Source organism: Ursus maritimus, unplaced genomic scaffold (assembly GCF_017311325.1).
Source record: "Ursus maritimus isolate PB19 unplaced genomic scaffold, ASM1731132v1 scaffold_1, whole genome shotgun sequence".
NCBI lineage: Eukaryota > Metazoa > Chordata > Mammalia > Carnivora > Ursidae > Ursus > Ursus maritimus.
Genome location: NW_024423343.1, coordinates 32,960,961 through 33,105,139, shown reverse-complemented (window position 1 = coordinate 33,105,139; position 144,179 = coordinate 32,960,961). Strand labels below are relative to the sequence as shown.

At 38.8% G+C, this 144,179-nt stretch overlaps 3 protein-coding genes and 1 non-coding gene across 5 annotated transcripts in view; 1 reads left to right on the top strand and 3 right to left on the bottom strand.

The window, feature by feature from the left end:
* Window positions 1-15,885, bottom strand: part of TMEM237 (transmembrane protein 237) — an 18,399-nt gene extending 2,514 nt beyond the window's left edge. Inside the window, exons 1-12 of one of the 2 annotated variants that reach the window (XM_008687363.2) lie at window positions 15,752-15,885; window positions 13,720-13,751; window positions 13,099-13,109; window positions 12,016-12,072; window positions 10,920-11,060; window positions 7,357-7,477; window positions 6,235-6,392; window positions 3,986-4,109; window positions 3,509-3,700; window positions 1,806-1,879; window positions 1,053-1,146; window positions 106-227 (exon numbers count right to left, since the gene is read on the bottom strand). In XM_008687363.2, the coding sequence (XP_008685585.1) occupies window positions 106-227; window positions 1,053-1,146; window positions 1,806-1,879; window positions 3,509-3,700; window positions 3,986-4,109; window positions 6,235-6,392; window positions 7,357-7,477; window positions 10,920-11,060; window positions 12,016-12,072; window positions 13,099-13,109; window positions 13,720-13,751; window positions 15,752-15,790 (1,165 nt within the window). In that variant the 5' untranslated portion in view covers window positions 15,791-15,885. Of the gene's footprint in view, window positions 1-105; window positions 228-1,052; window positions 1,147-1,805; window positions 1,880-3,508; window positions 3,701-3,985; window positions 4,110-6,234; window positions 6,393-7,356; window positions 7,478-10,919; window positions 11,061-12,015; window positions 12,073-13,098; window positions 13,110-13,719; window positions 13,752-14,964; window positions 15,097-15,751 lie in introns of those variants that run through there. The other variant, XM_008687364.2, reaches the window with a different exon arrangement.
* Window positions 15,886-17,090: 1,205 nt separating this feature from the next.
* MPP4 (membrane palmitoylated protein 4) lies at window positions 17,091-55,103 on the bottom strand (the record flags this gene model as incomplete). The annotated part of the gene is made up of 22 exons (XM_040636567.1): window positions 17,091-18,026; window positions 20,081-20,215; window positions 21,160-21,268; window positions 21,642-21,735; window positions 25,019-25,099; window positions 26,497-26,667; window positions 28,747-28,788; window positions 30,097-30,111; window positions 32,500-32,520; window positions 34,682-34,717; window positions 37,150-37,152; window positions 37,536-37,553; window positions 40,644-40,708; window positions 43,602-43,798; window positions 44,234-44,305; window positions 45,785-45,870; window positions 47,119-47,200; window positions 48,126-48,257; window positions 49,292-49,372; window positions 51,459-51,536; window positions 53,777-53,898; window positions 54,959-55,103. Coding segments are annotated over 22 exons (1,977 nt in total), but the record flags the coding sequence as incomplete, so codon positions are not given.
* On the top strand, window positions 18,987-19,088 carry LOC121099918. The gene has a single exon (XR_005831646.1). It is a non-coding gene; the product is annotated as a U6 spliceosomal RNA (small nuclear RNA).
* A 6,565-nt stretch (window positions 55,104-61,668) lies between the features above and the next one.
* Window positions 61,669-122,261, bottom strand: ALS2 (alsin Rho guanine nucleotide exchange factor ALS2). Its single transcript, XM_008687366.1, has 33 exons — window positions 122,086-122,261; window positions 120,779-120,933; window positions 116,994-117,931; window positions 113,719-114,076; window positions 111,273-111,441; window positions 110,281-110,377; window positions 106,173-106,250; window positions 103,248-103,430; window positions 101,201-101,372; window positions 99,502-99,682; window positions 96,713-96,778; window positions 89,982-90,144; window positions 85,647-85,778; window positions 85,121-85,249; window positions 84,713-84,783; window positions 84,241-84,307; window positions 83,697-83,899; window positions 83,513-83,578; window positions 82,380-82,478; window positions 81,631-81,795; window positions 80,400-80,511; window positions 80,109-80,186; window positions 76,286-76,419; window positions 75,229-75,396; window positions 71,407-71,524; window positions 70,488-70,645; window positions 68,285-68,407; window positions 67,400-67,576; window positions 66,503-66,548; window positions 66,215-66,276; window positions 65,505-65,654; window positions 65,191-65,287; window positions 61,669-63,213 (listed from the first exon to the last, which is right to left on the bottom strand). The coding sequence occupies exons 1-33, from the start codon at window positions 122,103-122,105 to the stop codon at window positions 63,175-63,177; spliced, it is 4,974 nt and encodes a 1,657-aa protein (XP_008685588.1). The 5' UTR covers window positions 122,106-122,261; the 3' UTR covers window positions 61,669-63,174.
* Between the last annotated feature and the right edge of the window lie 21,918 nt (window positions 122,262-144,179).

Here is a 144,179-nt window from a genome sequence, read left to right as displayed (position 1 = left end):
CCCCAAGATCACCCGACCACCAAGATCACGACCCAAGCTAAAATCAAGTCAGATATGTTCAACCAACTGAGCCACCCGGGCATCCCACTATTTTTTCTTTAATACCTTCACTAAGATCCATGCCTGGCCTATAAGACAAAAAAAGCCAAGACAGTCCAACCAGAAGGGCCACCACCAGATTCACCACAATCCATGGCTGGAGAACCTGTTCCTCAACACCTGCTGCCCTAAAGGTACAGAAACGCTCATTAGAAATATCTTCATTTGGGTTCATGTAGCCAAATGTATCTATTTAATGAACTTTAAAAAAATAGCAGTCCTCGCCTAGAGAAATAACAAGTAAGGCATGAAATAAATATATCCTATATAATTTCCCTATAAAATAACTAAACACACACACACACACACACACACATATCATGGGAACAAAGCTTCAAAGGTTACTGAACTCTAAACAAATCTGCTTTGTACATTGACATAAGTGAAAATTTAGTATTACCAAACAATTTTTCTAAGTTTCCCTTCCAACTACTCATGCCCCTAGCCACTCTCTCAAAGAAAGACTGCCCCTCTGAGTTTTGTGAATCGGACTCTCAACTCGCCTGTGAGCTTCCTGACTGACCAGTGATCTATGGAGGTTGGCTCTCCCTAGATTGCTCTCCTTCTAGCATTGCTTGGTTTTCTGACTCCATCCCAGCTACCCATTCCCATCACTAACTACTCTGGGGTATTAGACCTCCTGACTGGGAATGAGGGTACAGGGCTTCTCCAGTTCATGGTGTATGACTGATCTTAAAACCATAACTTAATAGATCTAAAGTAGATTTATAAAAAGGATACATTTCATTAAAAATGCAGGTATAAATAACAATAGTTATCCACTAAGCAATGTAATGGGTATTTTCTTGCCATAATTTTGGAAACAAAAACAGGGCCTTCATTATTATTTATAAATGAGAAAACGTAAAAGAGTGAAGGATAAGAATAGTACCATTACTCCCATTGTTGCTGTTATTACCATCAACAATTGCTAATGCTATTGTGAATCTTACCAGAGGCTACCATTAACAGAAGAAGGTGTGTAAAGATGGATTCTGTCACTTGTCATTTGCTGACTCAGAGATAATATAAGGGCAGTAAAGTACACTGAGAAAAAGACAAATGAAATTACTAATAATGTATTTTTAACAACCAGTTTATTTTGAATTTATAAATTACCATAAGGTCAAAAATAATCTATACTTTGGGGGATGATGACATAAAAGAAATCCATTTGATCAATTTCAATAGGCTAGCTAGCCTTATTTTATTTTTAAAGAATATAGGTACAAAAGGGTATTCTGAGGTGCTCATTATTTCACCATTAGAAATAATAAGAACCTAGATCTTTTAAGAAATTGAATGACTTACTCAATGTCTTAAAACTGGTTTTATTAATACACTCATAACTTAGAACAAAATGTACCCCAAATTGTCAAAAAGATACAAAATAGTATTTGTTACTGAAATGCCATGCCAGCTGAATCTGTCTGATATCAAGTAGAAAATACAAAACCAAAACATTAAGAAGTATAGAACAAATTCAACTTTTAACAGTTATCTAGATCAACCTCCACTGAAAAAATAATTCTATCAAAATTATGCCTATCATTTTTTAATTGCAAATTCCACTGAACATCTGTAAGTAATGTTTAAAAGTAATGATAATATAAAATCTTTCTAAAAGTAAAATTAAACTTTTCCTGGTTCAAAATTACAGTGTAATTCAAGTACTACATAATTATTAAATGAAAGTATTTACTCACAGAAAGATGCTAAAGCTGTTGGATCCAGAGAAAGAAAATTTCGGATTGCTACTGATGTTTTAGCAAAGTCGATCCTAGAAAATACAAAAGCCTCTTGTTACAGTGCATTGATAAACTTCTCACAAAACTGTACTCTCTTGACTACAGTTTTTTCCTCCTCTATTCTAATGCTATCACATACATTTGTCTATTTTTAAGCTTTAAGTAGCTATGGTTTATACTAAATACACATGAAAGAATATCTTATTTACAAAAGCCACATAAAACATTTAACTAGATTAATAGTCAACATTCCTTTGGAGTAAGACACTCTAAAGAAACAAATTAAACTTGATCTGCAAAATTTCTTCAGATTCTACCTCTTTCTATTACTCATATAATCAGGCTGTAAGTTGCTGTTTTTCTTAATGGGTTGAATTGTGTTCTCAAAGACATTTTGAACTTCTAACCCCTGGTACCTGTGAATGTGACCTAATTTGGAAATGGGCTCTCTGCAGCTGTATCGAGTTAAGATAAGGTCATTTGAAGGGGCCCCAATTCAATACAACTGGTGTCCTTAGAAAACGAGAAGAGACACACGGGGAAGACCACCATATGACAACGAAGACAGAGGTTGGAGTGATGCTCCTGCAGGCCAAGGAACTCCAAGGACTGCCGGCAACCACTGGAAGCTAAGGAAAGGCGTGGAAGAGACTCTCCCACCAGCCCTCCAGAAAGGAACCAACCTGGTCGACACCTTAATTTCAGACTTCTAGCCTCTAGACCGAGAGAGAATAAATTCCTGTTGCTTTAAGTCACCCAGTTTGGAGTACAGCTGACCCTTGAACCACGCAGGCTTGAACTGCGTAGGTCCACTTATATGCAGATTTTTTCAATAAATACAGTGCAGAACTCTAAATATATTTTCTCTTCCTTATGATTTTCTTAATTTTTGTTTTTCTAGCTTACTTTTTTATTTTTTTAATATTTATTTGAGAGAGACAGCACACATGTGCATGTGCACACACCACAGTGCAGGGAGGGGCAGAGGGAGAAAGAGAGTCCCCAAGCCCAACATGGAGCTCGATCCCAGGATCCTGAAATCGTGGCCTGAGCTGAAATCAAGAGCCAGCCGCCTAACCAACTGAGCCACCCAGGTGCCCCCTGGCTTACCTTTTTAGAAGAATACAGTACATAATACATATAATATACAAAATATGTGGTAATCGACTACTGGTGTTATCGGTAAGGCTACTGGTCAACAGCAGGCTGGCTATTAGTTAAGTTCTGAGGGAGTCAAAAGTCATATATGAATTTTTGACTTGCAGGAGATTGGCACACCTAACCCCTGCAATGTTCAAGGTTCAACTGTGTTTTTATTACAGCAACCCTAGGAAACATAAAATATCCAGAGTCTCACCTATTCCTGATTCAGGTGATCTAGAAGACGATATTTGGGACTGTTTTCATTGATTATATGTGGATGAAATTTTAGACTTAGAGTTGATGCTGGAATGGGTTTAGTTTCTGAAGATGCTTTCATTGAGAGTATTCCCGTCCCCTCAACCCCGAACAAACAGAAACAAACCAGCTTTAAAAAAACCTCAAAATAATATTAATATATTATAATTCTATTTTGAAAACTGTCATAGTCAGGGGCATATTTTGCTCAATATTTCCACCTGAAGAAAAGTTAGAGGGATGTACAGTCACAATAGTCTTACCTGTCAAAAGTTGAAATTGTACTTAGAGCTAAAAGCAAGTAGAGAAGACTCTGGAATGGATATGCTAAGGTCTTGTACTGTTGCAGAAGGTTTGAGAGGTCTGAAAGCTGATCTCCTGCTAGAACGTATATGAAAACAATATTCCACACAGCACAGCCAGCCAAGAAGCCATGAGAAAAGAGACCAATCATCCTGAACGGAAAAGGGTTTAATTATCACACATGTATTATTAAAGTAAAAAGCTAAAATATTTTTTAAATCTCCTCACATATAAGAATAAAACTCAACATTTCAAAATGTGAAAACAAACCTTTTCTTTTTATAGGCAAATGATTTAATTACAATTAAATGTTTTTTAAAAATGCACCTATTGACTATTTTAAGTTGTCAATTTTGTTAACAATATTGAGCAATCAACACTTTTTTAAAAAAATGACAGAACATTTGTTTTAAGAAAAGTCCAACACCAGCAGCCACCTGAAAGCCCGGTGCACTGAGAGGGCAACATCTCTGGTCGTCCAGGAAAGCTTCATGTCCATCGACACCTCGATATTTTCTGTGGTCTTTATCAACTCTGAACGATCAGCAGCCTGGAATCGCCCTAAGTACACAATTACACAATTATTAACAACTAGCAACAGAGAACCCTGGCCATCTTTTTATCTTATATTTCACACCATTAGAACCCTGGGACTGAGATTTTGCTGTTCTTCTATCTAAAAACGCTCCCCGATCCAGTCCCTATTTGAGAAGGCTCCTTTTTTCTGGTTCCTGAAATACACTATCTTTTTATCTTTAGGGAAAATAAACAAAGTCCATATTCTTTCCTCTCACTCCAAAACAGATGTTAAAGTAACAGTTTTAAAAATCAATTATAGGGGCGCCTGGGTGGCACAGCGGTTAAGCATCTGCCTTCGGCTCAGGGCGTGATCCCGGCGTTATGGGATCGAGTTCCGCATCAGGCTCCTCCGGTATGAGCCTGCTTCTTCCTCTCCCACTCCCCCTGCTTGTGTTCCCTCTCTCGCTGGCTGTCTCTCTGTCAAATAAAAAAAATCTTTAAAAAAAAAAAATAAATAAATAAAATAAAAATCAATTATATTTTATGAAATACAATAAGGAACTTCCCACTCAGAACAAAGTCTAGAAACCTTTAACATGATATAATCTACAAAATTCTAATTTTGAGACTTTAGAAGTTTATTAAAGTTTCAATGCCAACACTACAAAGCTAAGTTGATGTTTGAAAACACTTTGAACTTCTTAGGAAAAGATGCCAGTGTGTGTAGCATGGCATTTTGTGATGAGAGAGAAGAAAGAGGTTGTTTCACAAACTTGGGAAGATTCCTGTGACAAGTTATCAGTTCAGGTGTCAGCACCGGAACACTGCGTGCACAGAGCTTTCTCCTTGTACCGTTCACGAAGCTCCTTCGTGCAGATCTACCGACCTACAAATGGACCGCAGGAAGGAAGCAGGAAAGGTTCCATTTCAATTACCTTTGCCAAATCTGGCTGTCAAGTATTTTGGAGGATGAAAGACAGAGGTGCAACACCCAATTTTCCCTAAGAAAAGACAACTTCTGGGCAGACAACCAGTTGTCTTTTATGGTAACTCTAGTAGGGAAGTTTCTGTGCTGAGGAAAACGAGTAAAAATGAGGACTAAGTGACAATGCTTAATTAACAGACTATAGAAAATAAATATTGCTTAAAAATGAGGATTGAGTGATATTGCTTAAAAACAGAAGTAAATTAAATAACAACACAGTATTCTAGTCAAAGCGCTTGACTAGAAGCCATGAAACCTCCACTCAAGTCCCAGTTCCGCACTAACCAACTGTGAGACCCTGGCAAAGTCAGCGTCCCAGGAGCAGAAGTTCCTCATTGGCCAAGAACTTGAAGATCCCTTAGATGACATCTGACAGAATAGAAATTCTAAAATGGTGCCCATGAAATCTAAATTGTAAATTTTTAGAACTAATGTTTATGGTTCGAGTTCTTTAGGCAGCATGCGCATAGCATATCCCTGGGATACATATGGTCATGATCATGCTTTCTGTATGTTTTTCTTAAACACTGCAAATGCAGTCTTATAATCCATGCACACTACACAATGTCAGAACTACCTTCCAAAAGAATCCGGAGCTATAATTTCTTATTTATTTCTTATTTAATATGGTAATACCATCATGTATCTTCTCTCATTCATTTTTAATTATAAAATTTATATCATTACCTGCCCCACCACCACCAACTGCAGAAAACTGGTAAAGTACAAGAATAAAGGAATGGGTTAAGAGGGGGTTGGGAGGGGAGATTTTCTAAATTACCCATAATCCCATAACCCAGAAGTAACCAGCATTAATATTTTGGCATATTTCCTTCTAGTCTTTTGTCCTACACATTTTTCTATAGTTGAGATATGTGTGTGTTTGTTTTTCATGAAATTTTTCCATGAAATGAAAAATTCTCCCTAAACATTATTTTTAATGGTGCAGATTTTATTATATAGATATTCCATAATTGACTGAAATCACACCCCTTCTATTTTATATTTACATTGTTTCCAGTTTTTCACTCTCAAGAATAATATGATGATTAGCTTTGTGTATAAATTTTTGTCCGTATCTTTATTTCCCTAATTCAGATCTCCAGAAATGTAATTCCTCAATCAAAGGATATCCTCGTGGAAATCCCAAAAAGCTCATGTTCCAAAACAAGAACGACTTACGGCTTTTTTCCACAAACACTTTGCCTACAGGCTGGCTAATGCCAGTGGGTGCGGTGAATATGGACTGTTGCTCTGGGCCGCTCTGCTCATCAGTTATGATGTCTTCATCTTCTACACCTAGTTCATTGGCATACTGTAATTCTGCTGGCTGGGTTTTCCTGCAATCAGGAAGAATGGAAGAAAAACGGATTATTGTTGAATTTTTACAGACCCGCACAAGGAGGTACCTATAAAAGAGCCTTGGACGTGGGAGTCGAGAAATTTGGTTTTTACTTAAATGGATGTGTTCTTAACTGTTATGTGCAGCCAGTCACATACATTTCTGTGGGCCTCAGTTTTCTCATCTGGAAAATGAAGTAACTGAACCAGATTTGTAAGGTTCCACCCAAACTTAAAATGATAGGATTCTATATAAATATTGATCACTATTTGTAGGGTTATTTCTAAATACAAACAATAGTGTTCTATAACTTCCAGTGTACTTCTTTAAAGTATGCCATTCTATTTTATCCAAGACTTAATTTCCTACACTAAAATACACAATTTATTGCTGAAATAATCGTAACCCGAATTCTATTAACATGAGAAAATATATCATAATAGCCTACTTTATTAATATTACCTTCAAGTTTCAGTATCTTTAGTATTTATTTTTGCTACTTATATAACATTTTCTATTGATGTTCTTCTTTTTAAGAGATAGCTCCTAGGATCTTTAAGTACAGTATTTTACTTCTTCGGTTGTTTACTCTTTTCAAATTTTTTTTTTTTTTTTAAGATTTTATTTATTTATTCGACAGAGATAGAGACAGCCAGCGAGAGAGGGAACACAAGCAGGGGGAGTGGGAGAGGAAGAAGCAGGCTCATACCGGAGGAGCCTGATGCGGAACTCGATCCCATAACGCCGGGATCACGCCCTAAGCCGAAGGCAGATGCTCAACCGCTGTGCCACCCAGGCGCCCCTACTCTTTTCAAATTTATAATTAGTTGGTTTAACGGATATTTTTGTAATCTTACTTATCGCAGAGTGTTTAATAAGACTTAATCAAAAGGTACCTTGGAGAGCTCAGTACGTAGCACACTATCCCTGAAGACTATTTAGAAGGACAAATAAATTCTTACTTTGTCTTCCTTCGAGGTTTCTGAGTAACTGCCTCCTCGGCTGGCCCCACATCAATACCATTCTCGTTTCGTAATAAAGATGAACTAGACGTCTTCTTTCGGGTTAAGGAAGTCTCCACTTCTGAAAATAAAGCAGATGAAATGTTCAAATTACTATCACGTAAAAAGAAAAGTAATGTGTAAAACTTATAAGATAAGATAACTTTAAAAATTTTAATTAGGCCAAAAATTTTTCATTTTACTAATTTTTAATTTTTATAATTTTATACCTCTAAACACCAAAAAATTTGAAATTGCCAAAAAATATGGAAAAAATGAACTAATCCAATAGCCAGAGTGTTGGGAGAGGCCCCAGATTACCCGCAGTTCAGTGATTCACCCAAAGGACTCATGGGACTCAGAAGTCATTACACTCACAAGTCTTACATTCAATTACAATTGATTAGAGGAAAATGACATAAAGCAAAATCAGCAAAAGGAAAAAGCTCATGGAGCAAAGTCCAGAGGAAACCAGGTATAAGCTTCCAAGAGTCCTCTATCAGCGGAGTCACACAGGACGCGCTAATTCCTCCAGCAACAAGTTGACACGTGTGACACTCTCTCTACCAGGGAAGCTCATTACAGACTTGGCACCCACGGCTTTTACTGGCACCTGATCACAAAGGCACCCCCTGCCTAGCACATACCAAAATTCCAGATTCCCAGAAGCAAAGCAGGGGTTCAGCATAAATCATATTGTGTACACAAATAAACAGTAAACCACCCTTATAATTTAGGGAACGTTTCATATCAGGGTAGGAACTATTTACCAGCCAAGTTCCAGAGGCCAGTGAAGAGGCAACCTTGCAAGCAGACCTTTCTAATGAGAGCATTTTCAGGCCTGCTATGGTAACTCCTTCCTGAGCACAAGGTATTAAGTTTAAGTAAGTCAAGGCAGCCTTCTCATCTGCTAGCTACTTCCTCCAATCTGAAAATACCGGCAATGGCCTAGAATGTCCTCAAAGCCCCCAGAATCCTATTTTAATAAAATACTTACAGCTCCAACTGGAAATACGATAGCAGTAGAACCTACCCTAGTCACCCAGAACAAAACAAAACAAAAATAAAACAAAATTAAAAACCGAGAAATCTATAAAGCTATAATACCTGCACAGGTGGGTGCATTCTGGAATGGCAGTGACAGGTGCTCTTCGGCCCAGAACTTAGCTGGGTCCTGACTTTCCTAAAAATGGTCAACTCATTTCTCTAAATACATTTTTTCATAAATTGTAAAGCTAGGTACCAGTATCCATCTTGATTTTCACATTTGTACCCTAACTGAATTAACTAAGATGGTAGTTTTAATTCAACTATATTTACTGCCGGTAATGAAAGAAATCATAGAAATAAATCATAAAACTATCTGCGCATCATTTCTCTCTTTTTCCTCTCTTCTTCCCGGGCACTGCAGCATCGTACTTCAACTCGCCTCTAAAAACTCCGTTCCACTCTATGGACTTTCCAGTTTCTGCCCTATCTTCCTGTAATTCGTTCATCCAGTCAGGACTCACTGTTTTCTACGAGAATAAATCACTGGTCAGGGAAATTATTTTGTAACAAATTATTCACCAGGGGCCAATGTTAGTAGGAAAGAGCTAATCTCCCAATCTTTATTCCTTCCCTTTATTTTACTGTAATGAAACCCACTGTCTTTCTTCTAATTACTATAAAAGTCATAATGCTCAATATATGAAAAATCAGTAAAATAAGAAAGAAAGACAATAAAAATCATCCCTAATTCCTCCTTCCAAAAAACCTAACATTGTCAACACTTTGCTATATCCTTCCATTGTTTTTACCATATATATGCATGCATATACATGTATTCTGGGTGGAATTGTGTCAGAAAGATAAGTTCAGGTCCTAACCCCCAGTTCCTGTGAATAAGACTGTATCTGGAAATAGGGTCTTTGCAGCTATAACCAACTTAGGGTGAGATCATGCTGCATTAGGATGGGCCTGAAATCCAGTAACTCGTATCCTTATAAGAAGAGAAAAATATGAGGGCGCCTGGGTGGCGCAGTTGGTTAAGCATCTGACTCTTGCTTTCCGTTCGGGTTGTGATTTCAGGGTCACGAGACTGAGGCCCACATCAGGCTCCATGATCAGCACAAAGTCTGCTTAAGACTCTCCCTCCTTCTCCCTCTGCCTCTCCTCCCTACACGTGCATGTGCACTCTTTCTCTCAAATAAATAAATCTTTAAAAGAAAAAGAGAGCAAAATATGGACACAGAAGCACATGGAAAGATATGAAGATGGAGGTACAAAATGGAGTTATACTGCCACAAGCCAAAGAACAGCAAGGATTGCCAACAAGCACCAGAAGCTAGAAGAGGCAAGGATGGATTCTTCCCTAGAGCCTTCGGAGGGAGCGTGGCCCTGCGGACACCTTGAGTTCAGATTTCTATCCTCCAGAACTGTCAGACAACAAATTTCTATTGTTTTAAGTTACTCTATTTACGATAATTTGTTACGGCAGCCCTGGGAAATTAATACAACATATTTTACAAAAATAGGATCCTTTGATGTGTACTGTTGTATGTGTGGATGATGACTCAACAGTCCGTTACTGATGGTTTTCCACATCACTATTTCACCTTAACCGTCCTTTTAGTGGGTGCTTGGTTTCTATTAAATAGATAAAACATGATTTATTTAGCCAGCATCACTTCGTTAGCTACTGGTTATTACCAGTTTCTACTCTTATAAATAATGTTGCAGTTAACATCCTTTAATTACGGTAGCTACTGGAGTTACTTCTATTCCTAAAAGTTCCGACAGGCTATACCAATTTATGCTCCTATCAGTGGTATATGAATGTACTCCTTTCTCATCAACACTTTTTTATCTAACACTTTTGAATTTTATATGCTGAAAAAAGCATTGTCAATTGATAGTATTTTGTTTACCTTGTGAATAGTACCTGGGACAATGTAAGACTCAATGAATGATGACTCTTTTTTCCTTGTATTATTGTTAATACTGAATCTATCTTTACCCCACTGACCTGAAATGTCCATTTTATCATATACTAAATTCTTTTCTTTTTTTTTAAAGGTTTTATTTATTTATTTGACAGAGATAGAGACAGCCAGTGAGAGAGGGAACACAAGCAGGGGGAGTGGGAGAGGAAGAAGCAGGCTCATAGTGGAGGAGCCCGACGTGGGGCTCGATCCCGTAACGCCGGGATCACGCCCTGAGCCGAAGGCAGACGCTTAACCGCTGTGCCACCCAGGCGCCCCTATATACTAAATTCTTATACACACCAAGATCTGAACTTTGTTTTAATCCTGAATTTGTATCCCTTCCCTCATAATATATGGACATATGACCAAAAGAGACCCTCTAAAGTGTTCTTGACTTAAACTATTGGAGTTACTCTAACAGTAAAAATTAAAAAAACAAAAAGAACAAAAAAAAAAACGAAGGGATGTGGGCGGGGAAAAAGGGGAACAGAGAAGTTTTTAATCATATCCCCAAAATCACAGCTACTGTCACAACCTAATCTTGGTTCCTTCACATACCAAGAGGTAGCCTCGTCTTCTTCTGTCTCCTTTGAACAGGAGCTTCTTCTGGATGCTCTGTGGATTCAGTAGTTGGTGGCTCACTGCCCTCAGGTGGCCTGTGAACAGCAGCCTGAACAAGGCCTTCCAAAGAAGCATTACCTACAGAAAAGCAGAGTGGGAGAAACCAGGACAACCTGAGCAGAGATCACTGAGTCTTAAAAAGATAGAAAAAAAAAAAAAAAGGGAACTGGAAATGGTTCCTAAAGGATGATTAATTGTCCTTTGTTACCTCTTTGCCTCTAACTATAAGAATTGATCTTAACCCACACTTACATCACTTATAAATAATATATTCAATACTTGGTGTATCAAATCAATACTCAAAGCTCCTTTTTACCATATCACTACATACAGATCCAGATATTTTCACATCTTAAGACTGGAAGAGGCAGCAAGTAGAGTGAAAGGACCCGTTAGAGCTGACTCAGGTTTCAAGCCTGAGTGACCAGGAGAGTGGGCAATTCCATTAACAGAAATTTGTGAGAGGTAAAAATTGATTTATTGTTGAAGAGAATGATGAATTCTGAACACGCTGAGTTTACATTACTGACAGAACATCCAGGATTATTAGTGGATAACAAAGACGAAAAGAAGTTCACAGAACCTGCTCATTACAGAACCTCAATTACATGGATGACATGGTCCTGCCTTCAGACTCTAGTTCTAATGAAGAGATTCTCTGACTGAAATGAGGGATCCAAGGACCTTGTGTCCAGTATCCCATTCAAAGGTCTGGAATCAATCATAGCTTAAGACAATTTATGTCATCTAGGGATAAAAGACCTCAAAGAGTCCATGAATGTTGTGGAAGTAAGAGTTTAAGTGGAACAATCCTTTATCCCATGAATGCTTCTAGACACTCTTCAGGCTGCCCACTGTGTTATTCCTCACTACCACCAGGAATCCCATTACTTTAAACTGACCTTGAGTCTATCCTCAACACAGCAGTGACTTGGGACTGCTGGGGCCTTGCCTCTCCCTATTCTGTGATGTTTGTCATCCCTGAGGTCCTGGAAACACTTGTGATCCCACACAAAAAAGATGAGCTTCTTACCTAGTGTGCTTTTTGTTTTGGGCTTCTTTTTCTTAGGACGACTAAGTGGAATATCACCTATAAAACAGAGAAAACAACAGAAAAGCCTGCCTAAAATTCCATGCAGAGAACAGCGAAAAGGAACTTTTAGTAGGGAAGACCTTTCCCTCTCTTCCCTAGGTCCAGCCAACTTCTACACATTAGGGGAAGAAGAGAAGAGATTGATAAATTAAGGGCCGGGGAGGGGGGTGCTGGCTGGCCTAGTCAGTACAGCATTCGACTCTTGATCTCAGGGTCCAGAGTTCAAGCCCTATGTTGGACGTGGAGTCCATTCAAAAAAAAAAAAAAAGGAGGAAATTGACAAAGTCAAAGAAAGTCAAAGTCGAAGAAAGCCTATAGCGTGGTGGCAGTAGCTCACTGTTAGTCAGTAATATTAAAAACTGTGACATTTCTAATATCAGAAAAGTGGGCTCACAAAATAGTCATCTGATCCCCTACATTTCCCAGCCCCCTTGCACTTAGATGTGGCCTGTGACTGGTTTGGGCCATACACTTTGAGCAGAACCAATCTGCCAAAACATTGAAAGAGCCAGTGAGTAACCTTCAGCTTTCTTTTCCTTTGCTGAAGCATGTTAAGATGGCAGAAGCACAGAATAGAAGCAGCCTGAATCACTGCATCGTTAGTGAAGAGTGGTGAAAGACAATTGCCCTGGATTGCTGCCACAGTGTACTTCGCATTAACCGGAAATAACCTTGTATGATATCAAGTCAGAGACCTTGAGGTTAGTATAGCATAACCCAGTCTATCCTGATTAAATGAGAGAAAAGAAAATGTAGTCCCTATTCCAGAACTATAAACTAGCCAATGGTTATATTCTGGGTAACTCCATTCAGGAATGAACCAAATACCAATCATACAACTAATGTTATATATCAACCCTCATTTAAAAAATAGGAGTCATAAGAGATTATTTTGATAAAAGGATGCTGCAATATTATAAATTATACCATTCAGATTCAACTTTAAGAAAAACATTAAGGAATCAAATTAACTTTAGAACTCCAAATTTTTAAAAGTTTTACATGAAGAGTGAACTAACTCACCTTGATTAGCACTTTACATGACACCGACCAAATTTAATTAGGACAAAGACAAAAAAAGGAAACTATTAATTAGAAATCTATTATACTGTCAGACTGAAAACTGACTTAAGTCATTATAAATTTAAAATAAAATAAGCTTTCACACAGCCAGCTAGTTTATAAACTAGCTTATTCTTTATAAGTAAAAAGCTAACGAAATAACCCCAATATTTTCTGAACTTACATACACATATTTCCTACTGTCTATTAATAAAGTGGATTAAGCAGATTAAGAATTCTTATTTTATCACTGATTAAAATCAGCTTAAACTCTGAGGAAACTATTCCAGCAAACAAGAGGGGATCAAAAATCTGATAAACAAGACATTAAAACATTCAGAATGGATCCATTATCTTACCACGTTGACTTTCAGGCTTTGAAACAGAACATTTAATTATAACTGTTATCCTAATGATTCAAGGATTTTTTACCTTTAAACTTTTAGGAAGCCTTTTCCTAAAATTTTCAAGAAGTCTTCTCTGAATTATTATAATTTTGCACTGATACTAGTCAATTTTTTCACTTTATTTACTTTGCATTTTTTAAAACTCAACGATAAAATTACTGTAACTTATTTTTACCTTGGCACAGGTGGAAGGGCTCGTGGAGGACGCTATGGGGAGAAGAAAATTGCTTGTAAGTAAAATGCTCAGAACATCTTTACTTCATGTACTTCAAATCTTTGGATAACCCTGTTCATCAAATGAAACCTAGGAAGTACTAATGAGAATCAGATGGGCAGTTCTAAATTTGTTCTACCATTTCTAAGTTTCATATAAAATTCCTTCCTTCCCACACTCCTTTCTATCCAGAGGTTAGGCTCTGTTCTAAAGACTACAGATACATTAATGAACCAAACAGAGAAATCCCTGCTTTTATGGTACTTCCATTATACTGGTTAAGTATTAGAAGATTATAAACACACACACACACACACACACACACACACACACACACAAATGAGAGAGGATATAGTGCGCTTCTTTAGTTAGGGAAAGTCTCTCAGAGATATTTGAGCTGAGACCTGAATAAGGAGAAGAAAGGAGACGAAGGGGAGCAAATACAAAGCCTTTCAGGAGAGATTAAAGGTTTCAGATAAAAGGCCAGTAAGGCTGTAGCACAGTTACCAAGAGTAGGCGCCAGATTAATTAGGCTCTTGAAGACAACAGGAACTTGTCCAGATTTTGTTTCAATTCAATGAGAAGACAATGGAGGCTTTAAACCACACAGTAACAATCTTATTTTAAAAATCACTGTGAACACAGCATGAGTAATGCGTTTTAGGGCAGAGAGAATTAAAAAAAAAACACACACACCTTATAAATGATACCTTACATGAAAAGAAAAGTTGTGTTTCAGTTCAGAGAGATTACAGTTGAGTAGCATTCTGGAATCTTTCAAAATAAAATACTAACAGAAATCAGTTTAATGTCCCAAGTGTCTCATGCTGCTTGCAGAGGGCATTGACTCAAAAGGGTTACATTTTAGACACTCTTTTAGTTTGCTATACGACCGTCCCATTTAGCAATCCATTCGTTCAGTGTATTAATACAAATGCTACGAGATTAGGACAAAGCAGGATGTCTTAACACTGTCTGGTCATTAAAACTGCAACTGGAAAGGAACACTAATCCTAAGAACTATCTCAAGGATCCTACGGATCGCGTTCTTCCCAAAGATTCAGTTCACGCACTTCCACATTTCAAAAGTCCCGCAAAAATGACGTGTCACCCATCCACAAGGCCAATCTTTAAGCCCTTCAAAAGTCCGACGGCTCAACTGAACACAAAATCTTAATAACTCAAACGTAACTAAGGCTCGCTTACCACCTGCTTCTTCCCCATTCCGTCTAAAGCCGGACTTTCAAGCAGCCGCCCGCTGCCAGGCGCCCAGAGCTCACAGCCCACTCCCTGCTGGCTCCTGCCCGGGCCGGCCACGCGCAGGCGCTGTGCGTCATCGGACTGCGCGGCCCTGGCCGCGATGGCGCTCGGCCCCTGCTCTGCAAGAAGTGGGCGAAGGCCAGCGCGGGGAGCTGGTCGCGCCTCTGCGGTCTAGCCTTGCGGAAAAGGGGACGTCGGAGTGGGGGCTGACATGCCTGGGAAGAGAGACTCCAGACGGCCTGGGGCAGCAATCAAGGTTCTACCCATGGTTTCCCAAGTGGTTGCAGTGATTTGTTCGAGGGAGGTGGGAAAAGACCATGATTAAAAGTCTCCACTCGGAAACTGCGATCTCTTTCCTGGGTGGCTAAACGCCTTCCGGGAGGAGCCCGCAAGAAAGACCTAGCTGGCAGTCCCGGAACACCCAGGGGCGGGGAAGGCAACAAGAGAGGCGTCGTCATAGCAACATGAACACTCAGGCCCCCTGAAACTTCATGCCCGGGTCCTCGCCTGGCTTCGGGGTTTAGGGTCCCGGCCTCGGGACGAGCTTCCATGGTCCGCTCCGGTCCAATCCTGTGAGCACCAAAGGGGCGGACGCGCAGACATCACGAGCAGGGCTCTCCCTCTGCGACCCCCAGCCCTGGGCACTGGCCCCGCCCCAGAGGCAGCTGAGGCTTTAGGGCCGCACCCTCCGCCTCCGCCACCTCCCGTGGCCGCAGCGCCCTTCACCGCTCACCGGGTGGGCCTCCAGCCGAAGCCCCGAGTCCGCCCTCATGGCGCTCTCCCCTCCGGGCTCCCTCAGCGCAACCGCCGGCGGCCTGAGCGTGGCTCCCCGCGCCCCTGCCTCCGGGACCTGCGAGGCGGGGGGCTTCCCGGTGTCCCTTTGGCCGCAGCTCTAGGGGCTAGGTCTCCGCCCGCCTTAGCGGGACCAAGCCCCGCCCTCCGAGGCCTCAGGGTTAGGGAGGGGCCGGGTTAGCCCCGTAGACAGCAGGATGGAATCGCGCTTTCTGCGCTGTGACGTAATGAATCGGGAAGGCTCCCTAGGGCCGTGAGGAGAAGAGATACCGCTAAAATCCAAACATGCTGTTGGTACAAAGAACTGATGACCGGCAAGGCCAAGACTGCCTGGAAGAACCAGGAACTGCTAATCACTAGAACCGGAAGAGGTCTGGAAGGGCTACAGACTGATTCAACTCCTTTCAAAAGGGAGGACTTCTGTAGCAAACGGTCAGATTCTCCACGCTGACTCTTCCACGCCTGACTGCATTTCAAAGGCAACCTCCCGACTGACCTCAACAAAATAGACCCTTCCACCGCTTCAACATAATAAGCAGTAAGCACCCAGAGCTGACCTCTACCAGACTGAGTTTTCCTCTCGGCGAGTCACACACTGACTGACTCGGCGCTTGGTTCTTTAACTTCTTACCCTTGTATCTTGTTTATTGTGTAGCTTTGTATTGTTTCTTGTGTGGTATATGTGAAGCCAAGTTAAACAGGTAGTGAAATGTCTTTCAGTCTGGAATCCTACACCTGTTAAAATTGTGTAAACCCTGCTTTATGAATGGATAAAGCTGACATTGTGGAAAGACACAGCTCGTGCACCGCCTTTGTAGGGTGCTAGAGACGCCCCCCTGCCCCCGCCCAAGCCCAATGTTTCAGGTTGGGTATGTATTGATACAGACAATACCAGATTTCTTCCAGGTGTGTGTGTGTGTGTGTGTGTGTGTGTGTGTGTGTGTGTACAGGCAATTCTTAAAATTTCACCAGTTGCTTATCCTCCATCTCTGTAAATCAAGTTTGGGAAAGCTTTTCCTCAAAAAAACACAACATAAATCAAATCCACGTTCACATACCATTAAAAATGACTTAATTTTCTTTGGTTGAGTTTTTTTGGGGGGTGCGGAAGTTGGGTTTAATTTTTTCTTGGTTTTTTTTTTAAATATAATCACTTTAAGTAAAAAAAATAAAAATATTTTGAGGTATGCTCTTGGTTTGTTTTATAGTTAAGAAAAGTTGGGAGGGGTAGAGGGATGGTATGGGTATAGGGAACATTAGAGAATGATGCAGTCAGTAGATAGATACAGGAGCAGCAAGACTGACTGGAAGTCTCAAGACCTAGGGAAGAAAGAAAAATAAGACTTCCTGGAATAGCATTCTCATCTTGTGGTTTTCCCAGGTATGGGTCTCTAAAACTAAAGTCAATTGCCCTTTCCTAACTTAGGAAATCCTAACAATGATGTGGATATTGGCTTTTAGGCAAATTAATGATTGTTACAGCTCTGATCAGAAGAATACTTTTTTCCTTGTAGGCTGCTACATAAATGATGAGGGTAGTGCCATTTCTGTAAGTTTTCATGTTAGACGTGAAATGTGTACATTGACCATTTTTTCTTGCTGAGTCAGTCAAGTAGGCACTTTTTGTAAAAGCCATTTTCATAAAACAGAAATTTCATGAGGTTAAATACAGTTTCTGAAATTAAATACTACTTATTTTATTTAGGGAAGCTCTTTTATCTGAATTGTACAAAGACCATGCTAAATCTATAGAAGTTTTTCATACTCAGTGGCTTAACATTGTATTCTTACCATTGCTGCATATGAGGTAAAGGAAAACATTTTTTTCCCTGAAAGCCAAGGGGGTAACTCTACATGCATACAATGCAAATATTTTTTTCAAATAAGATTAATAAACTGCACCATGTTTAAATTTGCATACATTATAATGGGGCAAATACTGCTGTTTTAGATTGCAGCTGTTACTCCAGCGCTCTGTAATAGATGGATATTGTTAAAACTCCAGCATTAAGCAGGAGGCTTCCTTAAGACTCAGTATCCGAGGAAACCCAGGTCGCTGGTACCCACTGAGGCTCCTCTTGAGCCTTCTGAACTGCAGACAACAACTGGGCACACGCATCTTGCAAGTTGTCATTCACAATCACATGATCAAAAAACTGGCCAAACTGTGCCTCCATTTTTTGGGCTAAATCTTCCATCTCTTGTAGATCTTCATCCTGTGTGAGAAATAGAAAAATATGGATAGCACAGACTTAATGAGATAAATAGAAATGATATGCAATTGTTTTGCTGTTACATTAATTTGTGAAGCTATTTATAAAAACACTTAGGTCAAATAAATGTCCTCTCTTCTAAACCAGAAAATTTATGTTTCTTTCTTTAGTCTTAGTTAATGTTTCCCTGGTCAAGGTTTTGCAAAACTAAGTAATGGTAGCCAGAACAATCCCCCCCTCAACTTCCTATTTGGACTTAAATTATCTTATTCTATTATCTAAACCCTTGAAGCTTTCAAACTTTGTATATAACAAAGAAAGAAAGAAAAGAAAAAAAAAGAGAAAGGAAGAAGAAAACAAATTTACCAGTTAAATATAAAACTTATACATAAATTTCAAATGAAGTTTTATAAGGTATAATACAGTTCCCGAAATTAAATACTGATAAAAATGACATTATTTTGCCACTTTAACATGAGGATGGTATGAGCTGGTTCTATTGAATTAGGCATACCCTCATTGTCCTTTGCTTCATGATGACCTAATTCACCTTTAATATTGTCTATTTCCACTATTGTGAAATGTTCATTTAGTGAAGGTCTTTGACCTTCATTTGTACTACGTGTTAGATTCATTGCTGTTATTTTCTTATCTGTCCGCAACAATTAAAAAAGTACAACTTGCTGCCAATGCAATCATAAACACAAATACAAATGCAGGCCCTGAAATGTTGTGGCAGTACGCCTTTACAACATGACCATACTTATGACCCAGAAACAATTTTGCTAATTTGCTTAGATCACCATAAAAATGAGAACACAAATTTAAATGCCCGTAAGATTTAGAGAATACATCCATGGACTCCACTGTCTGAAGTGCAAACTGAAGAATCAGACTCTCATACAGTAGTCATAAAAAACATGAAGATAGAAATAATAACAAGGGATTACATAAATATACCTCTTGCTTACTTCAGCAGCACATATGTTAAATTAGAAACAGTACAGATTAACAATGTCCCTATGCAAGGAAGACATGCAAAGTTGTGATGCATTCCATATGTTTAATTTCCGTTTTATAAGAGGAAAAAGTTCTAGAGATCTGTTTCATAATGTAAATATACTTAACACTGCTGAACTGTACAGTTAAAAATGGTTAGGATGGTAAGTTTTATGTTGTATGTGTTTTTTATCATACACACACACAGAAAATAAGTGAAGGTAATATCTTGGTCTAGGTGATGGTTATCTGGGTGCATGCACATGTAAAAATTCACTGAGCTGTTACACATAAGATTTATACACCTTGCTGAATGTTTATGATGATTTAAAATAGTTAAGGTGGATTTAATTTTAAAAGACTGGGAAAAAATTACCTATTCTAGGAAGAGTTCACTGATTAATCCCACCTGTCTCAGCCCCTCTATAATTTCCATCATCATTAACACATGATGTTTGCATTTGGAAATATATTTTATATAGATACCTCATATTACAGATAATTGCTACAGCATTTTTAAAAAAGATTTTATTTATTTATTTGAAAGAGAGAGAGCATGCATGAGCATGAGAGGGCAGAGGGAGAGGGAGAAGCAGATTCCCTGCCAAGCAGGGAGTCCGAGGCAGGTGGGGGCTCCATCCCAGGACCCCAGGATCATGACCTGAGACGAAGGCAGACACCTAACCGACTGAGCCACCCAGGCACCCCATTCACTACAGCATTTTTAAAGTAAATTCTCAAACTTTTTCATACAATAAATAACAAAATATAAATGTCAGTCTTACGCACACCAAATTTCCATGTGGCTTTGCAAACTGTGGTTTGCGTTCTTTTTTTTTTAAGCTAGACTAGAAAAAAGAAAAAAATAAGAGCATCATAGCATTTATTAAACTTTATTTTAACGTCTACAAATCATGTCTAGTAAAAAGGATAAATAATAAGGGCATTTTTCATTAGAAACAAAAATCACATTCCTTAATATAGGGATGTTGTGGAAACAATACAGTGACTTTTTACTAGAAAAAAAACCACATTCATCTATTCCCTCTGTATCTTACCTTGAACTTCATGTCCACAAAGTAGTCTGTAATGATCTTGGCATTCTTCCGAGATTGCTTCATACAACTCATGTTAGATGGCTTTATAAATATGACATAGGGCTTCAGTTCCTGGGTTCGAGCTACTTGAATACCCTACACAGAAAAATTAAGTGCACATTTAAAAATAGAAGTCTCAATTTCCTAGAGTTAACATGAATGTTCTCAAAATTTCTAAGGTCAGAAATCAATAATTATTTTTAGCTAATTTATTTTTATTTATTCTCCTTTGTCCCTAAGTCCTCAACTCTAAAAAATAAACATTTTAATAATTAAGAGATGGGGTTCTAGAATCAAAATCAAGTTTAAACTGTGGGTCTTCCTCTTACTAGTCATACCACCCTTATGAAATCTGAGAATAGGATTCTATACATAATTTCATGGCACAAAGACAAACTCTAAAGGTGGATCAGTTCTGTTTCACCCTCACTTCCCTTTCCTCTTGTTATTATCTTATATTGGATACTACTGACATCTTCACACTGACCTCCAGCCTTGACCCAAGGGAGAACAACTGCCTTATCCCCTGATTCTCTTTAACGCACGTGGTATATTTTTAAATGACTACAAAACAACAACAACAAAAACAAGGATCAAAAAAATGGAGCCTACACATTGTGTGCTCTTTATCTTAACTTGCTCACTCCTGCCTCATTCCACATATGGTCTCATAGAGTTAGCTGTAGATACGACCATGTAGCAACCTTACCTCCCTGTGTCAAGCAATATCTTACTCCCTCCACCAATTTCCTTGATGCCTTTGTGATCAAGGTCAAAGCAGGATTTTAACTTTTCTTTATAGCCACCAGCTCAGTTCTCTTTTTGTAGCTGAGAAGCAAGGCTCCTTCCCTAACTAAAGATAAGATATCGGCAAACTGTTCCTTCACATAAGATCCTGGCCCTTAGATACGGTAAGTAGTCTTATCCCTAAGAGGCTAACAGAATAAAATATCTCAACTACAACCTACAGCACATACACAAAATGCACGATATTCATTCATTCCTTTGGGGAGATGGGAAACGTTCCACCACAGACCTACCTGAGGCTCTAGGTCCATGACACAGATCTTTCCTTCATCAAGGACTGTTTGAACAGCATCCACACTGGTACCATACAGGTGGCCTTTGTACTCACCATACTCAAGCATCCTGCAAGGGTGCCACAAGGAAAAAAGAACTCTTTCTACAAGTAAAATATTATTTGTAGTAACATAGATAGGATGTAAATATGTGGACTTTGGTAACACAAGAAGAATGAGTGGAAAATCGACAGGAAAAAACATATTAAAGGATCTAGGACTTAACTATTTCTCCAAAATCTCTAAAATTTGCAATTCAATTCTGCTCCCTCTCCAAACCCAATGAGTTAGTATACAAATACACCAATTTACATGTCCTTGCTTAACTCTTCAGAAACAAAAGGAATTACCCCAGGAGCTTTGGATAATGCATAAAAATAGTGGATCTAATTTGAAGGTAAAACAACCAAAGGTGAGAATCAGATTCTGAACCTCTAGCTTACCTGTGACTATACACGAGGCTTTCAAATGTTTCCTTTGACACATAGTGATACTCACGTCCATCCATTTCGTAACTCTTTTTGGAGCGAGTAGTATCTATCAAAATATGGAATTTTAAAGAAGGCTTTAGAATCAACAAAATGTTTTGATTTCGTACCAAAATGCATTTGGATAAAGATGTCCAATCAATATAAATAAATGAATACATAAACAGATAAATAAAATGCTAGAACCAAAAAGAGGGATCCTGAATTGGTGATAAGAAAGAAGTTCTCCTATCAAAATCAGTTCACCTAGAAACCTTTATTAAATGCTCATAGTGTGGACACGAATGTATTGGGTGTTAAGCTAGGATGAGGAGGCCCTAAGGGGTACCTGCTCTCACTTCAAAACAGGGAAGAATGAAGGGGGGGGTAAACAGAAGGGGGAATGAACCATGGGAGACTGTGGACTCTGGGAAACAAACTGAGGGCTGCAGAGGGGAGGGGGTGGGGGATTGGGATAGGCCAGTGATGGGTATTAAGGAGGGCACATATTGCATGGTGCACTGGGTGTTATATGCAAATAATGAATCATGGAACATTGCATCAAAAACTGGGGATGTACTGTATGGTGACTAATATAACAAAATAAAAATTATTAAAAAAAAAAGCAGGCATGAGCGAATTATGTGTGAGGTCTAAGATGCCTAAAGGCCCCCAGGTAGCATATCTGCTGTTTAGATAGTGCATTTCCCAAGATCCCATTTCAATCCTCACATGCCTAGCCAGGTGAAAAGTTATTATCCCTAGTTTACTGATAAGTAACTGAAGATTCTAGAGAGTAACTACCTTGCTCGTGTACAGACTAATGAAAAGCAAAGTTGCAAGCAAGAACCTTGCTGCTCTGACTCCTAGACTAATATTTTCTGCTACACCAGATTGCCTCTGATTTGAATTGGAGAAATCCCTGCAGTCTTGCCCAAACGTACTGATAGCCAAGTGAGATGGTGATTAATTTGGGGGGATCTCCAGAAGGGAAAGATTGGTGGAGTCTGGATTCAGTCCTATTCTTTTATTATAGGTTCTCCAACTTCAATAGTACTTGATAGAGAACACAGGAGCTCACTGAGTAACTAAAAGTGATTCACTGTCTGCTCCTCCATTTATTCAACTACCATATACCAAGTCCCCCTGTTCCAGATAAGTTAGCTTCTTAGCACGCAAAGATGAATAGAACACAGTTCCAACTCTGTGTCCTACATATATTGCAAAGCTGCTAGTCCCTTAACCTGCATTACCACAAATTCTGCATGTTCATTTAAAAAAAAAATGGTGTATTTGCATTTGCCAAAGTTTAAGAATGAAATAAATGAACACTTGATAATACCAACACACAGAAATGACCAAACAGGAGCTTGAAATAGGCCCTAAATGATAAAAGGCATTATGAACATTCAAGAGGCTCAAAAGCCGAATGTCATCTGAGGGTCATTTTTGGATTTTTTTTCAAGGATTTTATTTATTCATTCATTTTAGAGAGAGAGAGTGCATGTGCACGCACACAGGTTGAAGGGAGAGGCAGAGAGAGAGGAAGAGGGAAAGAATCTCAAGCAGACTCCATGCCGAGTGCAGAGCCGATGCAGGACTTGATCTCGTGACCCCGAGGTCACGACCTGAGCCAAAACCAAGAGAGTCAGATGCTCAACGAACTGAGCCACCCGGACGCCCCTGTTTTTTCTTTATTCAAACCTCTCTGCAGATCCTTAGAGTTCCTACAGTTATGCCAGTTCTCCTATAGCTTTGTACTGAAAAAAAAATTCTAGTAAAACACTATAGCTCTGAGGTTATAATAAATCATGTAAATATGAATCTAAGATGACTCCTTTTCCATGGCTTCTATTGGACTCTATTTTATATGGTAGGTTAAAAATCTGTGAACGGGTGCATAACTAGAGGTATTCATCTTAAGCTTAAAACTATTCAGTCAATTTAAAAAGCAACACTTGCGCAACATTTTCTCACTTTGAATGATGGCTAACCATACTTCTTACAATTCTTCTCTGTTCTGTGGGAATTTTATCTTTATCCAGATTATTGAAAAATGGTGCTTTCCTTTGTAGTTCTTACGTTGGAGATCAATGTCCATTCTTACATATATAAATGGTGTTTGGAAAGCACAACTTAAGGTACGTGATCAAAAAGCAACGTTTTCTGTCACCCACTGCCTTCTGTGGGACAAGACCTTCCCCTGGCCCTGGATGAAAATCTAGCAATTATCATGACTCTTCTGATTAGTTTTAGTTAAAAAAAAAAAAAAAAGCCACCATCTTCCATGCCACAAAATGCAGTCTCAATGTAATAACTAAAATTCCATTTCCGTGTAATAATCAAAATTATGAATTTCATTTCTATTTTGGGCTTCTCTTCCTCCCCACACCTGGCTCAGACTTGCCGCAGCCACGGAAGCTGCAGTCAGAGAAACTAGAAGTCAGGAAAGGAAGGAGGATTCACTTTTTCCCTTCCCTTTCATTGCCTTTCTACTGTTCCTCCCCATTGGTATAGCTGTCCAAGGCTAGAGAGCAGAGAGGAGAGGAAAGAGCCGGAAACGTCTTACTGATGCTGATGCTGGATACTATAGGTTTCTTTCAGACTTGGCAAATATTTAAATGTGGCTCTGCTCTCCTGGAGGATGCATGGGTTATTCTGCAAACCCTACCACCACCGCTGCCACCACCGCCGAGCGTCTCAAATCCATCTCTATTCCTCCTAGTCATTTGTGATTTCCAAAAGGGCAACAACTTCCCAAACTACGGCCCCTGGCCAGTCCTCTAAATTCTTTAGATTTAGCAAGTATAATTCTGACACCAGTTTTCTGTGTCCCCCAAACTGCAGGGAACACATACTAAGCTTTTAGTTGGATTCTCTAAGTTCCTCTCTTGAACCGAAGTGAAGGAAAGCACCCACGTGCACTTGGCTATTTCCTGCCATGGATGGTGTGATCATACCTACAGTTCATATAAAATTATATCTGCGTGTATTAAAAATCTTTAAATAAGATAAGGCATTTAAAGAGCCAACCGCAGTGCCAGGAAGATAGTAAGTACTACTATTACTTAGCTATTATTACGAAATATTAGTTTTCCTGAAAGGTCATCTATATGATTGTGAAGAAACGGAAAAGAGTCACCTTTTAAAAGCCTCACCAGCTACTTGGCCATGAATCAATTCCCTCTATTAAAATAAATACAGTTAGAAATATTATATAAGGACTATCCCTTGTGTCTTTTATTTTTACAACAAAAGTGCTGTGGCATTGTTAAGTGAGATCAGTGCATCTGCAGAGGCAAAGACAGTTTGACTAAAACATGAACCGCTTGGAAAGAAGAAGCGACACGTACGTGGCACAGCACTTTGGAAATGCTTAGGATTGAGTTCAATAAGTTGTCTTCTCAGTTCATTGACTCCAACACCAGAAGGCCCTAAACACAAAAAAGCCACATACAGACATCACTGGACGTGGATAAATATAATTACGTGGTGACACAATCATATCAGTTTTTCTATCAAAGATATTTGAGAGCAAATGTTTTCCAGGAAATTACATCGCTTCTCACAAACGGAAACAATTCCAGACAGCTCTTAGGAATTTTCCTGGGGACCCAAGGAGTAACCCATACTTCTTCAACATCCCGGAAATGAGGTGGGGAATTACAGGAACCGGTCACCCCAGCAAACATCATCTGCTGTTGGGCACTGTGAGAATTCTCTGGCCTCATTTCAGATAATCTGACACAACCTACCTTTCCTGTCAAATGAAGTGTCTATCACATCACAATCCAGAAATCAGCCCTTAGAATTACGGGTTCTGTGAGTCAACACCCTGCGTGTAACTGGAGTCGGGGCTGACTTCACGCAGTTATATAGGGCCCATGCTTAGGACACTGCACTTGGTTTAATGCTCTTCCTTTGCCATCTTGAAATGTCAAACTTTTTTTTTTTTTAAGATGTATTTATTTATTTCACAGAGAGACAGACAGACAGGGCACGAATGGGAGGGGCAGAGGGAGAGAGAATCTTAAGCAGGCTCCATGGCCAGCGTGGAGCCCCATCTGGGGCTCCATCTCACAACCCTGAGATCAGGACCTGAGCTGAAACCAAGAGTTGGAGTCTTCACCAACTGTGCCACCCAGGCGCCCCGAAATGTTGATCATTTTTAAAGATGCTCTTGTATTTTCATTTTGCCCTGAGCCCTGCCAGTTCTGCAGCGGTCCGGGCGGTGAGGCATGCTGTTCTGCTGTACGGGGCCTCCCTCGGTCACAGCTGGATACACAGAGATGGCAGCAAGACCTACTGTACTGCCGCTGCAGGGACCAGGTTGGCGGGCCTCTCGGGCACAAAGGCAGGTCGCCCCAGCACTGTATCTGCCCTGCTCTTCAGCACCATAGACACAGTCCAAAAGACTTTCAACACTTTTCTAAAGAAGGTGATTACAAATATCTTCGGGAAATAGATCTTGAGGATTTTCATTTCTGATACAGACTGACATTGCCGTCTGGGTGAATACTCGTCTATACTTACAGAACAAACTCTAAACAGGTTTTAAAAAACAACCAAGCTCCATCATAATATAACCTGTTATTACCCCAGGACATCTCTACGGGGGCACACCACATTCAACTGTAGGCGATAAACGCGTGGGACAGCAAAGTTTTATTTATAAACACACACATATAAACCAGGGTTGGTTTTTTTTAAAGTGTTTACATGGGAGTCCCTAACGAACGCTACCTTCGCCACTGCTCCCAACGCCAAAGTGCCGACCCTGGAAGGAAAAGCTCAGTATGGAGGGGGAGCGCCGCGGTGGGCAGGGACGTACCCACGAGCACGACGAGGCGGTGCCGGTCGGACGGGCGGCGCTGGAACTTGACCACCTCCTCGTACGGGGCGCCCAGCGCGCTCAGGGGGCCGCCCGGCCCGCACAGCCCGGCGCGCAGCTGGCCCAGGTGGGACTTGCGGCGACAAAGGCGCATGCTGCGGCGGAAGCCAGCTGCAAGGGTGGGAACGCACAGGACGTCACCTCCAGGCAGGAGAGGTCACCTCCAGGCAGGAGAGGTCACTTCTTCCGCACCTGCTGGAGCCTGCGGTGACTGCCGTCAGCAAGAGTTAATGAAAATCATCACGGCTGGGTAGAAAATAGGAAGCAACGCGAAGAACAACAGCAAAACGCCTCGCATGTTGCCTCGAGGCTGCACCCAGTGCCCACCAAGTGCCAGGTGCTGGGGACCTAGTGGTCCCACACCTCAAAGCCATTTCCTCCTGGCTTTACGTTTCATGGAGGAGGAGAGAGAAAAGTAAACACATCAATAAAAATAAGTGCTTAGAAGGATTGGTGGATAGAGAGTGATGGGGGTGGTTCTTCACGCAGGTGGTTCAAGTAAAGTGTGTGTGAAAAGGTGACATTGAGCAGAGGAGGGGATGCAGTCATGGAGCCAGGTGAAGAGGCATCTGGGGGAAAAGCAACCCAGGCTAAGGGAACAGCAACTGCTAAGGTGCAGAGAAAGGAGAGTTCCAAGAGTGTTGGAGGAAGCACAAGGAAGCCCTAGTGGGGCAGGGTGGTGAGCAGTAGGGAGAACGGTGGGAAAGAGGGTGGGAGAGGAAGCAGGGAAGGGGGGGGGCTCCAGCCGAGTGTTAGATTGTGCTCTAAGTGGGCCGAAAAGTCACTGGGTGGTGGAGAAATGGGTGTGACATGGTTTATGTTTCTGAAGAAGTGCTCTATTGCCGTGGGGAGGATGTAAAGTGTGGACTCACGGGAGAGCAGCTGGGAGGTCCTTGCGGTGCCCCAGACAAGGAAGGATAGTGGCCTGGGCCAGGATGGAAACAGCGGAGCAGGCCGATTACTCACATTTCTCGGATGGATACTCTAAGACATGGACAGGTTAGGTGGCTGCTCACAACTGTGTCTTCAGTGGCAGAGCTGGACACTAACCGTGGCTTCTGAACTCCTAGAATCCTGCTACATCTGCCCACCGAATCACAGGGCCTTCTGGTATTTTCAAAAAAGAGCTGTTCCTGGGTAGATAGAGCTCGGGACTCTATGTGTATATATGAACACACACACACACTCACGCACACACGCACACACACATCTATATCTATCTATATATGTTGAACACCATGAGTTCACACCAATACCTACAATGCCAGCTCAACACTACAGGATTCATTCCAGCCACCTGCCCCCACCCTTTCGTATGTGTAACTCCTTTCTCTAATAGTGAGAAACCTGACTGATTGTCCTCAGTACGTTTACTTATTGTATTAGTTAAGAGCACCTGTGCAGGACGAGGGACAGATGGTAGGCAACCTGACAGAAAGGGTCAGAGCCCAAGTGACAGCAGCTCTCCTCCTCACTTTGCTCTGGCTCTGACATCCTGTACCAGTCGACCATCATCCCCTGCACAGATGCTCTCCTCATATGGCTCAGTGATGCCCCATTCCAGGCTGCTTCTTCCTGACCTTTGTGCAGATGCCTACTCTTTTGGCTTACTTAATGGCACTGGGGCTGAGTTATTCTCGAAGGGATGCAGAAAAGTGGCCCTGTGTTTGTTTGTTTTTTGTTTTGTTTTGTTTTTAAAGCTCTCTCAATGATTCCAATGTGTAACCAGGCCCAAGGAACCAACATTTCACTTTACAGACCCTGGTGTTCCCCCACTGTCTCTGGGAGGAGGCCCACCATGGTTTTACATGAGCCTTTAAATGGGTCCTTCAGAAAGCTCTGCCCAGTTGACAGATTACAGGAATGTGGCCATCAAAACCAAGTTTAGTAGTTAGAGAACTTGTCTCTTTAAAGTAACATAAGTATGCCATGGAACAGTCTGGAAGAGAACCAAAGATTTCTGTTTGATGAATAATTAAGAGATATCCAGTGGAAACCAGATGAATTATAATGAATGATCAACACAGCAGAATATTGACCAAAAAAAAGGAGTTGGGGGTTAGAGGGAAAGCAGAACAAGGAGCAAGTCTGGAAATGTTCATCAGCAAAAGAAGCTTTCAGAAGAGTCAGGATGATATGAATAGAACTTGACAAGTGAGGATGACCTACCTCTTATTAATCATTACCTACCGATAAAGAACTTCTGACCAGAGCCAACAAATTCCTCCTTGTCTGGAACACAGAGAATGGCAGGAACAGAATATGTGAAGGGGGAGAAGGAGAAGGTTACTTAGAACAGATGCATGAATCTATCTTCAAATCTGCAAGTAATACCATTTCAGTAGAGGTCAGCACAGCTGAATTCATCTTGAATGGCTTCTTGAAGACTGCCCTAAGCACTTTCCAGTCTATCATATGCACCAAACTATGTGGAAACACTCTTCAGAATTTTAGCTATACACTGAATATATGCTGTCAAGTACAATGGAAACAAAAAGCTATTTTAGGTTTGTTTAAAGTTATGAGAAAGATATTGAGTCACCGTAAAAACAAATAAAAATTAGGTATACATTGTTAAACATGACCAAAGAAAACTGACTTAAAAAAAGAAAGAGATGAACTGGCTTTGGCTTCAACTTACAGAAATGGGGTTCTGCAAGACCTATAATTAGTCTCTTTGTTAGAGGTGGGTTTTTATTTTCTCCCTGATAAAATGGTTTATTCTGTATAAAATTAGTATTTGTCCTACGGCTGCCAATTGTGTCTGACTGTCCAAGAATCTGAGAGACAAGGTGAGGAACACTGATCCCAGTGGCTCTAAGCACCCAGAATTTATTTATTTTAACTTCTGCCTCTGCTGCCACTGGGGTCTCGGAAAAATTCCTATGAACTTGAGGGGAAAAAAAGTTATGAAAATGTAATTTTCAAATTACTTTTTACGAATATATGTTCCTTTTCACTTATGCAACTCTGTTCTGATCATTGAAATATATAAAGACCCATTGTTTGTAGAATGAACTAATATATACAACCTTTTCTTTAAAACATACATTTTAAAATACAAAGAAAACACACCAATATCAATTCCAATTCCATTTTCTGTTAAGTAAGCACGTTTTTCTAACTGAAATATGTCAGTAAGGGTTTTTTTAAGTTTTTTTTTTCAAATTTTTATTTAAATTCTAGTTAGATAACATATAGTGTAATATTGGTTTTGGGAGTAGAATTGAGTGATTCATCACTTACATATACAGCAGTGCTCAACACAAGTGCCCCCCCAACACCCATCCCCCATTTAGCCCATCCCCCACCCACCTCCTCTCCAGCAGCCATCAGTTTTTTCTTTATAGTTAGAGTCTCTTATGGAAACATTTATTTAGGAATATAATTTTTAAATATTTTCTATGAAATGGAATATCTCATCACTGATTTCACCCTTAAAATATTTCTCATCGTAAAATGTACCCTGTCAAGCATGCACATTGAGGCACTGAAAGATCTTAAATATAGCCTACCCAGGAAATGAAAACAAACAATTACCTTCTGAAAGCTCCTCTGGATATTTGGTAAGTGAAGAAAGAGACATGAAAAAGTTAAGTCTTTGAAAAGATCAAGTTGACCATCCAATAAAGACCAATGACAAAAGCAACGCATTATGTCACCCCTAGAGAAGGTTGTCACTCAGGTAGGCCTGGCAAGACAAATGAGCGACATAGAACTGGCAACCAGGAACTCATTGGACCTGACTGCTTGGAGAACAATAACTTTTTCTGCAAGTCTCTTACCTACATTCTCCCTGAGGGCTTTTTGTCTAGGAAGACTCCTCTCTGCTGGTCCGCACAAAATAGGGCTTGAGAGAGAGAAATTATAGGAAGGCAACTGCTGTGAGCCTCCTCTCCTCTCCCGGAGGCCAAATGCTGCAGCCCTGTGAAGTGGGCCGTGAGGCGGGCAGGCCTGAGCATCCTCATTCCTTACCCCTCACTGGGTCCAGTGACACACGTCCTTCTCCAGGTGGCCCACGAGACAGGGGGAACCGAACACAAAGCATACTGTTTTCTTTGTTTTCTAGATCTCTTAAAACATCCATCTTCTCTTTTGCTTTTTTTTAAATGGCATTCCTAATTAGACTATATCATCACCTCCTGGAGAAATTCAAGGAGGTCATATGATACCACATTCAGAGAAGAGTTGAGACCACTGAAGAAACGGAAATACCCACAAAGAGCTCTAAGTAACAGAATTAAGCATCGTGAATAAATATCAAGAGTTATTTACCTAGGAAACATGCCAGCTGGGTGCTAATTGCTCCTTAATTGACCTCCTAAGTGAGTTGGGTTCAGAATGCACTTGGGAGTTCTCAAGTTTTGACTAAGAGGAGTCCAGAAGGGGCACCTCCAGGTGACTAAGGGCGGCTGCATGCGTTCCTCTGCTGAACGCCCGTCCGGAGCGAGACTCACAGTACTGCTAGCTAGCGCTCACCTACCTCTTACATTCTAAGCACTTTACTTATAGAAATTCTTTTTCCCACTTAGACATGGGGCAAGTGAAGGGCAGAGGGGTGGAGTGATGGAGGACCCACGGAGCAGGAGTCCTACTTGCACAGTCTGGCTCCAGTCCCTGGCTTTAACCACTCCACCGTCCTGCCTTTCCGTTCACAGATGTCACAGACACCTCTGGGCCTCCAGCTCGGTGTGTAGGCTGTTTTCCAGAGAAACGAGAGGACTATAATCCAGAGGCATTAAAAAGTAAACCAGTCCCAAACACTGGGCCAGGTGTACATAGCCTGACAGACCAACTATCTAACGGAAAACAGGAAATTTAGAAACAACATAAATGGGAAGTAGATCAGTTAGGTGCACACTGCCCCACTCCATCTGACTGCTCTAACTGTAATATGAAGAAAAAAACTAAAAGGAATTCACTTATATTTTTAAAATAGTGTATTTCAAACTAGAAATCCTCAGGCACGATTTCTCTAGAAGACATGAGGAACGATTAGATGCTTACGGCGACTTCTAACGAAGCATGGATGAAAGGATGTGAAAATATCCCTTATATGAAGTATAGAAACACAGACGGGCAAAGTAACAACAGATTGGAATAGCAAGTGCTCTGATGGGTCATAACAGACCAGGTTTATTTGTATATAAAAGAAAGAGGGAAATTTCCTTAGCTGAATAGGGATAATATGCCAAAGCAATTGCAGACTGACGAAATGGAGAAAATGAGGAAATACACTTTTGGAAGCAGGGGAGTAATGTTAACAGGTTGCCAGGTTTTCAAAATACTCTGAGACCTATATTGTGACTCATGATGTCCACAGTACTCTGAGGGACACACACCTGACGATATCATGTGTCATCAATAATAACGAGTAACATATTAAAGAAAAAGAAAATAATCGATCAGTATTGATACCTTACTTTCCAGTTTATTTACTGTCAGTATGGAGCAGACAGAATGTGTGGGGTCGATGGTTCAATAACTACAAGGCAATGTCTTGAGTTCTGTTCAAATGTCTCTCTCCATAATGACTGGCTTCTAAATAACCGAGCTTTTCATTTATGTCTCGTGAAAACTTACATCACTTCCGTGGATTAAAGAACTGCTTGTTTATATTTGTAATGGGTTTCATCCAACAGGACATTCAAAATATTGTGCAGAATGGTCTCCACACCGCAGGACATCTAGCATTCCTGATTCCTACCAGTTAAAGGCCAGTGGTGCCCCAAATCAATGTGCCGACCGAAAAATGCTCCCACAGAGCTCCAAAATGTCCCTAATAAGAAGCAGCAGTGAAGGTGAAGCTTATAATATCTCACAACTATACTGTTGAGGTATTGAAATAATTATTGTATGATGTCCCTAAATGTGTGTTTAAATGATACCAAAATTTAGAACAGACTCTTAAAAATCACTACCAAATACTCATTTTTTACTTACCTGATTCAAATGTTTCTTCATCTATGGTTTCCCATGGAGACCAAAAAAAACCCAAAAGTGTCATTATATTACTAACCATGCTGAGTCTATATTTTAACAGCCTAATTCCCTGACCCTATGCTTCTGCGTACATGCCAACTTTTAAAACTCATTCCTAAATCAAGGCCAAGTCAGTGGGGTCTCTCTGGCATATTAAAACCTTAAATGAGATACGTGGTTTTAGCAGTTGGGCTATGACATTAAGCAGGGGTGCTCCAGGAGCTTAAAATAAATAAATTAGAAAAGAATAAATGGGAGGCGCCTGGGTGGCTCAGTTGTTAAGCGTCTGCCTTCAGCTCAGGTCATGATCCCAGCGTTCTGGGATCAAGCCCCGCATCGGGCTCCCTGCTCAGTGGGAAGCCTGCTTCTTCCTCTCCCACTCCCCCTGCTTGTGTTCCCTCTCTCGCTGCCTCTCTCTCTGTGTCAAATAAATAAATAAAATCTTAAAAAAAAAGAGAGAATAAATGGAATGTAAAAAAGGCTCAGAGGGAAAGGAAAGGTAGAATGTCACAGGAAGCCCCGATGGGTGTCAGAGTGTGCACAGTGTTGCCGCAAGAGGGCTTGCAGATGAAGGAGGGTTGCACCCTGCCTGAAGCTGGGGGGCGGGGGGCAGTGCATAAGCAAAGGGAGTAGGGAGTGTGGCGAGGAGGATGAGTGTATAAATTGATTGGGGATAGGCTTGTTTAGGTGATGAGGAAAGATTTTATATAAACCAACTTTCTCATCAGTTAAAACAGTTATTAGCATTTTAAAGAGATATTAAGGATTCAGAAGCTAGAGTGTATGTGGAGAGCAGTTTGAAATATGTAGCAACATTACCAACCCATGCATCCTTGGATCAGGCCACACTGCATCGAGGACACACTCACCCATGTGTGAGACAGTGTGTTTACAAAGCTATTCACTGTAGTACTGCTTGTAATAGAAGAGACTGGACATAACTCAAATGTCTACCAATAAGTTATTGTATAAATGCACAATAATTTACTTCCCCAATAAGCTATTAAAAAACAAATGAAGAGGCTATTTATGTAAAAGACGGACTTATATATAATGCTAAGGAAAAAAGCCAGGAACAGAATACTGTGTATAACATACCATCAAAAATGTCTTTTGTTTTTAAAAAAAGGGTGTTTTTTTAAAAAATGGTGAGGATGATGGTAGGGAGAGGAGAAAAAACATTATTGCTTTTATATGCACAGAATATGTCTGGAGGGATCACCAAGAAACAGAGCATTTATTACCTCAAGAAATAAAACCTTAGTAGGGGAGCAGGGAAAGGGAGGAATTCCATACTTTTGTAGTTTTTGAATTTTAAAGTATGTGAACATATTACCTAATTAAATTACAGAAAGAAATGAATATTGGGGTGAGTTTTTAAAAAACAAAATGTGTATTTGATAGAATAAATATGGTGTCAGCATTATTCTGTAGTTGTTCCGGGAAGTATATGTGAATCTTTGAAATATCCACTATTTAAAGATTTCATATTGTTCTTTAATTTCTAAAAACTAGATTAGCCCAGAAAGCCAAGACAAACTCACCTATCAGATTGACTTTCTAATAGTTCCCAACATTACCGTTGTGATTCTTGAACCAATCTTAGTTCTGCCACTAAATTTGGAAAATCTTTTCCCAATTTACAAAAAAATTTAAGTACCGAAAGATAAAAAGTTTTCGTATATTTCTCACAAAAATTTGGAACCCACTACTAATTATCTATATTAGAATCTATCAGAAGATGGTACCAAACAATAGCAAAAAATATATGTTGTTTTTTAAAAATTGGCATTTCAATATTTTATAGTATTTCCCAAAGAGCATGGCAGTTTCCAGACATTCCACTGAATGTTGCTGAACATGACACCTGAGTATTACTAAGTGTTCCCGTGATCATTTCCAAGACACTGCTTTCTAGAACACTTTCTAGAAGGTTGGTTTGGAGCCTGGAGACATTCCCACAGCTGTGCTTCCCTTTCAAGTGCCAGAACCACAGAAAAAGGATGCAGGGGTGGGGAGGGAAGGGGCTCATTTTACACATTTCTTCCAGAGGAAAGGCCTGTGGCCCCGTTTGGCTAACTCTGCCAAAGCTGAGATGCTTCATGTTCCTTCTGGTGGTAAATCTGTCAAGAGGAAACGTTACCTGCTTCCACACACTTCTCATCAATCTTCATGTCATCTAAAACAGGATAGAAAAATAGAACTTAAAATGTATGAGTATCACAAACAAAATTCCCAACGTATAGACTTATGTCAGAAAAACTCAGACCATCTTACAATAACATTACTTTTACAACTATTCCTCATGCTTGCTCACTTGGAGGGAGAAAAAGGACTCCACTGTATGAAATGAAAATGAAGATCTATGGTATAGAAGCCTACATAACATAAAATGGTTACAATTTTTAAAGCATCAGCTTTTTGGGACAGCTAGATAGCTCAGTCAGTTAAGCGTCTGTGTTAGGCTCAGGTCATGATACCAGGGTCCTGGGATCGAATCCCGCATTGGGCTCCCCGCTGAGCAGGGACTTCTTCCTCTGCTGCTCCCCCTGCTTGTGCTCACTCTCTCTCTGACAAATAAGTAAAATCTTAAAAGAAAAAAAACAAACCATCATCTTTTAGAGTGGGCCAATTAGTTTACCTCAAGCTTCAGTTTTCTATCTATAAATGGAGATGGTGGTAATATCTACCATATAAGAAAGGACTAATTAAGATAATGTATGAACAGCTCAGACAGATGGTAAGTGCTCAATAAATATTAATTATTTTTACCTTTAGCTAGGGTATTCATAACAGGATAAGAGAATATAATTTTTAAAACCACCCATCCCATCCTAATACACAAAACCCTCTACGACATGACCCAAACCCAACTCTGAAGGCTATTATCTACTTCTTTCTGTCACGTGTCTTGTACCCCCATCAGAGGAGCCACCATCAGGCCTCCTCTGTGCCTTTGCTTATGCTGTTCCCTTTGCCTGTAATGCTTCAAGGTCCATCTCAAACACCAACAAAAATGAATATCTCTGCCATGAACCACATAGCATTTTCTTCCTACTACCATGAGCTCTCTGCTCCTGCACATCTATTCTACCTTGTAACATAATCATTTGAGTATTTGCCTTATTTGCCTTCCTAGATAACACCTTGAAAGCAGAAACTGTTCTGCTAGTTTTTATACTTTACAAAGTTTAGTGCAGTGTCTTGCACATAATAGGTACCTGACAAATTATTAAATTGAACTGAATTTTCCTTTTAATATCAAAATTTGAATATATGTTTGGAAAAAATAACTTTTCAGCACTATACATCTTGTGCCTAACACAGTGCCCAGCACTTCCCAAGTGATCAATAAATAGTAGTTTAAAGGGGTTTTTAAAAAGATTTTATTTATTTATTTATTTATTAAAGAGAGAGGCATAGGGAGAGACAAAGAAAGAATCTCAAGCAGACTCTGAGCTAAGCATGGAACCTGATAAGGGGCTTGATCCCAGGACCCTGAGATCATGACCTGAGCCAAAATCAAGAACCGGTTGCTTAACCAACTGAGCCACCCAGGTGTCACAATAAATAGTGGTTTAATAAATAAGTCTTGTCATGTTCCAAAACTGCAAATAATTGTCTGTATAATAAGCTATAATATTACCAAGTCATATAATAAACTTATTACTCCCTCCTTACAGACCATATAACTGTTTTTTAAGTAAAATATGCAATATGAAAAATTTTATAAAATAATACTGCTTTATAGAGAGAGGGACACAGGTAAACCAATAACATAGCTGCCATTCAATTCCTTACATTTATTGAGAGATTATTTTTCAGATTAGTATTTTATAACAACAGTGGATCCATTAGTTCCTAAGACATAACTAGAGGTTTTATGTGTGTGTGTTTTTTAAGCAAAGAAAAACTATAATTATTGTTCCTGTTTTACAGAGGACAGGAGTGATTTTCTAAAAACAGCACAAGTAGCCCTGATTTTTCTAACTTACTACTCTGGGATGTAAGACAGACACTGACTTTACTCTCTTAAAATCAACAATTCCACACTGGTGGCAAGGGTAGGTGTTATGGACTCATTTGTATCCCTCCCGAATTTACATGTTGAAGTTCTAGCCCCTAGTTTGGCTGTATTTGGAGACAGGGTCTTTAAGGTTGAATGAGGTCATAAGATTGGGGCCTAGGCCCAAAAGGACAGGCAGTCATCTGCAAGCCAGAGAGAAGTCTCACCAGAAGGCAGACCCGCCAAACCTTGATCTTGGACTTTCGGGCTGTCAGAACCATGAGAAAATAAGTGTCTGTTATTTAAGGTACCCAATCTGTGGGGTCTTGTGATGGTGGCCTGATTTAGGACTGAATTTCAGGACTGAAATGTGGGGGTGGCTAGGGGACTGCTCTTCTCACTTCTCTCCCCTTCCACAAGCAGATGGCACCTTGCTTTCTTGCTTTTGTGAGTGTGCGTTTGGCATCATACTGAGGCACCTGGGTGTCTGGGCTTGGAGAAAGAGCAGTAATAGCTGGAAGTCCCATTTGCCCATGATGCAGGGCCCTTCAGACAGAAGCCTCCATCCAGACTACAGTACCTGCAACACCCCCCAACATTCTTACCTTCTGCAGACCTCAATCTTTTAATCCATAAAATGGGAATAATCGCAATTCCTTACAGGATTATTTTTAAGACCGTGTGTGTAAAACAGTTGACACAAAACAGTGAACCAGCTTCACAACTCTTATTGACTTTTTACCATAAGCTGCATCTAAACGTTATCTCTCTTCTCTTCTATTCCTCTCAGTGTTAGGACAATAACATCATATGTGCTTTCTGTTGACTGACATCTTTTTTTACAAATTAGGATATTAGTGATTGGCACACAACTAGGTATACAGGAGAGCTTTAAAAATAGCTGAAATGGATTGAAGTGAGTTAAGAAAACTATACAAAATTTCTATGAGACTTCGGAGATGAGGTTGTTTTTTCAAATACTATTTCTTACCTTCTTCCATAGAAATTGCTGGGCGCAGACAAATAATGGAAGCAGAAAAAAAAAGAGAGAGCACATTGGTTAATGCGATAGTTTTTCAGGTTAACTTATAATAAGAAAAGTGAAGTGCCAAAATTATAGTAACTAATATTCTGGGCTTAATCTATAGAAATTTGATAGAGGTTTGGTAACAAAATGATAAATGAATATAGAAACTTATACATTTATGAATCTTGTTGGAAATGGAGATCTTCCCTCTGGCAAATCCACTCCCTTCCCACCCTAAAGTTCTGTAAGGATTGCATTCTACTAATTTCTGAGTTAATGCACTTCCATCATATATTAGGAACTCGGATTTTGACTGGGATAAAAGGAAGGAAGGGAGGAAGAAAGGGAGGGAGAAAGGGAGGAAGGAAAGAGAAGAAAGGAAGAAAAGAAAAGAGAAGAAAGAAGAAGGAAGGGAAGAGAAGGGAAGGAAAGGGAAGGATGGGAGGAAGGGAGAGAAATGTGACCATTCAAGTGTATGTGCATCTTCAGTAAATATATTTTTTATAGTTATCTGCAAATTTTCATTAAGTCTTGTTAAATAAAATTGCCTATACCTCTGGACTCAATAACCCTACTCCTGAGATTATTTTCTCTCTATGGTAACATTAAACAGAAAGATACAAAATAATACTTATGGCAGCACCATCTAAAACAGTTAAAAAGAAAAGAAATGATGAAATAGTTTAGAAACTGATCATGCTCCTTCAGAAACAACCCTGCGAGAGGCGACCCTTTAAGTCAGTGGCTCCTTCCTTGGGGTTCTTGGACTTAGAGATACGTGAGTATAACAATAGGGGCTGCAAATTCTTTTTCAGGATGGACTTTTCCGAAAGGCTAAAGTAAATCACACTTAGTCTACACGAGCAAATTAAACATCAACCAGTAGTCATACTAGTTATCAGATGCTCATTAGAAGTTTCAGCAGCATTTTCATGTGCCTTTGAGAAATGAAGTAGGAAACTGAATTAAAGAAGTACTTCAATCTGGTTTGGGAAAAAACAAAACAAAAAAACGTTTCCAAAACACAGGGGAAATAACTAAAATATCACTATGAAGATCATATCATGAAAAAAGTTTCTCATAAAATGTTAGGTTAATACCCAGTAGTACAATTGCTGGGTTGTAGGGTAGCTCTATTTTCAACTTTTTGAGGAACCTCCATACTGTTCTCCAGAGTGGCTGCACCAGCCTCCATTCCCAACAGTGTAGGAGGGCTCCCTTTCTCCACATCCTCACCAATATCTGTCATTTCCTGCCGTGTTAATTTTAGCCATTCTGACTGTTGTGAGGTGGTATCGCATTGTGGTTTTGATTTGTATTTCCCTGATGCTGAGTGATGTTGGGCATTTTTCCATGTGTCTGTTGGCCATTTGGATGTCTTCTTTGCAGAAATGTCTGTTCATGTCTTCTGCCCATTTCTGGATTGGATTCTCTCTTCTTTGGGTATTGAGTTTGATACATTCTTTATAGATTTTGGATACTAGTCCTTTATCTGATATGTCATTTGCAAATATCTTCTCCCATTCTGTCAGTGTTTACCCCAAAGATACAAATGTAGTGATCCAAAGGGGCACCTGCACCCCAATGTTTATAGCAGCAATGTCCACAATAGCCAAACTATGGAAAGAGCCCAGATATTCATCAGCAGATGAATAGATAAAAAGGACGTGATATATATATACAATGGAATATTATGCAGCAATCAAAAAATGAAATCTTGCCATTTGCAATGAGCTGGATGGAACTAAAGGGTATTATGCTAAGCTAAATAAGTCAATCAGAGAAAGACAACAATCATATGCTCTCACTGATATGTGGAATTTGAGAAACAAGGCAGAGGATCACAGGGGAAGAGAGGACAAAATGAAACAAGATGAAACCAGAGAGGGAGATAAACCATAATAGACTCTTAATCTCAGGAAATAAACTGAGGGTTGCTGGAGGGGAGGGGAGGGGATGGGGAGATGCGGTGGCTGGGTGATGGACACTGGGGAGGGTATGTGTTGTGGGGAGCGCTGTGTATTGTGTAAGATTGATGAATCACAGACCTGTATCCCTGAAACAAATAATACCTTACATGTTAATAATTTTTAAAAACTTAAAAAAATTTAAAAATTAAAAAATTTAAAGATTTAAAAAAATGTTAGTTTAAAAAAATATGGGAAGTGGTATTGCAGCTGTTAGTGTAAGCCTGTAAGATATGTATCCATAAGGTGATATGAAAACATTGCCAGTGTGTAGGAATCATAAGAGGGTTTTCTTCTTTCGAAACTCTCTCTATAGTTGTCTTCACAAGTTTTCAAGAGAAAAAGAAAAGAAAAACTAATGCGGGGCTGAGAGAAGTGAGTAATACAGTGACTGAGGACTTGCCATGGGCTGATCTGTGACACCGACACTGTTGTCTACGTTTGTCCCCTTGCAGCCTACTGCCAGGCGCCTCTCCCTCCTGCTGGTGCCCCGTCCCCTTCCCTCCCTCCTTTCCAGGGGCTGGCACAAGGGCCATTTCTGAAGGGCCTCACACAGACGGTTCCAGTTGAGCTCTGCCAAGCTGCAGCCCCCACGTATTAAGGCAGGAAGTAGTTTACAAGCGTTTGCCACCACGGACATCTTTACTAGCCATTCCCCCCGCTGCCATTTGAACAATACTGTCTAGCAAGCAAGCTGCATTGATTAAGGAATCATTCAGTCTCGTGTTTACTCATCAAAGGCACACATAGCTGTTCAGCGGAGCTTCTGAAGAGTGAAATTTAACCCCCTGCCTGGAGTGCAAGCGAAGGTTGTGTGCAGCCGTATATGAGCTGTAGAGACCCTGGGGGACTCCACCCTGGGGAGCCATCACTGACGGTGTCACCAACACTGGGACATTTGCATTTGCAGAAACTGAAAACTCTTCTAAATCCAAAGGAATAACTGTGCAGAGTAGGATTTCAGATGGCTGCCAGGGGGTTATTTGGGCAGGGGAGACATTTAGAGATTTAGAGATCCCCTCTTGGGCAGGAAGCCAGCCCTGGGAGGGAAGGAGCAGGCTTCCCCCTGAGGCACACACTGGGTTTGAGGTATTAGCACACTCACATATGGTGGATTGGAGACCGGTGTGAGGCTGGTATGGCTGAGACCACCAGAACTCCCGTTGCTTCCTATGCACAAGGAAATACACCGTGAGAAAAAAAACAAAAACAAAAAAAACCCACCCAGGTTAACCCGGGCGAAAGAGATCCAGTGTTTCCTAGAATTCTGCTGCCTCCATCCACATGAAAAGGGAGATTTCTTCTCCAAACACATCATCAAATAGTCTCCAAATACACAGGCTTTCTTAGCACTTTTTTCCTGCCTCACAAGATCCTTTCAGAGCAACTCTGACCTCTACTGAAACTCTGGCCGGTGACCAAGGGTTCACAGGCCCCAGAGCTTCAGTAACTGACCCAGGGGCCCTGCCTCTCCGCGGCTTAGCCGCTTTGCCTGGCCTCTGAGCCTTCACAGCGTGTTCCGCACCCCCCCCCCAGACTGCCGAAGCTCTACAGTTCCCTTAGGGCCACGTGGGTTCGCTCTTTCTGCCTCCTTTACGTGCACTAATCCAATCAACCTGTCATTTCTGTGGGCGCCTTGCAAGACCCCCACTCGAGACTCCTCACTGCTTTGTGCCTAATCTCACGAGGCCTTTATCCCTGTTTGTGTCAGCCCCTAGAGCTCAGGTCATCCGTTATCCTCTGCACTTTAATTCCTGTAAGGCTCCATCCACCACCCGCCCTCCCCAAAGCCCTTTCCCACACCCCGTGGATCTTGAAGTCGATCATCAGCCGGCTCCCAGACTTCAGCCTCTACTGTGAGTGAGTGAGTCCTTCGCCTCGCTCTAACCCAAGCCCAGGTCTCCTGAGGGTACTGCTCCCTCCCCTGCACCTTTTAAGAGTGGCTTGTTTCCTCTCCCAGCTCTGGGGGAAGGGAAGGAGCAGATGAGCAGGTCTGCTGATGTCTTTCACGTCAGTACTCTCCTGGTGGCTGATTTCCAGCTGCCACCTGGCCTCACTGACCGTGGACATGAGGACGGGTGCACACGGGCTCTGGTAGCTGGCTCCCGCACACCCCGCAGCGTGCTTGGCCTTGGCTCCACAGGTCTGGAGGTGGGGTCTTGGCCATCTCCAGATTACGCCTGCTCGCCCTCACACTCTCAACATGATTCCGACAGGATTTTCCATGATTCCATTAGGCATAGAGATGCCCCCCCACCCCCCCGAACATGCGGCCTCTGGGTTCCTTGATCTCCTGCCATCCAGTTCTTACTCGGTGTTCACTCTACCTCAGCCACTGCCTCACAGTGTCATACCCCAGACCTTCCTGTGTCAGTAACTCAATCTCAACCTCCAGCACCCCCTTCTTCTCCCAACACCTCGTGCCTTCCCAGCCCCAATCATCTGCTGACCTCCTATAATCCATTGATCTTACTTCCTTTCCACTGACCCTTACTCCCTCATTTCTCTCCTTACTAGCTTAAGCATCAGGGCCCATCATTATAATCACTCCCATGGCCTTTTCTAGATTTACTGTTAAATCCAATTCTGCCTCATCCAGACCTGCCCACCAGGAAGCTGACTGGAATCACTGCAAATGAATGACATTTAACCTTAAGCAGGCCCTTCACTTATGCATACTGTATTTACCTAAGGCATCTGCTCGCAGGTTCTCATAGAAACGTCTCGAACTTTCTCTTCTCTCCTTCCCAGCACTTCCCTACCCACCCTTACTCTCCGCTGATGACATTACTTCTTATTTCACTGAGAAAATTAGAGTGGTTGATAGAGAACTTCCACAGGCTCCCACCATACGCCTCACCTTCAACCGTGTCCACACACTCTGGATTCTCTGCTGTTACTGTTACTGTTAGTGATCCTGTGTAAGGTCAACCCCTCTACTTGTATATTGTTGACCTTTAAACAGACCCACTTATACACAGACTTTTCAAAAAATAAAAATAGTACAGTATGGCAAATGTATTTTCCTTATGATTTTCTTATTAATATTTTCTTTTTCTCTAGCTTACTTCATTGTAAGAATACGGTATATAATACATATAACATACCAAATATGTGTGAATCCACTGTTTCTGTTATTGGTCAACAGTAGGCTATCAGTAGTTAAGTTTTGGGGGGGGGTCAGAAGTCATGTAGATTTTTGACTGCATGGGGGTCAGCACCTCTAACCCCTGCCTTGTTCAACGGTCAACTGTACTAGATCATCTCTCCTGTCTGCTCAAGGACATTGACAATAGCAATTCTTTCTCTTTTTTCTCTATTGTAAAAGTGGACTGTTCCCACCAGCATTATGTACCTCACCTAAAAAAGTTCTCTCATACCATTCCACTTTCCCTTTCAGCTAGTTCTCCATTGTTCTGCTCTGCTTTGTACTAAAATATCTCATGCCATCAATTTCTTCAAATCCCACTCTGCTAGGACTTTGGTCCCATCCCGCCACTGAAATCGCTTTTATCAAGATCACCTCTGATTGCCATACTGCCAGATCCAACGGTTACTTCTCAGTCCACTCTACGGCAGCTGACATGGTTGATTTCCATCCTGCCTCTTTGGTCACTCCTTCTTAATCTCTATTGTTAATTCCTTTCCTTCTTCTTGATTTCTTATCATTGGCTAAGCCTTGGACCTTTTTCTATCTTCTATCTTTACTCATTCCCTTGGACCTCAAAAACACAAAAGTGAGGGTCATGGGTTCATATTCAATAGCTGAGGTTTCAACACAGCCTTGAATGATTAATAGAGGGAGTTAGAACTATCTTCTTAAGTTTGAGTTTCACAAGTGCTTTTCTCTCGTTTCTAGCTGGTATGATTCTTCTGATCCCCTTGGTATTTAAGATGCTTAGGGTATTTGGATAAGTTGACTTTTGGATTTATAGACCAGTGTATGTGTTTACCCAACTGCTTGTCTCCCTTTACCCCGTCTTAACTGCAATAACAGAAGGCTGGGGAAATATTTTATTTCCTGATGGCTCGGTCCTTAGTCCAGGAGTGAGAGTTTTCTTACCTCTTCAGAAGGTGGTTAGAAGGAATTAGGCCAGCACAGGTACCAAGGTCTGAGATTTTCCGGGCCTGCCACCAGAGGGTATCATTCTGGTCCACAATCTGAAGGATGTCCCCCTTCTGGAAAGGCAACCCTGCGTCCATGCAGGGGATGGTGGGATCCTCCTGGGGCCAGTATTCCATCATGGCACGAACGTACACCTGACACCAGGTGCAAAATGGCCCCATCAGAAGAACCTTGCCCATGGGTTGTCAAGACGTAAAACCACCCCTCCACCTACTATTGCTGTCTTATCTCCCCATACTCTCCAAAAGGGAGAACTTCCCTCTTTAACTGAGTCTAAGATCCATGAAAAAAGTAACTTTGGCAACAGAATCTCTTAGTGCTGAGAAGTTTTTGCTCAAGTGTTTCCCATTCTTGATGTTACTTTTTAACTTCTTGTATCCCATCTCCTTTTTTCGGATTCATTTATTCTTTTACCTCTCAGGTCATCAGTATTGAAAAATGTACAACACAGTATTGAAAGATGTGCAACACATTATAGAGAAGGGCAGTATGATACAAAATATTAAGTCACTGTTATTGTCATTTGAGAATTTACTATGTGTGATTATGAAGACTCTGTACATTCTTACCATCTTCTGGCTATTAACAGGAGGGGCAGAAACTGGAACCACCTTGAACATTATTGTGCCGCGAGACATGGCCTAGAAAATGTCAAAGGGGAGGGGATAACAAGTTACAGGTTTCGCTGGATTATTGGGGTTTAGCAGAAGGAGTTACAACACAGTGTTTCCAGCTTTAAGAGTGACATCCCCCATGGGGATTTTTACAAAGGTTCGACAGCTAAATATCATCGCAGAAGTGGAAATTAGGAAGAAATGTAGCTTCTGCCCGGCTGTGGGGCTCTGGAGTCCCTAGCCTGCTGAGCCCCACCCTGAGGACCAGCCTCCCCCGGAACACTCCATCTTGCAAACTTATTCAGCAAGATTTTCTTCCCATAGATGCTGGGGAAGGAGATGAGGTCTTGATCTGACTTCCCTTCCTCAAACCTCAGTCGGTAATTACTTCCTGAGCACCTGTTCCTTCACCAGGCAGCCCAGTGTGATGGGGAGAGGAGGGCTCCCAAGCCTTCTGAGGAGACTGACAAGCTCCAAGCTAACGGTGGGAATGGGGGCCCTCAAACATTTTGAAGAGACAGAGAACCTCTCAGCCTGATGGAGAAGGTAAGATCCTCCTGTCACATGCACTGAGAATACAGAGGTGGACAAAACCTCGTCCTCACTCAGAAATTTCACAACCCCACCATCCTGGCTCTGCAGCCACCACCAAAACAGCTCAGGTGGAGCCGTGTGCGTCTGTGAGTGGCAGACTTCAAGCCCCATTTGCAGTGTCTTCATGCCATGCAGCGTTGTGCAGCAGTGGTCATTTGCAAAATATTTTGGTGCTTGCTAAACTCCTTATAATACCACCTCTCATCTCTATCCCTGAGGCACATCTATGAACATTTAGAGTTCCCCCCAAAACCCAGTTTGAGAACCACTAGTCTATATGCTAAATAGTCATCGACCTCTGGCCCCACACTTGGGGTGTGCATGGGGGAGATGGTAGGGACATACCCCTATGACTGATTCTGGCGAAGGTTTGAAAAGTGGGACTGGGGACCTAGAAGAAACCATCATCTGGTCATAAATCCCCAGTTTCAACCACCAAGGGCAGTGGTTGAAATCCCCCTCCCCAGAGGCTAGCATCCCAAGACATCTCTCCTACCCCGAAGCTACCTCAGGGAAGATGTTAAATAGATTTCAGCTGTAGAAAAATGTTAGGGAGCAAGAATAGTTTGCTCAGGTTCAGACTCCCCTCCGAAGTCTCACTCTGCCCACTCAGGCTCAGTTTCCAAAGGAACAACCCAGACAACAAGGGACCTGGGCTGGGGAAACTGGCAGCCTTCCTGAGGCCGAAAGAGCAGGTTGGCAAGAGAAGTCTCCAGCAGAAACCAGATTAGGGTGGAAGGTTGGGGGTTGAGCTGCACAGAAGCAGAAAAGCTCTGGGGGTCTGGAGAAAGGAAGCTGCCACGAGGGACCAAATCCCCCTCACGTTACAGTGCCCACACCACGGGCCAGACAGGCTCAGGGCAGCCGCAGCATCGCACTGGGTCGTCGAGAAGGCAAACAGAAGACTGTTACCAGAATATGGATCACTTGTTCAGGGTCCAGTCCCTCAACTGAAACTCCATTCACTTCCACCAGTTTGTCTCCAGCATATAACAACCCTAGGCAAGCGGGAACACAAAACAAAGAAGGAGACAAGGAAATTGGCAAAAAAAAAAAAAAAAAAATAGAGGTAGCTACACCAAAGATTTTTAGCAAACTCACTAATCCAAGCATGCGCTGACATTTAAAAATTTACTCTGAAATTATCATAATCTTAATCATATAGACTGGTTATTCTAGTGCCCACCTCCACCAAAGCACAGAGAACTGCGTTTTTATACCTCTTCATTGAGTGTCGAGTGATGGTGATATTTTTATTTTTGCTAATCTGATGTTGCAAAAAAAAGATAGCACCAAAAGTAAAGATGGCATCATGAGTAAACGATCAATGACAAGGAAAGGGTGTGGGGCACTCTTCCAAGAGGAAACCTGGAGGAACGTGGGAGTTACAATCAAGCCTTCAGAAACAGGAAGTAAGCAGGACAGTTATCAGAGGGAGGAGGTGAGAAGCAGGATGACGTCTTGGAACAGAAACCAAGGGCGATGAAAACCTCAAGACAGTTATGGTCGACGTCAGATGTGCTAGAGAAGCAAAAACTGAGGCCAAAGGAAGGGCTGAAGGACTTAGTAACTAGGAAATCCTTGGGGTCACTGCTTTTCAAATGTTGGGGTATGAAGACTGTGCCAGGTCTGCAGGACCGTGGGCAGTGAGGAAGCAGGACAGCAGGGAAGGGCTGAAGGACTTAGTAACTAGGAAATCCTTGGGGTCACTGCTTTTCAAATGTTGGGGTATGAAGACTGTGCCAGGTCTGCAGGACCGTGGGCAGTGAGGAAGCAGGACAGCAGGCACAGTGAAAGGAAGGAAATTCAGTTGGCTGATAGAAAGCACAAGCAACGGGCATTTCAAGGTGGGGCAGAGCTATGCCTGTTGAAAGCAGAAGGACCAGGGGAAGAGTGGGAGTTGGGAATATAGGGCAGGTAAACCTGGACTTGCATGCTGACTCGAATTGTGCAACCTCGAGCATGTTAGTTACTTAATCTCTTCGAGCCTCAGTTTCCTTTTCTACAGAATGGCATATTTGTTAGGTTACCACGAGAATGTAAACTGAGTGGACATTAATATGGGGCCTCAGTGAAGGAGGGAAAGAGGATTTTCTGGAATATTTATTTCCTCCTTCTTAGTAATCAAGCAATGCCATGCATTGAAGCCCGACTGTGGTTAGGAAAGAGGGGTCTCCCTGGAAAGACTAAACATCTAAGGTTTCCTATTTCTCTGGTCATGCGTGTACCCTGCTGCTCCAGCTTACCACTCCTCTCAGCCAGCCCTCCGTGGATGACTCTGGCCACCAGGATGTCCCCTGTCATCTCGTGGCGCTTGATGGTAGCTCCCTGGGGATAGAGTGCAATGGAATCCCTCTTTTACCTAACATAATCATTTTTCTGGTGGCTTCCCTCAAAATAGCTCTGGTCTGGTCAGAAGAGGGTCTTTATACCAGCCAGGGCCATTCATTCAAACTTGGCCTACCAAAGCCTCTATCCAACCACATAGATACAAAAAAAATACTTAGATCCTTCCAAAGATAAAGAAAGCTCTCACCATTACAACCTAATCAAAGAGACTATTCTTAGAAAATCAAATTAATGCCTCACTTAGCTTCCAATTAATAAAGAGGAAAAAACTTAGATAAATACATTGGAGTTTAGGGAAATTTATGTACATCAGAGAGTCAAATAATAAAATAAAATATGCGGCACCTGAGTGGCTCAGTCAGTTAAGCGTCCAACTCTGGATTTCAGCTCAGGTCATGATCTCATGGTCACGAGATCGAGCCCCATATTGGGCTCTGCATGGGGCTCCACCACTGAGCATAGAGCCTGCTTGGGATTCTCTCTCCCTCTCCCACCGTCCCTCCCCCAGCTCATGCTCAAACTCTTTCTCTCTCTCTCTTTCTCTCTCAAAAAATAAAATAAAATAAATAAAATAAAATAAAATAAATGTCTTATTTTTCACAGATTTTTCAACAAAGGAAAACACAAAGCAGAAGTCTTTCCTCGTGAAGACATTATAACATATAATGTGAAACCACGGGCAAAAATCGTTAGAATGTCGTGCTCTAGCCATTATCATGGATACCCTCACATCATCTGAATGCTTCAAACTATACCTGTGACTACAGACAAGAATATTTAACATTATATTAAATAACTACTGGAGATAATGTAGTTCACAACTAACCCTTAGTTCATAATTAACTCTTGGTTCACAATTAGCCCTGATATCATTTTAACTGAGAAGATAAAGTGATTTCCTTACCAGGGGCTGTTGGTTTTTCACCAAACAAACAATCCGCATTGCTTCCTCACTCTCAGGGATATTGTCTGGCAGTGGGGGGAGAAGGGGTTCAAAATCTTTCTGAGCCACAGTGTCATGGGCACTAAGCAAGGCCTAGGAACAGAGAAGGCAAGGTGAACAAAGGTCACACACAGGACACACACATCTAGAAGAGGGTGAGCCAACACTCTGTAAGACACCCCACGACCATCACCACAACCAACACACACATGCCGGGCATGGCATTTTATGTGGATTAACTCATTCTTCATGATACCTCCATGAGCAGGTATACGTATTGTCCCCGTTTCATAAAGAAATGAGGCACAGGGAAGTTAAGTGATACATAACATATTCCTGCATTTCTGCTAAAATGTATTCTGTCACTTTCTCATTTCCTGCAAACACATGTAATCCACGATGCTCCCATAAGCTTGAACTACAGAATAACTTTTGTAATGTTTTCCCTGATTAAGGCAGAATAGGAGACTGTAATCAAAACATCATCAGGTGGGGAAGTAGTCATTCCATAGCCCAACCTGAGATTGGTGGACAGAACTTCTCTGGAACTCAGAGAAAATTCTCTAGGGTTATGTTGTGAACTGAAAATTTGACTCCTAAATTCCATCGCTCCAAGGCAGATATTCTCGTAAGGTTCTCATTTGTTGATAAACTGAACTCGAACTCTATAAGTACTATGAGAGAGGCTTCTGTTCTGCAATCAAATGTTCTTCAACCAGATGTCCTTCATATACTTCCTCATTGAATTAATCATCCTTATACCATATTTTCAGAACCTCTTCACACACCTCATCCAAAACTTAAAATATTTCCAAGTTGGAAAGGAAGTATACTACCCTGACTGTCCCCCAGAATTTTAGAGGGACAATGGCTTTTCAGGGTGGAAACAAGACATCATGGAAAGTTCTGGATGTCTCCTCATAAACATGGCAGGCTTGGCTCCACAGCTACCAACACAGAGCCAGTCGCATCTCAGGCTCACATCTTTAAAAACAATCTGTTGGTCGCCCATGTACAGTAATAGAATGTCTATTTAGAAAGGACACTTCCTGTCACACTTACTTCTTCTTCCCAACTTTGCCCACGTGCCAGATGGGCATATCTTGTCTATTTTAGAAAGCACTTGCCTTAAAGTGTGGATCCTGGAGGATTTGTTTCAGCTCTTGGATCTCAGGGGATTTAGGAGTTTCACGTAATATCCCCACTACCTGGTTGGTGAAAAAGCATACACTGTAAAATTTTTAAAAATCTTCATCACCTAGTTAACATCATCCAGGCTGGATAACAGATACACTAACTTGGGTGATACTGACCTAAGAAGAACTGTCACTGAAACCTTCTTTTTTATCTTTAAAGTCAGGGCCTAGGATCTTTCCTTATCCATTCAACTTTACTATAGCAGGTAGAATCCAAGATTCGGGGTAGGTCTAAATCCCAGTGCCTCCATCCTGGCATACCACAGGCTTGGAGGAGGAACTAACATAATTTCGTAATATATGTACCAAGGCAATTTCCCTCTAGTGGTGCTAAAACAACTGTTTGTTAATGTGAATCTTTATGGGCAGGCCAAGGTGTCTGAGTTCTCCAGGTACAGGCTCAAATGCCTGGAGAACTCAGGTAGCTTAATTCCATGGGATGCTCCATTCATCATATGGAAAATGGGAATAGTAATTTGTATTTTAGGACTTATTATTTGATTACCAATTTTAATATTTGTTGCAATAAAAAAGTGTTAAACATTCTATTCTGATCTCTTTTCTGTTTGGGTGTAGACCTGCTTTCTGAGAGGACATAGACCTTTCAAGAGTTTACTGAGCCCCATGAAACCTCAGCAGTTGAGCCTCATTACATACAGTTAAATGAAAACAAGTAGTTTACTAAGCTTTACCCCATTCCCTAGGCTTACAACTGAATAAAATATGTATTTTCCTGGGGACAAATGAGAACAATTTGAATTATTGATTACTGGAACTGAAGGTACAGTTTTTTCTTCTTTTTTCCCTATTTCTTTTAATATGGTTTGGACAATAAATAATAATAAAATGGATTATACTTATTCATCCACCCAACAAATATCTATTGAGCATCTAAGTGCTACGCACTGTTTTCAGTGATACAAATACTGTGGCAGACAAAAATCCCCATTCTCAAAAACAAATATCCCCATTTTTACTTGATGAGGAGAATTAAGGAGATAAATAAAACAGGAAAGTGGACAAGGAGTGCTCTGAGGGGCTGAAATTTTAGATTGGTGACCAGAGAAGGCCTTAGTGAGAAGGTGACATTTGGGAGGAGACCAGGAGATGAGGAAGCAAATCATGTAGCTATATGGGCAAGAGCATTACTGACATATGGAATAGCAAGTGCAAAGGGCCTGTGGCAGGAGCATGTCTGGTTCACACAATCATAAGGGGTTAATCTGACTGAAGCAGAGTGAACAAGAGCTAGAGGGTGAGTGTTAAGTCAAAGAGGGAATGGGAATTACATTATGTTTGGCTACACACTATGATGTGTACCCTGAAATGGGAAGTCATTGGAAGGGTTTGAGCAGAGAAGTGACATGATTTGATACACCCTTCAAGAAGATCTCTTCAGTTGCTATGCTGAAACATATTATAGCGGCTGAAGGGTGGAAGCAGGAGACCAGGTAGGAGGCCATATTGCAAATATCTGTATACGAGATGACAATGGTTTCTATTAGATGGCAGAGTGGAAGTGATAAGATTCTGGATATATTTTGAGATGGGAGCTGACAGGATCTGTTGTCAGATTGGGTGTAAGGTATGAGAGAAGGAGAAAGTCACAGATAACCCCAAAGACTTTGGTCTGAGTGCTGCAAGAACAAATATGTCATTACTGAGATGGAAAAGGCTGGGAGGGGGGTGGCTTTGGGTGTGGGGAAGATCAGGAGCTCGCGGGACATGCCAAGTTTAAGGGGTCCAGTAAGCATACAACTAAGTATGAGGAAGAGGAGGCAGTTGGATGTGAGAGTCTAGAGTTCAGGCAAAGATCCCAGCTAGAGATATATATTTGGGAAACATTACTATAACAATATTTATCCTCAGATTACATAGGATAAATGGAGTGTAAGGTTTAGAGAAAAAAAGAGAGAAATTGACACATGCTGAAAGTGTTTTGTTGTTGTTTAAATTTGAAGTGCTGACCAATTTTCTTCCTTCTATTAAAGCTCAATTAGAAACACTTACAAGATGTGTAATCATCAATCCAATTTTGCTGTCAGATCCTTTAATTCATTAAAGCCCCACTATTCTGTGGATTAAAAAACCACCTTACCTCACAGGATAATGTCTGTGCATGAGTTGTGGCAGGAACGAGTTTCTTTTCTTTAAATTCCTGGAGGCAATCATAAACCTGCAGAGGGGCAACAAGGAGAATGACATATTGATAACATGACTATTGATGTCTCTGCACTATTCACAGTAGTCATGACATGGAAACAACCTAAGTGGCCAGGAGTCGACGAGTAGATGAAATCAAGAGTCTTAAAACAAGTGCTGTGAGAGTACCTCTTTGTTCATATTAAAGATGTTGCCGCTTTCTCTTATTTTGAAGAATATATTAACATGCATTAAAAGATTAACCACATTGCACACTTAGCTGAAGGAAACACCCACATCCCCAAAAATAACTTTAAAAGAATCATTCTTAAAAATAGCATTTGAGAACTCGTTCTTTCTGATAACATTTGCTGCAACATGGACGGCACTGGAGGAGATAATGCTAAGTGAAATAAGTCAAGCAGAGAAAGACAATTATCATATGATTTCTCTCATCTATGGAACATAAGAACTAGGAAGATCAGTAGGGGAAGAAAGGGATAAAGAAAGGGGGGGTAATCAGAAGGGGGAATGAAACACGAGAGACTATGGACTATGAGAAACAAACTGAGGGCCTCAGAGGGGAGGGGGGTGGGGGAATGGGATAGACTGGTGATGGGTAGTAAGGAGGGCACGTATTGCATGGTGCACACAACTAATGAATCATCGAACTTTACATCAGAAACCAGGGTTGTACTGTATGGTGACTAACATAATAAAAAAACATTAAAATAAAAAAATAGCATTTGAACAAAATTATAATCAGATAGTAGATGCTATTGTACAGTGTGTGAAATTTTAGCCAAATTTTTAAAAAAGAAATTTTCAGGATAAGAAAAATGTAAGATACCCAAACAGAATTGTAAATATCTTATTTCCTGATTTTAAGAAACAAAGAAGAATATAGTTTTTTAAAGATTTATTTATTTATTTGAGAGAGGGAGAGAGAGAAAGTGGGAGGGAGGGGCAGAGGGTGAGAATCTCTAAGCAGACTCCCTGCTAAGCAGGGAGCCCAGGGTGGGGCTCGATCCCACAACCCATGAGATCACAACCTGAGCTGAAACCTAGGGTCAGATGCTTAACTGACTGAGCCACCCAGGCACCCCAAAGAGGAACAATTTTTTAAAAGCATTTTTATTTGTCCTGAGTTTTAGCCTCAAGGACAAAGAGTTGTAGACAGATGCTAAGGGTGCTGTCAATGGCCGTTTGTGGTGGCCACTTTGTGATTCCAGGGTCCTCTGGAAGAAAAGGAACTGGGGGAGAAAAGAGGGACTGCTATATACTCTCCCACCAAAATCTATCCTTCGTAATCTAAGAGATTTGTGTGGCTCTTCTCTGAGGATTGCTGTGACATTGTGATTTATAATAAGAATTATACATTTGGTCCTGATTCTAGCTCAGAGCTCTTAAAACCCTTGGAATTTCCTAAGTGAAGAAAGTGACAAAGATACCTTTTTTTATGTTAATGAGGTGACTTCTGGAATGTACCTAATGTTAAGGGCAGGTTGCCAGGAGAACCAACCATGTAATTAGACTGTTGGAATTTTCAGTCCCACCCCCACCCCCAGCCCCACCTCCACCTCTGGGGAGTGGAGGGGCTGAAGATTGACTCAATCCCCAATGACTAATGATTTAATCAACTGTGCCTATGTAATGAAGCCTCCGGAAAAGCCCCAAAGGACTGGGTTTGTTAGAACTTCTGGTTTGGTGACCTTGTGGAGATCTAGGGGAGCGTGAGGGGGTATGGAAGCTCTGTACCCCTTCCCACAGGCCTTGCCCTATTTATTTCTTCCATCTGGCTGTCCCTGAGTTCTATCCTTTATAAACTGGTAATGTAGCAAGTAAAATGTTTCTCTGAGTTCTGTAGGCTGTAGCAAATTAGTCACACCCAAGGAAGAGGTCATGGGAACCTCTGATTTGTAGACAGTTGGACAGAAGCACAGGTAACAGCCTGGGCTTGTGACTGGCGTGGGACATGGGGGAGGGGACGACAGTCCCATGAGACCCAACCCTTACCCTATGGGATCTGATGCTCTCTGCGGATAGATAGTGTCAGAATTGAGACGAATTACAGACATCCGCTAGTATCCTGACAATTGTTGTTGGTGTGGGGACCCCTACACCCATGTTGGAAATTCTCAGAACACAGAAAAGAATTGCCTTCTAAGAACTTTTACCAAGTTGAAATTTCCTGCCACCTGGCCAGCGGCACAGTTGGGTGACCAGTTTTCAGCTCCCACAGTAAGCGAAGACCTCCAGGTAACGGGTGCTCACCTTCAGCAGAGCCCGCAGCCATGGGGAATGGAGAAGATCGTAGAGGAGACACACTCCATTCACGTCTCGGCTATAGAACAGATTCAGCTCTCGCAGCACAAGCCTCAGGATCTGGGAGAGACCTGGAAAAGGGAGAGGGCAGAGGTGGGGTGGCCGGTGGAGGTGAAGAAAGGCAGGTGTAAGTGTGAAAGATAACTCTGACAGCTGGGATGTGCCACAGGGGCTCCCGAGGAGTGAGACGATGCTGGGTTTAAGGCCAAAATCTCTGGTTCTATCACTGTGCGAACATCAGAAAGTCATCCAACTATCTGAAACCCAGTTTCCTTGTGGCAAAATAATAAGCTAGCTTTCCCATACGGTTGTTGCTAACATTAGATGAAATAATAGATCACGTACAGATGTAAGATTTTATGAGAGCAATATTCTTTCCCTTCCCCCACCTTATCAGCCTTTGGTTTATTCCAAAATTACTTAGTTGTCCTCTGGATTCTCCTTTTCTAATTCAAACATAGTCATTTGTATTCACCTTTTCTGAAAGTTCTTATTGAAAGTGTTATTGAAAAACTCTGATGGCCAGGGCGCCTGGGTGGCTCAGTGGGTTAAGTGTTGGACTCTTGGTTTTGGCTCAGGTCATGATCTCAGGGTCATGGATTTGAGCCTCAAGTCAGGCTCTACCCTCAGCAGGATGTCTGCTTGAGATGCTTTCTCCCTCTTCCTCTGCCCCTCCCCCTGCTTGTGCCCCCTTTTTCAAATAAATACTAAATCTTAAAAAAAAAAAAAAGAAAGAAAAAGAAAACAAATCAAACTGCCAAGAGATGTTTAAAGAAACTGAAGAGATTTTAGTGAATGTTGGATTTTTTACATGTTTTCATAGACATTCTACTTGTTGCAGTGATATTTTGAATGTTAACAAGTTGTGAAGTTCTAAGTTTAAATAAAACATGGTGGGAAAAGAGAAAAAAAGGAGGTTCTGAATCCACTGTGCTGATTTCTTTCCTTCCTGCCTGAAAATTGCTTAGACTCATCACCAATAGAGGTAGTAGGATATTCCAAAGTGTCCAACAAGTTCCTTATAAGAATCACAATACATTTATCAGAATCCCTGCCCCTAAATTTCATCTCATGTCTAGAGTGATGTTATAAGGCCTTTCTGGTCTAGAAAGAATTCCGGGCACCACATACCGTTCTCCGGATTGGTTGCTGTAGAGGGTTTCATGTTCTTCTTGTCCAGTGGATCTGCTCCTTTGTCTGACTGTATCCTTCCTGCCCAAGCTTTCGGACGGACTTCAGCCCTGGGAGCAGACCTGTAAACAGCACATAACTCACTCAGTCACGCTGGCCCTGCAGCTCTCACACTGGAATAGGTTTTCAATAGCATTTCTTGAGCAAGACAAGCACTGTGCTAGACCCAGGGACCCATATCAAACAAAACACTTGCCCTGTAGAGCTCACTCTCTAAATTAACCAGCCCTACGAGAGAGCATTACTGTTTCATGGAACACTCCTCCCACTCTCTCTCTTTTTTTTTAACAAGTGACAAACAAATATTTGTTTATTTCTCACCTAGATAATTTTACCATTCTTCAGAGCTCAGAAGAGCTTTCCCTGGCCTGACTCCACACAGGTGCCCTGGTCCCTCTCACTGTACCTACAAGTTCTTCGTGGCACCAATCACAATGGCAAGAGGCATGGTTACGTCTGAAGCATACTCTTAGAGGTTATTTTCTATGTGGCTTTAGGAAGGATTAGTTTCAAGAAACAGAAACCCAAAATAATAGTGGCTAAACAGGGTGGAAGTTTGTATCTTGCTTGTGTGAAAGTGTAGAGGCAGAGACAGTTCAGGGCAGGTAGGGCGGCCTTGCTCCATGAAGTGCTCAGAAAATGGGCTCCTTCCAGCTCACTGTTCTGCCTCCCTGGGCTGTGGTGTGGTTCCCATCTTCCTGTTCCAAAATAGTGGCTGGAGCTCCAGCCATCACTTCTACTTTTCAGCCAGCAAAATGAGAATTTAGAAAATGAGGGCAAAGGGAATATGCTCACTGCTCTTTGTGGCGGTTTCACAGAAGTTGCCCTATATAATGAAAAATCACCTTATGCCCTGGCATAACTTTAAAACACCTCACTGGATTTTTATGTTGCTAAAAAAAAAAAAATCCCCCAAACACCCTTATAATTATCAGAGCCTAGAACCCAAATTTTCTTTACCAAAAAACACAAAGTATTTTTGCATAGTTTTCACATACATTGAGTTTTCTGAAATGCTACTACCGTAACTAAGAGATGAATTTACTTTGTTTTGTTTGGACTTTATCAATCGTTTACCATTTCAGAAAATCCTGTCAATAAAGGTAAGGCTGTTTTGCTTGATACACCTTTCAGTTGCTTTTTCCCCTTGCCTTGTCTTAATATCCCACTCTGCTACTGGTGTTTCCTGGGATAACTTTCTGAAAAAATCATCCCATTAGAATCCTAAAAACATAGCATTTAGGACATCACTATAACACACCACTATCAGGCTGTATGTGTGTCTGCATTCAAGGCTGCTGCTGCATCCCTGGTGGACTTTTTTACAGGTGCAGACATGTTTCATTATATCTTTTGGTGTAGTGGTATTTCATATTTACATGTTGAAATATACAATGCCTTATTGACATTTATTTAACGTCTTTTTATTATTACTAAGGCACGATACAGATGGATTTTCTTTTTTTGAAGTTGTGTATAAGTGTCTTATTCTGGGTTTCCCCAGAATCAGACACAGAGCAAGGATTCTAGTGGGATGATTTGTTTGGAAAGTGATCCCAAGAAACACCAGTAGCACAGTGGGATACTAAGACAAGGCCAGAGGAAAAAGCCAGTGAAAGTATATCAAGCAAGTAACCACTCTGGGCTCTATGGAGCTTAGTCCCTTGGGGGAAGAAGGGACAAGTGGGGGTATTTATACACCAATGCTGCCAGTCATTGGGTGAGGGCTTTTGCCAGAGAACATTACTTCTAGTCCTTCCAGCCTCCTACATGCATACTCTCAGTGCGTGCATGCCCTGGCAGTTCATTGGCCTGGAGTGCACCCAAATTGTAAGGACCAAGGGTATATGGGTAGTGCACCAACAGCATTTGTTATCCAAGTAGGATAACAAAGGATAAATCAGGATTTTTTTTTTTAAAGGAGTACTGTAAACTAATTGTTAGAGACTGGTATATTGTATCTGATATGGTTGAAAACCACTGTCTAGAATTTAGACAGATTGTGGAGTTGAACCAGGGAGGCTATCCAGTAAAAGACAAATCATTATCATGTTGTCTTTAAATTCCCAGGCAGTGAGAAGGAAAGCTGTTACGGAATTTTAAACAGTCTCCCATACACATTCTTTCCCAGTCACACTGAAGTATTCTAGTTTGCTAGATTCTACCAAAACCTGACATCACAGGCTTTTGCCATGCCCACCACTGCCTGCCTGCCCAGCCCCAACTGAGTGAGGTTAAACCCTGCCACTTTCCTGTGTTCCAGGTTTTGAGCCTCTGTTGAATCATTTAGCACAACATCTGCATGTATGATTCACCTTCTTCCCAAGAGGGGAGTGTGGAGGGTAGGGAATTGAAAAGGGAGGTGGAGTGTCTGCCAGACAAAAGTCAGAGCAAACAGATGGGTCTGACACCAAACCATCACATCTAGGCAGCTGCTGGAAACGCTACCCAAAGCGCGGTTTACAAGTTACATCCTTGGAGAGGAAGCACAGATTAAACAAGCCAACTGCCATCTGTGCATTGTAAGTCAGGTGGACCACATTTCTTCCGTATTAATGCCCAAATGCCAGTGTGCCGAACTAGGCCTATCCACGCAGCAGCTGGGAGCGCCAGACTGTGCATTCCTGCGACGACCTGATTTGTGAGGGAGATTTACAGATAGACTGTGATTTCCATAGTGAGTTTTAATTATTAACATAGCCTCCAGCAAATCGACTGCTGACTCCAGGGTTGCAGATAACGAATTCATATATTCTAAAAAGCTCATGTTGACTAAAAGCTCCTCACCCATGGAGGCATAAACAGAAATTTTCACCTCCACAGCTTAGGTGAATTCTAAACACAGTGGTCACTGTCAGGTTCCTGTGACAAATTTGTTGTAGACTGAACTGTGTTCCCCCAAATCCGGATGTTGGAGCCCTAACCCCACTTTGACAGTATTTGGAGAAGGGACCCTTGGGAGATATTAGGCTGAGATGAGGCCATGGGGGTCAGCCCCCATGATGGCATTAATGCCCTTGTAAGAAGAGACACTGGAGAGCTTGCTCTGTCTCTCTGCCAGGTAAGGACACGGCGAAGCGGCGGCTCTCATCAAGCTAGGAAGAAGGACCATACCAGAACCCACCCATGCTCGTACCCCAATCTCAGGCTTCCAGCCTCCAGAACTGCGAGAAAAAAAAATCTCTGTTGTTTAAGCCACCGAGTCCCTGGGATTAGCCCAAGGTAAGACAAAGTCATAGAAAGAAACTCAGAAAATGGTTTTCCCTCTCTCCAGATGGCTATCAAAACTCTTGCGATGCTTCAGTTCACAATCCGCTTCACAATTCCCTTACGCATTCACCTGTTCAGTGTCCAGTGTCCACCTGGAAAGTGGACCTCCTGCTTTCATTCACCGTGAAGTCTCAGCACCTGTAGCAGGGTCTGGGCTGTATTTCCAGTTGTTGAGAAGGGGTGGAAAAAGGCGAGGCCAAAATACGGAAGGAAAAGGCTGATACTTCCCCTGGGAGTTCAAGAGGAGCTGGGATGTCAATCCTGAGGTGGGAGCCACTGACTCCAGAGCCCTGTGCCATTCTTCCCTTCCTCAGCCTGGTTATACGGACTTCAACCTCCTTCCCTATCAAACTTTGAAAACCTTCCATTTCTCAGATGTGGAATCGGACATACAAAGGGGTATTTGGTAGAGTTAACAAGTAGTAAAATCAAAAGCCCTGAAAAATGCTAGTGCCTGGTAAAGGACTATAATGCCTCTTCCTTGCCTTTTCGTGACTTCTGGACCAAGTTTGTCAGAACTTATCTATTTTTGCTGTCATGAGAATGAGAATTCGTGATGGAGGCTGCAAAAAAGTAGAAACCCACCTATATGCGGTTCTGGACTAATTATGTAACAGAGGAAGGATCACCGGTTCTTATTAACTGAGAAGCTGCATTAGTGCTATGGACTCATAAGGAATTTGTCCTAAATATTACGTTAAAAATCAGTATTTCCATGAACTTCTTAAAATCTAGTGATTACTATTAAATGCCATTCACCCTACCCGTATTAAACTCATTTTTCAGAACAATGCTTCCTACTAGACAAAGCCTGAAAAAGCACTTGAAAACTTGCTAAGTATGAAAATGGCCCAGCTTTCTCTGGGTCAAAATGCTGTTGACTAGGACCAGAACAAATGCTCAGTTTTACTCAGTCTGCATGACAATTCGTTATTCCATACTTAAACGGTTTCCCAAAGCAAAACCTGCTCTTTCAAAATCACAGAATTCTCCATATGATTTGGGTTAAAATGAAACTAAACCATTCGAATTAAATTACCCAAAATTTTGTTTGTAGCTATTAAAAATTGACAGAAGCACGGACATTTATAGATCTCTTCTGGTAACTGAGGATCATTTGGCAGAGTCTCTTACCTGCAAGGCTGCAAACATGCAATGTTGCTCCTATCCAGAGAAAAGCTTCAGTAGAAAATACTAGTGGGCTATTAGCTGCCAAAGTCACCTCACTGTTCTAGATAAAATCTCTGCACATCCTCTTTGATTTAATCCACAGAAGCCTAACCCAGCCTAACCACTAAGTTACTCATAAGCTTTCTCTGTCACAAATCTTAGGTATTCCTCACACTGAGAAGTCTAATTTATATCATTTTCAATCTTCGCTGTGGCATTTTCTCTCAAAATGCCACCACATAGTTAACACCAAAAAATGTATTTTTGTTGACCATTCCATGATAAACAAACACCCACAACAGACAATAGCATTTTTAATGAAAGGAACAACTGTGGAAATCCAGAGAGTAAACTGACCTTTTAACCTTATTGTCTCACATTATGAGAATAGGAAGACCCTTCAGCCAGTAATAATGAGGTCTGTAAAAAACAGTTCCTTCTTGAAGGTCCCCTACCAAGTACTGTCCTCAACCTAATAGTTACCCATTCTCTCAGATCGGAGTTACTTCTTTATTTGAAAAGTTTATACTGCAGGGGCACCTGGGTGGCTCAGTCGTTAAGCATCTGCCTTCAGCTCAGGGCCTGATCCCAGGGTCCTGGGATAGAGCCCCATGTCGAGCTCCTTCGCTGGGAGCCTGCTTCTTCCTCTCCCATTTCCCCTGCTGTGTTCCCGCTCTCGCTGGCTGTCTCTCTCTCTCTCTCTCTCTAATAAACAAAATCTTTAAAAAAGAAAGAAAGAAAGAAAGAAAGAAAGAAAGAAAGAAAGAAAGAAAGAAAGAAAGAAAGAAAGAAAGAAAGAAAGAAAGAAAGAAAGAAAAAGAAAATTTTATACTGCAGCAGAGGGTGGGTGGGAAGTGCACCGGGAAGTAGATAACCCAGAATAAAACTGAAGGGTTCTGCTCACAGCAGGGCAGAGCAGAATAAAGACCAAATGGCCATTCTTAGAGGTTTATCAGTCCCTTTACTCGAAATTAAACAGATGGCTTTCCTTTTCTTTCCACTGCGGATGAAAATGCAAGCTGGGAATGGGACACATCTGTGACTGTTTTGAGCACACCATATTTTACCATAGACACCTAATGTTACTAAGAGTTTTCATTTTCAACTCATTTCTTACCTTATGATCTTTTTTTAAAAAAAAATTTGAGCGAGCGTGCACGCGTTAGCGCATGTGAGCAGGGGAAGGAGCAGAGGGAGACGGACAGGGAGTCTCAAAAGACTCCCTGCTGAGATGCAGGGCTGGATCTCACAACCCTGAGATCATGACCTGAGCAGAAATCCAGAGTCAGATGCCCAACGAACTGAGCCACCCAAGTGGCCCTACCTTATGATCTTTTAATGCATAACCCAGCTGTGAAGCACCATCTCTGGAAGCAGTAGTAGGAAAGAGCCCTGGGATTAGAGTTAGGGAAGTTCTAGGTTAGAGTCCCAGCTCTAACAGTGAGCAAATCCCAGCCACTCCTTGTCTATACAATCAGTGGGGCTAAGACCTGCCTCAGGGCTCTATGAGCATTCACCATACATGTGAAAGATCTGTAACCTGTTGCATGAGTGCTAGATATTTCTATTTACAGACAGTGGCCTGGAGATTTAGATTTAGAATTTGAAAATTTATGGCTTTACTATGCTATCTGAAAGGTATAAATACAGTATCATGAGCCTAAAGTAACTGCAAAGTTCCATTCAAAACTCCAATAAAAGGATGAGTTAAAACATGTTTTTCTTAGAACTGAGACAGTCTACCATCATTTGAGAATTTCTCAGTGGGTCTCAAGTCTTTTTATGTCCAGAACTACCCGTCTCTCTCTCTCTTAAGGGGTCAAAGACATTGGGTAAATTTTTAAAAGCCAAATGCAGAATCTGATTATTCTAAAATCAAAACAATCTCTAATGGAAATGCAAGGTGTTTAACATAAACCAATCAAGTGTTGGTTCCTTTCCAATAATGGGCGGCCACCTTCTGGTAGAGAGTAATGGTGACATGGAAAAGCATCTTGAAAAGACATTACAACTGGGAAGTAGCTAACTAATGCGTAGTAGTTCCAATGAGAATTTTAAATCCTCTCTCTTCCCTTCCCTGGATCTGTTCAGTAGGGGGGAAAAAAAAACAGTGACTATCAAAATATGCCTTTTACTCAAATAAATAATAGATTTAAGACCCCTGTCCTTGGGGTATTAGGATGAGAAAGTCAATTTGTCAGCAAAGGTGCTATAATTATGAATTTATGTTTATTTTAAGGACAGAGATCTCTAAAACCCCAGAGGGACACCGGAGGCCAATACAAAGAGGCATGGATTACAATTTGGGCAAAAAATAAATTAAATACATAAACAAAACACTAAGCCTGGGTTTCTTTTAAATTTTTAAGCTGCCCCTGAGTCATTTCTTTTGCAATCATAAAACAACCTCATAGAGATGAATGTCTTTTATTATGAAAATTGCTGCTACATTACAGCCAACATTCCGAAACAGTATTTTAATAAACATGTCTTGATTATAAAGTAGAGCAGAAACCATGATCCTTTTTTAAAATTGATTAACACCTGCTGATGTTAACACAAATCTGGAGGATACTCCATATGTTCACCATGGTGTGTGGGAGATGAGATGAGGAAGAGCACCTATGTTATTCAAAACAGCTACTAGTGTTACTTGTACAGTGTAAACCAACCATTTACAATAGGACATTAAAAAAAAAAAGGTGAAAGGCAAAACACTAAAATGTTGAGGTGTTATAATACATTTGAGATGGGAAAAGCCAAACTTGTTTCCTTTTTCTTCCCCTCGGTGAGTTCAGTGCGAGGTACAGGGAAGAACCAAAACACTAGATCAAGGATAGATGCAGTTCCTTGCTTCCATATTTCCCAGAATTTAGTCCTGCTCCAAAACACAGCCCACATGCAAAAGCTCTTCAGGCTCTCATTCACAGGCCTAGCAATACAGCATTTGCACACGGACGAGTGAGGTTCCATAGCAGCTCAGAGTCAGTGTTTGAATTCCAGTGTATTCACTCTGTAGCACTGAAAGGAATCCAAGAACAAAACCCCTATGTTCTTTCTAGTCAGGAGGCAGAAGACTCCTATTTAGATGTGTTTCATGTTTGGGGTCAGGGTATGGTAGTCCCTGCATAGAACCTCTCCCATCATGAATACCCTGGTGGAAAAGCTTAGAAAAAGTTAAAACTGCAGTTTTAGAAGGTCCTCTTTCCCCTCCCTCCGCAAAGAAGCATGACGCACACGTGACTACAAGGAATTCAGGAAGGCATAGTGCAGCTACTATAGTTTCAAGTACAATCTGCTCCTTGCAAAGGGGTCTGGGGTAACTGCAGGCAAACCCGAAACTCAAAAAAATTTTTTTAACTTCTTTAAGAAGCTATACTGAGAATTCTTCTTACAACTTCATGTAGCTGGCATACTCTTTACTGTAGGAAGGGATGTCCTCTTTTTCCAAACAGTAAATGTGTGATATTTGGGGGACTTAACATAGGAAAGGGCCTGGTTTAATTGAATTCGATCTCCTTTTCAACCCTCCCTTTAAATCATACAGTCTTTTTTTTCTGGGCTCAGGGCTATCATCATTAGTAACGCTCAGAAAAAAACCACCAAAATAACACAACGTCCTAATTTCAACACCATTCTTTTTTGCCACTATAGGAAGACACCAGATGGTGCTAAAATATCCTACAGATAATCCAGTTGTCAAGCTGTTGTGCATCCTAGTTAAGCTTCTCACGCTGGATCTGGTAGTAACATGCCTGAAAAAAAGTTCAAGACAATTTAAAATGTACTTGTAAAGAAACAACATAGCAATGGACAGGAGACTAAAGAAAGGAAATGTCTGATTAACACTAATAGCTCCAACAAAATCAGTTAGTTGCTTTATTTATCCCTGTTTACTTCCAGTCCCCCATCCAATGTCTATTTTGCCTACTTGTAAATTAGTAGAGAGAAAATTTTGCACACTTTCTTCTAATTCTAAAATAAATTTTTTAGAAGCTGTTTAATATTCTTCACCAAGCAGAAATACCTTAATTGGCTAAGCCACTACTCTGTGGACATTTAGAATATGCTGAGCATTATAAGGTATACAAACAACTGTAATTGGAACAATCTAGTATGTTTAAGAAACTATAAATTAAGAGTAAGCATCATTCCAGACTCAACGAGTCAGAATTTCCAGGAATGAATTTTTAAGAAGCATTCCCAGGTGATTCTGGAAGTATCCAGGTTTGGAAGTTACTCACACTACAAAGAACACCTCAGCCAAACCATATATGTTTTCCATTCTTCAACTCCTCAGGATAAATATCCAGGAGTAGGATTACTCAAACACCAAGAACATTTTTGATGCTGTTGATATTGATGTTAACAACAACAGTTTTCTAAAGGGCTGACTGCTGTTTAATCCATTATCGGCAATGTGGACATAATTCTGATTTCACTATACCCCTATCACCACTGGCTATAATTTTAAAAGATCCTTGCAAATTTAGTAGGCACAAAATGGCATCTTGCTTAAATCTGCAGTACTGTAATTTTCAGTGAGGTCGAGCATAAATGTATCAGTTGTTTCTCCCTTGCTGATATGTTGAGATACATTTTTTAGTATTTATGTTATATGAAGAGTAAGTCATAGGTGGCCAATATTTTCCCCAGTTTCTCCACCCTTTTCAGTCTATTTAATAGAAAATGTTAATGGTATTTCAGTTGAAAAGTTCAAACAACCAACCCAAGCCCTAAGCCTGACGTTAAATTCTAGGTTTTTTCTCATTTTAATTTGCCTGTCTCTCCTTTCTCTTCTTTTCTCTACACATAAAAATCCCAAAGCATCTGTAATTTGCAATGTGGGTGATTTTACCTTGATTCCACCCTCCCTCCAAAACAGCTAAAAAGCTATCCCAATGGTTAACATTTATTAAATTTCTATTAACATTTGTTAAATTATTAAATCCTCTCTCTTCCATTTTTGTGTTTGATGTTTCCATTTTCACATGTGAAATTTTTTTTTATAACACTGCCTTTATGAGGGCTATCCCTTCTGTTAGGGGTAATGTCCATTCTTGTGGCAGTAACATACTATCTTAATTATTTTAATTCTATAATATTTTAGTAACTGGCAGAGTGGGTCTATTCTCCCTTTTTTTCAGAAGTGTTTATGCCATTTTCTATTTGTTGCTCCTCCAATATACTTCAGAATTATTCTAAAATTCTAAGAAAAATCAGGGTGGGGAACTAAAATGACTTGCAACAATCCCTAGAGAGTACTCAGATTACAGAACCTCATTTGTAACATACTGGTTATAGTAAATTCATGTGGGAAAAAAGAAGATGCAATTTGTATTCATTATATACATACTGCCTTCTCTGTTTTACCTCATTTCCATTAAATAGCTCCAGTGATGGGTACTTTTTTGGACACTACAGATCCTTTCTGTTTCTTTTCTAGAGGTATATTTTATATAGATGGTCTACCTTTATAAGCATTTCTAATGATATGAATGATCAATTTATAGGGAAGATTGGGTAATTTGCTTTAGTATTTTGAATAACCAATTCTACTTTTCTTTAATATATTATATTTTAAAATATTAACAATTGATGTGCTCTAAAGGCATTTAATGTTTGCATTAAACCTCTGTATAAAGATGACAGTGGTTAATCACAGATTTATAATATGGTAAATTAAGGACAGATTTTAAGATTAAAAAAATTAAAATACTACCCATACTTACCTTCAAGGTGGTGAACATTATACCCTGTTCCCCATGCTGAAGATATGGGTCCATTAGATCCTCAATGAGGTGTACCTCAGAGCCTAAATTCCTAATCCTGCCCCAATGAGAAAAAGATATGGAATTATTTGTTTATATGTACATCCTCTTTCCAAAACTATGTAAAGGAAAATAAAGAACAGCTCACCATAGTGGAATGGGTAAAGAGAAATGGCTTTTTTTCTAGTGGGGGAGCATTTTACTGTCATCAATTCAGAAAAAGCACTTATTAATACAATGAGTCCCTAATAATCAAGTCAGAAAAGGTTGATCACCTGGCCCGTAGCACCACATATAAGAAAACAGGAAACAAGTCATCCATGGACCACAAAAAGTCTTCCTGAAGTGATGCCAGGACACTCTGAGAGATCTCTTCAAAAGTCTGCTGGATGACCTTAAGTTTGTCTGACGGGGTAAATGTTGTGCTGTTGTTAAAAAAAAAAAAAAAAAAAAAAGTCCTATAATTATTCTTAATAGAACTGTTTGATATTAAATATTAATTGTTTGATAACATACCCTCCTGAGGCTTATGTGTCTTAAACTGGACAAGCATAATGAGTTGCTGGAAGGGATGACCACAGTAATCCCTTGTTTCTTTGAGAAAAGATGCCTCCAACTATCTATGGTTCACATGGAAGAATTCACTACATCATAAGATTACCCCTTTTAACCATGTAGGACCTTATTCCCTGATTATATATGCTCTTCTCTGGAGTAATCAAGTTTGGTTAATTTCCATTTGGCAAAGATGTGATTATGTAGACACTTCTGGGTAGGCTCTCCACCTCTTCTGAAAATACAACGGCCTTGTAGAGTAAAAGGTAAGCCAAATGTCTCAAAAGAGCCTTTTCTGATCTCCAAGCTGAGTGTGACACCTTCTAGGAGTGAAGGGAGCACTCAGAGCTTAGGTAAAGATAAGATCTCATTAATATCTTAATAGACTATTACTTTGATTTATGTGATTTTTCAACAAATCAGCAATTACCTGATCTGCTGTAGACATTCTACGGCTGAGGCAAAACAAGCATCTTTTGTAGTTGGCAAAACCTGCAAAAAGAGAATTTATGAAGGTCCAAGAGGAAAGCTGTCTTCTGCAGTAACAGTAAAAAATAAATGATACTGATGGGCAGAGTGTGGTTCTTCAGTGAATAACTCATGCTTGGCTACTATTCTATCAAAGTAAAATGGAAATTTTTTTTGCTATTTCTAATACCCCACATCAAAGAAAAGCATATTTACTGAGAAAACTAAAATTTACTATAATTTACTATACCTTTTTACTCTCTCCAAGGATTGACAAGGTCGCTGGCCAAAATTTCCTACAATGGAATCCACACACTGTTAATATATGTTGTTACTTATGATAGATTAATCCCCATACAAACAGTTGATGGCTATATTGCCTTCCCTGTCCCCATTTAAAATAACTGTTCCACAGATAAAGTTTCAGTAAACATTCCAGATGTAATTTAAGAGTTTCTATCATGCTCTTAAGGGATTTGTCAATGTATACTACAATTGCCCCATACATTACAGATATTACCAAGTATTAGCCAAAATCCTTCCTTCACTCAGTTTTATTGTATTTTTACTGTCAAATTATCCTACTGAAAAAATTTACTTTCTGATTAAGGCTTGGTCATTTTTGATCGCACATACATAATTACTGGGTGATAGGGTGATCAGCTTTATCACAGCACCAGAAGAAAGCATTATGTGTTCTGTTGGAATAACGAGAAACAATGCTCTACAACAAAGAGCAATTCTAAAACTTTTAAATTAGAAATTGGGGATGGGGAGGAAAGAAAGAGAAGAAGAAAAGGAAGAATGTCAAAGACTAAATATAATTTTTTCTGAAACTGTAAACGTACGTATTTTAAGGAACTGCAAAATAGTATAGGATAGCTAAAATTTATACACACACACAGACTTTTATATACACACACAAAAATAAAACACACCTTCAGAAGAATAACCAAGTTTTACACTCCACTCCAAAAATTCTCAAAAATAAAGATTAAATATCACTATTTTGCGAAATAACAGATATATAAATAAGTGAATAAACTGCAAAACATATATTCCATTAGATACTGAAGTACCAAATCCTTGATAATACTGTTTGCATTTTAAATTAAAACCATTTTATTCTACTCATTACTGTACTTACCTCTGTACCCCAAGGAAGCCCAAAAGAGCAATATCTGCCTGCTTATTTAGTCGTAGAACACATTCCCAGTAAATGTCTTCCTCACGATCATTATCCAGGGCATAGAGCATGAACAGTGGTGGGTAGAGCCGAGGTAGTAGTACAGGAAGCAGTAATCCAGAACTTGTTACCACATAACTACAAAATATTGGAGAAGCATTCATATTAAAATTGAATACAGAATTAAAGAGCTTCAGTTTCTAGAGCTGAAAGTAAAGATGGGACATTCTGAGTGAAGAAACAGTTATAACAGGGGCGCCTGGGTGACTCAGTCGGTTAAGGGTCCGACTTGATTTCAGCTCAGGTCAAGATTTTAGGGTGGTGAAATTCAGTCCCGAGTCAGGCTCTGTGCTCAGCAGGGAGTCAGCTTAAGATTCTCTCTCTCCCCCTACCCCCCCACACTCTTTCTCTCTCTTAGAAAAAAAAAAGAGAAAGAAAAAGAAAAGAAACAGTTATAGCATTATTCTACTTTTATATTTGGAGCTAACATGAGAAACTTACCTATGGCCCCAGAGTTTTACCTTGGACTGTGAATACTTTTCATTAACTCAAAATCTAACTGAAAACCTAGTTGGTTTCCATTATTGAAAATGATTCTCTGTGGTTATTCTAGATCAGCATGATGTTACTTTGCTCAGCAGCCTTTGCACCCCGTCATTGGTGACTGCACTTCCATGGGGTTTGGCTAATGCAACTTAATACAACCTAGAAGGGACCTCAGATCACCACACCAAACACTTTATCTTAAAAATAAGGAAACTGAGATCTAGAGAAAACTTTTCCTTGGGATTCTTTGGATAGGACCACCCACCTCTTTCTTCACTATCTCTACCCAACTCCATTTACCCTGGCTCTGGAGATTCCGATCTGGAATCTGACTTCCCAGTGCAAAAGGATTTCCTTTCCATTGGCAGAGGAGCAGAGAGAGGAATTGTGCTGCCCTCTTCAGGAAGCTCAGGAAATAAAAATCTAAGGAATAAGAGAAAATACAATTAAACAATTTTTCATACCTCTAGAACGGTTAAAAAGAGTAAAATGCATTTCTATTATTTCATCTATTTAAGGCCCTATGAAATCAAACTTTTATCAACTAAATATTTTAGTTCCCTAAGATTCTTAACTGATGCTTTGTAATTACAGGATAACTTAAAAGTGGAGCTAATGAATAATACCACTAAAAAAATCTTCATATGCTTTTTTTTTTTTTTTTCAGTCTGGCTATTAAAGAGTGAGAAATTCTTATCTATATAAAACATTTTTCTTACTGACCAATCTCATCTGAGGTCAATTTGTATTGACTCTTCAAGCAGAGATCATTATTCTCACAGCATAAACAAATATTAGTTGGAAACTACTTAAATATTCAACATTAAGAAAAAATGAAAATCTAATTAATGTAAAATTTTTAATTTTTTTTTTTAATTCAAGTTGCTGGGATACCTGGGTAGCTCAGTTGGTTAAATGGCTGACTCTTGGTTTAGACTCCAGTCATGATCTCAGGGTCATGAGATGGAGCCCCATCTCGGGCTCCGGTCTGAGTATGGAGTCTGCTTGTCCCTCTCCCCCCGCCCCGCCACTCTCCCCGCTCCCGCTCTCTCTCAAATAAAATCTTTAAAACAAAAATTCAAGTTGCTAAAAACTTTTTCCAAATGATTAAGCTGCTAAGTTACTGAGGATTTTTTCCCCTAGGTTTTGAATTTGCCCTAGATTTTATCTCTGACCTCTTATATGCAAATGGTAGGCTCTACTGTACACAAATTCATGGTCCTCTTTTATACATAAACCTTAACTCTCTATTTTTTTTTTTAAGATTTTTATTTATTTGACAGAGAGAGAGCAAAAGCAGGGTTGGAATGGCAGGCAGAGGGAGAGGGAGAAGCAGGCTCCCTGTAGAGCAGGGGGAGCCCGATGTGGGACTCAATCCCAGGATCCCGGGATCATGACCTGAGCCGAAGGCAGTCGCTTAACCAACTGAATCACCCAGGCGCCCCAAATCTTGACTCTTTAAAGGGAGTTTGCAATCTTCTCTATTTTTGTAGACTTATACCTTGCCCCTGCCTCTGCCCCTAATTTTATAGTTGGGAAAACTAAAAAAGGTCAGAAAATTTATCTTTATTATGCTCATCTAACTAATGTCAGAGCTGAAAACACTCCCAGTCAGTGGTCTTTAGTGGGTCACACTGCCCCTTTGAAACGGAAGACATTTCCAAACGCATCTATTTTGAAGCTAATAATATAAGGAAATTTTCCGGGACAAATTCATAAATTTTTGTATAATGACCTCATTATAGTATTTACTTGTTGGCTTAACCCTAGTAAAAGATCTTGAATTTCTCAAGTTTCAAATTTCCTACCTAAAACTCTTTCCAAAGATGTTCCACTTGCTTGCTTTCTCATCTCTTTCAAAGTCTCTGCTCAGATATTACCTTATTAGTCAGGCCTTCTGGACCTTCTGTTTAAAATAGCAGCCTCTTACCTCCAGCCCCATTCTTTGTCACATTTACCATCACCTGACACACTATGTATTTTATTTAGTCTGTGCCGCTAGAATGGAAGCCTATGAGAATACACACACTTCCTGATGATTACTGATGTTAAGCATTCTTTCAGGTACCTAACAGTCGTCTGTATCTCTTCTTGGGGAAACTGTCTATTCTGGTCCTCCGTCTATTTTAAATCAGATTATTAGTGGGTTTTTGTGTGTTGACTATGTAAGTTCTTTATATATTTTGGATTACTAACCAAATCACTATCAGATATATCATTTGCCAATACCTTCTCCAACTCAATAGGTTGCCTTTTTGTTTTGCTGATGGTTTCCTTTGCTGTGTTTATTATGCATAAAGTAAAAATATGTTTTTTGTTATTTAATCTATTTAAGAATCTGTGGCACAAAAATCATCTTCTTGATGAATAATTTCATCAAGGAAGAGGAACCTTAATGATTCTTCACAAAGTTGTAATCTCTAGACTAAGGATGAAGACACCCAAGCATTAGTATAAAGCAATATTCCACAGCTTGCAGACTTCAATGAGAAAGATCTCTTACCTCACCAGCTGGAAAATTCGCTTAAGGTAAGACTTAATCTCCTTCACAGCCTCCTGCAATAACCGGCGATTGGCTCCCACACCCACGTATGTCATTCTATAAACTGCAACCAGTGTCTCCACAAGCCTGCCCAGGGGGTGCAGAGGAGTGTCACAGGCCTGAACAAGAAGAGGATCATTGAAGCCAGTCACTGACTAACAGCAGAAACAATCAACAAATAAAAAATAAAACAATTTCATATATGATAAATAATTTTCAAACCGGCAGGAGTAAACTTTTAGATCATGAAAATTCAAATACTTAAACTTCTCTGAAAGTGTTGAGTCTACCCAAATTATATGGAGTAGGAGTTCCTAATCTTACTCAAAGAATCCTTTTAGCATCTTGGGAAAACAGCTTTGGATATACTGATAAATATAATTAAGCTATAAATAGGAGAGGTTACCTTTGAGCAAACTAAATAATGAGTTGATTATGCTCTAATACAGTCACTCTTCAGTTCCCTTGATTTCTCTTAATACTGCTTCCTGCAACCCCATATCAATGTACATCATACTTTAAATTGTAGCTAATCTTACAGGGTTTGAGAAGGAAGCAAAGAGCATCATCATGGGGTGAGGGCAGCATGATTTATACAATCTCTAGTCTGCTATTGTTGCTAACAAAAAGCCATTTTAAACTTTTACCCTTGTTCTCAAGAACTTCCTTGAGCACTTTACAAAACTTAAAATTTAAGTTCTACCATCATGATAGGGCAATATTCCCGTGGAAATACGCTTTTAGTAGTCAGAGAATTAACAAAAGAAATACCTGGAAAGCAAAGATAGGATTAGGGTACCAATAAGCTGTGAGCAGATTTGAATGATACACTGTAGTAGTTGCATCATTAGTTCACAAGACCACTGTAATTTTGATCTACCTTTATTAAATATTTCTTGATATCATCATATTTCTCCACAGAGAAGGCACCAACATGCTGAGGAATGAATTCCAAACTCTCTAGTGTCTGAGTATGTGAACGACTTAATGTCTCCGGACTGTAAAAAGACAAAAGAAAGCCCACTGTATATTTCATATCAAGAAAGCAAGGTAACTGCAATGTGCACATGAAACACTGCCACCAAGTAAGGATGAAATGGAGTACCCAGCACAGTGTTTGGCCCAAATGAGCTCATAATTGGTAACTGACCTGCTATTAGATTTTTCTAACAGTCATTCCAATGTCATTTAATGTTACTTCATATCAACTACAATTAATTAATGAAGATTTTGCTTCAATATCAACCATGGTGTTAGGAGATACTATAATGTTAGACTGAAGAGAAAACTGGTGACAGACTTGTCAGTGATGAGAGACAAATGGAATAAAAGAGAGTGGAAGCAGTGAGGAAAAATGGAAACACATGAAAGGGCAGAGGAAGAAGGGAAATGAGCTCAAGTAAGGAGATAATGAGGATGCTACAACTGGTGGTGAGATAAGTACATAATGGGTAAAGGGAAGCTCTGGATGAAGAGGCCATGATAAAATACATACTTAGTAATCAACAGACATTTTTTGTAATGGCATTCTATTACTAGATTACAACCAATTAGAAATAGTACACAATCATTATCACACTATTTTAGATAAACAAGACCTCTGCGGTTGCAACATGTTTTATTATATAAAAGTTCATTCACTCTCATTCTTTGGAAACATCCAACAACAGCTAACCAAGGTCAACTAGAGGACCAAAGTCTCAATGTTTAGACTAACAGGCTCTAACAGTGAAGGCTGACCATCTGCATCACACACAAGAGAAAGTCCATAGCTTTCATCAATCCTAGGAGTTCCCACTTCTTCTAATAGAAAGAATTTAAGGTAAAAATCATGAACTCTCTGAATGAAACACTGTAATCCGTTCCTGTTTATCCCAAATATGGGGGGGAACCCAAACTTCTTTCTATACAGCAGGGATTATCAAGTTCTTTGGGTCCAAATGCCAAGCAATGCTTCTGGGAGTTACTGGCCAAGTTAAAGAATAAGGAAATATGCAGAAAAGGAGACAGAGGGGGAAAAAAAAAAAAAAAGGCAGGAGAAAAGGAGAACAAGGGAGAAAATAAGGAAAAGAAAAAAAAATGAAGCGGTACATCTGTAATTTTTCTTTCAGTACTTCAAAACTGTGGTGCCACTTGCTTTCAGTCTCCAGAGGGTGCTGATGACACATATGCAAGGACTTAACTGGCAGTGTCCCTCTGGGTAATGCCTCCTTTTTCTCCAGCTGCTTTCCCGACTTTGTCTTTCAATTGGATTATGAGGTGTCTGTTCAGATACTGTTTTTTCAGGATGCAGTTTGCTCAGCTTCTTGAATCTGCACATTTGTCTTTCACCAAATTTGGGAAAATTTCAACCATTATTTCTTCAAATATTTTTGCATCCCCATATTTTTTCTCCTCTCCTTCTGGGATTCCAAGGACACAAATATTAGACTCTCAGGTCCTTAGAGCTCTGTTCCTTTTTTTTTTCCCCATGTATTTTCTCTCTATTGTTCAGTGTGGATAATTTCTATTAATCTAGTCTCATGTTCACTGACTGTCATCTCTATTCTGCTACTGAGTTCACCCAGTGATTTTATTTGGTTATTAGATTTCTTAATTCTAAAATTTGATTTGGTTCTCCTTTATATCTTCTTTTTCTTTGCTGATACTTTCAATTTTAATAGTTGTTTCAAGGGTGTTTGTGATTGCTTATTTGAGCATTTTTATAATAGCTCCTTTAAAGTTCTAGTCATAATTTCAAAATTTATGTTGGGAAGCCATTGGTATGTATGGATTGTCTTTCCCAAAATGAGATGGTGGTTCTTTGATTACCAAGGAATTTTGTTTATATTCTGGACATTTCTGAGTATTATGTTATGACACTTCGGGTCTTGTTTTTGTCCTATGAAGAACATTGACAGGGTAGGGGAAGGGAGGGAAAAATAAGATGAAATCAGAGAGGGAGACAAACCGTAAGAGACTCCTAACTACAGGGAACAAACTGAGGATTGCTGGAGGGGAGGTTGCTTGGGGGATGGGATAACTGGATGATGGGCATTAAGGAGGGCACGTGATATAATGAGCACTGGGTGTTATATGCAACTCTGAATCTCTGAACTCTACCTCTGAAACTAATGATACACTATGTTAATTAAATTTAAATAAAAATTTTAAAAAAGAATGTTGATAAACATAGTAGGCTTGAAACTATTATCTTTAGAAGGATTGGCTTCTAAAGTCGGCTTCCTAAAAGTTCCCTATACTGACATGAAATATTCCCTAGCTAATAAGCGTATTTTGCTGTCCACAACTAGGCTAACAATGTGATTTATGGTGACTATCTATTTTCCTTCTGGGACTGTGGAATTCTGACAGTTGCTAAGCACAGAGTGTTTATGTGACTAGCCCCCAATAAAAACCATAGGCACTGAGTCCCTAATGGGCTTCCCCGGGCAGAACGGCTGCATTTTACTGCTGGGGGGATAGTGTGTTCTGTGGGACCCCTCACAGAAGGGAGAGAGCGTGGGAAACTTGCCCATGGAATCCTCCAGACTCTGCCTGGGGTCTTCTCTTATGATCTGACTATAGATCCTCACTGTGTTGCTATAGTAACTCTTACCTATATGACACCCAGTCTTGTGAGTCCCTCTAGTGGATCACTGAACATGTAGTTGATCTTGGAAACATCTGAAACAGCTGATAGTTTTGTTTCAGCCTTCTGTGAGCAGTGGTTTCAATGTCAGTTCACTTCTCAAAGCTTTTGCAGTCCTATTTAGGTCTGTGAGCATATCACTCAGTGGTCAGTCTGGGACCTGGGTGGAAGTCTACCTATTAGCTCAGTTCTCAAAGTATTTGGTATGTGAATTAGGACCAAATCCACCCAAGTGCAGGTCTAGGGTGAGCCCAGGAGTTCATAAACAACCTTATAGGGTCGCTTTCTAGAGCTCTTCTCTCTCCATTACCTCACCTGCATTTTCTGGGTCTCCTATTAGATCCTCAGGCCAGAAACGGCCCACTTCTGTGAACACGCCACATCTAGGGCCAAGCAGTGGCAGGATAGAGAGGCCAAAAAAGCAATGGGATTTGGCCATGACTACTAGACCTGAGGATCCACCAACAGAGGAAGAAGTTTCTACTCCTACAAGAGTTTTTCCTGTTCCTGGCTGCTCTAGCAAATGCCATTGCCACCCTGCCACAGAAGTACGTGGAGGCTGAAGCCTGCAAAAATGAAGGAAAAACACAGAAAGAACACAGTGTATCTCCCCCACAATATCTGAGCTTTAAGAGTCTCTTTTTTGCATCTTGAGCCAGAAGCAGAGGGTTATTTCTGAAGCTCTTTCTATATACCACAGTGCTTACTTCAAGGTTTCGGGTTACACTGAGTTCAGGCTGAGGGATATTGACGTTAAAAAACTTGCAACTAAAAACAAAAACAAAAACAACTTATAACTGGTTCGATGGTACTTTGAATTCAGGTGTTCTTCCTCAATACACTAGCTGATATCTTCTTTACAGAACAGCTGCCCATGTATTCTGCCTGGGTTTTATAGTTGAGTTCAGTAGAAGATAAAGGGAGGTGTATTTTTCCCATATTACCCAGAAACAGAAGTACATCATTGACTTTAAAATTATATTTTCAAGTTCAATATGGCAAGCCTTGACTACTTGTTAAGTTTCAACTTCCTATAACACTCTGCCCTATGCTGCGCAGGCATTCACTCACCTGTCTCTGTGTTGGCGCCGACTGGTGGTCAGGGCCACAGCAATATTGTCCCATGCTTTCCAAACTTCCCCTTGGCCTGGGTTCTCACAGCCCAGTTGACGCCAACATTCATCAAATACTGCTTTCCACTTTTCATCAGCTGACACTGCCAGGTTTCCCAGCTTCCTGCTAATAAAGCCGCAGCAAGTTTTATTAATCACTTCTTTTGTGCAAAAATCCTGAAGAACAGAAACTTTCTAATATACAACTGGGAATGCTTCTGTAACAAAACTGCCGAGACTGGCAGTGGTTCTATTTTATAAACACTGAATGAAAATTTTAAAGAAATGATTTTAAGCTACTTAGCGTCTATCGGATACTAAAGTGTATAAACAGTTAAGTATGAAGCACATCAGAATCGACTCCTTTGCTTTCTACATTTCCACAAAATTGATTTTGTAAAATTGATTTCTGTTAAAGCAAGGACTTCCTGCACTTTGCACATCTCATAATGAGAATTGTAAAATGCATTATATAATACTGGGTTCTAAAAATATATCAGGTGTCCATCAGAACAAAGAATTGGAGAAGCTACCAAAATACAGAAACAAAGTTAATGCTGGAATCAATAAAGGAAAAGAGATACATGCCAAAAACATGGAGGAAGAACATAATACACTTAGAGATACAGATTTTGTTTTCCTTCCCACATATGCAGAGTATACATAGGTTTGGCCTTTACTTTTCAAAATCAAGTTGTGTAGGGATTCCATTTAAGAATGTTCTCTTTAAATCAATTTGGATATCTGCACCATTAATAGTAAAATTAATCCCCCACACAGAACTTTTATTTTAAACATCTATGCTCTGAGGCTATAATCTAAACCAAGACTATAGATTATGTATAACAGCAGCAGTTGGCAATACAAGGAAGTTACACTTTGTTAAAAAATGACTTCAAAAATTTGTTTTGCATTAAAAAAAATTTGTTCTGTAATTAAAGTATTAACCATCTTTGATAAAAGCAAACAACTCAAAACACTTAATAATTAATCCACGATTAACACTAGTTACTCACAAAACTTTGGGTCTGTCTTTGTCACTCTCATACAGACTAGGCTTGAAGTAGGTTCCAGTGATTTTTATCCCAGATCCCCATTCTCCACTAAAATAACCTTCAATGTAATCTCCATTTGGCATAGTCAGTGTTCCCTAGGTAAAGTTAAAGAAAATGTCAAATTTAGAATTATTTCCAATTAAAAATCAAAAGAAAAAAAAAGCACCAGTTAACGTTTTCCCTTTTTAACTCTTTATCAGTCCCCAATTCATTAAAAAAAAAAAAAGTATGTGTACATGCATGTGTAAAAAGATTGTATGAAAATAATCCATGGGTAGAAGAAAAAAAGTTACCGAAAAAAAAAAAATTTAAAATATTTAGAGCTGAATGAAATGAACATAAAACTTTCCATATTTATTGAATCTGGTGCCTAGAGACAAATTTATAGCTATAAATGTCTATTTAGAAAATAGGAAAGCCATCAAATTAGTATTCTAAAATTCCACCTTGGGCTCCTGGGTGGCTCAGGTGGTTAAGCGTCTGCCTTTGGCTCAGGTCATGATCCCAGGGTCCTGGGATTAAGCCCTGCACCGGGCTCCTTGCTCAGCAGGGAGTCTGCTTCTCCCTCTCCCTCTGACTCTCCCTCTACCCCTTGTGCTCTCTCTCCCTCTCACTCTCTCTCAAATAAATAAAATCTTAAAAATAAAAATAAAAATAAATACATCCAAACAAGAAGGAAGAAGGTAACATTAGAGCAATGAGATTTTAAAAAAGAGAAAAATGAAACCAAAATTTGCTTCTTTGAAAAGATACACAAAATTGCCATTCAACTAGATTAATTAAAAAAGCCATAAAGTCACAAAATCAAGAATGAAATAGGGTATTACAGCAACCTTACAGAAATTAAAAAGGCCAAGAGAATACTAAGAGAACAACTTTATGCCAACAAATCTGATAACTTTGATACAACAGAAAAATTCCTAGAAAGAACCAAATTACCAAACTGACTCAAGAAAAAATGGAAAATCGGAATAGAAGGAAACCGAATTAAAAAATAAAAATATTCTCACAAAATAATGCTCAGGCCCAGATGAGCCTTCACTGGTGAAGTCTCCAAAACATCTGAAGAAGAAATAATACCAAGACTTTACAAGCTCTTTCAGAAAACAGAGGAGAAGGGAACCTTTCCCATTTCATTCTATGGGGCCAGTTTTACCTAAGATAGACAAAGACATCATGAGAAAACTATAGACCATTATCCCTCATAAATACAAAAATCTTCAACAAAATATCAGCATTAAACCCAGCAAACTATAAAAGTATTATACACCATGATTTATCCCAGAAAAGCAATGAACATAATACACCATATTAATAAAGGACAAACACCTACATGATCATCTCAACAGACACAGAAAAAACTATTTGACAAAAGCCAAGATGTATTCGTGACAAAAACTCTCAACAAACTAGGAATAAAACTATCTCGATCTGATTAATCCATGAAAAACCTTTAGCTAACTTCATACTTAATGGTGAAAGATTTAATGCTTTTCCTCTAAAATAGGGAACAAGGCAAGGATATCCACTCTTACCACTTCTATTCAACATTTTACTGGAGAATATAGCCAAGGTAATCAGACAAAAAAACCAAAAAACAAAAAACCCTCCATATTGCAAAGGAAAAAGTAAAAGTGTCTTTATTTGAAGGTAACATGATCCTGTATAAAAGAATTCCTAAGAAATATACACACACACTTCACACCAAACCCCTAGTAGAATAAACAAGTTCAGCAAAGTTTCAGGATACAAAAACAAAATACATAAATCAATTGTATTTTTCTATAATAGCAATGAACAATCCAAAAATAAAGTTAAAAAGAAAAAAAACAATTCTCTTTACCAACAGCATTAGAAAAAGAATACTTAGGAACAAATTTAACCAAACCAATGCAAGAGATACACACTGAAAAGTACGAAATGTTGCTTGCAGAAACTAAAGATCTAAATAAATGGAGAGATGCTCCACATTAATGGATTGGAAGATTCAGTATTATTAAAAATGGCAATTCTTCTGAAATTGATCTACAGATTCAACACAATCCCTATCAAAATCCCAGTAGGCTTTATTCCAAATATTAACAAGCCAGTCCTAAAATTTATATGGAAAGGCTAAAGATCCAGAATAGCCAAAACATTTTTAAAAATAACAAAATTGGAAGACTTACACTTCCTGATTTCATAACTTACTAGAAATCTATAGTAATCAAGACAGTGTGGTACTGGCACAATGAGAGACAAGTAGATCACTGCAATACAATTCAAGAGTCCAAAAAAAAAACCTCACACATTTCATGGTGAATTAATTTCAAGAAAGGTGTCAAGAAAATTCAATGGGAAAAGCTGCTGAGGCAATTGGATACCCACATGCAAAAGATCACTTTAGATATTTAACCCAGACCATACACAGAAGTACATCAAAATGAGTTACAGATCTAAATATAAGAGCTAAAACTATAAGACTGCTAGAAGAAAACCTTTTTTTTTTTTTGCATGCAAGCAGGGGGAGCTGCAGAAGGGAGGGAAAGGGAGAGAGAATCTCAAGCAGACTCTGAGTTGAGCGTGTGGAGCCCAACACAGGGCTCGATCCCATGACCTTGAGGATCGTGACCTGAGCCAAAATGAAGAGTTGGACACTTACCCAACTGAGGCACTCAGGCACCCCGAGAAGAAAATCTTAATAACCTTGAGTTAGGCGAAGATTTTTTAGATATGACACCCAAAGCCTGATTCATAAAGATGTTTCTGATATACTGGACTTCATTAAAAACTTTTGTGCTTCAAAAGGCACTAATAAGAAAATAAAAAGAGAAGCCACAGACTGCAAGAATTTGTGAATCCTATATCTGTTATAGGAGTTATACCCAAAATATATAAAGAACACTTACAATTCAATGAGACTACAAAAACAAGCAAATTCTTAAAATGTCAAAATACTTGGAAGAGGTGTTTCACCAAAAAAGATATAGGAATCACTAATAAGAACATGAAAACATGCTCTACATTATCAGTCGCTAGGAAAATGTAAATTAAAACCATGAAATATCATTTCACACCTACTAGAATTGCAAAAAGAAAAAAACAAAATAAAAAATACTGGCAAAGACGTGGAGCAATTAGATTCCTCATACACTGATGATGAGAATGTAAAATGATGCAGCCACTGGCAAATAACTGGCAGTTTCTTGATATGTTAAATATCAATTTACCATACAACCCAGTAATTGCATTCCTAAATTCTTCCCCAAAAGAAATGAAAACATATGTTCACACAAGAAGTTTTACTCAAAAGTTTATAGTAGTATTATTCATAATAGTCTGAAGTGAGAAATAATCCCACGCCCATCAACTGATTAAGGTTTTAGAATATTACTCAGCAATAAAAAGGAATGAACTGCTATAAAGGCCACAATATGGGAAAAATCTCAAACATTCTAAGTGTAGGAAGCCACAGAGAAGAGCCCATATACTGATTCCATTTATAGGAACAGACCTAAAAAGGCAAATCTACAGAGTTATAAAGTCCACTACATGTTGTCTGGGACTGGGACTGGGGAAACAAGGAGTGACTGCAAATGAGCAGGAGATCGTGACAGAAATCTTTGTGGATGATGTGAAAGGCTCTAAAATTGGATTGTGGTGATGGGTGTACAACTATATATTTACTAAAAGTCATTGAAATGTACTCTTAAAACAGGTGAATTTTATGGTAAGGTAGATTTTCTTAAAGGTCAAGAAAAAATTAGAAGATTGGATTAGAGGAAGAAGAAAGTTAGGTTCCAACCTTTCCACTAAGAGTCCAGTCATCTGAAAATTCTCCCTCATATATAGTATCATCTTCGGAAAGTAAAACCCCATTTCCCTATGTGAAGAAACAAAACAAAAATCACAGCAGATAAAATGCAAAGTAACTTAAGAGTTCACACAGCCATATCCCCCAAAGCCTTATATAATCTTAAAAGACAAGAAAAATAGTACTTAGAAGGTAGAACATTAATAAAATGATGATTTAAAAGTTAAGGACATGGGAGTTTTAAAAAGTCAATAGCAACTATATGCAAAATATTCTACTCACCATCATTTTATTAAGGTGAAAGTTGCCTTCATAGTATAATCCAAACTGGGTAACTACCACACCATTCCCTTGACATACGTCATCTTGCCACATTCCCATATACTTTTCCCCCCTGTATAGAAATAGAAAAGAAATGAAATGCAAAACTGGTAAGGATGAGATGGAAAAAAACAATTATAATATGGAAGATTCCAAGTATCATCACTCCTACGTTAGTATTTGTTCCATTTTTCTAGTTCAGGTGGTTAACTCTGTGTCTCCTCAAACATGGGCCAATGTGGTAGCAAAAGACATCTTACTCAGAGTAACGTTCTCTCAGGAATTTAATATAGTCTACCTGACATAGGTCTGCATATATTCCATGTACGTCCTTGATAATTGAAAAAAGGAATGTCAAGAATTCAACTCTAAATAATTTCATTCAAAATGTAGTATGTAGACTCAAATCTATGCATACGTTTTTCTTACTCCAAAACTTATTAAAACTTTAAAAAAAGAAATGAGGTTTATTATATAAGAAGTCTCATTCTTCACAAACTCAAACTCAGAGAAATCTTACTAATCTCCACTTAAAAAACAAGGTAAGTATAAACTGCTTGTTAAAAAAATCATAGAGTTTAGTAATAACATCTAAATTTTAAAATCCCACATTATAAAAATAACATGAAGGGGGAAAAAGTATGTATTAAGTCCAAAAGCAAATCAGGCTAAATCAAATACGGAGGCAAAAGAAATGCATTCCTCCCCAAGGTTTAGTTAATTGAATTTAAGCTTGATTCCTGGGTTGCTGGCATGGTAACAAGTCCCTGACCTAACAAAAGACCTAAGCAGAAAGGTGTTCAGATGCCATCCTATGACCCCCAAAGGGAATTTCCATTGGTTCCCTCTGACCTTTTATTCCTATTATCTACAGATTGTTTTAGAGGTTTTTCTTTTTATAATAAAGATTTGGTAATCTCTAAAACACTAAAAGCTTTGTACATGTGGAGCTTTAAGGAAAATGGTACCTAGGTTAATTCTGAAAGATCCTGATCTTGTAAAGAAGTAACCTATTACTTGGTTCATAAGCAAATGGAAAAAATGATGCCTGGCAACTGTGTCTTATTAAAAAATGTCTCAATACCGTCCAATTAAGATGCTCAACCTTAATAAAAGCATCACTGTTATTGAAGAACTATAGGAACGTTATCCTCTCACACTCAACTTTGAGATTAGAAGCAGAATACCGTACCTAGTGATATCATCAAAGACACCATATCCTGCTTTCTTATCCATTACCCATTGGCCAATGAACATGCTGGGAGAAGAGGAAGTCAATTTTCCACTTCGCAGGAGACCATGACCATGACGCATGTTATCTTGAAAACAGCCTTCAAACACTTCACCAGAGGCATAACTGTGGTTACAAAGAATGGATGAAGATCACAAACACATTGAATTTCTGATGCTCATTTTTACAAAGTTTAGGAAATTCAAAATTATACTCATGTCCCACTGGTGGCTATAATTATTTATTTATATGATTATTTTTCACCAATCAAAATTTTTTGTATTTGAATGAATGAAGCTTAGAAATTAAAGACATCATGGATGGTATTCTGTGTTAATAAGGGGGAAAAATGTGTATTAATCCCTTGTGGGAAAATGAAATAATGAGTAATCTCTAAAAGAATGATAGGTTTTGTCCATATTAGAGTTATTTAATAAAGATAAATTTATAAGAAAGACATTTAGCAGATTCTATGAGAAAGTTATGGTTTCTAAGGTTTGTACAGTTTTGCTGAAAACTAAATAATAACCTAATATTTTCACCTTGTGATAGATAAGAAGTTATCTTTATAAGAAGACTTTTTAAACGGTTTCAGTCATAAAAAGAATAAAATTTACTTACTCCTTGGAAATTTTGGCTATACAAACATTTAAGTCTATGTGATTGTTTGAAAAAGCAACACCAGCCCAAAACCTTTCCAATGTTATTACCTATAGACTCCTTGACCACACATTTTTCCTTCTTTCCAATGGCCCACATAATGGTCTTCTTTGTTCAGCGCTTTGTTTGGGATTCTGTATTCTCCATATCTACCAAGGAGAATAAAAAACATCAGAAGATGCATTTAGGACATATTCACCTTTTCTATATATGCACGTGTAAACACTTTAACAAGGAGAACAGGAAAAAGAATTACCTATGGGGGAAAGGGGTAAATGGGGTTTTGGTTTAAAATGTATCTATTACCTAAACAATCAGGCAAGTCTTAGAGGAGTGGGGCCTCAATCCCACTACACAGAGATTATGTGTTTTACCCCAACTCCAGTGAAAAACAGAAAACTTAGGTCCTAAGCCTCTCTGCTACTAATTAGCCACATCACCTTGCATAAGTGCAGGTACCCAGCTCCCTCATCCATGTGTGGCAGGGTAAATGAGATTATTTGAAGTCTTCTTTCATTGTAAAATTCCATTTAAAGCAGATTAAAAGACATTATAAAAATTTACATCATCACACACACAAAAATCATATAGTAAAATAAATTTCTCTAACATGATATAAAATACTTCACTGCCATAAGTTTATCGTGCAAATATTTTTACAATGTTAGAAAACATGACAAGCTTATGCAAAAATGTCACTTGAGTACCATTAGGATAATATATCATCTAGAAGATTTCTCCTTTAGCTATCACAGAAATTAAAGATGACTTAAAATTACTGAGAGGAAAAAAAGTAAAACTACTGAAAGGAAAATTTGTCTATATCCTTTGTGTAAAAGGGCACTACGAAAGCAACAGTTCACCATCAATATTACCCCAGGTTCTCAGTCTTCACCACTGAGAAATGAACAGAAAACAGGCCCACTTTAACACAGAGAAGGGCTGTGTCACTTGAGGTCATAAGGCTACCAAGGTAAATGATTCACTTCAGGTAAATCAGGCTGCATCCTACATTCCCAGCCCTCTTATGATCACACACGTACATTGTAAGCCCTAGTACACTGTATGCATTTCTAAAAAACAAAACAAAAATCTATTTGTTTTGAAAATAACTCTCAATACATAATAATGTCATCAGTGGCTGACGCTGAGTTTACTCTTAGGTTTTACACAATCTTCTTACCCATCTTCCAAGCCATTCCTGAACATGCCAGAATACATCTTTCCATCTGGCCACTTCAAAACCCCTCTGGAATGCATAAGCAAAAAACAATACAGATCAAGGAATGTTTCAGATAACCGATACTTCTTCAGTATTGAATCAGACTATCATCTTCACCCCATGCATAAATCTGAAACATTTTCACCTGCCATGAGGCTTCCCTGAAAGCCAGCGTCCATCATAGGTTGCATCCTTTAGGCGAGGATCCTTATAGAAAGTATATTTGGCACTGCGTGAAATGGGTGGTTCCTGCCTCTGAATACTGCTGCCACTTCCATAAGGTGGAAGGTCAGATGTCCCCCTCAAAGCCTGATCCACAGCTTGGCTTATAGCCCGTAGCCACTTGGTCTAGGAACAAAAAAAGTAAATGTCAATTAAGCTTAAGGCAACAACTCAAGCACTGTTTTAAATCCTGATAGCTTTACTTGCTATGAATAATTTTTCTGTCTCTTAATGCTTGTCTTATTGAGTAATGCTGACTGGCTCTTGGAATTCACTGCTGTATGTTTCAAATTATGTCACATCAAAAGACAAAAACAAAAACCTATAGTCTTGGTTTAACGAAGACTTACCAGACATAATTATGGATCATTAGTCAAGGAAGGACAATTTTTATCATTTCTTTCCTAGCATAAGAGATAGACGTAGCCAGCTCAAAAGATCAAAAGAAAATATCATAATGGACTAACCTTTTCCTGGGGTGTTGATGAAATGAGAGTGAACTGCTCCTCAGGTGTAGTTATCTTTAAGCCATTCCTAAAACGTTCACAAGGATAAATACCAGTAGGTATGACAACCTGTCATTGTAATATCACTCCTCAAATATTAAAAGCAACTTGTTTATTTCAAGAGGAAAAGTCAATTAAATGTAAATGCAGACATGCCTTGGGTTCGGTTTTCACAGTAGGAGATAGAAAGGACAGAGTCAATTTGCTCTGTGTTGAACAATGGGGATATGAGCAATGAAGAAGCCCTTCCACCACTGATCATGATCAGCCATGATTTTCACAACAGGCCACTTTACTATCCATAGGCTGGGAAGGTGAGCCTCATTATGCAGAATGAGGAGGTCTCCTGAGCTTTTTTTCATGTCTAAGGAAACAACCTAGGTAGCAGAGGGAGAGAATTAGGGTAAGGGTCCGAGAAGAGGGACATACTTACACACCACCAGCTTCTTCAGAAAGTGGCTCTGCCCATAGCGTGGCCAAAGGGAAAACATGATGTGTGGAGAACTGAAAGAAAGAACATGGAGACACATCTGAGAAAGTTCACGTGGGCCCTGGGGTCTCTCTATATAACTCCTTTCAAATGGTTAAGTCCACATCTCGGCCACATTTTAGTCCCCATAACATAGCTAATCCCAGTGGGTCGTGCCATCTCTGCTACAAGGACCCCTTCACACGGCTGATATTCATTTTCAAGCTGGAAACTAAAAGAGCTCCCTGAAATTTGGTCCATACCACAGATGCAAGCTAAACATTCTCTTTTATTCAATAATTTCAGCAAAATCACAATATTTTTAATACAAACTGATGGTTTAATTAAGTAAAAGTGAGGAATCTGGCGTACCTGGGCATGGACTAGGGCATCGTTAAAGAGAATGAACCAATTCACAGAAAACCTCCCAGCATGCTGCAGAGATAGGGCTCGGTTACTACTCTCACAGAGCAGCCGACGCTCTGGCTTCCTCAAGGAATCCTGGAATTGAAAACAGATACATAACAGAACTGTCACAACTACATTAACATGCAAAGAGGAAGTGAAAAAGACACAAATCACGTTTAGGAAAATTTGTTGCTCATAGCTTAGCTTGGTGTTAAACCTGAAGTTAGATAAGATCTGAACATTTAATAAAAGCACTCAAAGGAAATTAAGAAAACGACAGGAACAAACAAAAGGTGATGTGGAAAGGAGAGGATTCCTAGAAATGAGGGTAGGTGTTGAGGTTTAGAGCGACTACTGCTGTGGTCCTTTGACCACCCTTAGAAAAGGGCTCATTAAAACATTATGAACAAATGAGGAATGGAGAAAATTACGGCAGTTGTCGTGGACATGCCTGCTGTTAGCTGGGGCAATGACAACTGGCATGGTTTACCGTCATTTTCCCGGGAAAGGTCTTCCAGAAGCCCAGTGTGTATTCAGCTTCCTTCCTTTTCCTGCCGAGATGGAGAGCAAGAGACTCATAACAAGAACTGGAATCCTGCAGTTTCTGGTATTCTGGAGATGTCTGAAAGCCAATAATTAAGGGGGGGGGGGAGAGAAAGAACATAAAACAATTGTGCAGAATCTGTAGCCTCAGTGTGGTGTAGATATACAGTATTAAATTTAGGGAAGAAATCCAAATGAAGAACAGACGTGGTACATTAAAAGGGGATGAGCGGAAAGAAGATTGGTTCCAAAAAATTCTACTATACACATGTACATATGAACCAGAAGAATAACTCCAGGAGAAAGAAACAAACACTGGCAGATATAGTGAGGAAAGCAGCAGAGAACTCATGGCAGGAATTCTCAAATGTTTTGGCCTCGGGATATGCCTCTATTTTGCTTATGTGGGTTAGATCTATTGATATTTACCATATTAGAAAATAAAGTTGAGAAATAAAAATAACCTTTAATCTTTATGAACTCACTTCAAATACAGTAACGGTTTAAATAAAAAATAACTATTTTCAAAAACAACAAAATGCTTAGTGAGAAAAGTAACATTGGTCTACATTTTTTCAAATCTATTGTCTGGCTGACAAGATGACCGCTAGATTTTCATTTCTGTTATTGCATTTAATCTGTTAGTTGAAATAGATGCAGAAAATCTTGCTTTATAAGACTATATAGTTGGGAAGGGAGGATTATTTTAATAGCCATTTCAAATAAGTGGATATTCTTTGAAACTAAACCAAAAGTCTTAAGTGGTAGGTTCTTAAAAGAGTAGCTGAAATGTGGAATCTGAAACGATATTAACCGAACTTTTTGTACTCTATTACATTAAATGCGCTGATCTATCTTACACTTTGAAAAGCTCTTTTACCCTACGCATGATTTTACAGCATGTGGATTAGACACCTGGAAAAATACTGGTTCTCTGAGTTATGCAGACCTTTCAAATGTTGATAGATTTTATCACACAACGTCAGAAGTTCTATGTTAATATTATCACCAATCTCATCAGAAAAAGTTGTCAAGTACTGGGAAACTGCCAAACTCAACAGTGACACATACATGTTTCCCACATTTCACTTTTTGCTTCAGAGTTCAGATTTTATCATTGGCCACAAATACTGTCAGTTGTTCTCCTTGAAGTGACAGGTTCATTTACTCGTTTTTGAGAAAATATCTGCCTGATACCCAAATCTGAATAAACATAGTTATCTGCCAATTGTTCAAGTTAAAAAAAAAAAAAAGCAGCTCTCAACTCAAACAATAGTAATCTTGTGCTTTTTCTTGAAAAACCTCCATACTTCAGTATGCAGCAGAGCTGCTCTGTGTACTCCCATCTCCTCACACAGAATATTAAGAAGATATATACTTCTGTGTGTGATAATGGATATTAACGAGATTTATTGTGGATGATCATTTCACAACATATACATCAATCGAATCATTATTTGGCTACCTGAAAATAATAAAATGTAACAAGTCAATTTATCTAAAAAAAAAAAAAGATGTATACTCATTGGTTGAGGTTAAATAAAATAATTTTTGCTGTGTCATCAAGAGTATTTCTTTTTTTTTCTTTTTAATGATTTTATTTATTTATTTGACAGAGAGAGACAGCCAGAGAGAGAGGGAACACAAGCAGGGGGAGTGGGAGAGGAAGAAGCAGGTTCATAGTGGAGAAGCCTGATGTGGGGCTCGATCCCAGAGCTCTGGGATCACGCCCTGAGCCAAAGGCAGACGCTTAACGACTGTGCCACCCAGGCGCCCCTATCAAGAGTATTTCTAAGTGAAACCGGCATATTTTTACTTATTTTGTTTTTTAACTGCAAACGCATGGCAGCAAAGAACACAATGACTAGTTTGGTGCCACTGCCTTGATTCATGCTAAGGAGCCAGCAGTTTTGCCCATCTTTACTTTGCACCACTGGTGCAAATGACACACCACGGAAAAGCAAATGTCTTCGTATTGTCCTGAAAACAATCTGATCTTGTGACGCTTCTAAAAGGGTCTCCGGAATCCCCAGGGGTTTGTGGGCCAAGCTTGGAGAACCAAACACAGCATAGGGTATAATTGCGCTGCTAGGTGGAAAGGGAGCATAAGGTAAAACAAAAGGATGATCCCTCACATTCATGAATAATTACTTTACATTCCATAATTCTTACAGTGACTCATACTCATTTTACATTCGTTTAAAAAACATTTAATGGCATGTATTACATACAGAATATTCCGCTGAGTGTCAGGGATAAAAAAAAATAAGGTACAATCTTTACCTTCTGGGAGCTTAAAACAAGGCAGAAAAGATAGAAAAACATACAGCACACCAGAATAATGCAATGGTTTTGTTAATAGGTTATCTACCAGAAGAGACAATATAGTAAAGTGGTTAAAAGAGTAGACTCTGGGGCCCGTGGACATAAATTCTAGCCTGAACAATTCTCAGCTGCGCCTCAATTATTTCATCTGTAGAAAGGGGATAATAATAATATCTACTTTACAGGGTTGACATGGGATTAAATGAATACATATAACATGCTTAGTACCTGACACATGAAATGCATTTAATAAATATCAGGTATTATTTTTATCTAGAGAAATTACATGTGTCTATGATGTCTAAGCTGTACCTGAGCCTTACTAAATAACAAATTGCAGTGTTGGAACATGGCCATGTGTTTTGAAAAAATTTCCACAGATAATTTTGATCCCCAGTCCTGGGGATCATGATAAGAGAATAATGGAGAAAGACGGTACTAACAAAGCATAGAGAAAGGAGTAACTAATTCTTAAAAGATGGGAAGAGGAAGGAATGTGGTATAGTTACAGAGGGCTTCATTTTCATGATAAAATGACTTCTGACCCAGGCCTTGAAATTTTCCCATAATGAGGATGGAGGTAGAGTGTCTCATGAAGGAAATACAAAACATGTCCAGGGATCTGAACTAACATGGAGGACACAGGATGGTACATAAGGCTAGAAACAAAAGAAGGTATCAGATTATAAAGGGCCTTAAGTGTCAAACTAAAAAGTCTGGTTTTTCACACAGAATTAGGACCCTTGAGACTGGAAACTGCAATACTGGACTCTGAACAGTTCCAAGCTGGTCTGGGGGGGAAGAACTTTGATTAATTGAGGACACATTGACATGACATTTGCATCTCAGTGGGTTATTTGTGTAGTTCAAACCCTCATTGCTAAAACTACATCAGCTTGAGCTAAAATTTAAATCAGACTAAAGAAGAGATCTATGAGGACACAGTAGAATCAAATGTAAAAAGCCCACATCAGTTTGTGGGTCACTCTGGAGACTGTAATCTGTCCAAATAAGGAGGTAAGTTTCATGATTTAAAAGATTCTAAAGTATAAGAGACCCTGGAATCATTAAGGTTTCTCTAGAGCCCTTCAGAGTGGGAACAAAATGAAACTACACATTTTAGTACAATTTCAAAGGTCAGTGTCTCAGCACCAGCTTTAACATACACCCATATCCTACAGTGGTACTAATTTTATAGGACTCCACCCAACTAATTTCATATAGAAAGTGGACCACTTAACATCTGAGAAAATCCTATAACACTGTGATTTCTCATAGCATATGCTATGGTGACCCAAATACCTGGCATGAGTCTATCCTGAGTCCTGGCCAGGTGGTAACTCCACCGCCTTACAGGTATCTCATTATACAGAAAGCCAGGGTTTTATTTTTTATTATTATTTTTTTAATAATGATTTTTTATTATATTATGTTAGTCACCATACAGTACATCCCCGGTTTTCGATGTAAGGCTCGATGATTCATTAGTTGTGTATAACACCCAGTGCACCATGCAATATGTGCCCTCCTTACTACCCATCACCGGTCTATCCCATTCCCCCACCCTTTTGGCTAAGATCAAGTGTAGTATCTGTTCTTATCAGAAAGCCAGGGTTTTAAAGAGCTCTGTGTAACTTGTACTAGTATGCACTCAATAAACTTTGACAACTATCGATTGAGTAGCTTAACTGGGTCTCAACTTTTGACACAGTTTCTGTAAAATGAATACAAAATTAATCTTGATAAGGTTCCAAGAAGAAACTAAATCAACAGCAAAAAGAACTAGATTTACCTATGGTCAAACTTTCTTCCTTCATTGTGTTGAAGAAAAATAAATTTAATTAGACACATATAAATAGTAAATTAGTGGAGCTGAGATCTTGGGGTAGCATAATCCAAACAAACAACTATGATCCTTGGCTTCCCAAGAGTTCAAATGAGGTATTTGGGAGCTTACCACTTCAAAACAAGTAGCAAGCTTTAGCAAAACTTTTGCATAATTATGAAGTCGTCTGATTGGCAAGAAAAACAGAGTATTCAGTATTTCCATCAACTGGGTGTTTTCATCATTTACTTCTGATAAATCTTGCAACAGCTCTTGGTTTTTATTTAGGAAATCACTGGAAATAGAGGAAAAAAAGAAATTTAGTTAATCTTTTTGGTACTGAAAAGTGCATGATATTGAATAGATATATTTCACTAGACACTACTTTTTTCAGAATGCATTTTTAGGTGCTATGAAAGTAGAATATAAATACAATGAAATAAGACAGATATAATTAAAAGAATTTCCCTGCCTACAAAATAGGATTTTTGCATATAAAAGGCAGCATATGGTAGCATTAGTAATTCTATAATAGAGATGGTTAATCACAAATTGTGCCTTGACAGCAACCTCTACGACATCGGCCAAAGCAACCTTTTTCATGACACATCCCCAAAGGCAAGAGAAACAAAAGATAAAATGAATTTATGGGACTTCATCAAGATTAAAAGTTTCTGCACATCCAAGGAAACAGTCAGAAAAACTAAGAGGCAGCCCACGGAATGGGAGAATATATTTGCAAATGACACTACAGATAAAGGACTGGTATCCAAGATCTACAAAGAACTTCTCAAACTCAATACACGAGAAACAAATAAACAAATCAAAAAATGGGCAGAAGATATGAACAGACACTTTTCCAATGAAGACATACAAATGGCTAACAGACACATGAAAAAATGTTCAAAATCATTAGCCATCAAGGAAATTCAAATCAAAACCACACTGAGATACCACCTTACGCCAGTTAGAATGGCAAAAATAGACAAGGCAAGAAACAACAATTGTTGGAGAGGATGTGGAGAAAGGGGATCCCTCCTCCATTGTTGGTGGGAATGAAAGTTGGTTCGGATTATGAAAGAGAAATATTTCAACTGGATCTTGAGATGGTAGAGTGATGTATGAAAGAATGAGAGAATTTTTGTCTTTCCAGATTCCATTCTTCTCCTATTCTAAGATGTTATCAATTTTAAGAAGCAATTGATTCATTAATATACTTTGGGAGAAACGTTGTAATAATTAAATATAGATAGTTCAGTTTAAAAATGATAAAACAGGAAAAACGCATTCATATTAGAATTGAGAAAATAGGGAAAGTCATCTGTGAGTATTCAACTGCATTGCCCAACTTTGATTAGGCATCATGGTTGGACCAGTAAAGAACAAAAAGAGAAATGAGACATGTCCAGGCCCTAATATTATAAATCCTTGAGTAACTGAAAATGTTGTGCAACTATGGTAACTGTTTCACCTGATTCTTTAAAAAAAAAATCAATTTTTGAAGAAAATTAAAGAGTTTGTGTCCAACTAATGAATCATCGAGCCTTACATCGAAAACCGGGGATGTACTGTATGGTGACTAACATAATATAATAAAAAATCATTATTAATAAAAAAAAAAAAAAAACAAATTGTGCCTTGAGTTCTAGGAGATGAATCATGCCTCTCTCAGTTTCAGGGAATACTTGGAGATCAGCTGACACCATTACCTGTTAATTTCCAAGCCAAAAGTCACAGCAATAAATGGCAAGACTAATTGCTCTATCAGTTGTACTAAACAGAAATAATGGAGAAAAACACAGCTCTTCGCTCCAACACAACTGGCATGTAATATTAAAATACTTCTAATTTCTTCTTTTTTTCCTTCAATTAATAAAAATTTATTACAAGAGAGTAATGAAAAGCTGTAGGTACCACTACTACAATTAACAGGAAACAGTGGAGCTAATTCTATGTGAAGATTTCAATGCTGAGATCTTCACAAGCATTTTAAACTGAAACCAACATTTAGTTTTTACATTCACAGTTTTAAGTTCATTATTAAAATTTTACTGCAAATTTTAATGGTGATCAATAACACACTGAGACTATGATCAGACCAAAATACTTAAAATTTGTGAAAGAAGAAAAAAAGATGTGAAAGAAGTAAGAGTTGGTGGGACAGAATAATCATTATCCGACCCTTAATAAGCAATAATTATGTGCCAGGTACTACCCTGAGTGTTTTATAAGCATTATGTTACAATTCTTACCTACAAGGCTTCAAATTAGACGTCACACAAGACTATAAGCAAAAATTAATCATTTTATAATCCCTTAGAGAACTGTAGAATAAAGAAATGTTTAACTCAGAAATTATGAAATATTATCTTGGAATGGAAAATACGTAATAATTTCCAGGAACCCAAAAGTTCAATAGCACAAATTGAATTGTCTTATAATGCAATTAAGAGATCTGAGAGAGAGTGCCCTGGGAACATGACCCAGATTTTTATTTATATTTGGCTTTTGTAGATGTTCCTACTTCCTCCTACATGTTCTGCTGCTGAGATCAGCTAAGGACACTCATTTAACCCCACAGAAGTGTTCTGCTTTAACTTGCTCCTAAGAGACTGAAATAACACATGCTGAACACATACCCACTAGGACCACATTTCTTCTGGATGCCCAGTACTAGACCAGAAATGTTCTAACTCTTTTAAGTCCTATTACTTTTCAGGATTCACTCAGGTCCTTGCCTATGGACTTTTCCAAAAAGACCCTTGTATGTTCTCAGGAAACCTGAAGGAGGTTCAGCTTATCTTCCCTGGGAGTTTTAATCTAATAGTGGCAATACTGCTCTTCCCTTACATGGCTAGGTTTGTACTTGTTACTCAAAAATTAATACGTCAGTGGTGCCTGAGTGACTCAGTCAGTTAAGCGTCTGTCTCTGGCTCAGGTCATGATCTCAGGGTCCTGGGACTGAGCCCAGCATTGGGCCCCCTGCTCAGCGGGGAGTCTACTTCTCCCTCTCCTGCTCCCCCTGCTTCTGTGCTGTCTCTCTCTGTCAAATAAATAAATTCTTAAAAAAGAATTTTAAAAAATTAATACATTAAAGGTAGAACCCAAGTGTACATCCACAGATGAATAAACAAAATGTAGTGTGTGTGTTTATGTATGTATGTGTGTGTATGTATGTGTATATATATATATATATATATATTGAAATATCATTCAGCCATGCAATTTTGGTATATGCTACGACATGGACAGACCTTGAAAACATTACACTTAGGGAAATAAACCAGACACAGAAAGACAAATATTATATGATTTCACTTATGTGAGGTACCTAGAATAGGCAAATTCATAAAGACAGGAAGTAGAATAGAGATTACCAGGAGCTCAGGATGGTGGAAAGAAGAAGAAATTATTGATTAATGGGTACAGATAGAGTTTTTGTTGGGGATGATTTTTAAAAGTTTTGTGTACATATAGTGGTAACGGTTTACACAACATGAATATTCGTGGTGCCACAGAATTATACACTTAGGAGTGTTTAAAAATAACATTATGGTATGTATATGTTAGCACAATAATTTTTTAAAAACAACATGATGATCAAACCACCAGGCTAGCATGAGTTGAGCAGCTAAATGATAAACCAGCAGAGTGATGAGAGTTTGAGTATCAACAGCCAAGACTGACTAACTGCCATGTGGGCTCACCAGCTGTGCTCTAGAGGTTCTCTTTTTAAATAAATACTACAAAATAATTTAAAATACTGACTTTATAAATAGAAGTTGTAATAAGATGTTATTATTGCCTTTTAAATATGTAAAAACCCCAGGATTCATGAACCACAGCTTGGGAAATGCTGCCCAAATCCAGACTTAATATTTGTTTCCATAACTTAAAGTCACCCACTGTTCATTACTTGCTTCCCACCTGCCTAGGTTCTAGCAAGAGGCTTTCACTTAAGTCATCTGTTTGAGCTGCTCTAACAAGGAATCAGGTCAATTCCTGAGTCCTGTGAACTCAACTCTGAAAAACTAGAGGAAGGCTGATGACGACGACAACGACACCAACAACAAAAAGCTAAATAAGGCGTCAGGGTCACCAACTAGAAGATGCCCAGAAATCTCCCTATTTTTAAATTGCCACAAATCCCCCGCTATTTTTGCATCCTCCTATAATAAACCTGCTTTTCTTCAAGCATTACTATTTGGAAAAATAACCATTCTTTTTTTCCCTTCATTTAATTATTGGTTTGGCTGCAATCATTTTCTCCTTTTTTTTTTTTTAAAGATTTTATTTCTTCATTTGACAGAGATAGAGACAGCCAGTGAGAGAGGGAACACAAGCAGGGGAAGTGGGAGAGGAAGAAGCAGTCTTCCAGTGGAGGAGCCTGATGTGGGGCTCAATCCCAGGACTCCGGGATCACGCCCTGAGCCGAAGGCAGACGCTTAATGACTAAGCCACCCAGGTGCCCCTAAATAAGCTTTTTTTAGTCAATATAATACATAGATGTATAATAAATGTAAAATCAGTAATTACAACAAATATAAACTTGTCAGTTAAAAGCCAGAAACCCTCAGATTGAAAAACCAACAAAGCAGTAAGTCCATCAATTTCCTGTTTACAAGAAATATGCAAAAACATTACAATATAACATAAGCAGGTTAAAAGTAATAGAATAGAAAGTGGTGTCATTATATTAATATAAAACAAAATAGCAAGATCAAAGATTTTAAACTTACTACATAAGGTTAAAATATTCCGCTCTTTAACCTGTCATTTAAAAAAATGAAGGCTACTGGGGCACCTGAGTGGCTCAGTCGGTTAAGCGTCTATCGGCCTTTGGCTCAGGTCATGATCTCAGGGCCCACCTTGGGCTCCCTGCTCAACAGGGAGTCTACTTCTCCCCTCTCCCTTTCCCTCTGCCCCTCCCTCCTACTCATGCCGACTTTCTCTCTCTCTCTAATATTTAAAAAAATAAATAAATAAAGGCTGAACCTCTGTACTTTGGAAATAAAGTACATAACAGGAGTCAAAGAAAAGATCATGATGGAAATTAGAAATATATTTAAAATTGAATGACTATAAAAGCAAAAGGTATCAAAAGTCAGCTAAAGCAACACTTGGAGGGAAATTTATAGCCTTGGATGAGTACATTAGAAAAACTGAAAGACTGGAAAATTAATGAACTAAATGCTAAACTCTTCAAGTTGGAAGACATTAACAGGGGAACACAAAGAAATTAGAAGGAAATAGAAGGCAGAAATTAGGGGCGCCTGGGTGGCTTAGTCAGTTAAGCACCTGACTTCAGCTCAGGTCATGCTCTCACGGTCTTGGGATGGAGCCTTAGTTGGGCTCCACATTCAGCAGGGAGTCTGCTTGTCCCTCTGCCCCTCCACTGGCTCATGCTCGTTCTCTCTCTCAAATAAAATCTTTAAAAAAAGGCAGAAATTAATGAAATAGAAAACAGAGAAAAGAAAGGAGTAACTAAAGCTTAATCTTTGAAAATAAAAAAGGGTAAACTGCTGACAAAACTGACCAAGATAAAAAGATAAAAGACTCATAAATAAGAGGAATGAAAAATAGGGGATATAACTACACTTATTATGGAGGTAAAAACATCTTAAGACAATGGCAGCAATACTATGCCAATAAATTTGAAAACCTGGAGGCAATAAATAATTTTCCAGAAAAATACAAATAATTAGAGTCACAAGAAGAAATAAAGACCTGAACAGATCTATTCATTAAAGAAATTAAGTCAATAGTTTAAAAACTCCCCACAGAAATGCCCCCACAAAAGCTATATGTTTTTACAGATATATTCTACAATATCTCAAAGTACAGATATTCCCTATCTCATGAAAACTACTCTAGAAAATAAGAAATTTCCACACTCACTATAATTTCTAGTGCAATTTTCTTACCAAAACTTCAAGTTCAATAAAGAAGGAAAAACCTCACATTCATATAGATGCAAAAAATTTTAAATATTAGCAAACTGAATCCAGTAATGTACTGAAAAACTAATACAGGCAGACAACTGAATTTATCTTGGGAACTCTAGGATGTTTACCATTACAAAAACCAATTGCTCTTCAACTTTCAGGAACAGAAGGGAACCCTTCCTCCCCTCTTTTTTTAATAAGGGAGACTTTTAACCCTACAAATGATATTTACCAAAAACCTAAGGCAATCAACTTTAATGAAGAAATACTAACACTATTCCCCCTGAAGATAAGAATTGAGATAAGGATGTTATTACTCTATTGGGATATAAAATCAAAAGCAAACATGGCAAGACATTAAAATCTATTAAATCTTGGTTGTGGTACATATTTGGTATGTTGAGTGTTAAAATATAACTGAATTTTTTAAACTTGCCTTTGTCTCTAGGTCAACACTCATTAAGAATCTACATAGTTCAGAAAGATTAGCCCCATGTAAGGGGCTTTTATATTTGTTATCCAGAAGCTAAATGCAAAATCTTTGTATTTGTGCAACACTTAGTGCTTTTCTCTATACCATCACATACATTATTTGTTCCCCATAACCAGGGGAAAAAAACACTTCCATTTTCCACATGGAAAAAATTAGGCTCAATTTGGTTAAGAGAGTTGTCCAACATCTCAGGGATAATAAAGAAGGACCCCAAACTTGTGGTTTTTTCAATATCATACTACTTACAATGATAATCAGGGGCTAATAATATCTGTCTTTTGTAAGAGTTAGTGAAAGTCTACATTTTGATTCATTTGGTAAAATGACTAAGCCAAAGCTCTTCCTGGGCACTTAAAAACACAGAACACTATAAAACATGATCTTTGGGTGTTAGAATGATAATTGGAAGGTATGTATTTGCTTACATGGCAGGCTTAGCAAGAAGCTGGAATCCTCCCATAACCAGGAAATTTGTAATAGATGTGCAATACCTTGAGCAAAAAAGAAAACACATGTACATTAGCGTTAAATGAAATTTCTGAAGAACAAGTTTACTTAACAAGCATCTGGAGTAGATACTTCTTGGTCTCACCAATAAGTTTCAGAACTTTGTGATGCCAACATTCATGAACTGACTCGACTGAAAAGAAGGTCAGATCGTGTGATAATCAGGAGGGGAAAACAACATTTTAGTAAAGATGTTAATATTACTGTAAATTTGAAATACAATTAAAATTATGCAGAAGATGCTAGAAGTTGCTTGGTAGATTTTACTTTGATAACTTTTTTTTTTTAAGATTTTATTTATTTGACAGAGAGAGAGTACAAGTGAACACACAAAAGCAGGGGGAGCAGCAAGAAGGAGGAGAGTGAGAAGCAGGCTCCCCATGGAGTAGGGAGCCCAATGTGAGGCTCAATCCTAGGACGCTATGATCATTACCTGAGCCAAAGGCAGATGCTTAACCAAATGAGCCACCCAGGCACCCCTTTCCCTTGGTAACTTCATAAACTTGAGAAAATACAATTAAAATTGTTGGATTTTTAATGAAAATTAAGTCTTCAGAAATAAACAATAGAGAAGGGAAGAAAATATGTTAAAAGAGCTCAAGTGAAACTGTTAGAAAATGTTGGTTAAGTTTTGATCTAGTGCTAGAGAATGTCTCGATATATTGCTTTGAGTTGTGTACATTTCTACCATACTCCCAGAATGGCAAAATGGAATCAACTGACTTCAAGAGAAGGCAAATTCAATAGCCCAGGGTACTGTACACTTAAAAAAACTGATGGGGGCACCTGGGTGGGTCAGTCGGTTAAGCAGCTGCCTTTGGTTCAGGTCATGATCTGAGGGTCCTGGGGTTGAGCCCCGCATCAGGCTTCCTGCTCAGCAGGGAATCTACTTCTCCTTCTCCCTCTGTCCCTCCCCTCCCCCCCCACCCCGGCTTGTGCTCTCTCTCAAATAAATAAATAAAAAATCTTTATTAAAAAAACAAAAAAGGTCCTGATGGTAAATCTGATGCTATCTGTATTTTACCACAATTAACTTTTAAAATTCATAAACATATCAAGATTTTTTATTTGCCTCATCTATATGAATAAATTATGTTAAAAGATAGTCCAAGGTATCAAAATAAAAGCATCTCTAAGTACAAGTCCTGAAGTATCAGAGAACAAGTAAAAAAAAAAATTGTGAGATAAATAAGACAAAAAAGAACTATACTACTAAAAGCTAAAACCTTCAAACAAACAAAATCTAGTTTAAGAAAGTAAATTGGGGGTGCCTGAGTGGCTCAGTCAGTTAAGCATCCACTCTTGATTTTGGCTCAGGTCATGATCTCGTGGTCATGAGACTGAGCCCTGCACTGGACTCCATGCTGAGCATGGAGCCTGCTTAAGATTCTCTCTTCCCAGGTGCCTGGGTGGCTCAGATCATGATCCGAGTCCTGGGATGGAGCCCCGCAGCGGGCTCCCTGCTCGGTGGGAAGCCTGCTTCTCCCTCTCACACTCCCCTTGCTTGTGTTCCCTCTCTCGCTGTCTCTGTCAAATAAATAAAAACTTAAAAAAGAAAAAAAAAAAGATTCTCTCTTCCTCTGCCCCTCCCACCCCCTAAAAAAAAAAAAAAAGTAAATTGGTATCAAATTATGTTATTTTTCATGTCTGAAAGAATATGAAAGACTCCAAGTAGGGTATTTCCTCTCAGACAATAGCTTCAAATATATTTAAGTTTGCTTACAATTAAAATCACATGCATCTATCTGCAGATATATGCATAAATCTGAAAGGCAGTACACTAAAATTATTAACAATGGTTATTTCTGGTGATAGGATTATGGGCAACTTTAAATATCTTTTTGACTATTCATATAATTTTCAATAATAAACACCATCACTTATATTAAAAATAACCTAAACAAAACACCAATAGTACAGGAACTTCTTTTCACTGGCTCCCCACTGTGGCTGCATGATCTTAGAGCTCTACACAGGGCCTGGCACTTAGTGGGTATTAGGTCGATATTTGCTAGATGGATGAGGTATTAATAAAGAAAAAACTTTCACTTCAGATCAACAGCATTAATGTTATTTTAACAGTCATCAAAATAAAAAATTATGCCTCACATCAAAATGTCAAAATATAATTAAGAAAAAGTGAGAAATATTTAAATTTTCAAATACACTTAGGATATTTTACTTAAAAAACATTAAAAGAACCTTGGATAACTTATGCTAGATTTTATTATGGAAATATCCTTATTTTGAAGATAGGATGGTCTTTAAACCCTTCATTTACAAAACAATAAAAAACAGACATTGGAACAACTCCATATTTACCATTAGCAGTTGGTCTAAATAATTGGTTTAATTACTTATTTCTTCTAATTTTAGTATAATGTACTTAGGTAAGCAAAATTGTTCTCTAAAGAACCATATTTATTACAGTGTATCTTATGTAAATTAAGTATAAATTAAGTACACTATCATCCATTCTGCTAGACTACAGAAATATAATTCACTATTTTAAAACCCTTTTTCCCCTTAAAGAAAACTAAAATTTTAGCAATGCAGAACTATAGTTGGCTTAAGATTAAAATACTGCTTTGCAATTTCTATTACCTTAAATCACTGTCCCTAATCTAGTCTCTTCTGATTAAGGAGCTGTTCTCCTTGGCAGAATAACCCTGCAGAGATTGAACATGACACGGGACTGGATACTTGCTCTGTATAACTATCCAAGAAGAGACTTGCATGCTTCAGAATGACCAAACTCCTGGCTTCCTTTATCCCATGAAGGAAGCTGCTCAGTGAGGCTCCATGCTGACCAATTAGGTAACACAGCTTGCTGAATCGGCTTGCCACCTCCTGCAACAGCTGGACTGTATTTGCAGTGCCCAAATTTTCTGTAACAAAGTGATGATGATGATGATGATGATGACATAACTTGAAGACTCATTACCTGAATACTTTCTTATGATCAAGATTATGAATCCCCCATTTCTAAAAATACTTAACACATTGAGATGTACTATCGACTATGGAACTCAAGTCATCACAATATTGAAGAAAGAAACTTCAGAGATCATTGAATCCAGTCATTTGAGAAACTTGTTAAAAATACAGGCACAGGGATCCTATTGATTCTGACTCAGTAGGCTAGTGTTAAGATCCCAGGATGGATATATTCAGAAGAAAAGCTTTCCATGTAATTCCGAAGACCAGCCAAATTCGAGAACCACTGAGCAAATCCAACTCTCCTCCCATTTTGAAGATAAATAATCTGAAGTCAGAAAAAGGGAAGTGAGTTATCTAATTTCACACAAATGGTAAGTGACAGCCAGGAATTAAACTCACTTTTGTAGTTATATTTTAGTTAACATTTTCAACTTTTTGTACTGACTTTTGCTCCATTGCCCCTTGGACAAGCCCAACACTTCAGTGAAGAGAGCCATCCCAAAATCAGACTGACCAGGTTGCTCTGAACTTTACAGAGGGTACCAGGAGATTATTTGCTTTTTCCCAGTCCAAAGTTCCTAATTTCCAGGACTTCTCTCTAAGCAGTGAGGCTATGAGCAGACAAGGCAAGAACAACATAGAAGTCACGAATCAGGACAGGGAAAAGGACAATTTCACTTTTCTTTCAAAGAAATCCAGGAAGCTTCCAGCTTGGACTGCTGCTTTTCCCCTGCCAATCTCCTGTGGTGTCAGGCCCACCCACTGGGAGAGAATTTACAGAACATGCACTCTCCAACATTTAAAAAGGCAAAACATTAAAAACTAAAATAAACAAGCTGCGGTGCCTGACTGGCTCAGTCGGAAGAGCATGTGACTCTTGATCTCCAAGTCATGAGTTTGAGCCCCAGGTTGGGTGTAGAGATTACTAAAAAAATAAACTTAAAAAAATGAACAAGATAAAAATAAACAACAAAAAAAATTGCTCTGAATTCTAGGTCCTCACAGGGGGCCACAGAGTGCAGGAAAGAGAAAGAGAGAGAAAACGTCCTCTCCATTTTCTATGCAGAGGGCCAAACCTACAAAAATTTTTGAAATGGCAAAATCTGATTAGGTAGTATAACATATCTTAGGACTAGTGGGGCCAGAAGTGTTGTTCTGAAGTCTAGCTCCTGGGATCAACTTTCCCAAAGCTGTTTCTGCTTTTCTACCATGAATATTCTAAAAGCTCCACTTCCTAGTTCCAAAAGGAAAAAGAGCTCTGGGAGTGGTAGAGTACTCAGCGGCAGCTGGGCTCCTGCCAAAGTGGAAACATTTTGTAAGTTGTTGAGGACCAGTGTACAAAAATAAGAGAATGGAATGAAAGGAATAAACCCATACATAACTCAAGTTTTTTTTTATTTGTGACACAGGAGAACAGATAAAATAAGAGTCCTGAACTGAGGGGGTTCGAGGGAGGTCCTACTTACCTAAACTGAGCAGAGGCCTGAGAATCTGAGATTTGATGTCACTTAGTTTTGAATAGAACCGTCTTTCTGTAGTAGCCAACTCATGGAGACTGGCAATATATCCCATAACATTTTTGTCCACCAAAGCTAGATAGCTATCTTTTCCTGCTGTCACTCTGCTTATATATCCGAGCTGAAACAGAGGAAAATAAAAAGATTAAAGATAAAATATAATTTACTAGTGGTAATGTGGGTGCTAAAGCTGGCTCCTATCAGCTGGCAGGAGCCAAATGGAATTTTACATTCAAGAATTTTGCAAGTTAGTTATTAAACCACTAGTAGCTCGAAATTAGCAATAGTAAAACTACCCAAAAAAAATGGCAAACACTACAGAGCTTTTTTGTTTCATTTCGTCTTTTTTTTAGAGCTGGTTTACCAGTACAACATTGTTATATACGTATATCTGGACTTATATATTACCATATATACCTATGCTTTTATTTATTGCCACAATATCTTTCATTTCTATTACATTTATTTAGAACCACAGACACCCTAAATATAGAAAGAGCCAAATGATAGACATACATGTCTCAGGATCCTCTTTTTTATGAAATAGGATAAATGATAGCAGAGAGGATCTCTACGCTGTGTACTGGAATATCAAGGGTCTATGAGTTATCTTGTCTCTTAAAAGTAGAGCACAAAGGGATTTTCTTTAAAAGGGACTTTTTGTCATTTATCCATTACGCCACTGAACAAAAATAATCCGTGTATACACAGATCCCTATAAACCCAGTAACCAAGCTGCAGACCAAGCAGACTAATATCCATGGTAACTAATGATACATACTAAAGCCTCATTCCTTTCATCAGCCTATTTCATCATTTATCTGGACTGTGGAATCTTTCATGGGGAATGTGGAGCAAGGACCAAAAACTACAAAGAGTCGATGAGTACGTCTCGAATAACAGCATATATATAGGTAAGGAGCCAAATCTTGGCCAGTGTGGCCTTTAGCAAAAAGATTTTGTCCCTAAACATTCATAGCTTATGCATTTAGCCAGAAAAACAAACACAAAAGATAAAAAACAAAACAAAACAAAAACAATCCATATGATATACTATCCAGTAAGAATAAGAAATCCAGAACGTACTAGGTTAATTCCCTTACAACATACCACTCTGAGGATGTGAGTTACTTTAATGAGAAAAAAGAAAACCAGGAACAGGCCAGTGGTTTAAGTCCACGAAAAAGAGATAAGAAGTAGGAAAGCAAAGAAATTCAAATTAACAAATGAAAAAGAAGGGAGTAAACATCACTAAATAAAAATGACAACTTAACAAAGGAGGGAAGGAATGGGAAATAGAACACTGCTGGTGGCCTGTCAGGTCTGCCATGAGCCCCCCTTGGGTCTCTGTCATTTTTACTTCTCATTGTAATAGTAAATGACGTCTGGGTGGCTCAGATAGTAAAGCATCTACCTTTGGCTCAGGTCACGATCTCAGGGTCCTGGGATCAAGCCCTACATGGGGCTCCCTGCTTCTCCCTCTCCCTCTGCCCCTCCCTACCGCTTGCATGTGCACTCTCTCTCAAATAAATAAAATCTTTAGCAAACAAACAAAACAAAAAAACCTCACCTACTCCATTTCCATTCTAATTCACCTCTGAGGAGTCCATGAATGCAGTTAGGAAACTTCATTGTGAAATGTACTTTTTAATATTCCTACGTAAGTGTGTTTATTCAACAAGTATTTATAAAGTACTTGCTTTGAGGATACAGCAGTAAATGAGAGCGCCTAAAATCTCTACTCTTAGGAATCTTATAGTTGAGGACAGAAAATAGATCAAAAAACGTAAATTATATAGTGTATTAGATGATGACATGCACTGTGGAGAGAAATAAGTCAGGAAAAGGAGATAAGGAGTAAAGGGGGATGGGAAGGGTTTGCAGTTTTAAATACAGTAGACAGAGATACTTAATAATAGGCATACATACAAATAATAACAAAAACAAAAGACTGCTCATGTGTTACAGAAGGCCTTAGGATCCAATTCCTGTTCACCTTACTACAGGAGAGAAGTACTGGAGTCTTAGTACCACTGTGATTCTCTGGAAGGTTGTCACCTTCTGCAGGGTCCTGCCGGCCACTGTAATATAACCCAGGCTGGAAGTCTTCTGTATCCACTAAAAACAGGGAATAATCCTGGCCTGCGGCTACACTCCAGACTCCATTTTCACTGTTCACCTGTAATGACAGCAAGATACTCTCTGTCCAAGATGAAAGGAAGAATTAAATAGAAATTCAAACCCACCAGAACCAAAATGTTAGGAATGGTGCAAAGTCACTCATATCTCAAGAGGGCAAAACTCACCCACTAACGTGCCCGATCAACTGCAGCACAGATGCAGAGATAAGAAGGAATCAGGTGTTTAGCTTTTAAATTTAGAACTGGATTGTTTTTATAAAAATCTGAAAAACTGGGATTTAAAAAAGAAAAACCATAGATCTAATTTTTTAATAGTTATTTTTGGAAGTCTCTACAGGACTTAGCCTATACTACAATCAGGAGGCACAGAAACTTCTAGAGCCCTATTCTGATAGCTAGGACACACCTTTGTCCATTCACATTCGACTGTGTGCACAAAAATCAAGATAGAAAAAGTTTAAAAGGCAAAATTCCATTCTAACCAACTAAACTCTTGGGTGCTTAAATTCAGTTCTCCCACTTGGAACTCACTACCTCTCTGATGTGACTTCACTGTACCAACTCCCAGGTTGTTGAAACAGGCAGGACCCCTTAGAAGCCCATCTACAGGGATCCCCCAGACCAGTGGTTCTCAACAAGCAGTCTTTGCAGCAGCAGCAGCAGCAGCAGCAGCAGCAGCAATCACCTACAACATGTTAGAAATATAAACTCTCAGGCCACATAGCTACTGGAGGTAAAGCAATCTGGTCTGACAAGCTCTCCAGGTGATGCTGATGTGTGCAAAAGTTTAAGAAGCACTGCCTTAAACCGATGATTTTCAATCCCTAGGGTTCCATAGAGTGATTCAGGATGCACCATGGAAAGGCAAGTGTCAGGGCTCTGCCCCACCCCCCTCTATCCTTCAATAAAAGTAGTTCCATGTTTATTCGTTTTGTGTATGGGATTACACATAAGATTTCATTGGAAGAAAGTGTTCTGCTTTGAAAACTACTGCCCCAACTTCCAGCCCCAGCTTTGGCTGTGACTTCTATACTGATAAGAAAAAACCCTCTTATCTGTTAGATTCTTTGTGTCTAGACAGGCTCCAAATCCTAGGTGATTAAATGATTGTGTGTGTGTGTGTGTGTGTGTGTGTGTGTGTGTGTGCGCGCGCATCTCCACTACTTTATAGCTATCCCTTTCTGGCATGACATTATCTTCTCAAATTCAGGTTATCCAAATAAGTGGCTTCCTGTTAATTTTGTAAAGAATGGATTAAAATTTTCCCAGGAGACAAAAGTCGTCTTCTTGTCTCTAATCAAAACTAATTCAGATCTCATTCTACCTTGACTTTTAATTCACAGATTAATTAAAATGACATCAGAATGTTTTTCTCATCCTCCCCCCTAAATAAAAAAAAAAAAAATCCTGATGCTGTAATTTTTATATGTCTAGTTAATGAGTAATGAAACTAAAATCTTATTCTCTCTTATCTGACTGTACAGTTACATAAAAACTTGATTTCCAGGGTCTCCATTCTATGCTACAGAACTTTCCTTGGTAAGAATAAATGTACACTCTTCTTCACTGAAGTAAAAAACAAGGAACAAGGATTTATCATATTTTGTTATATAGTATCAGTAACTGAACAGCTTACTACTGAAATGCTCTGTACTGAAAACATTTAAGATTGGAATTAGAAAGTAATAACTGTTGCCTAATGTTTATTTAAGTCTTTCCCTCTCAGTGAAATGAAGTTCACTGGAAGGAAAGGCAGAATGTACAAGTCTTATGAAGCAATGGATTACAGTGCACTCTGAAAACATGAATTACCGCAATATGTATTATCTGGAGTTTATATGTGAATCATGTTCCTGAACTTGAGGTAACTACACTTTTTTAGTCTCTGTTGCTCTCAGTGGAGGGAGCATGTCTTGGGCTGGGTTGATAGTAGAATCAAACTACAAATGGATGTTATGGTGACTAACATAATATAAAAAAAATCTTTTATTATTTTAAAAAAAAAAGAACTACAAATGGATGAGCTCCATATTCCATTCTGTTAGGCTATCGCCACGTGTACTCCTCGCCCTCTACCTCCAAAAAAAACAAATCTTGTATAAGGCGTCAATACTATTGATGAGAATTTAATATTTCCACAGGGTTTTGGAGCAGGAAAAAAGACTGATAAACAGTCCTCTAGAAACACATCAAAGGGACTAGAAGCCACCAATCTCTGAATAGTGTTATATAAACTAAAACCAATTTATACAACAGTGAAGAAATCATCTATACTTTTAGCTTCACTACAGAAAGTGAAAAGATTTATAGAAAGGTTTTACTACTATGACTATGTATGTAAAAAAACAACAAAAGCCAAAAAAAAAAAATTACCACCACCAAATAATGTTATGTGAAAGTAAAACTTAAGTGAAAAGTCAGAGTAGGCATTATTTGGTGGTGTAAAGCTCAGAAGTCAACATCATAGTCCTTGAAACATTTGTTTTAAAAGAAAGAACTCTTTCATTTTTATTTTTTAAAACAAGACAAGGACTATGAATATTCAATGAACATTGGAAGCTAAGAAGAAAAGAAATACAAGCATTATTTAAAAAAAAGAACATTTAGCTTGAAAATAAGGGGCTTCATGGCTTTTTTTTTAATTTAAGTACACCAAAATGAATCTGGATTACAAAAACAGAATTCTAATTTTTTCAAACACAAAATGGAGAACTATAAAATGCTGTAACTTAGAATTCTGAAATACATTGTGATAAAAATCATCAAGTTCTCAAAAGTACCTTTGCAAGACGAGGAACTGTTGTTGGAAAATCATAATGCCCAAGTTGACCAAAGGTATTGCTACCCCATGAGTAGACCTATTAGAAAATCATAGGAAAGTAGGTAAGAGTTGTGAATTTGACTTTGCATGTCATTTCTGAATGTCTATAACATACACATATGTGTATATACATATGTATGTATACACACACACACACACAAATAGTCACACATACATTACTTACATTCTTTAAAATAAAATACTGAGAAAATTCATCTTTAAACAAGACCAGAGCTAATGAGCAAACAGTACATAGGAAGATAGAGTCCAAGTGTTAACAATAACATTTCTCAGGTGTTTACTACCTGCCAAGCATTATTCTTAACACTTTCTTTATTGATTAATGTTTAATTCTCATGACAATCCCTTCTTTACAGATAAGGAAACTGGCTTGGAGAAGTCACAAATTTCTAAGTGGCAGGGCCAGGATATAATCCCAGAAATTGTCCTATACTGCCTCTTACAAAGAAAATGATAAAAGGTAAGTGCTATAAGGAAAAATTAATCATGATTCTTCTGTAGAAAGAAGTACTGTGAAATGAATAGAACACTTTTTCATATATGAAAAGTTATCATGGGAGAAACACAAGTACCTACGCTCCGCTACAGACAAGAAACTAGATGACAGTGACTATGTCTAATGAAAATGGTTTTGTTTCCTCTGGTTTTAAAAGCAATTCATGGTCACTGTACAGGACTGTCACAGAACAAAGAAATGAAAAGGAAGTGAAAACAACGGATGAACTGACCACTTAGAGACAACTGTTTTGTTTTGGGAACACACACACACACCTCTAGAAATTTTACTAAGGTATATAATTTAGACACAAAATGTAAAGCAAAATGGGCCTATACTATATAATGCTGTTTCATGACCTGATGTTTTTCCTTAATGCTATATTCCTTGACATTTTTCTGTTACTAAGTATCAAGCTACAACATCATTCATTCATTCATTCATTCATTTATGAGAGAGAGAGAGAGCATGTGAGCAGGGGGAGGTGCAGAGGGAGAATCTCAAGCAGACTCTACACCAAGAGCAGAGCCAGACTCAGGGCTCGATCACAAGGTTGACATCATGACCTGAGCTGAAATGACGAGTCAGACGATTAACCTACGGAGCCACCGAGACACCCCAAGCTACAACATCATTTAGAGTAACTACACAGAATTCTACTGTGGGTGTAGTTTAATAAGTTACCTAATGAAGTAACCATATTTACTTATAATTTCTAATTCTTTAATAAAAAAATACTGAAAATCCTTGAATATACATATTTCTGTATATATTTCCTTAGAATAAATTCCTAAGCAAAGAACTCTGGGTCCATGAATCCACACATTTTGATTTCTGAATCATACTGACAAACTGTCTTCCAGCAAGGTCCAATGTACATTCCCGCCAGCACTGTATCTTTTCCCTACACCCTCACCAGCACACAGTATTAAATGGGATCTTTGCTCATCTGGTAAGTGAGAAAATATTTTACTGTTGTTTTAATTTATATTTTTTTACTAAGTGGCTAACCATCTTTTCATTCATTGCTGGTCATTTCTAGTTCTTTTATGAATGGAATATAAACATCGTTTGACAATTTTTCTTTAGTATTAGGTAGTAACACTTTATCATATATGTCACAAATGTTTTTTCCCACTTTGTTATGTATTTTAATTTTGTGTGTGGTGTTTTTTGCTATTTAGGAGCATTGAATTATTAGGTAGACAAACATATCATCTCTACTTTCTAATTTCTTTTTTTTTTTTTTTAAAGATTTTATTCATTTATTTGACAGAGATAGAGACAGCCAGCGAGAGAGGGAACACAAGCAGGGGGAGTGGGAGAGGAAGAAGCAGGCTCATAGCGGAAGAGCCTGATGTGGGACTCGATCCCAGATCACCGGGATAACGCCCTGAGCCGAAGGCAGACGCTTAACTGCAGTGCCACCCAGGCGCCCCTCTACTTTCTAATTTCTGGTTTTGATATCATGTCTTTTTCTACTCCTAAGGTTATTGGGGAAAAAAAATAAAATAAAAAGAAACACCTAAATTTGTTCTTACACATGTAAGGTTTTATTTTTTAGCATTACATCTTTAATCCACCCGAAAGTAAAATATGTGAAGTTATCTTCATTTTCTTCTGCAAATAAGAAGCCGATGGTTCCAGCAGTACTTACTGAATATTCAGTCTTATATCCCCAACTGACTTGAAATGCCCACTTTTATCATATACTAAATTCTCATATATACTTGGGTCTATTTCTAAGCCACAGGTATATTTCTGTCTCACTCATCTGCCTGTAGTCTGATAATATATTTTATAAGACTAATTCTCACCTTTCCTTTCTGTTCTTTTTCAGAATTTCTGTGACTCACCTCCTATATTTATTCTCCTGGAATAGTTTTGGGATCATTTTATTAAGTTGTAAATCTTACACTGAAATATTCTGGGGACTATGCTGAATTTACACTGAACTGATTTAATGATCTAGGGGAAAATGGCATTTTTGCAACATTGACTCTTCTCATCTAAAAATAAAACCTCAGGGGGTGCCTAGGTAGCTCAGTCTGTTAAGCAGCCAACTCTTGATTTCAGCTCAGGTAGTGATCTCAGAGTTGTGAGATCGAGGCCTGCATCAGGCTTGCGCTCAGTGTGGAATCTGCTTGTCCCTCTCCCTCTGCTCCTCCCCCTGCTCATGGGCTCTCTCTAAAATAAATAAATAAAATCTTTAAAAATTTTAAATTAAAATAAAAAAATAAAATAAAATAAAAACAAAATCTCAGAGTGCCTGGGACAGGTCAGTTGTTTAAGCGTCTGACTCTTGATTTTGGCTCAGGTCATGATCTCAGGGTTGTGAGATCAAGCCCTGCATCCGGGTCCATGCTGGGCATGGAGCCTGCTTGAGATTCTCTCTCTCCCTCTCCCTCTGCCCCTCACCTCCCCCACACCCCCACCTTGCTCTCATTCTCTCGCTCTCTCTCTCAAAAATTAATAAAAAATAAAAAATAAAATCTCTTTCCCTTTATTCTTATTTTCTTTTATAACCTACCAGAGGAGTTAGTGGGTTTGTATCATATAGGCTCTACACACTTCCTATTAAAAATATTCCTATTTTCCTAATACTTTTGTTGCAACTGTGAACAGCTTTTTTCCCTGTTTTCTGTTTTACCTTATGTATATAAAAAGCTAGCAATTTTTGTATTTTGTAACTGACCATCTTCCTAATCTCTTACTTTTAAGCCTTTTGAATGATTGTGTTAATAACAATAAATTATTCTTTTCTTTCCTAATATTTACATTTATTTACTTAAGCTATGTTAGTTTTTTGGGTAGCCTAGCATGTGAAATTTAAAATATTTAAATTATTTTTTATTTTAATTTTATTTAAATTTAAAATATCTTTTTTCCTAAAAAGATGAAAGGATTGATAACGAATCATTATATGAATATATTTAAAAACAACTTAGGGGCACCTGGCTGGCTCAATCCATAGTGTGGGACTCCTGTTCTTGGGGTTTTGAGTTCAAGCCCCATGTTGAGTGTAGAGATTATATAAAAATAAAATCTTTAAAGAAAAAAAATTACTTTATATATTTGGATGTATGATGTATAGAAAATTTATGTATCTTAGTGTGGTTTTAAGTGATTCTAGAGGTTGCTTTCAGGTCCCACAATGTTAAGAAAAATACCTTTTGTTTTCTTAGTGTCTTATTTATAGATTTCCATCAAAAAACAAAAATTCACCAATACCAAAAAAATCATCAATATCCTGGAAAATCTTGAATTCTATTTTTCGATAAGAGCACATTATGGAAACTTTGTCAGGCAGACCAGTGTTTAATCAAATCCTACTATCACACGTGTGACTTTACACAAGTCATATAATTTCTCTAAACTTCACTTTCTTCATCTATAAAACAGAAATAATACAATATAAAATATTAGAAAGATCAAATGAGATATGGTATTATTGCCTGACACACAGCAGACACTCAATAACTGAAGGTCCAATTTGGTCATGTTAACCTTCCACAAAAATAAAATCAGCTTTTAACAGTTTGTCTCCTACCTGGGATTTCGCAGTAAGTGCAAGAGAATGGTAACCACCTGCCTCGAGATAGATTACTTCTTTACCATCCAGACATTTTACACACAGTGGTTGAAGCCTTCAAGAAAAATATACACATACAAACACAAAGAAGGCTCAGCAAGAATCATGACCTTTTCAAATTACAGAGCAAATGCTTTCAAGCAAAAATAAACATTTCAAAAGAAAACATTAAAATAAAAATATTAAATATATTAAATATATATTAAATATATGTTCAATTTACTCCTAAATATAAGTAATTTTGCATGGTTTTAATTTAATCTTTGTCCATCAGTCACTAATTAACAACCGTAAGTCAGAAATCTGTTAAGAATCAAAAACTTCTAAATGATTCATTATGTCAGAGTATACGGAGGACAAAATGAAATATAACCACAGAGAGAATTCTTTTTGTTTGTTTCTTTAATGCCACAGTTGCCTTCACTTTGCTAAGACTAGAGACATTTACATTAACTGGCTGTTTTAGATAATCATTCCATTTCATACCTTCACAAATACCTAATCAGTTAATATCACGAGTTCTTAGACAAAACAGTTTTTCCTTGATGGACATTAATGGTTTACTACTGCTATTATAGTTATTTTGGCAGCCACAGAAGGGCATCTTTCAGGTAAAAGAAAAATGTTGGCTCTTTTTAAGTTAAAAATTTGAGTTAAGTGTCCTGATGAAATACAATCTTATCCCAAATATTCCTTTCTGTTCCAAGATGAATATACATCAAAGAAGAGATGGAAAGGTACACCATAGATAAGTCCTTTTTTATTAAGTACAAATTCAAGGCTAACATGACAGGTCTATTTTATTTTTTTAATCCACGTTAATGATATATAATAATCTGCAGCTAGAAAGGACCAGATTTCCTCTCCGAGGAAACGATGTAGAGTTCTTCACAGGAGAGAGATTTATTTGTTAAAGCCAATCCCTAACAGTAAACACAGGCAGCACTCACCTAGGCAGAACATCACCATGCCCCAGCTGTCCTTCCTTCCCTTTCCCCCAGGTCCACACCTCTGTTCTCAGAGAAGGCAGGAGTGCATCTGCCTCTCCGCTGTACGTTGGGGTCAGAACCACAGTCCGTGTTTTCACCCGTGCAGCTTTTCTTAAGAGCCTGGGGGAAACTAAAAACAAACCAGAGATGGAGTGAGGGAGTAGATGTGTGGGCAAAAAAGATATCATTTTGACAAACAGTTGATTTTCAAAGAAATACACTAACATGGTATTTGTAAAGCATATTCTGTAGGTTCTCTGCAAAAACAGGGATTTAATAGTTAGATGAGTTTGGTAAATGCTGCCTACTACTTTCTATCCTCCACACTATCTGCCCTATAGATCCACACACACATTAGCATGCTAAAGGCCCTGACAAGTTCTGCAATTAAAAGGCCTGTTTAGATTTGTTTAACTCAGCCCCACTTCCAAGCATCTGGCCATAGAATTCCTTTCTGTATAATATTTATGTTATATAGAATGTCTATGTGACATCCTATGGAACTTGCATTCTAAATAATATGCTTAACAAAATACTACACTAAGGCTGACAAATATTTTTCCCATTTCAAAGCAGAGTTAAAAGTTAAGCCTTTCCAAGTTAAGGTCAAACATTACAAATATTGTAATAAAGGACTTATTTTAGATATAAAATTTTCAAGTTTCTATGGTAAGAAAAAGATTATGAATGGGAAGTACTAAATAACTTTTGAATTTTGCCTGCCTATTTCAAATTTTATAGAGGACTTAAATAATGTTTTTAAAAAATCTTTTATAATTCTTTATAGTATTCAAATTATAATGATGGCGTACAACACTATGTAAATCTGGTACACTGATTTGGTGGCAGGGTATGTTTTGAAGAAAATCATCCAATGTCACTAAGAGGAGATTTGGTCATTAACTTGAGGACACAAAAAGGTGATCATCACTGGCTACAATTAACATCTTTTCTGGTAAATGTGCCATCTATTTGTACATACAGACACTCAAACCTACTTGAAGTTCCCTCAAGATGTATTTCAGGTAATTTTAAAAGACAGAGAGAAAAAGAGCGCACGTAAAATTTTTCTAAAGATACTTTGTGTCACTAAGTAAAATTTAACCAAAGGAAATAAGTCTGTTAGCAATGCCTTAATGACATGACAAAAATCAATATTCCACATTTGTGATTCCAGGAGATCTCAAATATATTTATGCTGCAAATAGGAAAGGATATTTCAATATAAGACAATTTTGGCACAAAGTTCTCCTTCAGACTTAATAGAATCTGTGGGCTTTCCTTTTACAAACACAAACACACACACACACACACACACACACACACACACTTACTCACTCTCAGGACTAAGGGTTTTATTTGTAAGCTGAAAATCTAGTGGCAATGAGAATTAGAAGGCAGGATAACAGAAGTACTCAGGGGCACAACAGTGCCATAAGTAAGTAGAAGTGCGAGGTAGGATTCCTAATTTTAGAGCTTTGGCCAAAATGGTGTAAACTGGGAGCTGGTAACCATAGACCATAGGTCAAATACAGCCCACTGACTGTTTTGGTAAGTAAAGTTTTATTGGAATATACAGCTTTGCTCATTTACGTATTACTTATGGCTACTTTTAAGCAACAATGGCAAAGTTGAGTAGTTATGTAACAGAGACCATATGGCCCACAAATCATAAAACATTTCTCTTTCACTCTATACAGAAAAAGTTTACCAACTCCTGGTCTAAATCCAATGCTGCTCAAACTTTAATGTGTACACTAGTCACCTGGGGGTCTTGTTATAAAGCATATTCTATTTCAGTAAGTTTGGAGTGAAGGCTGAGATCCTGCATTTCTAACAAATTCCCAGATGCTACTGTTGTTTCTGGTCTGCAGGTCACATCTGAGAAGCAAACGTCTAGATGACTGAGATTCTTGAACCAACTGAGAAATGTTGAAGAACCAACTCGGTAACAGTCTTAATATTCGAAGAAGTTTGTTGCTAATTGTATCAGAAAATGAACTTTCGTCTTCCTGAAGTTTAAAATTATCTCCACTTCCAGGTCAAATACAGTAAATTCCCCACTTAACAATGGTCACATCTGCAACTTCGTCTCTCTGGACTGCAGGCCCCAACTAGGATATAAGGAGGCTGTCGCTACATTCCAGAACGAGAAAATAAGATTCATAGTAAGGATCAGAAGCAGATGCAGACACCACAAAAAAGTTATGTTCTACAGTTATTTTTAAGCAGAGAAATACGTAACTTTCTTTTAAAACCACCCAAATGACCAAAATTAAATAAGTGTTGACATTTGAATATATCAGCTTAAGCAATTAGGAAAACTACTAATTTATTATAATATAGCACATGATGTCAGGAGCATTTTGGATTTAACAAAAGTCAATTTACCTGGCTATTTCCTTACCTTGGGACAACAAGCCAGGGAGGGAGAGTCTTCGGCTGCCTCCCTCCGATTCCTCTTCTCGGATATCCACAAGACTTGAACTCTTCTTCCCTTGCATTGATTCCTGTTTAACCTGTTCTTCTCTGCTATCTTTCAGACCTTCTGGGCCTATGGAACTACTGCCTGCCTGAGTTCCAGGTTCACAAGGGGCCGTACTATAAAAGTTCATAACTTTCTTAAGAGACAAGGCCCCAGCTTCATATGTAGCGGCCACTCTCACACCAACAGCAGATGCACAAGAGACCACTAGGCTGTTTAGGGCTGAGGTGCTTGTGGTTGGTGGGCTGTGAAGATTAGGAACTGCTTCTTCTACAAGAGGCTAAAATATACACACATAAAAAAAGTATATAAAAATATAATCCCTATACAACAAGCAATCAATAAAAATAAAGTTTAACAAAAACCATCAATATTTACAAATATTGAGAATCTAAAACAAAGGTCTCTATCTTCAACTTAAAGGAATCCGCTCTTGGTACTGGATTTAATATATCATATGGAAACGAGTACTCAAACTACAGCTACTTATCAAAAGTACTTCCTTTTGAGTGTTGTGTTTTTCCATGCTATTTAAACATAAGCCCCAGCTGCTTTAATAAAATTAAGCACAGAAGGGGAAAGGGCAAGAAAGGTCTGGAAAACATAGCATTTAATATAAGAGGCACTGTGACAGCCCTGGATATAAGGTTGAAAGGTTAACAATACATTAAAAAATAAATAAATAAAAGCAGTATTATTGATCGCTTTTAGGAAAATTTACAGACTGCTACTAAGAAATACCAGAAAAAAATACATCTAAAAAAAGGCTTTTTCTGAAATGTTTTATAAATGGTAATTTAGATATCGTATATACAGGCAGAAAAATAAGTTATACCTCTGACCTATCTGCCCCCAAGTTATGTTCTTAGGTTCAGGTCCTTCCACTGCCTCATGAATGTGTTATTTTCCATGATCCAGGGGCTATGTAAGCTGAAGGATTACTTTTGCTCTCATTATGATAGAGTAAATGTGGTAGGTTAATAATTAAACATTTGGGACCAATATTCTTTGTGTTCTTCATAGCTGTATTTGAAAGTCGAACTAAAGTTTTCTAGTATCTTAGTAAAAAATCAGTTGAAACTTACTCTGAGCAGTCAAGCACCACTGTTTACTTAAAGGAAAGTCATTAAATGTAACTACTAAAAACACAAAAAAAGCTTTTAGCTTATCAGCATAGGTCACTATGAAAAATTTGTTTCCTATGATGTCCAAAGGTCTCAAAGGGTATATATACATTACTTTATTTGTCCTGAATTGAAAGCTAAGTGAAAACAAATTTTTTAACATTGACTTCTGATTCTCTTAAAGGAAATAATTCCTGTTTCCTGCACAGTACCTAGACTGTAGTAGCTACTCAATACATTTTGTTGAATTAAATACTAAATTCAGAGAAGCAAATGAGTCTTTATTTATTTTTTTTTAGCAAATGAGTTTTTAATTAAAATACTCAACAAACAAATACACCATATCAAGCAAAAGATAAATACAGAGCCTATTAATTCCTTGGTGATACAGTTCCCTGATAACTTTTTGAGAAGAACTAATGCCACTATTTTCACCCTATGTGTAGAAAGGCTCATTACAGAAACAGAAATGGTATTTACGGGTGAATATTTTAGGGGGTTCTTACCAATAGATAAGAGGAAAGTCACAAAATTCTACCTTCAATAAACTTTAAATTATTGTTCTTACTGGCTGTTCTACTTAATTATGTTTAACAATATATAACATAAGTCAACAAAAATATATTGCCAGCAATTTTGATGAAAGACATAATTTTAGGAGTCTCAGTCAACTAATAATAAAATTCAATTATGAGGTATATGCTTCATTGCCAAATACTATGGTTTATTTCACAAAAATGAGATACTCTTTCACAGTTATTTCTGGCCAGAGGAGAAAAAACTTCTCCTAGACTGCATAAATTCCTAGTGAATTAGCTGTCTGATTGAGACACTATTTATAAAAATTGAATTAAATTTAGTATAAACAGACACTGCCAAAATCATAGGCAACAAAAAATTTACATGTTTAACAAAATAAATCCAAAGGAAAATGCAATTTTAATAATTATCTAATAATCAAATAACTGTATACAATAAATTTTTAACTTCAAATTTAATAAACTAGCAGAATGACTTCTAAAAAGTCAAAGTCCAAATTTTTTATAAGCATGTTCAAGTCTAAGAATGTTCTATGTGCGTTCCTATTAAATCATTACTTTTGTTTTGTTTAGATTTTAATAGTATCTTTCTCCAAACAGCTTATTCTTAATTAAAAAAAAAATCAGATATCCACAAGGTTCAATGAGTAAACTGTGAAATAAAAACTATTTCTAAAAATACCTCTAAGCCATGTTCTCATCCTGACAGAGTGAAGAACAAGAATAAAGAATCAAGAGATATATGGTTTCAAAAACCTGAAAAAACACCACAGGACAGTTCTTTTATGACTAGAATTTTTTGTTTTTTCATTTTTGTCTCTCAGAGTTTTGGTAAAAGCAAAACTGAAAGTCTAACATGAAGAGTAAAAAACAAATTATCCTTTTAAAACTATTTGTTTAATCAGGGAGACTCAAACTTTACTGTAAACAGCTTTTCTTACAAGTTTTTAAAATGAGAGTAGTTTAAATAAGATGAAGAAAACATTAACTCCCTGCCCCACAGCAAAGCCCAGTAAGGACCACAGGTATAAGCAGAAAAAAAATCAAACACTATTTAACACCAGAAGTTGTTGTTGTTGTTGTTTTTTTAAGTCTGCCTATGATTGAAGGATTCACCACATAGCAACCTTCCCTGATAAAAAAGGAAAGGACTACTCTCTATGGAATCTGAAGTGGTACAAATACAGGTGAGATGAATCCTTGTGAATACATAAGTATTCAGGAAAAAAAAAAAAAAACCAGTATTCAGGAGCCCACCAAAATTCAGTACATGTAGCCATGGGAGAAAAAGTACTAGAAAAAATAAAGGAGATTTTGCTACTTATAAAAGAAGCAAAGCATGACATCTTTCAACATCTTAAAGGGCAGAGTTTGAACATAAAGAGTAATTTTGAATTAATCCAGGTTTCCCCTTATCTAGGACTGCATGATGAAACAGATTTAAAGTCAAACTCAAGACTTAAGCATTTTAAAGTTGTTAAAGAAAAACTCGTAACTCCAGAAACACCTTTATATTATAAAATTTAGCAGGTACCTGAGATGGCACTGGCTTTTCGCCGTTCTCTGAGTTCTCTCTTACTGAATGGTCTGACAGTTTTTGCATGTACTCATTTACTGCCTGAGTATCAGGGTATGACGGTACATTTCTGGCAGAAGAAATTTCAGTTGTTCCCATGATGTCTTGTTGGGAGGAAATGGCATCACCACCCGTGGTCTGAACATTTCCAACGTTCGTGTCAGTAGCAACAGGCAGATCATTTTCTACAAGCGTGTTCTCGAATACTTCTCCCTGATTGTCAAGGGTTTCGGTGGAGGGGCTGATGGCAGTGCTGGCCTGGTTTTCTGCCTGGGATTCTGACAGTGTCACACCTAATGGGCAACAATGACTGTCTGATATAATCACATGGTCTTCTTTGTCAGTCATAGTAATTAGGAGTTGGCTGCACTGGTTGCATCTTTCTGGGACTGGCTTCAGATCCTGGGAAGGGAGGCACTGTACCAGTGCTAAGCTGTGGAATGCACCACAAGCAACCTGTAGCACTACTCGCCCAGCAAGATGTTCCACCTTTTGTGGCTTTGTCACCGGGAAGGCGGTGGTAATGAGACCCAACTGACAACCGGTACCCCATGCCCAAATCTCTCTGCTTATTGACAATGCCAGTGTGTGCTCCTCACCACATGCCAACTGCAAAATCCTGACGGCCAACAAAGAACTGGTCTCAGAATCAGAAATGTTGACAGGATTCGGTTCTGGAACATACTGCTGGTTAGCTACTGCACACTGGCCTGCAGAGTTCTCCCCCCACATGTATACTACACCACTTTCTGTCACTGCTCCACTGTGGAAACTCCCTGATGCCACAGTAACAACATATTGCCCAACCAGGGCATTTTCTAGAATGGGGCTACTTGGACAAATCTCTGCTGGTTCACTTCTCCAGGGAAGAGTCCCAAAGCTGTAGACCTCACCATCTGAAAGGTGTTAAAAAAAAAAAAAAAAAAGAAGAAGAAGAAGGGAGTTAGTGAATTAACTAGAAAACTTATCAGCAAATTTCTGGCCCCTCTAGGTTAACAAAATAGGGCTGGTTTTGTTTTGTTTTTAATTTTCAAAAGCACAGTTGTAGAGATTTTGGATCAAGCATATATCCCACATTTATTCATCTTTTAATATTCTGAAAAATAGTGAGAATTTCTACCAACTGCCAGAGGCTCCTTTCAAATGAAGGGTTATTGCTCCTCTCCTTTAGCCTCATCCTACAAAGTCCTACATGGATCCACTACTAACGGCTATCACTGTAGGCTATTACAGGAGCAGATTCCAAGTGTTCAAAGACAAAACAATGACTATGATAAGATAAAATGAGCAGAGGATATAACAGATACATTCGCTAACATCTACAACATTCACTGCTACTTGAATAAGTCAGAGCAGCAAAAATTATGCAGTAGCATAAAAATATTAGAGAGTCATTTTGGCCAAAACTAAGAAACCAGTTTTATACTTCCAAGTTGTAAGAAAGCACCAGTGTTAACAAGACGGGGCAGTCTTCGTGATGTGTATGATATTATATGTAATTTAAAATGTTACGTATAATATATATTATACACTATATAGTATTTCTAAGGTGCCATTTGTTTAAAAAGCAAATCATCACAACGAAACAAAGCAAAAAAAACCAATAAAAGCTATGACGGCTAGCTTTAGAATGAAGGACAACTGGCTGGCTTTAGAAGTAAAATGAAAGGCACCAGTAGGGCACATGAGTGATAAGGACCTGTTTCTGTCCAGGTGTGCTACCAAGTCATAATCTCACTGCAGTACTGTGGTAGTTTGGGGTGTGTGCATATGACCTGTGCTAGCTAAAAAATTCAAACGGAACAAAGATTTGGCTATGGGTTTTGAAAAATACCAAAACAAGCCCACTATTCCTTCTTTTCCTTATGACCAGAGGCTCATCCATTTTTTTAAATTAATAAATAATAAAGTAAGTTTATAGTATTTTTCCCCCCACAAAGCAGCAACTGAGCTGATGATGAAAAAAATGCATTCTTTAGCTATAGCCTATTATACACAGCAAATATATTTATTTATATACTCCAATTAACTAACCAGAACATCTATGTGAGAAAGAACACAACAGTGGCTAGTGGGAAGACATGAGCTTTTATTAGGGAATTTCCAGTTTGGGTAAAGAGTACTGAGAAAATAAGCTCACTGGTTAAGATCTTTTAAACTTTTCTTCCCAAGTGATATAGTAATATACACTTGCAACAGCTCACCAACTCTTTCAATGAATATCACTCCCCTAGAAAGAGAAATAGTACAAAGAAATGGATATTTAGACAACTCCTTCCTTTTTTCAACTTGGAGCTCCTCAAAAAATAGTGATTCAATGAAGTGTCCTCACTGAATTATGAGCTGTCAAACCAAATAGAGAAAAAGAACTTGAAAATTTCCAGCATTCCATCAGTAACATTTTCTCATCTGGAAAACATAGCACTGGAGATCTTTTTGCCATTTCAAACTACACACTTGTGTGAGATTTTTTTTTTTTTTTTTGTAGCTTTGACACTTAAAACCAGGACACTGCTTACACATGAACAATGATAGGTTATTCATATATTTTTAAAATGTTTTCCCTCAGCTATCCCACTTACGGTATGATTCTAGAGGTTTAAAGATCATGTTCATGAAGGGTTCTTAAATATCTTACTGAAGGGTAAATAAGACAACAATGGAATTCCACTTACATATGCTTGAGAATAATATTTTGAAGCCCCGAGGGCAGGTATTGACTGAAAATAGTTCACATTTTTACAATAAAGCTTCTTCCAAATTCTGGCCTAATAATAATAATATTCTATATTATTACAATAAACATAATATAATAATAAAGAGGCTAGAAAGAAATCCATGTTTACCCCACAAAATTACCAAGGTCAGATTTAAGCTTTGCTTCTTAGAATTTGTCTTCCCTTAGTTCCTACAAGGAAAATACCAAAGCATTATTGAATACTTAATAAATGCTTATGGAATAGAAATTTATAAATTAGTTGATGGCAGTCCTAGCTCAAACCAAATTTGCCATGACTGAGTTGGTAAACTGCTATCAATATTAAAGGCAACTCTCCTAAAAATTATAGCCTATGTTTCTATTGGTTATAGATTTACAGATTTATTTTATTACATGTTCTTATCAGCTGCTGTTTATGCCTAAGACAAACTGTACTGAGGCAGTATAGCCAAGTGGCTTAAGAAGCAGGCTTTGAAATGAGACCCTCTGAATTCCAATTCTGATTCTGACACTCCAATAGCTGTGTGGGCTTGGGGAAATTATTTAACCTCCTGACCTTCAGCTTCCTCGTCTGTGAAGTGGGGACATCAACAGCAGCCTACCTCACAATGTGGTTGCGAAGACTCAGTAAGGTGGTACATACAGAGTGCCCGGTACTGTGCTGGGCACGCATAATTGTTTAATAAACATTAGCTATTACTAGCATTATTACTCCGATACATTCAACGAACAAAGGTACAGCAAGAGAGTTTCTGAATAGGTAATCTTTCAAAAGTTAATTTTTCATGTACTTATTACTATAAAATTTATAAACTGTAATTCTCCCTTTTATTCTAGTTATGATGGATCTTAAATTTAAGAACTAATCTGATTTTTGATAAAGGGAGTAAGAACATACTTTGAAAACACAAAGAGTACAAGTTCCGGCAAACTTCATTAAGCATTCCTGATATCCAGTAACTCTCTTACCGCCAGGTACTGTTAGCATTTTAGTTAGTATTTGTTAAGCTATTCTTTTCAATACCTTCAGTCAGAAGGACTCCATGCTTCACCCCAAGAGCTGCTTGAAGGACAGTCTTTCCTCCCCAGCCCGGCAATCTCTCCGGTGTTACAGAATAGGATCCTGCCTGCCACACATGGACGAGGCCTCTTTCTTTGGATCCTTCTGCTTCTGTTGAGCTACAAACATTAAGAAAAATAGCTGAATTGTTTCTGCAATTAAAACTGTATTTTGGGGGGTTCTTACTAATTTCATTAGACCTATACCTTTTACCAGCACATGGGTGACTCGGTCAGATTTTTCAGCACCTATTTTATGCTTTGGTTGGGACACAGGAGCAGAGCTAAAGCAACTCTTCACATAATAGGCTTGAGGACAATCTAAACCCACAAATTACTTATCTCTAAAAAGTAAACAAAACCTGGACAATTTTTTGACATTTTAGATTTAATAGCACAAAATTTTAAGATTCTAACTTCTCCATTTATTAACTCCTTATCTAGATAATGAAGTTCCAACTGTCCCAAGTTGGAGTGTTATTTTAAAATTTTAGTTTTGATTGTGCTAAAAAGGTATCTGCTAAGAAGGAATAGAGATCCATATTTTACTTTACACCGAGTAAGCTCTAGAATTGTTATTTAACTTTTTAAGAATCAAATTTGTATCAGGAACAGTAAAATCCTTCATGTTTTACTCATGTTCTAGCCAAAGAATTCTATCCATGTGATGATTCTGGTTCAAAGAACACAAGACACAAAGCTTCATAACTTCCTACCCTTCTAAGAAAAGGACATATTAAGATACGCTGGGTTTCCTTTATACCAAGTTTCCCTCTGTTGCCACTGATACACTCTTTTTTCTAGAACACTGATGCCAATTTTAATGAGGCACAGAAAGTTTTTTGGTTTTATTTATTTTATAATACCTAGAAATTTCTCTACTTTTGCTAAATAATATTCCTCTCGGTTATGATTAGGCATAAACATAGTACTATGAAAGGAAAGCCACAAACTGAATCCGGTTTTCTAAGGATAGAAGAGGATTACAATTAATAAAGCTACACCCGAAGACCTGAAATTACTTGAGAAAAAATGGCTTCAAAAGCTTTAAAATGATGAAGAAACTTTGTGCCTTTTTATAAGCATAAAACAAAGCTTATCACTAATCAGTTTTATTTTAGTAGCTTTCTCTCTTTACCAATCAACCTAAATGTCACTATTGCTACTTAATAACCATGAACAAGAAAATTAAACTGAAGAAAAGCTACGCATATGTAGAATTGCTTGTTGTGTTTCCCTAGAAGAATAAGGGAGAAGAAGAAATGGTTTTACCTTCTCTTCTTTGAGTCCATCAGTCAGGGGGAGCACTCCATCACCAAATCATCTCTTCTTTGCAAAAGATATATAAAGACCTAAATAGCAAACACAGGTAAGCACAAAGACCAATGAAAGAATACTGTGCAACTTCATTCCTCAGATTTAAAAAAAAAAAAAAAAAAAAAAAAAAAGGGCCCCCCCCTCACAACAAAAAAAAAGGGCAGCCCTCTAACAACTGCACATTCACTGGGCAATAAATATGCAGTGAAACTATTTCAACTATTTCATATCCCGCCTGCCAAAGTCGAATATCTAGACTGAGCCTTCCCACTGAGCTTATAAAATTGCCTGCTGACCATCAAATGTAATGTCAAAAGAAGACAAGACTACCTGCAATTAAGCTGTACTTTGTCAGGGAACAGATTTTATTTTTTATTATAAAGAAGGAAGTTCAACCTGAAAATTCTTTTTGTTAAATACTCCACATACGTTAAGGGTCATTTTTAAAGGCTTCTGGAACACATGAACATGTTAATACCAATTAAGAAAGAAAATTCCTAAAATCTCTTCAGTAATGTATCAGATTCAAGTAGTTTTAATTTACATTTTTCAGCAATGCACACAAAAAATTACATCATTAATATTAGAAAGTTTTCTATTTATTGGAACTGGCAGTATTTTCCCCAAATCAAGCTCAACTTGAAACCATAGTCCAAAATGCTGGAAGAAAGAAATTTGGGTTTTAAAATACCTGTTTCAAAATCCACCATTTAATAATAAAGAGCTATATGAAATTACAGTACAAATATCATGACCTATTAGTTTAGGGACTCAATGTTTAATAAAGAGACAGAAATATAAACAAGCAGACAAATGCTCAATGCATTTCAACTAAAAATTCGTATTTTTAAGGGCACTGAAAACTCATGAAAATACACCATGGCAATGAGGTTTTATTTGTGTCAACCATAAAAATATCCAAGCCAAATTTATGTTTTTTCTGCAAAGGATATGACATGGTCACTGTACTCTGAAAACAGCCCATACCAGCAGGAGTGATTTAAGATCCATCTGTTTACTCCAGGTTGCCTGTGAATTCTTACCGTTTGCCATCTGTGTATCTGGAGGAAATTACTCTCTACCTAATGCTTATTTTGGAAAGATTTTGAATCATTCAAAGTTGGATGAAGGGTACCATGTAAACAAAACATATATCTGAACAGATTTAATAAATGCTATTAATTTAATAAATGACTATTTTTAAATAACAAATAGGATTAAGTGGTACTATGCCTTGTATGTGATGATAACTAACCATTAGGAAAATGTACAGTTCATGGTACACAGAGAAATTCTGAAGCCAGATCTAACCTGTGTTTATCCGTCAGAGATCAAGGAATAACTAACTGTTCCCTTGATTAAAGTTAAACTACACCCAGCAGAAACCAGAGAACTCCTCCGGCAGGGTGTTAAAGTACACAAGCACACTTTGCTTTCCATCACAGATTCACTGAATGTAAATTGAATTTTATCCTACTGCCTGACAATCAAAAATGTTGAGACCCTTTCGGTGAAGTGAACAAAACAGTCAGCCTTTTTCCTCTTTTAGTGTCACATTTCTTGAATACAGAGTTTTCTTAAAGTAGATTTCATCTTTTGCCGTATTTTTCACCACCACACATTTTTTTCAAACCCAGATGGAATTAAAGCCATACAAAAACTGTTTTGCAACTTTCTCTTGTTACTTACTATATATGCTAGGCAGAGTAAGGGTCCCTGAAGATGCCCACATCATACTGCCAAGAACTTGTGACTAGGTTAGGTTAATGGCAAAGGGCTATTAAAGCTCCGAATCAGCTGACCCTAAGATAGGGAGATTATCTGGGTTATCACAAGCCTCCTTGAAAGTGCAAGAGGGAAGCAGAAGGAGAGTCAGATAAAGAGATGTGCTGATGGAAGCACGGTCAGAGAGACTGCTGGCTTTGAAGATGGGAAGGCGGGGAGCATAAACCAAAGAATGTGGGTGGCCTCTAAAAGCTGGAAAAGGCAAGGAAACAGAATCTCTCCTAGAGCCTCCAGAAAAGAATGCAGCCCTGATGACATCTTGATTTCAGCCCAGTGAGGCTTGTGTCATACTTACAACCTAAAGAACTGCGAAAACAGTGAACTTGCAGCAATTTGTTAAATAGCAACAGAAAGCTAGCTAATATGCTATTTCATAGACATCTTTCTATATCAGTATTTGTAAATCTGTCTCATTTTAATATGTTTGACTTTTTCCAGAAAACAGGTCTGCCTAAGACTCAAATAGAGCAATGAGAAAAAGAGAAATGACTGCTAAGGAAACGTAACTAAAAAAGAATACTACAGCTAAATGTGGGAAGCTTGTGTTATAAAGTTTTATCTCACATACTTAAATATAAGTGGCATTTACCAACTCTATTTAATCTAACATTCTTTCTCAGGCATGGAGCCTACATTAAAACAACAACAACAACAAAAAACCTAACATCCTTTCTCAATTATGTATCCATAAGAAAAAGTAAACCCCCAATTTTTGTTTTCCTAAAATTTTTATGACCCCGTCAGGAAATCTTTAAGATTTGCCTCAAGCATTCAAAAAGCACTTAAACTTCCTTAAACTCTCTCACTGCTTCACATTTTTAATCGTTATAAAATTGCCTAATCATGGGGCTTCTTCTGGGGATAGTTCTCTCCAGGTGAACTTTAAGGTTCTCACTCTACGTTCCTTTGGGAGACAGAATCCCTAAACTCTGCTTTTCTTCTACTATAGTAACCTTCCTTCATAGACCTTTATTATATTAATTAGCTCTGATATGTGATGTACAGGCAAAAATGTGGGGTCCTCTTTTGCCTTGCATGACATTTCCAGAGATCAAGAACATCCGTAAAATGAGCAAAACAGACTCAAGCATCCCATCCAGCTATTAAATTCTTCGAGTCACCAAACAAACCCAGATTCATTTTAAGGTACGCTACTCTACACTTCAAATTATCTCCTTTACAGTGAAATGTAAAGCAATTAAACTTTCAGATGGCCCTTTAAAACAAAAATCAAACCTTGGTTCTTAACAATCTGACTCCACTTTTAGATCCCATTGGAAACACAACCTCCTGTTACATTTAACAGAGAAATAAGCTATCTCGTACAAGCAGAGGGTATGCTTTTAACACCATGATCCGAGAGTGCCCTAAAAAATTAAAAAAAAAAAAATGTGGTCCAGGTGTCCGAATTAGTGTTAGAAAAAGCTGCAAACTATCTACAGATCCACAAAACCTTACCCAGAAATCCAAAGCTGCGAACTATCTACAGATCCACAAAACCTTACCCAGAAATCCAAAGTCCCCCCCATCAAATAGATAAATAAAATCTTACCGAAAAAAAAAAAGAAATCCAAAGTCCAAAAACTCTGAAAACTAAGTTTTTTCATAATGCTTTTGGTGGCAAAATCTAATCTGATTCAAATTTATCTGACAGCAAGCCTAATTTGAACTAATATGAGGTTAGTTTTTTGCCCCTTCAGTGTGAATATTCATATATTTTGCTGTAGAAATATTAATATGATTGGGGCGACTGGCTGGCTCAGTCGGTAGAATGTGTGACTCTTGATCTTGGGGTTGTAAATTCAAGCCCCACGTTGAGTGTAGAGATTACTTAAAAATAATTTTTAAATCTTTTTTTAAAAAAAGAAATATTAATATGATTATGGGGTGGAACCAAATGTCCTACAGAAAGTGTTACATAATATATGGTTTATGCACATCATTTTAAAGATCAAAAAATTTTTGAATTCTAAAACATATATTGCCTCAAGCGTTCCAAGGAAGGAACTAGGAACCTGTCTTCTATTTTTTTTTTTTTTAAAGATTTATTTATTTGAGAGAGAGAAAGAGAGAACTTGAGCACGGGGAGGGACAGAGAGAGAGGGAGACATTCCTCAAGAAGACTCCCTGCTGAACACAGAGCCTGACAAGGGGCTCAATCCCAGGACCCCGAGATCATGACCCAAGTAGAAATCAAGAGTCAGATGCTTAACCGACTGAGCCACCCAGGCACCCCAGGAACCTGTATTCTAAAACAAACAACTATCATTTTGGTAGGGGTCCCCAACTTTTAACTATTTTATACCTCCTTTAGTTTCTTTTATGTACTTTTTACAACAACTTCATCTCGAAGAGTACACTAGAAAGTTGCATTGCTTACAAGACATTCTATAGGTGCTTTAACAATGTATTCCAATGGTGATGATTTACATTTGTCTCAAAAGTTTTAAGTCTATTTTATGGTAAACATACTCACATACAGTGCCCAAATGAATTTTGCAAGGAGTATCCTACCTGCAAATACTCAGCTGGCTCATTTTCTCAGTGGAAGAAGGAAGCCTGGGCTCTTTAATTTCATACAAGGTTGCCAATTTGGTAGAAGAGAAAGAGGTAAACAAATGAGAGACGTGCACTGTCCTAGAACAACTAGGACTTGGTAATATATTAGACACAAGTAGGGTATAAAGAAGGAAGTATCAAAAATGATTTCTAGGTTCTGTCTTGAACAACTGTGTGTTGGTGGTACCATTTACTGAAATGGAGAAGAGTAAAAAAGATAGGATTCTGAAACAGAAGACTCTGTTTAAAATTTTTTTTATGTTAAGTTCAAGATGCCAGTGAGAAATCTTAGAGTACCTATCAAAAGCAGTTGAATATTGAGTATGAAGTTCAGAAAAAAGGTCTTAGCTGTTGATATAAACTTGGGAAGGCATTATGGATAATACCTGAAAGCAAGACAATGCATAATATCACTGGGTGTGTATAAAGAGAAAGGAAAGGAACAGGACCAAGCTGTAAGGAGCTCCTGAACCTAGATGTTGGCTAGGATGAGGAACAAGCAAAAACAGCTGGTTGAAAAGTGACCTGAGAGGTGGGAGAAGCATGAGTCTATGTGTGCACATAAAAGCAAAGCAGAGTGTTTCCAGGAGAAAGGCCTGGTCAATTAGGTCAATGCCGCTGGGGTCTCATAGGATGAGAGTGGAAAGTGTCCAGTGATGATATGCCAACACAGATATCAATGCTGAGCACGGCCACAGTTTTAGTGGTGGTACGGACCTGAAAACCAGATTGGAGCAGGTTGACTATAAATGGGAGGTAAAAAAATAAATAAAAATAAATGGGAGGTGAGCACAAGAAAATTAAGTTCATGTAAAGAATTCTTTTGAAAAACATTGCCAAAAAGACAGAGAAATGGAGCAATAGCTAGAGAAGAATGTGAAGTTAAGGGGTGTGTTTTTTGTATGTGCAGGGCTGGGGAGATGAGAGATAGCTGAATATGTTTGCTTTGACAATGACACCAATCCTAGATGCAAGGGGACAGAGGGAAGAACCAAAGTCCTAGACAAAGTGAAAGAGGACAGCACCTGGAATGCATGTTTTGGGACTGATCTTTCACAAGCCAGAAATATCTTATTCTCTATTATAGCCCAGCTGCTTAACATAGTCCTGATATATAACAGGTACTCAATAAATACCTGTGGATAGACTAGGCCCACATAAATAAATGAGTTCCTGTCCTTAAGGAGCTTACATGCTATCATGTTCTGTCTTTCTGACTAGAATGATGGCTCTCTATAGACAGCACCCTCAAAGCATAGAAAAAGCCATTAAGCTGAGCACTTCCAGTCTCATTCTCTTGTTTCACTTACTGTTTTAAAATAGGTATATTGATTAAAACAACTGCAATAATTGTAGCTACAAGAGTAATGATAGAGATTAGAACAAGACATTAAGATATGACAATAAATAATATAGTAAATTGTAATGCATTTTGTATCCACTGCAAAATTTTTAAATTACAGGCACTTACACTTTCTTTTTAAAGTTTCAATTGGCTTCATTTTATTAAAATGTAGTAAACCAGGAGTACGTGGGTGGCTCAGTTGGTTGAGTGGCCGACTCTTGGTTTTGGCTCACATCATGACCTCGGGGTCCTTGGAGAGTGGGGAGTCTGCTTGTGGATTCTCTCTTTCTCTCTCTGCCCCTAGCCCAGCATGCACACACTCACTCTCACTCTCTCTCAAATAAATAAATCTTTAAAAAAAAAAAATTTAAATCGGGGATAATAGAGGCAGAGATGAGCCATGAGAGACTATGGACTCTGGGAAACAAACAGAGGGTTTTAGAAGGGAGGAGGGTAGGGGGATGGGCTAGCCCAGTGAAGGGTATTAAGGAGGGCATGTACTGCACGGAGCACTGGGTGTTATATGCAAACAATGAATCATGGAACACTACATCAAAAGCTAAGATGTACTGTATGGTGACTAACCTATCAAAATACAAAAAAAAATTTTTTAATTTTTTAAATGTCATAAACCAGAGCTTATACCATGAATGTAGTAAACACCAATTTAAGACACTGGTATTTTAACACATGGTAAATGCTCAATGAATATTTCCTTTTAGAGACTCAGTCAATAGATTTATATATGGATCAAGGCAACTTATGACCCAAACACCTGACTTACAACTAACTGCTACTTCCTGGATATCCCACCACCAAAGCCTTTACCAACCACTAATGAAGACTGAGGAACACTCACCTTGCACTGCAGCCTTGACAAACCAACCACCATCAAAGGTTGAGGCCACTTCAAATCCCAGCCCTCTCAGCCTTAATTGCAACACAGAAGGCAATGCCTGATACCACTATGGGAGCTGACCAGCCCCTTAAATACTGACCCAGAGTTCAACAATTCAGTAAATTAATGCACTGAATAAAGTAAGTCAGTAGGCTAGCCTAGAAAGTACTTACTATTTATAATGTTGTTACTAATGGGATAATGCACTCACTGTCATTGATTCAAAATATATTATAAACTCCTGTAGCTCAGAAACTATGATTTATTCATTGGTACATTCTTGTAACCATAGTAACCACTAGGTACAAGTGGGCTACATTTAAGTAAGTACTCAGTGAAAGACAGCACTTGATCTTAAATTCCAATCCATGGACTTTCAAATGATGTAGATTTCTAGCACTGTAATAAAAGTCCATATAGGACACAAAAGGAAAGTATCTACTTATAATAGAAACTCTTACAATTTGCTAATGGTATTTCCTAACAATGAAGATGCTTTTATTTCATGTCAGTTCACAAATGTTATACAACCAAGGAAAGAACAGTCTCTTTCTCCTTAGTACACGGAGACAGTTTTTGGTGCCATCAGGGACACTAACACTTCACAGTCTTTTTATGGCCTGCTAATTTCACCCTGAAACTAGCTACTAAAACCACACTCTTCTGATTTTGAAAATCCTCTAAAATAGATATTACCCACAGGGTAGGGGGGGTATAAACATAGTAAAATAAATGCCCAGCAATGCCCATTTAGCTCCTTTTTGTATCCACTGCAAAATTTTTAAAACACATTTTTCCAGGTTAATAAAATCCCCATGAAACATTTTGATGGATATTATAATACTAGGAATTAATTTTCAAATTCTCAGGTACTGCAACAATTTGTGTCTGTTATTACATGATAGAGTATAATTTCTGATACAAATTGTTTATTCCTTTACTATTTTACTACTATTCTCTCATTTAAGTGGCCACGATTTTTTTAAGTAAGGCAATATTACACGAAATACAAAGTATGTGGGCTTATTTTGCCAATCAAAAACATCTAGTACTTAAGGTCATCACGGGGCCATATAACTAACAGGGAGTATACATGCCAAAAAACAGTGTTCTGGAGATACAAGTTTCACTTTTTTTGAAAGTGCTAGTAACAAGCATTCTTTTTCTTTTCTTTTCTTTTTTTTTTTTTAAGATTTTACTTATTTGAGAGAGAACAAGCAGAGGGAGCGGCAGGCAGAGGGAGAGGGAGAAGCAGGCTCCCTACGGAGCAGGGAGCCCCACGTGAGGCTCATTCCCGGAACCCTGGGATCGTGACCGAGCTGAAGGCAGATACTTAACCGACTGAGCTACCCAGGTGCCCTGTGTAACAAGTATTCTTGATTAGGAATGAAAGGTTATTTAACTCAAGTGTAAATACTTAGGTTATATTAGCGATCAGCTATTAAATTTACTATTCACTACTCAAACCACTTAACACATGCTCATCATGTTTACTTACTGATACCTATTTAAGAGAGAATTAGATTTTCTTTGAGCTATAACTAGGACACTTGCAGTCACAGTATAAATTCGGTTTTACCGTACTGTAATAAAATGTAACCAACCTAAACTTTAAAAAGTGTTAATGACCACATGATATCTGTGGTAATTTTGTATGAGTCACTCTGTCCAAATTCCTTTTAGGACTTTATGATATATTCTGCTCCTCTATCCTTTGAGAGATCATGATCAGTATAAGCTTGCATTCCCCAAGAGTCTAGAATGTAAATTCCTCTGTAGCCTTATAAGAAATTATTCTTCCTCTTAAGAAAAGCATTTTCCCAGAAGCACAAGTCAAACAGCAAAGTAAAATTGACTAAATAATTGGTCTGTCTCCTCTCCTTAGAAAAGCTTTACACAGTGGAGCTGCAGTGGCACATCCTTTTCCTAGTGCAGAAAGAAAACAATTATTTTTCCACAGTCAACTACTGTGAGACTAGAAAGTAAAATAAAGCAAGCATACTGGAAGAGAGCCCTAATTATAAATAAAAATTTTATTTTAAAATTTTTTCTATTTAATTATATAGAATTTAAATTAGAATTAAAGTTAAAAATGTTCAAGCGCTAGTTTCACAAATTATACATAAATCTGTAATGATGAGCAAATCCATGTACCTTCCCATCACTCCGTTTTAACAAATGTTAACATATTTTTATATTTGCTTCAGCTGTTCTTAAAATAGAAAGTTACATATATTTCTGAAAGAGCTCCACCCAAACTTATCTCCCAGAAAGTTAGCCACTATTCCTAAAGTTAATGTCTTATTTCCACATATGTTCTTATACTTCAATGTATTTTCATTAGATACATATGTATCCATAAGCAATGTAAGCTATATTCTTTTAAAACTACATAAATGCATCATATCATAGACATCCTTTGGCAACTTGCTTCTTCACTCATTATTGTGCACTTGAGGTGTATCCACATTGGTAAGTATGGATTTAGTTCATTCATTTTTACTAGGGGAGAGTATTTCATTGCATAAATAAACCATAGTTTATCCATTTCCCTATTAAAGTACAGCTGGATTGTTCTACTTTATTGCTGTTTTAAGAGCTGCTATAATCATCTTTGCTGCATGTCTGCCTGGGCAATTGCCCTGTTTAGTTAAGAATTCAGCTCAACAAAACTTTAGGTTGCAGAACTCTGCAATGAGTTACCCACCCAGATGCCATTATTGGGTCTAACCACCCCCTTCTTAAAAGGGAGATCATGTGAAATGAAGAACTGTATGAGGACACTGAAGAGCAAAATTCATTTAATAATTTTTATTTAACAAATAAATTTTATTATTTAAATTATATGTAAAAGGGAACCATTATTGATTAATTTGTGAAATTAATGAGACTAAAGCTGATCTCTTTAAGCATAACTCACTGGTAGCCAACTGAAACTCTATGGAACAGCCCCAGTCTTTTCCTCATAGGAACTGAGAGAACTGTACATTTTCCTCAAAAAAGAAGTCTATAATAGGGGTGACTGGGTGGCTCAGTCAGTTAAGCACCTGCCTTCGGCTCAGGCCCTGATCCGGGAGTCCCAAGGTTGAGCCCTGAATAAACCTCGAACTGGGCCCCCTCCTTTGTGGGAAGTCTGGTTCTCCCTCTGCCCCTCACCCCGCTCTTGTGCATGCGCACGCTCTCTCTCTCAAATAAATAAATACAATCTTAAAAGAAAAAAAGTCTATATGAAAGAGAAAACTCTACAACAGCTCAAACAAGTACTCATTACCTCACTGATTTAAATATTTTTGCTCTACCCACCTGGATCACTTAGTTCAGCTACTTAACCAATTTCTCAGCTAGTCTACCAATTGTGTGACGCAACAAACATCACGACATAATGTAAAGACAGCACCATGACATATATAGAGGAGTAAGAGATGAGTATAGGAAAATAAACGCAAGACTCAAAAGAACCATGTCAGAGTTTACTATATTATTTGTGGTTACTGTGCATTTTCTTAAGGACTGATAACCTACAAAATCTACTACTCTCTTATTACTGATGACTGAATTATCTGGTTATCAACAGAGAAGAGTAACAAGAAAGAAAAACTGCTTCAAAAAAAAAAAAAAAAGCTCTACAAGCAAAATCTCTAATACAGTTGGAATATGTGCTAGGTTTAATTCCACAAAGTTATAAGAAGGGCTAAATGATCTAGATGTCATTAAAATCCTCACAGCACTCCTCTGAGTGTCTGAGAAAGGTACTCAACCTCATACTACATAAAAGCAGGCCTTCTTTTACATCATCTCAAAAATCACCAGTCTTTACCTATCTTTGCAGTTTTTTAACTCATACCTTACCTACTGTCATAATACAAGATCTTAAAAGGTTTTTACAAGTCAGTCATATTCTTCAGAAATACCCTTAAAATGGATTCAGCAGTACTACATGAAACCTAGGTTTTTCATAAAAAGGTAGATTAATAGTACTCTCTCCACCTAATCACACAAAACTGAAACCATGTGTAAGTGAAGTTCTTAACACGCTCCTGTGTCTTTACAGTCAAAATGCCCGAAGTTTCTCAAAAGACAACTTAAATTCTGAAAGGCTGAAATTTGCACAGAAGGGATTCCAGTTCACACTTCTTCAATCTACTTAAAAAAATAAGAGACTTACTGATGCAACTCACCCCACCCCCCAAATGACCAATTTGGTATTTTATTTTCTGGATCATTATCTTTTCAAACGTTAATATTGTGAAACAGCTTTGAATTTCTCTTGCTATAACTATGAACCCTAAATATGCAAATACTACTCATTATTTGCAAACTAAATAATAAATTTAAACTAGGTATAGATTCCAAAAGCATCTCTTTCACATTAAAATACCCTTACTGAATACCAGAGTTACTACAGACAAACCAGAAAGTATATTTTCTTTAAGTCAATGTATCAGCAAATTATCTGGAAACTGTCCCTTGAATTTAAAAAGTGAATTATAGTTCTTCTCTAAAAGCATTCGGTTCTCTTTCCCATTTAGAAAACAGTGAGTCAGTGTGGGTCATGAGATAGTGGAAGAAGAAATAATTATAAAAATAGGAAATACGTACTGAATATTTACCACTGCCACGCACTATAATAAACAGATGAACCATTAAATGTAAAGGTGCTATTATGAGGAAGGTACCTTAAGCCTCAAATTAGAAATAAGAAAAATAATGCAGAGAAGTAACTTTCCTCAGATCAAAGAATAAGTGGATGTAATGTCAGGTATGTCCGTATCAAAAGCCCATGCTTATATTAAGATTGAAATACTGCAATTTACTGCAAAAGTTAATTTTTCACTCTCTTAATTTTTTTTAAATACTCATTAACTCAAGGGCCAAGTGGTCACTCGAAATCATTCATATTTATGATAAACTAGGGGCAAAAACGAACCAATAACTGAATTTTGATACGTGTTCGGACTAAACACACGTCATACAATTTTATTCTTTAAGACCTTTTAAAGAACATTTACAGCCACCAACAAATCTAAAAGGCAACAGACTAAAGATCCGTGTTTGTGTTTAACAGTTATTTCCTTTTCCATACTAGAGAGAATACTGTATTTGAATATGCCGCTTTAGCCAGTGTGTTTTTCCTCTTCCCTCATCATCAAAGCCCTAAGTAAGCAAGAGTACACTTCTGCCAACCTACAGTTGCTCGTCTCCAAAGTAGCCCTATACGCAGAGGACCAACACCAGCGTCGGGACCATTTCCTAATGATAGACCTATGTTACTTTCCTGTCTTTGCCCCTCAAAAGAACTTCTCATCCTCTGATGGTTCACTTGACACGCCAAAGGACTTGGTTAAACTACTAATTCTTAACATCAAAGTTATTTTCTTTTTCTGCAACCGCCCTTTCAAGCCATCGAAGCCCTAGGTCCACCCTCCACCGTGATCTGCATCCTTGGGGCAAACGCGCCTGAGACACTCACCAAGGTTCGCGGCAGGGATTCCGGTTTATGTGCTGAGCGCCTAGAGTGGGAATTCAATAAATCCTCATAAATGAGTGAAGGAAAGGCAGCGTGGGTGGAGGCGGGAAAGGGGGCCGTGAAAGAATTTCCCACGCTGAGACCAATGCAATGGCACCCCGTCTGAGGAGAGAGGTAAGGGGTGAGTGGGAGAACCTGGGGCCGGGACAGGGGGCCGCGTCGGGTGCTCCTTGGCGGGCAGGCGCCCTCCGTCGGAAGCAGGCTTTTTGGAAGACGCGGGCGCCGTCTCTGTGGGTCACCAAGCGCGCTCCCGGGCCTCGGCCTGCGCCTCCGCCTCTCTCTCGGACCCCAGCCTCCGGCACACAGGAGACCCGGGCCGGGCAGCCCTGCGAAGCCAAGGGCCGACCGAAGACTCACCGTCGCTCACCTGACGCTCCACCGACAGCACCGCGGTCTGCATCCGGCGCGAGCTTCTCAGCCCAGCGGGTCCCTGAATCAGCTGATTCACGGGGGGCGGGGCCTCCGGGCAGGGGCGGGTCTGCCGGATGGCCGGCTTGTGTGAAGGCGGGCAGGGATTGCCCCTGAAATAGGTGGAGGTTAGACGCCAACGGCGTCTGATAGAGATCAAAATTCTCCAAGAGGCCTTAGGCACCGTGGGCGATGACTTCAGGAGTACTGCCCCTCCCTCAGGACAGGGCGGAGCCACCGGACCTAAAACGCGCTTGGACGGTGACGTAACATGGAGTCGCCGGGGCCTAACTACCCGAGAGCTTCCATGGTAACAGGTGGTGATGAAAGTGATTTGGAGCTGCAGGCATTTTGCTGCCACCTCAAACTGCAAAAGTTAGAAGGATAAGTTCGCTACTCTTTACAAGGAAAAGCCTAAAATATCTTCCAGCTGCTTCTATGGACTATACCCTAACGGTAATCACTTCCGCCCCCGCAAATGACGTCATCGCCAAGCGGCGCCAGTTGGTCCTAGGGTCCGCGCTGTTTTTATTTGATTACAACCCCGAAGGGTGGAATGGGGTAGGAGGAAATGAATCGGTATCTTTTATGATTCCCCACAGGGTACAATCTGATTAAAACTAGTTTGCATGCTCAGCACAGTTTCACGACAGTCTGCTTGTCGCAGCCACAGCCCCACCCCGACTTAGCTCGCAGCTGGTAAGTCCTCTCAGGAAGATTTTCCCGAGCCGCCACCCTCGGCACACAGTGGATGCGAACTCTCTGCTTCTAGGCAGTGTGCCATCCCTGAGCCTGCAAACCTGTATTCAGACCGTCAGCGACAGAGATACAGTCAAGGTCTGAAGTTCCTATGCATAAATGGTCTATCACGTTCACCCTCACCACCATTGCCTCCTTGATTCTCCGCCCACCTGCAAAATCGTTAGTCTGCAACAATTCAGCCAACGTTGTCCATTCTTGCGCCAGTGCTTGAAACAACATAACCTTGAGAATTGGCAGCACTGTAAACCAAAGGTGTCCAACTTCAGTCGTGATTTGCATGTGGCCAGGCAATCTTAATAAGCCTAAAACAGTCCTTAACACGTGGCTATTAGAATTTCTCATTTCCCATAGCCTTTTATTCCCAACCTGCACACATTGCTAACTGAACTCTACCTACCCAGCCCCTTAGGTAAACAGTTCTAAAAATGAAAATTGAAAAACTGCCTCCTACGTTTCTGAGGAAAATGCAACCACTTGGGATGAATTTCCCTAACTCCTGCCAGCCACTATTACAAAACCTACCTGCAGCCCTAGCCTTTTAGTCTTCCTTTCCCTCCTTGACTTCTGGGACACACTCCTTCTGGGTTTTCCCCCTATTGCTTCAGATCTTCCCTTTGCTTTTGCAGACTCTTTCAACTGTCCCTTAAATTCTTGGACTGAATAAGTATTTATTGCATACTTATTATGTGCCAGGCATAATTCTAGACACTAGAGAGACATGATAATGAACAAAACAGACAAGGGTCTCCACTCTAGTGGAACTTCCACTCTGGTAGTGTGGAAAATAGTCTCCAAAGATGGCAGCCATCAGTTTTTCCCTCCATGTATATAAATGCCACTCTTGATGTGAAGAGATGGATTCTATTTCCTCTTCACCTAAGTATGGGCTAGGTTTGTGATTTTTTTTTCTTTTTTTAACTGATGGAATGTGGCAGAAATGAAGTTCTGGGACTGAATTAGGCCTTAAAAAGAACTGGAAGCTTCCACAACCCCCTCTGAGAAGCCAGCTGCCATGCTTTAAGAAGCTTCAACTGTACTACAGGTTGATAAGAGACAATGTGAAGAGATAGGCCACATGGAAGAGTCTTAAAGTGCCAAAACACGAGTGGAGACTTCTGAAACCTTCAAGCCAACCCAGTTACTGGCTGAGTGCAGCTGAGTGATACCAGCCAGTGCCAAGAAGAGCAGAACAGCCTAGTCAAGCCCTGTCTGAATTCCTGACCCAATTTCCCAAGAAATAATAAATTGTTGCTTTTAACCACTAAGTTTTGGGATGGTTGGTTATGCAGAAATGCCTGAAACAAGTGGGAAGAGTGATAGCTACTAAACAAATACAGTGGGGACTGGGCTATACAGAGGCAAAAAAGGGAAACAGTCAATAAAACTAAAAGGCAAGCTACAGAGTGGGAGAAGATATTTGCAAATGTCTTATCAGATAAAGGGCTAGTATCAAAAATCCATAAAGAACTTATCAAACTCAACACCCAAAAAAACAAAAAATCCAGTCAAGAAATGGGCAGAAGACATGAACATTTCCCCAAAGAAGACATACAAATGGACAACAGACACATGAAAAAATGCCCAACATCACTCATCACCAAGGAAATATAAGTCAAAACCACAATGAAATGCCACCTCGCTACCACTCAGAATGGCTAAAATTAACAACTCAGGAAACAACAGATGTTGGCAAGGATGTGGAGAATAGGGAACCCTCTTACACTGTTGGTGGGAATGCAAGCTGGTGTGGCCACTCTGGAAAAACAGTATGGAGATTAGATTCCTCAAAATGTTAAAAATAGAGCTTACCTATGACCCAGCAATTGCACTACTAGGCATTTATCCAAAGTATACAAACATAGTGATTCAGAGGGGCACATGCACCCCACTGCTGGTAGCAGCACTGTCTACAATAACCAAATTATGAAAAGAGCCCAGATGTCCATCAACAGGTGAATGGATAAAGATGTAGGATATATATATATATACATATATATATGTATATATATGATAATATATAATATATACATACATATATATAATGGAATATTACTCAGCCATCAAAAAGAATGAAATTGTGCCATTTGCAACAATGTGGTTCGAACTAGAGGGTATTATGCTAAGTGAAATAAGTCAGTCAGAGAAAGACAAATATACGATTTCTCTCATACGTGGAATTTTTTAAAATTTATTTATTTGACAGAGTGAGAGAGCATAAGCAGGGGGAGCAGCAGAGGGAGAGGGAGAAGCAAGCTCCCTGCTGAGCAGGAAGCCAACGTGGGGCTCGATCCCAGGACCCTGGGATGAGGACCTGAGCTGAAGGCAAATTCTTAACCAACTGAGCCACCCAGGTGCCCCTCATATGTGGAACTTAAGAAACAAAACAGATGAACATAGGGGAAGGAAAGGAAAAATAAAACAAGATGAAAATAGGGAGGCAAACTCTAAGAGACACTGAGCTCTAGGAAACAAACTGAGGGTTGCTGGAGGGGAGGGAGTGGGGGGAAGAGATAATAGGGTGATGGGTATTAAGGAGGGCACTTAATGTAATGAGCACTGGGTGTTATATGCAACTGATGAATCACTAAATTCTACCCTTGAAACTAATAATATAATCTATGTTAACTAAATTGAATTTGAATAAAGAAGCAAAAAAAAAGAGGAAAAATAATATAGTAGCTAAAAGCACATGCTTTTAGCCAGACAGCCTGGGTTCAAATCTTAGCCCCAGCACTTACTAGCTTTGTGACCTTGGCACAAGTTATTTAACCTCTGTGTACCTCTGTTTCTTCATCTACAAAACAGGGATAGTAAAGTTATCTACTTTACAGGGTGATGTGAGGTTTAAAGACAAATTGCTTACAATGGTACCTGGCACAGAAGTGTATCTTAATGTTGTGGTTGTTGCTGTTGTTTTTACAAACAATAAAGAAAGGTAAGAGATTAGACAGGTAAAGAGTGCAATTTTAGATAAGGTAAACAGGGAAAATCTCTCTTCTACAGGGACATATCTGGACAGATCTGTAAGGAAGTGAGGGCAAGCCTTGTGGATACCTGACACTCCAGGCAAAAGGGAGCAAGTCACTAGCAAAGGCTGGGAGCGCAGTGTGGCTGGAGCTGAATGAGAAGAGTCTGAAAAAAAACAGAATGAGGCTAGAACTGAATGAAAAAAGGTTGAAAGGTAATAGATAAGACCAGGTAGATGATTATTTGGTAGTGCCAACAGATCCTTTGGGGCCTGGAAAGGACTTGGGGCTTATCTGAGTGATGTGGGCAACCACTGCAGGGCCACCATCAGGGGTTGTTATAATCTGGCTTCTCTTTTGTTTGTGTTTTTTTTTTTAAGATTTTATTTCTTTATTTGACAGAGAGAGAGCACACCATTTACACACAAACGGGGAGCAGCAGGCAGCGGGATCTGGAGAAGCAGGTTCTGCGCTGATCAGGGAGTGCCATGTGTGGCTGGATTGCAGCGGAGCCTCAGGCAGATGCTTAACCAATTGAGCCACCCAGGTGCCCCTGGCTTCTGCTCTTCTGCTCTGTGCAGAGCGATCAGAGTTTAAGAGTTTGAGGAGAAGCAAAGAGATCAGAAAGAGGCTATTGCAATAGTCTAGGCAAATAGAAATGACAGCTTGGCCTGGAGTGGCAATGGAGAAGAAGGTGAAAAGGAGTTAGATTCCTATTGTGAAAGTAGAGCCTAAGTATTTACACATGGGTTAGGCATGAGCATTGAGAGGAAGAAATTAAAGCCTGAGTTACTGGTAGAAACGTGCTGTCATTTTCTGAGATGGGCAAGACTGGGGAAGAGAGGTATGGGGAAATGGGGAGGAGGTACCAAACATTCAAATAGCAAGTATTGCATTAAGTCAGAGGAGAGATGATGATGCCTTGGACTAGGGTGGTTGTAGTATAAATTGAGAATTAGATAGATTTGAGATATCCTCTGGAAGCAGAATTGGCATAATTTAATGAAGGATTAAACATGATATTCAATTCATATGCTGTCTGGCTTTTTTCTTGAACAACTGATTCAAGGGAATTCCATTTTCTGAACTGGAGAAGACTAAGAAGAAGCAACTCGGCATGGTTCAGGGGTCTGTTTTTGGCAGATGACTTTGGGATACCTTTTTGGTATCCAAATGGAAATGTTAAATTGGCAGTTGGGGTCTAGGGAAAAATCAGGGCTGGAGATAGAGATTTGAGAGTCGTTTGCACATAGGTGCCATTCAAAGCTAAAGGGATTAGATGAAATAATCTGGAAGGAAAGTGGAGATAAGAAAGTGGAGATAAGGACTGAGCCTGGGGTTGCCCAAACTTGGAAGTTGAGCAGAGGAGGAGGCAGGAAAGACAACTGCAGAGGAGTCCCCACAGAGATAGGAAAAAACTAGAATAAAGTGCCCACTTCACAGAAATCAAAGAGGCTTTCAAGAAGAGTGGCATGATAAATGGTGTTGAATGTTGCTAAAAAGTAGAGATTAGGTCTAATAAGCCTTTGGATTTGATAAGATGGAATCTCTGTTGACTTGTCAAGAGCAGGTTCAGCAGAGCAGTAGACACAGAGGCTTTGTTGGGGGAGAGAGTAAGAGGTGAGGAAGTGGAGACATCCACTTCAAGAAGTTTTGCTGTGAAGTGAAAAACTTGGGGCAGTAGCTGGGGGGCGGGGTAGCGTCAAGGTATAGAATAGATACCCAAACCCAAGCATTAAAAAAAACCCAAATAGTTGATACAATGGCAGTCCTAGATTTTCTATTGCAGAAAACGTGAACTTGCAAAGAAAAAAGATATTTAGATATGTCTTTCTATAGATTGTCATAGACTCAATACTGTCAGCACACAATCTGAGTTGAATCTATTTATAAATATAAACTGTTTTAGCATGGCATATATTATACTAATTTGCAAGACTATATGTCTCTCTTGTTAGATTCTAAGCTCCCGGTCAGTGTTTTTCTCATTTTTAAATTCCCTAGAGAATAGCACAGCACTTTATACTTTAGTAATTACTTGATAAAATTATTTATTGAGATCTAGCAATTTAACAATTTGTTGGGGCACCTGGGTGGCTCAGTCAGTTAGAGCGTCTGGCTCTTGATTCAGGTCATGATGATTTCAGGGTTGTGAGAATCTGCCCAAGATTCTCTTTCTCCCTCCTTCTGCTCCTCCCCCCGCCTCCCCACACACATGCTCCCTCTCTCTCTCAAAAAAAAAAAAAAAAGTTAAAATGCAGTTCATTTGATACAGACGTAAGTACTTGCCCCCTCTGCCAGTTACCCTGACTGACATTGCTTCTAGTTCTTATCCTCTGATTGGCCACCGGGAGGAACTGAGAAGTGATTCTCCTACTAGACTATCCTAGAAGTCACAGAAGACAAGGATGCTCCTGGGCTCAAAGGGCAAAAGGATTGAAGGCAATAGTTTACCTGCCCTGGGACAATGAATGGGTGCTTGTATGAATGTGTATCTGTGTGTGTGTGTGCGCGTGCACATGTGTGTGGGGGGGGGTGATGCAGCCTCTGGAAAGTACTATTTGGGCTAATTTTAATAATTTTGCAATACAATATATTTTATAAAATACTATTTAGAAAATGCTTCATGTGTATTTTATCCTCAAAACAACCCCATGATTGGTATAATTATTCCTAAAATACAGACAAAGAAACTGGCGCCAACTGACTTTTCCAAGTTACTCCAACTAATCTAAGTGGGAGGACTCAAACCCAGGTCTCCAAATCTGGATCTTCAGACTCCAAATCCTGTCTTCCCCCTACTTCAACTCCTACTGGATCAAGGTGTAGACTAGAGAGTTCAGGGCCAAGATAAAAAGTAGAGTTCAAAAAAGTGATGATAAAGGTTGACAGAAAAGAAGTAACAGTATTAGTAAAAGCCAGTATTAGACACGGAGAATAAGACTCATGGGAAGGCAGTATACAGGGACATGCCTCAGAGTGGGGTCAAAATGAACAAGTAAACACTGGTGCTAGGCTCCCACCCTGTACCCTCTATGTGTATATGTGTGGGGGTGGGGCTGAACTCACACACATATAAATGCTATTATTTAATTAACAGCCAATCTGAATGGAGTATAAGATATAGTTCATGCCCTCAAAGAATGTACTTACCAACTTGTTAGGAAAACAATCAAAATAATGATTAGGTTGCACACTTCAGACAATCAGTGATCCAGGAGTTCAGCCTTGCGAGAGATTTGGGGAGGCGGGGCGTGGTGGTGGAAGAGGGATCAAGGAAGGAAGGAAAAGTTCAGAGCAGAGCTATACCAGTCAGGCAGGACTTGAAGGAGGAACAGGTCCAGGAGAAGGAGGAACATGTCAGATGAGAAACACTGGAAAGTTCAGTCACAACAGCAAGGAAGGTTTGTTGGACAGTGAGGCTACTCGAGTGAACACAATGAAGAGTAGGTGGATAACTGGGCGACAGAGGGGGTGCCGCAGGATAGAGTCTGGCTGTTAGAAGCCAGGCTGAGGAATTTAGCCTTGATTCCATAGGTATGTAGGGGACCGTTGTGGATCAGAAGTGATCAGAGAGGGATTTAAAACATATAGCAAAGTTTTAGTCTGTGTATCCTATTCTACTTAACCATTAAAATAGAGGCCCTGTGTGTGTTATACTTTTTATTTTTACTGAATTAGATTAGGTTTCTCTCCAGATAAAAAGGATAGTTAAAAATAACTTAGACCTTTGTTTTTAAAATGGATGCTGAGATTCTAAATGGAATTTTAGATAAGGGGCACCCAATTCTCGTTGACATCTGGGAGCACTTTACTATGTTGCTGAACTTCATGAAAGAAGATAATGACCCAAATGAAAAGCAAAGACCTGCTGATGACATATTGTAATTTAGGGAAATGATTTAAATAGAAATGCTTCTACTCATCTCATACCAAGAATAATTAGTGGATTGAATGACTAATCACCAGATGTAGGTAGGCAATGCTAATGTGCTATTTTTAGAATGGAAGCACATGGCTATATGAGCGTTACTGAGACATATATTCATAAATTCTGTATTATGACATGTAAATAACCATTAAAGCATATTATAATAAAATGTAAACATCTATATTTAAATACTTTTCTGTATCTGAGTTAATTTTGTGTAATATGTGCCTAACAATGTTACACTTCTGCCTCTTATTGTTTCCTTGTCTCTCTTTTGTTGACAAAACCTGTTCCGACATATCTTAGCATTCTGATCTCAAGCTGGGCATTGTCGCTTTTTTTTTTTTTTCCCCTAAAAATCAAGAGCAGTAGTTTGGGCCAAAGGCCCATGTATACATGTAAATTGTTAAAAAACATTTAAAGACAACATTTAGGTCCCAACCTACAAAAAAGTAGTGTCTCAAAATATTCATTTGCAAGAGAGCTGTTTGAAACTTAGAACATGTTTTCCCGTAGAAACGGCCAGGTAAATCATGGTTTAGTCCCTGACTAATCCGCAAAATGTTATTTGATTTATGATATTGTTCAAATAATGTGCATTTGAAACGAAAAAATACAGCTGAAAGCAATAATTTTGCAATAGTTCATAATTTTAAAAACAAGAAGGAAAACCCTTTGGTATCGAGCGGGTAATTTTTCATGAATGCTGGTGCTTAAAAGCAGGTTTGAAGGGCCCGAGGATGGAGAGCTGGATGGAAGTTGCGGAGCTCAGGAGCACACAGGGGAACGGGTGGGTGAGCGGGAAGCAGCGCCCGCCCAGCCATATTGGAGCCTGGCGCGACCACGAAACGTGCCTCCTTCTACGGACACGGATCAAAATACCCTCCCCTATTTGGAATCAGTCGGGATAAGTTAATAAAAGCCCTACGACTTGGAAAAACATCTATATATAAAACCCCGCGTTGTCAATCTGTTCTCACACCCCTGTCAATCTTCACAATCCGCCCTGCTGGGCAGCGGGACTGACAGCCACGCGAGCGGGACTCGTGGGCTGATTGGAAACCACTGTTCCTGCGCACAGCGATGCGAGATTGGAAAACACACAGGCAGTTTGTCTTTATTAAAAGGTTGAGACTGTACTTTGTTAGGACCATGGTCTTTTTTTTTCCGCATTCATTTTTATTTAATTTTTTATTTTTAAATATATAGCATTAAGATTATTATTTTGATTTGCCTTGATTACTGGGTTTTTGCGGGTTTTTTGATGTTCCCTGATGGCTCATCCCAATCCGGGCACTGGTGGGTAGTAGTGAGGAAGGCAGCCTCACAGGCAGCACCCACACGTTACACTTTTCTGCCTTCCTTTCTCCCTCTCGCCCTCTTCCCTCCCCTCTCCCTCCCTTTATTTATTTATTTATTTATTTATTTATTTATTTATTTATATTTATTTTTTACTTTTTAAAATTTGCTTTTCTTACTTTGGGCCTCCAGCTCCAGCTACTTTCCCTGGCTGTTACTGAAGGCTCTGACATGGCTAGGAGCCAACTGGCTCTTGGGGACTGGGAGCTGGGGAGGGCACAATATTTCTGAGGGGAAGAGGCTTAATTAATCTATTTCGACAGGTTTTAAAATACTTATTTTTTTTTTAAGGTGTTTAAACCTTCTACATTTCAGAACCTCAGGGCCAAGTCTGATTTGCCCATACCTAGTAACTGTTAATTTTATGTATATGATAAATACAGTTGGAGGGGAAAAACAAACAACTAACTTAGGAAGTAACTGGACAAGAAGAAAAAAGATATTTTAAAAAGGACTGCGTAAATGTGAGGAAGAGAGTGCCTGAGGTGGAATCACTTTGGCTGTGAGGG

Bases quoted from the DNA above. Each gene is read 5' to 3' on its own strand.
- ALS2 (XM_008687366.1), bottom strand. From the start codon at position 122,105: ATGGACTCAAAGAAGAGAAG. The intron at 114,077-116,993 runs GTACCTGCTAAA...TGTATATTTTAG, and splicing joins AAAAGCCAGTGCCATCTCAG to CCTCTTGTAGAAGAAGCAGT. The intron at 111,442-113,718 runs GTAAGGAAATAG...GTTTGTTTTTAG, and splicing joins CCCTGGCTTGTTGTCCCAAG to TTTCCCCCAGGCTCTTAAGA.